The 113,588-nt window shown below is 52.1% G+C and overlaps 2 protein-coding genes across 2 annotated transcripts; one reads left to right on the forward strand and one right to left on the reverse strand.

The window, feature by feature from the left end:
* Positions 1-13,490: 13,490 nt before the first annotated feature.
* LOC131562139 (hydrocephalus-inducing protein-like) lies at positions 13,491-44,120 on the forward strand. The gene is made up of 15 exons (XM_058811708.1): positions 13,491-13,520; positions 15,312-15,446; positions 16,686-16,885; positions 19,526-19,650; positions 20,913-21,117; positions 22,302-22,491; positions 26,120-26,343; positions 28,234-28,301; positions 30,461-30,693; positions 32,684-32,784; positions 34,031-34,166; positions 34,716-34,778; positions 37,705-37,860; positions 42,093-42,374; positions 44,079-44,120. The coding sequence occupies exons 1-15, from the start codon at positions 13,491-13,493 to the stop codon at positions 44,118-44,120; spliced, it is 2,190 nt and encodes a 729-aa protein (XP_058667691.1).
* A 10,829-nt stretch (positions 44,121-54,949) lies between these two features.
* On the reverse strand, positions 54,950-110,326 carry LOC131562140 (serine/threonine-protein kinase pim-2-like). The gene is made up of 7 exons (XM_058811709.1): positions 109,987-110,326; positions 70,186-70,313; positions 56,569-57,132; positions 56,405-56,455; positions 55,834-56,200; positions 55,299-55,475; positions 54,950-55,056 (listed from the first exon to the last, which is right to left on the reverse strand). The coding sequence occupies exons 1-7, from the start codon at positions 110,324-110,326 to the stop codon at positions 54,950-54,952; spliced, it is 1,734 nt and encodes a 577-aa protein (XP_058667692.1).
* Positions 110,327-113,588: the final 3,262 nt, after the last annotated feature.

Consider the following 113,588-nt stretch of genomic DNA (forward strand, 5'->3'; position numbering starts at 1 on the left):
CTGGTTCTTCTGGTGGGGAGAAACCCTCCTCTTTAAGGGAAGCAGCCTGATAGTTAAAAGCAACTGTTTGCTCAAACTTCAGGCTCCCTGGCACAGCCTGCATTGCCTTTCCTTCCTGTTCACTGATTTACAGGCAGTGCCACGACGGCCCGGGTTCAGATGTTTGGTGCCATCCGGGGAATTTGGCATTGCCATTTCCATATGTTTTAATCAAAGTTTCAGTCCTTGCAACCACTCTTCAAATGCCAGCTTTCCTTTCTTTTACAGAAAGCTCAAGGTTCCCAGAAGACTTCTGACATCCTCTCTTGCGCTCAGAGAGATGACATTTTCAAACAGATGTTTCCAAAGTTACCAGCATTTGAAAGAATAATGACCTCAAATGCCCCCTGGATTCCAGCTGAGCCCAACTCCATTCTGTGTCAGACACTGAGATTCCCACCTCTAAGGCAGGAGCTGTTTGTGCCCCCGTCCCTCCTGTCCTTCTCCCCAGCAGCCTGTGCCTGTTTTCCCCGGCAGAATCCCTGTCCCTGTGCACCCTGCCAGGAGCAGCTGCACACAGGCTCACATCTCCCCTTGCCCTCACCAGGGGGTTTCTCTCATCCCCGAACACGCCGATGAGAACGTTGGTGCGATGAGTGCCCAGGGCCTGCACTGCCACCACAACTGGGATCTCTGCTGTGCTCTGGGGCTGCACAATCCCACAGGGCTTGGGGCTGGAGTAGAGCACAGCAGAGTCCTCCTTGCGCTTCTGGAAGGGACACAATGAAACGCAGATTCAGAGGGACCTCTCAAGAAACTGTAGGCTCTTTAACATCCACCACAACAGCAACTTACACACACCTTTAAAGCTCCCCAGGACAAAGGTCAAAGGCACAAACAAGATGCAAGAATTGTAGGGTTAGCACTCCCAGGGGATCCTGCAAGGAGGCTGCCAGCACAGGCACTGGTGTCTGTGGGTGCAGCAGCTTTTCACAACCCTCTAAGATCTCCCACAGGAAAACACCCTGAGGACTAGAGCATCAACTGTTTTTTCAGGAGCTTAAACTGCCTCCTAAAGTTTACAGTTTGGTAGGATCCTGCTCTCAGCAGATCTTTAAGACTGAATAGAAAGCAGCAAGGTCTTATCCAAACCCTTTGTTCCCCTAATAATCTCCTCAGGAATATTTGACAGGAGGAGGTGGATGTGATGCCAAACCTGGGGAATAAGCCCGTAGCAGCCAGGAAGGTGGCTGGGATTCCTAATGAGGATCTTTCTCTCGTAGGGCACCTTCAGGTGGCACTCATCACACAGCAGCACTGGGGAGGACACTTGGAGCTCAGGAACGAGACATCTGGGCAAAGAGATGACCCCAGGACAATCAGAGATACTGAGAGAATGGAGAATGCCTACCCCCAAAGACTGTGAAATGGAGCAGAACCCATTGGTCACTGTCAAATGCACATTGAAGAGCCCTACAGGGATAAATTGCCTTCTACCTCTTCCCACTCCCACATGTCTTGTCAAGGAGGGGCAAACCCTGAGAGGCAGCACCCAGAGGCTGCCAAGTGCCCCAGGCAGAGCACTTTGCCCCACAGCTGCCTCAGCCCCTCCTTTACCCAAGAAGGCTTGCAAGGACTCCTGCAACAGTGCCAGTGACCCACGAGCTCTGGGGAAGCCTTCCCAACAAGGATCAGTGCTCCCTAAGGCTCAAGGAACACACAGCTCCAGGGTCTCAGTAAAACTGACTCCCTTCTCTGCCATTGTGCTGTTGCCCTGCCTGAGAACTCAGCTCTTTGCCCCAGCCCTGGAGGGCACGAGACAGCAGCTGCCCCACAGAGGGGCTGATCAGCCCCTGCCAGGCCCTGCAGCTCCCTGGCTCCTTCACTGCACAGCTCCAGGCACTGCCTGGCCCCAGCTCCACCTGCTGTACACAGTGGCAGCCCAGGCACTGCCTGGATGGCTCTGCCTGGCACAGGGAACAGCACCAGGGAGCTGCATCCCTCTGGGCATCACACTGACACCCACAGCAGCACAGCAGCATGGAATTCTGCTGCAGCAACAACGACTTTTGCTCTCAACTCTGACAACATTAAAGCTCAAAACGGGAAGCAGAGGGAAGGACAAAAACTGGAGCTGACCTGCCACATCAAGGGCTGCTTTCCCCTTGTCACACCTTGCCCTCCCCACTCTTGCTGGGAGCCACTTCTCCCCTGCCATGTGCCCTCATGGACAGAGGCAGAGCCTGACTCTCAGCAGCTGCTTGGTGTGGCCCAAACCAGTGCACCGTGCTCACAGCCAGCACAACTCCACCTCTTGCAGCCTGAAGGAGAGGAGGCCCTCAGGAAATTTGTTCCACCTCAAGCACCAAAAACAAGGCCAATCAATGATATCATTCCTGGTGCCTTTAGAAGAGGGCCCAGGACCGTGCTGGGCTGTGAGCAAACGTGCTTTTCACCACGGGCTGCTGCCCAAGCACTGCTGTTCTCGTGTCCAGCTGGCACAACATGAGGGCATTCAGCAGCACTTCTCCTTGGCAGCTGCAGCCAGCACAGCCTGGGCAAGGCAGTGCCTGGGGGAGGCCAGGCAAGGGCTGGTACCTGGCTGTGATGATCAGGGATGCCACTCCCTTGCCAATACCCTCCAGGTCCACCAGCAATCTCCGGTAGAACTCCATCACCGTGTTGGAGCACAGGGTCACCTGGTGGAAGAGAAGAACAGTCAATGCTTCCTTACAAAAGCTCATTACCCACGGGTGATAACCTCCAGTTCCTGAGGGAGGATTTGCCCTTCATTCTTCTGCTGCTCCATGTGTAGAGCACAGTCTCAGAGTAACAAAAGCCTTCTGGCAATACCACATTTGTTAAACACACCTTGCTATAAGGGCACAGGTCAGTGTTGGGAAATTTAGGAGACTAGAGAATGGAAAAGTACAAGACTGTGGCTAATTCCAAGTCCTGCACCTGTGAGATAGCGTGTCCTTGGGCCTAGCTGTAGTAGGATAACAAATAGTGAGAGAGACATGAGAAAAGAGAGATGTAACCCCTAAGGAATGAGGAAGAGTTAATGGTATAGTTTAACCAATAGATTGCTTGGCTTACAGAATATTCATAAGCTTATTATTTGCTGTATAAGTGTTTGAAGCTTTCTTCAATAAACTGGACCTGTGATGAACCACCTGGTGTCCTGGTCCCCTTCCTATGTCAGGTCAGCTACGTTAAAACATTAGACTACAGCTCCATGCAACACTGCATTCAAATTAAGGGGCCAATTTCTCATCTGACTACAAAGACATCCATGCCGAGGAAATCTGACTCGACCACAACGAGTTCAGCTTTACAGCAGGAGGCTGAGGGCAAAGTGTGGCCCAGCAGGTGCTGGGCAGTTCATGGCTGCCCTTGGACCCTGACCCCAGGCTGGCTCTGAGAACTCCGGCCCCACGCCAGGAGTGGGGAACTGCCCCGGGCTGGGCATTGACCAGAGGCAGAACCCTCAGAACTGCCCCAGGGTGAGCACTGACCAGAGGCAGAACCCTCAGAACTGCCCCAGGCTGGGCATTGACCACAGGCAGAACCCTCAGAACTGCCCCAGGCTGGGCATTGACCACAGGCAGAACCCTCAGAACTGCCCCAGGGTGGGCACTGACCACAGGCAGAACCCTCAGAACTGCCCCAGGCTGGGCATTGACCACAGGCAGAACCCTCAGAGCCTCTTGCTCTACGCCGCAAGAGACAAGCCACCAACGGGACCAGGCAGAGGAGAAAGGAGGAGGATCTCTGTCTTGAAGTTCCACAAGGAAGGGTTTATTCCAAGCAAAAGGGTCAAAGCCAAAAGAGCCCTGGACACTCCCGTGCAAGGGCTTTTGTACAGATACAAATCAGAGGGTGAATACAAACAGCAAGCCAAAAGGGAATCCTCAGGGGAGCACTGAGGGGATTACATCAAGTGTCTGGGGCCACTTTGGGTAGGAGGGTGGGGAGGATGGCTCACATGGGCCAATGGGGCCTCCAGGAATAGGGGAATTCCAAAGGGGCATTGCAGACAGGGATTGGCTCCAGGTTAAATTGGCAAAGAAGGTTGGGGAACAAAAGGGGCTGGGTTTGACAGGCAGGGAAAGAGCTGGAACAAGGGGCAGGGAATGGCATGAGGGACAGCTTTGAGGGAGGCTAAAACCCAGGGGTAAACCAACTCAGGGAGAACACGGGGTACCACAGAACAAACCACTTAACAAGGAATCAATACAATAAATTTGAACCGCTACACATGGCTGCAGAGTTTTTTGTCTCCACTGGAGCTTCCTGCAGTGAACACAAATCATTCTGCTGCCCAGGAGGGGGGAAATGACACCACAAAGAAAAGCTCACTGCTTGATACAATGACATCTCTCTAACAGCCACCTTCTGCCCTCATCCTTGCTCTGCCCCATTGCAATCAAATCAATCGCTCTCAAAAACACAAGAATGGCTTCAGGCCTTGACCATAAGGTCTGTGAGCTCAGCATATGATTTTGGAAAGCAAACAGTGCTCTTTGAGGAACATCCCGAGTAAGCCAGCCAGCAGAGGCGTCCCAGCAGTGCAGATCTCTCAGTGCCAGCATGCTCCAAGCTGGCACCAGAGCTAAAGCCCTCCCACCCTGCAGTGCAGCTCCAGCCCTGGTGCTGCAGCGGCTGTGGCTGGGCTCTTGCCGTACCTCGATGTCCCGGTGTCCCTGGGGGAGGATGGTGCCTCCGCTGGGATTGATGGTGAACTCCCTGGGCTCCACACGGAAATGGATTCCCTTGCTCCAGGCCGGGTCGGTGTCCCTGCGGATCTGATCCACGCTGTCCACAGCCGGCTGCGTGCCATCGTCCGACATGCGGAGCTGGAACGTCAGGGGCACCGCGGAGCTGTTGGTGAGGCGGCAGCGCTGCGTGTAGGGAAAGCCTGGGCAAGGACACAAATATCCATTCAGGCACCCAGCAGGCCATGATCCTGGGGGCAAGATCCTGGCAGGATCAAAGTGGCATTGGAGTGGAGCTCTCTATGATCTGAACTACAGCTCACCCAGAAGCTGCGTGAGGAATTAATCGTCACTTAGCTCCCTTTGACACAGATTCCAGACTGCAGCCTTGAAAATGCCCACTCCTAGCCCTGCTGAACACTGCAAGCTTCTCTCTTTGTGATGGGGCCAAGCTCCCTCACCTGCCCCAAACCAGCACCAGTTCTCTCTCAGTGATGAGTGTGCACCCAGACCCAGCATTTACTCTGAGAATTCAAGCTGTCCAATTCCCTGCTCAGCCTGCCAACACTCCCACCTTTTTCAAGACATATAAAGAGTGAGTTGTCAGTGAGAAGAAGCTACAGCAAAAGAAAGTGAGGATGGAATCCGCAACTAGAACGTGAGGCAAAGAACCCTAATGCAGCTTCTCTCTGCAGGATCCTTAAGGCATCTCTTGCTTTGGGCCAAACAGACTGAGCACGTGACAGCTCAGAGCCCGCTCAGCTGGGGGCACAGCCGAGCCTTGCTTTGAGATTAGCAATCAGGAACCAGGTCCCACCTCAGCCCACAAACAGGGACATCACAGCCGTGCTGCTCACTGAGAGTGCTGCCTGCAAGGGTTTACCCCACTTTGGCTCTGAGATTTGCTTTCCATCCTGCAAAGCCAGAGATACAGCCACTCATGGTGGGGATGTCCTGCAGAGCGCGCAGAGCAGCCACAGCCTGCTCTGCACTGCACATCTGGCTGGGCTGGCCAGCTCTGTGGGGAGGAGACTTCTCCCCAGGCCTGCTCACCAAGAGTCAATGGGACACAGATGGGGAGGAAAAACAACTGCAGCTGCAGCCCAGAGCTTCTCTGTGCCCATCCAAGTGACCACTGCCAGCTCCAGCAGGGACTCCAGCAGGGAGGCAAGAGAGGCACAAAAAGGACAAACCCAGATGTCAAAACCTCCAAGGAGACTGAGGCCAGCACATGCAGACAACAGTCAAGAGTTACAAAGAAGCAAAAATACAACAGCTGCCTTCCGCCGAAGAGCCCTTAGGAATGAAAATGGATTCAGCAGGATCAATCTCCTGCTTCAGAACCATATTTCCATCTCTTTCCTTTCGTGTTTCATTCCTTCCAAAGTCAACTTGACAAGCGCCTCTGTGGTGATGCAGGCTGGGGAAGAAGAAGCTCAAGAAAGGCAATGAGTTTCCTTCAGAAGTTCATGAACTTCATTGTTCTGGCTTTAGGCTTGGCAGTGAACGTTGCCCTGGGTCTGGGAAGGGGGACAGGGGTTCTGGGGGGTTTTGGGGGGTTTTGGCCCTGGGCTGGGCTTTTCCCTGGGGGGTTCTTGGGAGTTGTGGCGTGATGCCGTGGGCGGCTGTGCAGTGGGAGCTGAGGCTGGGCAGGGAGCGGAGCTTCCCTTCCTCCCGCTCGGGGGTCGCAGCTCGGCCGCTGCTGCTGCGGGAGGTTTGTGCTTGGCCCGGGGCTGCCCTGGCTGCAGCTCAGCGCTGGCACCGACCCTGCCTGCCTGCCCCGCTGCTGCTGCTGCTGCTGCTGGGCACTGCCCGCATCCCCCTGCCCTCTGGGGCTTTGCAAAAGGAGCATTTCCTCCTTCCCTTCCCTTCCCGCACCGGCTGGGGGGGATCCCTGGCCTGCCAGAGCCCACAGCTCCTCCTGCTGTCACCAGAACTCCACCAAAGGGGAAAAACAGGACTGGGAAATGTCTGTTCTTGCCTTCTTGTCTGTGCTCTCCTGAGACAGTCTAGCAAAGAACTGTTATTCCTTTTCCCACACTTTTGCCTGGGAGCCCTGTCATTTCAAAGGGATAATCATTTGGAGGGAGGGGCTCATCTTTCCATTGCAGCAAGATTCCCACCTTCCTTGGCAGACATCTGTCTTTTAAAGCAGCACAGAGACACCAGAAAATTCTGCCTTTCTATTCCTTGCTTCCACTGGATCTCACAATGGCAAAATGCCCCCTGAGGCAGCAGCAGCAGCAGCAGCTCTGCAGTTCACAGCCTGAAGAGGCTGCTGGGGCAGAGCAGGAGTGAGGGATGCTTTTCTGTTGGAAGGCACACATCCCTGAGGCTGTGTCCCAGCCCAGGGAACACTCACCAAAGGAGATGTCCCCGAAGTCGAGCTCAGCGAGGTCGAAGTGTAAACTCGGTGCAGTGACGCTGCCCCTGCAGGCCGAGGACAGAGCAGGCAATGGCTCGGTTAAAGGCGTTGCAAAGCTCCGGCTGTCGTGGCTCGGGGGCACAAAACCCGGGCTCAGGGCACCCGGGGTTTCCAACCAACACAGCCCCGTGTGCTCAGCTGAGGGACAGGAGACAGGGGCAGGGATGTGGAGAGGTAGAAGGGAGTTCCAGGGGTTCCTTGAGCCCAGGAAAGGGGAGTCCAGGGTTTCCCAAAAAGGGGGGACCAGAGTGGGGACACCCGGGATGTTCTGGAAGGGGCAGTTCAGGCTGTCTCTGCTTTTGCAGAAAGGTGTGCCTGGGAAAGGCAGGAATGGGAGACCAAGGCGTTCCAGGTTGTCCCAGAGTCAGGCCTACGCCAAGTCTGGAGGCTGGGAGCCATGGGGTGCCCGGGAAAAGGGGAGCAGCGGGACCTGATGTCCAGAACAGGGGGATTCAGGGGGTCCCTGTGCAGGCTAAGGGGAGCAGGGGGGTCCCGGTGCTGGCAGTGGCGGTTCAGGGTCCCGGTGCCGGGGGTCCCACTCGCCCCTGGCCCCCCAGGAGCGCCCCCAGCCCCAGCGCTGGAGCCATCGCGCTGCTCCTCCTCACTGCCAGTGTGATCCCAGGATGATCCCAGTAGAACTCAGTCACCCAGGAGCTGCTCCCAGGATGATCCCAGTACAGCCCAGTCACTCCCAGTCCTGGCATCCCCCCAGGCCTCTCTGCGTTCCGACCTGTCCCGGCTCCATCCCCGCCCCTGCCGGGGGCTGCAAGGGCTGCGGGAGCGGAGGAGGACGAGGAGGAGGGAAGGGAGGAAGAGGCGGAGCGGGGGCGGAGAGGGGGAGCCAGGCGGCTCCGGCGCTGCCTGAACTTGCAGCAGCCGCTTGTCCCCTCCTGTCAGGGAGTTGTGCAGAGCCAGAAGGTCCCCTCTGAGCCTCCTTTTCTCCCGGCTGAGCCCCCTTCCCTGCTGCCTCAGCCCCTCCTGCTGTTCCAGCCAGGGTCGGATACTAGTGCTGCAAAGAGCAATGTACAGACCTGGCATAGGTGCCTTTGTCACCACATTTTAACCTTTCATTGGTTATAGAAAGACTCTTGGGAAGCCTCAAACTGCAGTCAGTCGCTGCAGTGCCAATGTCCTTGGCAAAGCCCTGCGGCCCGGCCCGGCCCCGCACTCGGCGCCGCGGTTGCCCGGTAACCGCGCCCGGGCCCTCAGCGCCTGTGACAGCGGCGCGGCCTCAGCTGCCTGAGAGCGCGGCCCTGGCTGGGTGTGCGCAGCCTGGGCTCCTGCAGGCGGCTGCACCGGGCCATTCGCCGGGTGAATTGTCGGCGTAGAGAATTGCTAAAGGTGCAGAGCATTGGCCTCTGCGAAAAGCCCAGCAGCGTGCAGAACACTGGTGTCTGCTAGGGAGTCCTGAATTTCACTTGAAGGTAAAGACCGACTAAAGTTGAACTTTTTGGTTTTGTTTCATCTGTGCTCTGAAAGAGAATGCCAAAGGGAAATAGAGGATGTGATCATGCCAGTCTTCTGGCGCAGCAGTTCAGTGACATGTTGTGGTGGTTTGACCAGGAAGAAGTGGGAACATTTTCTAAAGATAGTAGTATATACATTTTTTTCCTATAGTAACTGCTTAAACTGCTTAAAGGTGAATGAGTTCTGTTCAAGTTTCAGTAGGTTTTTATCATCTGGGTTTTAAAATTTTTAGGGAGTTGCCTCTGTATTGAGGTGCAAAGGAGACCATATGCCAAAGTCAATGGTCTGGATTTTATGGAACAGTAAATGTGAGGGAGAAAGAGAGAGAAAGAAAAGAAAAAGTGGGAGGGGGCTGGAGGTTGGCAAGGGGGGGAGGAGAAAGAGAGTGACAGAGAGAGGTTTAGTAGAAAATATCACCATTCCATGGCTCCCATTGGCCTACCATTAAATCCTCTTCTGGTCTTCTGTGTGGTGAGGTCTGGCAAAATGTAAGACTCCAATGGATTAATGCAGATTTGGGCAAGGGGATACCTTGCCCAGGTACCTCCCAGGAGTGGGGCAAGTTGGACTGTCTCTTGCTACTTTCAAATAATATAAAATTTTTAGCACCCATATATCCTTTGAGTCTGCCATGAGTTGGGTTCTGGATTTTCAGATTTGCTGTGTTACTTTGCATGCCCTGCAGTCGTCTGGTGCGAGGCCTCAGGAATGGGTCTGGAGGCACTGTGGAGGTCTTTGCTGGGAGGTTTGTGTGCAAACCTGGCCTCAGCAGAAGAGTCTGTGGCTATGACTTCCCCAGCCTGAACCCAGACAGAGCTGATTTTCAGGACAGCTGCTGGGTTTGGCTTTGTTGTGGATAGGTTTTACTCCTCAGCCTTGTTTACTTGTCCCCAGACCTGAGCTAATGGGACAATAGTGTCACCTTGATCTTGTCTCAAGTTCCCTTAGGCAGCTTAACTCACAGTGCCAAGTTCCAGTCAGGAGGCATTTTCAGGGAGGGGTGGGCTTGGGTGTTCGCAGCTTCTTTATAGAGTTTTGTCACAATGGGCAGAAAGTCCTTTATAATGATATTTAAGCCATTAGCCATAACATTCCAGTCTCTCATTAGTCTCTCAGCTGTGAGGAGCAGCTGAGAGAGCAAGGGTGCTTTAGCCTAAAGAAGAGGAGGCCCACTCTAGCAATTTTTGAGTAATATTTAAGCTACAGCTTTGTCTGTTCGAACTGCTTTTAATGTTCAGATTTTTAGCTCCAGGTTTCAGTATGATCTAACTTTGAATTGCACAAGGTAGCCATAGAGTTCAAATAAAGTCCAACTGGATGCCTAATTATACTAGCTACTTACACCAAACAAGCACTTAGCTACTTTCAAGTAATGTAAGATTTTTAGCACCAGAATATGCCTTGAATCTGCCATGAATTGGGTTGTGGATTTTCAGAGTTCCATTGTTGCTCCTTCCAGTTTTGTTGAGGCACTGTCGCTCACCTGCGACACCGTCCCTTGGAAATGGCGTCTGGATTGCCAAAGAAGACACTGACACCTCGTCTTTTGTCCAGGGAAGGGCTGAAGCCTAATACTGTGAGTACCCCCTGGGGCTGTGTTAAGGCTGGCACTGCCCTGGTGTCCCTGCTCTCCCTGCCCCTGTTGTCCAGCAGTGCTGTGAAGCTGCAGAGCCCCTGCCCAGCCCTTTGTGCTGTGCTGCTGTTGCTGGGGCTGTCCTGGTGCAATAGGGAACACTGTGGGTTGCTTCAGCTGTGTCTTGCCTGGCTGTGCCAGCAGAGCCAAGTGAAACCAATGTACAGCTGAAGGCCTGAGCATGTGTTCTGTCCCTTTCCCTGTGCCACAGGAATTCCTTCTGTCAGGCTGGGCACCACTCACCGGTGCTGCTCTGACCATGCTGCCCTTGGGCACCTGGGCGTGTTGGTGGGGGGAAGCTCAAACTCTGCCCAAAGCCCTGAGAGCCACGGCTGGTCCCAGCTGGAAGAGCTTCCAAAGCAGCTGCTCTCTCCCAGCTCCTGTGTGGGCACAGATGCAGGCCTGCAGGCAGTGCTGGAGCCAGGGCCGCAAAGGTCCCTTGCTGTCTGCAGCTCACTTGGCTGAAGATGCCCCACTGCTGAGGCTCTGTCAAGGAGATGCCTCTGTTTTCTTCTGTGGAGGGCTCTGTCAGCCCAGGCAGAGAAAACAATCAACAGGGAGAACTAAAACCTAGAGACATTGTTGTGCACCTCACTCTTGGTACAGCGTTCCTTTCTTGCATCTCTTGGACTCATCCAGCAGCGATATCTCCTTGCTGTGAGTTCTGAGCGTTGTGCAGGGATGGAGTTCAGGCAGTTCTGAGAGCTCCTCCCCATTCTCTGGAAAGGTCACTGCCTCAATCCAATGAAACGTAAGAGGAAACAAATGCCCAAAGAGCAGAAATCCCCAACCATGTCCCATCCAGTCATGGAGAAGCCAATGGGACAGAGCCATATGGCTGGAGTATGTGTGTTCCACTCTGTATTATTAATTCACTGATGCTAAGTATTTCAGCAGGAAACTCCCAGGGCTTCCAGGAATGTCCTAGTGGCTGTGATCACAAGTTATTCACCAGTGCCACTTGTTCGAGAAAAGCCTTTCTGAACAGGCACAACTCTGAGGCTCTAGCTGGTTTACTTTTGCCTTTCAGCTGCTTCCCTCTAAGTTCCAGAGGGAGAAGTTTCTCAGCAGGAAGAAGGAGGCCAGCACTGGGGGGAGTATTCTGCCCAGAATTGGCCCATTTCTAGACAGGAGTGAGACTCGCCCAAAGGTAGCCTTTTTCTGCTCTTTTCCTTTCTGTTTCACATGAAGTTTGAAGAGGGTGTGTGCTTGTGACAGGCTTGCCTCCAGCAAAATGCCTCAGTGTCCAGGTCCTGCTGTCATTGCAAGGTGCTGGGAGTGGTGGACTGGGAGTCCTGATCTGCACTAAGCCAACACAAATACCCTCTGCTGAAGCTGCTGGGGTGTGCTGGAGTGCAGCTGCCATTGCTAAAACAATGGGAGGAAGGCTGGGGACACAGAGGCCCAAAATTGCCCTTTGCCATTCTCCTGCTGAAGGAGCCACCTCTTGCTTTGGTGTGGTCACCATCAAATGCTCGGGGTCACAGAATTCCGGGCAGAGTGGCAGCGTTGGCCTTTGAAGGCCAAGGATCTGCAGGAATTCCTTCAGATGGAACACAACAAATTGCATTACTGCTTTGGGCTGGAACAATGTGTTGGAGCCTGACGGGGTGTTAGATTTTGCAGGCTGCCAGATGTACAGGGGACTGGCCCTGGGCAGAGGGGAATGGATGTGCTTTGTCTGGATCAGTGCCTACTCAGAGGTGTGTTTAAAGCTGCTTTTCTGGCAGGACTAGCTCGGTATAAAGCACAGTCCAAACGGGTAGGTGACTGAGGTGGGCTGTTGAGCAGGAAATTGGCAGCAAGAGACACGGAACACAATCCAGGTTAAGGATTGTCCTGGAGAGGGGCCTTGGGAACACCTCAGGAAAGGGCACAGCTAAGGGACAGTGTGCTGCAGCCACTCCCTTGAGCGGAATGTGTCTGCTGTGAAGTCACAGAGGAGACCTGCTTGTGTCTCTGCGGTGACAGCAGTGTGGCTGGAGAAGGCAGACAAAGCAGGGCAGAGTTTTCTCCAAGCAATGTCTCTGCTCCAGAAGCATTTGCTGTTGTTGTGTCATTCCAGACGTGCCTCTACAATGGCATGAAATAAGGTTGCAGTAATGACAGGAAAGCACCCATTTAAAGGCCATTGAAAAAGGAGATACCAACTCTACTTTTACCCAAGTTGCTGAGAAAATAACTGAAACTTATCCTCATTCAGCATCCACCTTACTTGTCTTTTTATTTTCAGCTCATTTGTCTTTTTATTTTTGCCTTTTCCTCTCTTTGGAACACACTAACTTTTAAATACAATGAAAAGGAACAAAATGATCAAAGCAAAAGAAAAGTGTTTCTTAGTAAGGATTCAGCTGAGCTGGGGATGTCTCCCTCCCTGAGAGCCAAGGGCACACACACACCCTCTGAGAAAATGGCAATCTTTGTATCCCCTTTGTACCCGGCTGGGGCGGTCCCTGTGCCCTTTGCCATTGGATGGGTACTCAGGAGCTTCCATTCTCTACTGAGCACCAACTTTTCTGTCCGCTCCCTGCTCGTCCTCCTTCCTTTTGGTCAGGTCTTCAACCCTGCCCCTCTCACTGTGACACTCAACAAACCAACCTGAACAAATGCAAACCACAAATAACACACAGAACCAACAAATTCCATTCTTTTGCTTAATAACCTTTTGGCTTCAGCCAAATGTCACCTCATCTCTCACACCTGCTCTGGTCCTGTGCTCTTCTTACTGAAGTCTAAGTTCTAGAGCAAAAAAGATATTTGCAGTTGTGTGGGCCTCGGTTTCCCTGTCTCAGAGTAAAAGACATCCCAAATCCTTTCCCATGGAGTCTCCTGTAAATTCATGGGTTTTACTTACTCCATGAGTGCTCAGTCAGTGCCCCAGAGCTCTGTGACCGCATGGGCACAGGGCTGTGTTTTAGGAACGTGCTGCCTGGCATTCTGGAGAAAGAAACCTGGAGAAATCCATGCCGAAAGAGCAGCTTGGCTTGAGCCTGCTCTGTGTGGCCCAGCAGCTGTGGATGAGCTCAGAGCAGAGGTGGGTGAGCCACTGTTTGCCCAGTGTGGGCTGGGCAGACGTGCTCCCTCGGAGTCTGTACTTCACTGGGGATCAGTGGAAGATTCTCCTGCATGAACCTTCCTCACAGCAGCTGAAGCTCTCCCTGCTCTCTCTCCTCTCCAGCTGCCGTCAGCTGCCCCGAAACAGAGCTGGTTTGGGGTTTCCCCACCAGAGCTGGTATTTCAGAACTTCGTCGCTCGGCAGGTGTCGGAAATGGTGCTGTCTCTCATGAATAAGGACAAGGTAAGTGCTGGCACGCAGAGCTTTAACGCTGTGCTGGAAGAGGAGAGTGCTGTCATTCCCTCAGTGTACAGCAAAGCAAGTTATCTGCTGCAGCACATGCAGAAGAAAATGTCTCAGCACCTTCTTCTGCAAGATGGTGGAAATCTTCCTGTGCTGGGAATTGTCCCCAGATTTTGGCCAGGCGTTGATGGTGTCTATCCCAAAGGAGTTTCCTTCTCTTGAAAGCTCTGGATTGACAGGAATGTTGAGGGCTGTACAGTTCTTACCTGCTCTCATGCTTTGCCTTGGGTCTATAGCACATCCTGTGTGTCCTTGGTTAATCTTGGCTCCTGGTAGGAATCTCTGCCTCTCTCAGCCAGTTTGGCTCCCTTTGTGCAGCTCACAGGCAAAGCTCCGGGGCTGAGCCTTCTGCACTTTATGCTGGAATCACTTCTCATTAATGGCATTGGCCCTGCAGGAACCGTGTTCTGCAAGAGCCCTGCAATCAGAGTGATGGAGCAGAAGCAGTGAGAGGCCTTCAGGTTCCACTTGAGGCTCCTGCTCAGCTTCATCCAGCTCTGCTCAACTTTTCCAGAAGCAACACGGTGCTCTGCTTTCCCTTTGCAGAAGCACAGCACATCCAAAGCCATGTGCTCCTGGAGGTTTCCACCTTCACCTGAAGAAATTGGCATTGTTTTGCAGTTTCCCAAGAGAGCTGAGAGGGAAAAAGTTGAAAAATGTCAATTGTGTTCCACTGTATTGAGGAAAACTTGAGACCATTTGAATTTCAGTCAGGGAAACATTTTCTCAAGTGAGGCTTGTGCCAAGAGTGGGCTGGTGGGAGGAGACAGGAGGGAGTCCAAATCATCTGGTTTAGACTTTTGGAGAGCATTTTGGTGCTCAGGGGTTGATGATATCATTGTGCTAGAAAATGCATGTGTGCTGTGTCTGTGTACCCCAGAGGGCCGAACCTGGCCTGCTGGCTGCAGGCAGGAATGCCCAGCAGCCCAGCTTGCCTGCACAGGCAGCAGGAAGCCCTGGAGAGCCAAGATTGGCTTTTCATACTGGAACCACACTGTCAGACAGTGCTGGCCCTGTTTCTCCAGGCAGAAAATGCCTCTGAAGCCCCATGGTCAATAGACACCGCCTGTCTGTGTTTCTGTCACTTTTGGCAAGCTGGTTGCTCTCATGGTTTTATGATTCTTGCTTGCTGCTTTGCTGCCCATTTAAATTCTCTTTGCCATCTCCTTGTTTTAGGGATTGTCTTGCTGTGTTCATTCCTTCTTTTGCTTTTCAGGTTTGCTTTTATTCCCAGTAAGACCACAGTGTTTGGTCTCCTGTCTTGCTGCTCTGCCTGCCTGACTGTATCCCCAGAAGTTCCCTACCCAAACCTGATCTGCTGGAAGGGAATTTCTTCCTTCCCCCACAGAAATGGGCTGGTTTGCTTTTAGGTAGCACATTCCCCCTCTGGAACATGACCACTTCATGGCTGTGTGCAGGCAGAAGCCAGCAGGTTTTTTGGCCTTGTTGAACATGCAGGTGACTTGGTTCAGGTGCTGTGTCTCCATCCTGCTGGTGCTGACCTGCTCGGCCCTTCCTTCCCAGCAGGCGCTGCCCTACTGGCCCTGGCCAAAATGCTGGAGCCAGAGAGAAGGGATTCAAGTTCAGCCTTGTGAATGATGTGCCTGTGCCTGCTCAGCTGGAAGTGCTTTGGAAAAGGGGCAGGGGAGGGATGTTAGCAGGGCATGGACAGGTCTCCCCTCGTCCTGTTTCCACAAGTGGCAAAATCATAATTTCATGTCTTTGCTGCAGTTTCTTCACGTGGTGAAGGTCTCCATGGAGAGCTCACCTTACTTCCAGCTGGTGAGCTCCAGCGATGCGTACCGTGCCGTGCCGCCGGGCGCCTCTGCCCCTGTGCGCATCCGCTTCACCCCCAGCAAGAACAAGGTGAGGCTGGAGGAGCCAAAGCACACAATGATCTCCACAGCCATTGTTTTCCCTGCACTCTGGCTCCAGCCCATTGCATGCTGTGAGCTGGGCTCCAGGCGTGGGCAGGCAGCCTGCAGCCAGTCACACCTTGGCACTGCTGGCAGGCACTGCAGCCAGGCCTGACAGGCTCTGCTTGCCCTCCCTGCACACTGCTGAGCATTGCCAAGGGAAGATGCACGGGAAACAGGATGAAAATGACAGAGGGCTCTTGATAGATGTTGGGCCATCTCTAGGTCCAGTGGAAGGGGTTTCATTCTGATGGAAAACACCAGAGGAACAAAGAGGTCAGAGAGCTTTCCTCCTTCCTGGACTGCCAACAGCTTCCCTGCCTGCCCCTGGGCTGGAGCACAGCCGGTGCTTTTTCACCCCCTCTGTTGTGCAGCCTGTCAGCTGTGCTGTCCCAGAGCACAAGTGAGCATGGCACAGCTGCAGGGCCAGGGCAGAGGATGTGCTGTGCCCGTGAGCCCGGCCTGGCACAGGCACACTGGGCCCTGGGTGCCCTTGGTCAGCAGGAGGTTGCTGAGCTGCAGGGCACTTGGACACCTGCCTGAAGGAGCTGGTGTAGGGCAGGTACAAGCTGCAGGCAGAGCTGTGAGCCCAGAGCCCGTGGCAGTGACACTGCTGGGGCTCTGTCTTCATGCCTGTCCCTGTGCTTGCTCTGTCAGCTGGCACCCATTCCGTGCCAAAGGTGCTTTTGCGGGGAGCTTTGAACAGCAGTGCTGAGGCCCTGGCAAGTCTGATCTCAGTGCTGGGTGCAGGCCAGAGGTGCAGGATGTCTTTGGGTGCAGCTGTTTTCTCCTCTTCCTTTTGCTGCTCAGAGTCAGTTGAACACTTTGTCCTATTCTCAGACAGTGGGAATATAGAACTGTAAAGAGCAATGTCCTGTGTTCCCCAGCTCCATGTTGCTTAGAAAGGGGCTTAGGAATTCTTTAACATCATTAAAGTTTAGAGTAGAAATGATGGTGGCCTAGGGCTGTTATCTGTATGACCCAAGTGACACAAGAGCTGAATGCCACTGAGACGGATTTTGCAAAGTGCGCAGGTGCCTTTAAAACGTGACATAGCAGTAGAACTTAGTGTTCATGTGAGGGTGCAATAGGTAAATGGATGCCCTTGAAGGGGTATAGGAAATGGTTTTTCTTCTGCCATGGGGATGGCACTAAATGTCCTGTGCTGAGCCAGTTTCTTTTCCTGCAGGATTATTGCCACGAGCTGGTGTGCCTCACTGCAAGGGAAAAGATCGTTGTGCCAATTCGGGCCATTGGTGCCCGAGCTGTGCTGGACTTCCCTGCCCAGCTGGACTTCTCCAAGTGTCCAGTCAAGGTCAGCACCCAGCAGACTCTGCTGGTGCGCAATGTCGGTGCCCGGGCAGCTCGGTACCAGCTGAGCACGCAGAGGTGAGGCAGCTCATCTGTCCCTGTGCAAAAACCTTTGGGTGAGAGCGGAGTTGGGAAAGAGCTACAGAAGGAACCAAGCACCGGATCTGCTGCCCTGCAGCCTGGCTGGAAGTGAGCAGGATGGAAGGCATCTGCTCTTGCTTCCAGTGGCCTTGGAGCTTTCTGTGTCCCAGATTTCCTGGAGGCTGCTGGAACATGTTGGGAGCTGGCTTGCACCCTGCTGAGCACAAGCAGCTTCAGAAATGCTTCCTCAGCACTGTCAGCCAAAGAGAGCCATTCTCTGGGAGGCCACAGGCACGTGGCTTTGCAGTGATCCTGGAGGGGACCTCTGGAAATCATCTGAGCAAAGACACTGCTCAAAGCAAGAGCAGTGTCTGGGGGTTGCAAGGTGCCATTGGGAGACATGGACCTGTCTTTAGATGCCTTACAAGAAAACAAACATGTCAATGGACCTAGTTATAAAAGCAGAAGAAAACAACCTTTTAAAACCCCCTCCATACCTTATCTTTTCTGCCTGTCAGGTGCAGTAGTGATTCATTGAGAGGATGGATCTAACAGGATGAGAAGTGTCTTAAGGAGCAGCTGACAATTAACAGAGAAAAGCCCAAAATTTAGCTTTCCAGGCCCACCTCTTGACAGCGATTTTAATTTGGTTCTTACAGTGTCAGGGATGTCTCCTTCACAGCTCTTCTAGCTGTGGGCTCAGGGAACAGTTTAGTGGTGTTGGCCGAAATTCAGAGGAGTTAAGTTTAGCTGTGGAGCTTGTGTCTTTGGGTCTTGGGGAGCCAGGTGTGTGTGAGAGATGACTGCTAGAGCAGGGACAGAGGAGTCTGGTGGGTAGAGCCCAGGGATGGAGGCGATGCGGGGGCTGATTTGCACTCAGTTTTTCAGTCCTGACAGCTGAGTCCTGAACTTGGCTGGATCCTCTTCTCCTGATAATTTGAAAAGAAGAAGACACCTTCTTTCTCAGGCAAGCCCTGAAGTCATCCCTGGAATGTTATTCCCATCCTGCCACCTGAAGGCAGGAGCATGTAAGATGGGGCAGGAGTGGGAATGGAATGGAATGGAAGGCAGTGCTGAAGCCTGGCCAGGGATTCCCCTAACTGGCAGCTTCTCTATTGCGGTGAAATTTCTGGCCAAAGACTAAGAACAGAATGCTGTGCCTTGCCCCCAGCAGGCCCTGATCCCCCCAGCCCCAGCAGAGCTGCAGCAGTGCTGGCATCAGCCCCGGGGCAGATGCAGGAGCACGAGCACTGATCTGGCTCTGGGGCTGCTGGGGCCTTGTCTTTCCTCCCCTCCCTCCAAAGTCTCACGTCCAGCACATGAACATTGCTGGCCCAAGGCTTCTCCATCATCCAGCAGTGATGTTCTCACCAGTGGCAATGGGAACAGGTCAGCCCATAATTACAGCAAGAGGTCCTGAATGAGCAGAACCTGAAGCGAGTTCTTCAGCTGTTACTACTGACATGAACAAAGTTCAGCTTGCCAAATGTTCTCTTTGTTTTTGTGTGTGATGCATTCATCAGCAAAGTCCCCAGAACACATTTGAAGTGACAGATTGACCAGCAACAAAGCACCAAGGCCAGGAACTTTGGTTTCCTCACTGGGGCTGTAGAAGGGCACAAAGCCCAGCAGCTGCTGGGCAGAAGCACATTTCCCCTGAGCTGTCCCTGAGCATCAAAGCACAGAGTCTTGTGTTTGTCAGGCAAGAGCTGTTTACCTGGTGACTAAATCCTGATTGCTCCTGTTAAATCCAAAGTGCACCAACGCATCTGCATCATTATTTCCAACACATTGCACAGAGTTTCTCTGCTGGGCCAAGCAAACAGTTACCAGCCTGCATGACAGCCCAGAGTCCCAGACTGCATTGCTGGCAAACACACAGAAACCTCCGGTTCTGCTTCCTTGATGTGCTCCTGCTCATGGTGCTTCATTTAGCTGGGATTGGACCCTTCAGACTGTAAATGGCATCGTCCTTTTGGGTTTCCATGTCACTGTATTGCTCTAGTCTGCATTTGCACTCTTTCAGAGTTTTGATTACTCCTCTTCTTAGAGCAGCTTTCATTGAAATGCCTTTAAAAATTGCCCTTTTTAGGCTAAATCACGATGATTTCAAGGTAAAATAAACCAAAGAAGCACACTGCAAATTCAACAGGAACTATTCCTTGGTCTTCAGGGAAAAGTTCCTTCTCCCTGTCTGATTCCTAGGCTGTAATCTCCCAGGACAGGGAGTGCCCTACCATTTGCATCTCTTGAGATGGGATTTGTAGGCAGCAGGAAAAGAGAAATTCCTGAGGCAGTCAGTGTCAAGTTGTGCATGCAAATAGCTCTGAACCCTCTCTGTGCTTTTCACAAACCATTCTCTGATGGGATTGCTGGCAGTGGGAGCCTTGAGGCTCATTGCAGAGAGCTGGATGCAGAGAATGGGGAGCTGAGGCCCTGTTACCCCCAGGGTCTTGTGAGGGCTGGATCTTGTCAGCAGTGGCTCAGTGGCTGTTTGTGATCCTGTCTGTTCTGTCTCTTGTGCTGCCTGTGCTTGGTTTGCTCCCTGCTTGGCCAAGGGAGCTGCAGGGAGCTGCAGTGCAGCAGGAATCTCATGGCCAGGCGTCCCCAGGCCTGACCCCTCTCTCTGTGTTGCAGTCCTTTCTCCGTGGTGCCGGCCTCAGGAGCTCTGGGCGCTGGTGACACCGTGCAGGTGACAGTGGCATTTCACCCGCTGGCCAGCGGTGCCCATTGCGGCTCCCTGGCCGTGTGCTGCAGCTCAGGTGAGTGCTGGGCCCTGCAGGGCACAGGACAGTTCTGCACATGGCTCCCTGCTGTCCATCCCCTGCATTGCCTCCAGAGGTGCCTCCCCTGTTCAGCCTTACCCCAAAGCAAACTGAGAACTCCTTGGTGTTTAGGGGCTTGAGAAAGGCAAAGATTTTTGACTGCTGTTTTGCTGGGACTTGCTGAGTGGAGGAAGGAGGAACTCTGATTCTCCACTACCATGTGGCTATGCCTGGGTGAAGTTTTATTTGATTCCTGGGCAGTGCTGTAGGTGAGGTCTCCATCAGACTGTCTCCAATGCAATGGATTTCTTGCACACCTCTGTCCCATATGCTGCTTCTCCATTGGCTTGTCACAGGCCCTTTTTCTGTGTGGCCCTTACACATAGATGTAGTTTCTGTCTAACAACATTTTCAGGCCTTTAAGTTCCTTTTTTGTGACAAATCAAAACAATTTTTTCCCTGTCCCCATTTCCCAGGCTGTTGAAGCTGTTGCAAACCTCTCACATCTATCTCCCATTTGATTTCTAGACTGAGGGATCCTATTCAGTCTTAATGTAGAAACTGCTCTGTACTCACTGATCTTTCCTTTGTCCCTTTCTTCTTTGATTTGCAATGCTCCAGCTTGGTTTTTCAGATCAGAACAGTATAAAATATTTAAAGACTGATGTGGCTGTGGGTTTGGACAAGGAGATGATTTTCATGGTGCTCATTCTGTAGTGGTTTGTCACATTGCAGAGCCAGGCTGGTTGTGTTTCCTCACCTGTGTCCCTCCTGCTGTGGGCTGTCACTTCACTTGTTCCTCTGGGCCTCCTTTTGCTGCCCAGCTGCCCCCAGGCATATTTGCTGGTCAGCAAGAAGGGATCCAAGGGATCAGGAGTCTCCTGGGATGCCCAGGGAGAGCCTGGGCAAGGCAGGACTGAGCAGGGCTCCTCAGCCCTGTCACCTGAAGGACTTGGATGCAGAAATCCTGGTGATCTGAGTGGGTCACCGGAGCACATGGACCAATCTCCCTGTCCATCCTGTCCCCTTGGGGCCAAATCTCTACAAACACCCTCAGAAATAAGGTGTTTTAGGAGGTGCCCAGGACATCCTCACGCTGTACACACAGAGCTGAAGGATGTGATCAATGGGGTGGTCCACAGAAGTGCTCCTTCAGCGCAAAACTGGGACACTTTCTTCTGTGCCCTGTGCTTTGCTCTGTCCCTTGTGCTTCCATCAGCCAGTGAGCTGAGCAAAGACTCCCCTTTGCTTTGTTCCAGGTGAAGAAAGAATCCACACAAAGCTCCAGGGAGAAGCTGTAGATGTCAACGTTGGGCTGAGCACAAATTCCGTGGAGCTTGACAAGACTTTCACCAGCATGTCAAGCCACAGAACCCTGTTCATTGAACACAGGAGTAACATCACAGCCCACTTCCAGTGGAAGGCTTTTGCTACTGAGGAAGAAGAGAATGAAGCGAAGAGGAGGTTGGTTTGAAAGATGCATTTCAGTGAGATACAGGCCCAAGACTGAAACTAACGTGTGGCCTCAGGGGATGTTGGTGCTTTTGAATGGTTTAGGCCAAGTGAACCATGCCCGGCACTGGGGTGTGTGTCCCTGGGCTTCAGGAGCTCAGCACTCAGCATTCCAGGTCATTTATACTCCAACCAGGGATGGCATTTTGGGAAGGAAAGGTTGATTGGGATGACTGGATTTCCTCAGGTTCTAATTGGGCTCTTGTCTCTCTTCTCTTCTTTCTACATGACCTGGCAACATCCTTAAGCATTTCCTGAGTTGCCAGTCCCTCTTTCCAAAGGTGATACACCCTCTTTTTTCCCTTTAGTTCCTTCAAAATCTCCTTGCCCATGCGGGCTGGTAGTGTGTCCCTGTGCTGCTGTCAGAGAGGTTTTGTGCTCTCAGAGCAGAGAGGATTTTTTGTGAGAGAAGATAGTGCAGGATCCTTTCCCTCTTAGGACATTCTAGTGCCATGCACTGGGATGGGATCCAAAAAGCTCTGGCTCATGGAAAGGTCTCTCCAGGAGTTTGCTGTCTCCCTCCTGCACAACAAAGTTCCTTCCCCTCTCAGAGCCTCTGTTTTCATGCATATTGCATATAAAAACTTGAATGTCCCTGAAGGGATTCAGTGCCTGAATTCATCAATTTCCTGTGGAAGTGCTCTGGGATGCTCTTGTGAAAGGCAGAGTAGGGAACGGGGCAGGTCCAAACTGGAAGAAACAAAGAGTGATGCTGGTAACACGTAGCTGCAAGCCAGCTTTGTCTCCCCTTGCCAGGGAAATGCTGCAGTGGGTGCTCTGTGATCTTTCTGTGCCCCCCCGAGCAGCTCAGTGGGAAGAAAAGCCACTTGAAATGGCTGGTTGATTCTCCCTCAGCTGTGGCAGAGGCTTTGAGGCAGGAGGCTCTCTGGAGGGATGCTGGCTTTGCAAACCTCTGCTGAGCTTGCAAGGGTGGAGTGAAACTCCCTGCTGGGCCAGGGAACAGCAAGTTGTCCTCTGATCCCTGTGGGACCCTCGTGGCTTGGGCTCAGCCTTTGCTGGGGAGCTGCTGCTGCTGCTCCTCCTCAAGTGCTTTGCTCTCCTGTGCTCACACTTCTCTCTGCAAATCTGTGGCTCATGAAACCATCTGCTGGCCTTGTCTCTCCCTGGGGCTGCAGGCAGTGCTTGCTGCAGCCGCCCAAAGAGGTGTCCCAGGAAAACTTCCCAGAGGAGAAAGAAACGGAGAAGGTGAAGAGCTTTTGTGGAGATCACAGTGCCCTCCTGAGCAGCATGGTCCAGGAGAAGATGGTAAAGGTGCAAGAAGACCCCATGCTGTTCTCTGATGACATTTTTTTCCTTGAGCCAATGGTAAGTGATAGCTGAGAACATTCTCTTCCTCCTCCTCCTCCTCCTCCCACCCACCCTACTCCCTACACCCACCCCTTCCCCGGCTGCGGTCACTGGGCAGATCCTCAGCTGGCTCCATGTGCTGGCAGGGAGGACATGGAGTTTCTGGTGAGGCTGCAGGGCTCGCTGCTGAAAGCATTTGTGCCCTGCAGGCTCCAGGCAGGGCTGGGAGCCTGACAAAGCCCAGCTCTGCTGCCAGGCTCGAGCTCAGGGCACTGCCTGCGTGTCCTTGCAGTGTCCCAGGGAGCAGTTCTTGTAGGCAGGGGCTCCCCTGACACGTGGGGCTCAGCAGAGGCTGTTGGAGCACTGCCAGCTCACACACTGACCTGAAGCTTGCAATTGTTCCCTAGCAAAAGGAGGCCAAATTCAGCCCAAGGTTAATGACAGAAATGCCAATCCCCTCCTGTAACCATGCCTTGCACTATTTCTGAGTGTCCCTTCCAGCGTCATCTGTGAGCCTGGACACCAGGGTGGAAGGTTAAAATGGGCCTTTGGAGTTGTCCTGCACACAGGGACAGAAAACCTTTTCCTTTTCTGGTGGTGCAAGCAAACTGCCACATGCTCCCATCAACCAGAGCCTTGATTCTGAGTACTGGCATTGTGAGAGATGATGAATGCCTGGTGTGTGCACAGTGGAACACCCTTCTCATCTTGGAGTAAACCCTAGAATAATCCCAGCCTCTGCTTTCTTTCAGTAGAGGTTAAACTAATATTTTTATTTCCAAGGAAGGGGATCATGTTCTCTTCTTGGTTACAGCTATGGCCCATCTAAGGCCAAGAGCCAGCAGGGCACAGTGGCAGTTGCATCCCACTGTAGCTGACAGCAGCATGATGTGCCCAAGAGCTTGTGTCAGAGCAGCAGGAATATTGTGGAGAGTGGGAGCTGATCAGCTGAGCATTGAGAGCTGTGTTGGGCTGGGTTTGGAGTGTTTCCTTGGCTCCTTGTGTTGTTCACTCATCACTGATGCTCTAAACAAAGGCTTACAGGAGGGTGGTGAAAACAAGAATGTGAAGTTTGCAGACCAATCTTTTGCTGTCTCTTTCTGGTGTAGGAGGGAGAAATCAGGCCGAATTGTTCAGCTGAAATCAAGGTGACCTTTAAACCCCTGGAAGCACTGGAGTATGGAAGTGTGGCTTACTGCAGCATCTCAGGTGCAGCTCCTTTGCCCTGCCTCTCTCCCCCTCAGTGAAGCCCTGGTGCCAGCCTGAGCCCACTGGGCTCCCATGGAAGTGCTGGGAAGGGTCCCTGGTCAGCAGGGCAGTGCTGGCACATCCCCCCTGGCCCTGCAGCTCCCAGGGAGTCTCCCGTGCCAGGCCAGGGCTCAGAATGCTGTGTGTGCCTGAGTGATCCCAGAACAGCCCAGGCAGTGCAGGGAGAGGTTTTCATGCCGTGGCTTTGCCAGCATTCCCTCAAAGGCCAGAGAGCTCCAGAGCAGAACAGCTTCAGTGAACAAGCACTCAGCCCCTGCAGGCCCCTGGCCTCCAGGATGGCTCCATTTGCCATCATCAGGGAGCAGGAGCTGAGTTAGAAACGGGCTCCCTGAGCCTGGACCACCTCCCAGTGCCCAGACAGCAGCAGAGCAGAGGGGGCTGAGCCCACTGAGCCCGGGCTGTTGGTAGAGGGAGCAGCCTTGGCCAGCAGCTGCTTCTCTCCCTGTGTGGCAGTTGTCACCTTGCAGCTCTCAGTCTGTGGCAATAGAACACAGTGCTGAGTGTCACAAGGGGAGCACCTGGGCAACAAAGTCCTGTGCTCCTGGGCCAGGGAGTTTGGCAATTGCCAAACCCTGTTGGAGCTTTGTGCCTGCACTGAATGGATTTCAAAGCTCCTCTAGGTGCAGGGGAAGGAAACCACAGAATCACAGTATGGTAAGGATGGAATGGACCTTAGAGATCATCTAGTCCCAAGGCCCCTACCATGGGCAGGAACACCTCCCCATAGAGCAGGGAGCTCCAAGCCCCATCCAGCCTGGCTTGGAACACTTGCAGGGCTGGAACCTCCACAACATCCCTGGGGAACCTGCTCCAGTGCCTCACCACCCTCACAGGGAAAATTTCTTCCCGAATATCTCACCTAAATCTCCTTTCTCTCCATTTCTACCCATACCTCCATGGCCTGTCACTACAGGAACCAGAGATGTTTTAAACTCAGCAAACTGGTGGCTCAAATTGGAAAGCAGCCCAGGGAATGGGTTAGAAATTGCAAGTCAGCCTCAGGGGATATGTCCTGAGGGAAGAGAAGGGTCCATATCTTCTCCTGCAGCATCAGGAGCTGGTTGCATCCAGCTCAGAGTTGGGGACTAGCACTGAGGCAGCCTGGAAAATCCAGTGGAGCAGAGGGAATGATTGTACTGCAATGGACATCTCTCCCCAGGCTGTGAGAGCAGGCTGCCCCTGCAGCTCAGAGGGGAAGGCCAAGGACCCTTGGTTGAACTCAGCTCTCCTACTCTGAACCTTGGGAACGTTTTCGTCAACACCCCCCATGTCTATGAGGTGAGCAGCAGGGCTTGGGATGGATCCTGATGGCTCCTGAGGCAGCAGCAAGCCTGGTGCAGCTGTGGACTTGCTGCCAACCTGGGCAGCTGTGAGCAGGGAATATTTGATGGACTGCTCAAATCTGGGGGGACACAAAGGTGTGTCAGTTGTTCCTGAAGCCCCAGTCCCTGCCTTTGGGCAGCCTTCCTTAGGGATCAGCTGGGAGGCTTCCTACAAAACAACTCCTTGGCCCATGAAACCAAGCCTGGGTCAAAAAGCTGCATGTTCAGAGGCTTTTGTGGCAGTGCCAGACACAAGGCACCTTTGGACTGGGCTCTGCAGAAGCAGCTGCACCAAAGTGGCTGCCTTTGAGCTTCAGCCCACTGCCAACAGCTGCCAGCCAAGTGTCTTCTGCTTATTGCTGCAATCACAGGAAATCCTTGGGAGTTCTCTCCCTTGCTGACCAGTCCCTCACAGCACTTCAACCTTGGTGCATCTCTGGCTCTAGAAAGAGAAAAGTGTTCCTGGGAATAAAGCAAAGGGTTTTTCTACCTATTTGTCTCCCCCCCAGTAGAGTCAAGCTTGCAAAAACTTCATGAGGCACTGCATCATGGCAGACACTTTCAAAATCTTGGCTGTGGATGGGAAAGACACGCTGAGATTTGTTACAAACGATGGTGCTCTCTGTACGTTTTGACGCTGATGCCTCATTCTCAATGTATTGTTTTCATGGTCTGGGAAAAGGTGAATGAGCAGATGGTGCTGTTGGAGCTGTGCTCACTGGGGCAGCAGCAGCTCTGGGGTGATTCCCTAGGCAGCTGCAATCAGCCCACGTTGCTCTCGGCGCCAGCTCTCAATGCGCTTGGTGCTGCTGGGCAGAGGGGCACTGCTCTGTGCCCATGGGATAAGCCCAGGGTGACTGCAGTTCTGTGGAGTTGCCACTGCTCTGCATGAAAACCCAAAGGCAGAAGTTGTCCTGTTGAATCTTTGGACTTCTGCCATTCAGCAGCACAAAGCATCTTCTGCCTTTTCTGGGTGTTCATTGCATCATTAGACAATAACTCACAAGAAGGGGAGATTCCACACGTATTTCCATTTTGCTCTCTTGCTGCTGCAGGTGAAACTGATGAACCAAGGAGCTATTGATGCTCCCTTCACCTGTCTCCCTTCAGCCACCAACCTGGGCTTGTGTTTCAAGTTTGCCCCCGAGGAGGGCATCATTGCAGCAGGTGGGAGCCAGGCTGTGCAGATCTCCTTCAGTGCCACCGTGCTGGGGAGCTTTGAGGAGGAGTTCCAGTTCAGTGTGGCTGGATCTCCTACGCCTGCCATCCTGACCATCAAGTAAGGACCCTGGGAGCTGGGTGGGCACATCTGTAGCTGTCTCTGGGACATCCCCCACCTGCCTCCTTTTGGGGTGGAGCAGAGGAGAAAGGTGTTTCCTGAGGTCTGAATCTCTGCTCTGCCGCTGGCATTGCTTTGGTGTCAGGCTGCCTCCTGCCCTGTGTGGTGGCTGGGAGCTGGAATGACTCGTCCCTGCAGGGATCTCCCTGTGCCTTGGGCCATGGCAGGCAGTGGGATGGATCAGCTTTGGGCAGCAGCTGCTCTGGGATGTCCCACCTGAACACCCAGCAAGGCCCCCAGGGCTTTGCAGATGGGCCAGCCTGGCTGATTCTGCAGCAGCAGCAGCAGTGTTTGTAAAACCTTGTGTGAATAATCCATGCCAGATGGGCAGCAGCAGCCTCAGCTCACCTCTCATGGCCATGCTGTGGGGCACAAGCTGTGCCCCCAGCTCCTGTGCCCAGAGGGCTCTGGTGCCTCCTTTGCACAGCCAGCAAAGCGCTGATGTGGGAGTCAGGAACTGTGGGCTGGTGCCATGGCAAGAGACAATCCTGGCCCAGCCACAGGGAGAAGGGCGGATCATAGGGGAGGCAGAGCTCAGTGCTCAGCACCACAGCAGCGTGAGGCCTTGTCCCTGCCAGCCTGAGCCATGTGCTGCAGGATAATGGAGTGGAAGCAGGAGAGCTGATGCTGGCTGCTCTGCAGCTTTGGAGCTGGGCTGCTGCTCTTGGGCAGCACTGGCTCAAGGCAGTGAAGAAATGAAAGCAATCTGCACCTGATGGTACCAATGAGATAAGGGAGATGGGTAAAGAAGAACAAGGAAGTTATTCCTTAGCAAGAGAAAAGTGGTGAGCAGGTCTGCCCATAGTGCAGAAACAAATCTGCTGGCTTTGTTTTTGGAGGAAAAGTGCTGCTTTTTTCATTTGGAAATCAAGAGGGAACCTTTCACCATCAAATAATTGATTCTCCTCTGTCCCTCCCCCAAAATGGCCATGGGGTGTTTGTGCATAAGCAGCTTTCTCCTTGAGCAGGGGCAGGTGTCTCTTGTTGAGATGTGCAGAGCAGAGCCAGGGGCAGTCCTGTGAGTACAATAGAGGACACAGCTGACTGGTTCTTGATTTTGAACCAAAAGGCAGAGTGGGCACTGATTGGCATCAACCATGAAATCAACTGGTGAATGTTGTGCAGCTTCAAGTGCTGATTTCAGTGGATGTTGGTGGCTTTTGGAGTGTGCCTGCTGAGTTCAAGGGAAGGTGAGGTTCTGTGCTAGATTCAGGACAGCCAAGTTTGGTTGTTGAAGCTCTTGCTCTTGGCTGTGCCAGCTGGTGCACTGCTGACAAGCTGGTCCTTTCCTCTAGGATTCATCTGTGCCCTGGGTAGAACTGTTGCTGCTCTTTTCAGAGGATGTTTGGGAATGCCCTGGATTTATATCTCAGAAAGTGTCTGTAATGATTGTGTGGGTCAAACTCTCTTGAGAAAGCTCCTCCATGGGAACAGCAGTTGCAGCTCAGAAGGAGCAAAGCAGGGAAGCTGTGGCTGGAAGGGCTGCTTACAGAAGTTAGTGGGGACACCTTGATGTCCATGCCATTGCAGATGGGGAAACTGAGGCACGGAGCCATGTCTGGGTGTGTGTTCAGGGTCCTTCATGGGACCCCCAGCAACCCGGGGGCTTCTCCTGCCTGCCCTGTGCCCAGAGCCCATCAGGGGCTGTTGGCTGCTGCCCCTTGGCTGGAGCTGCCTCCTGTGCCCAGGGCCCTGTGCTGAGCACACGGGGCTGTGTTGGTTGGAAACCCCGGGTGCCCTGAGCCCGGGTTTTGTGCCCCCGAGCCACGACAGCCGGAGCTTTGCAATGCCTTTAACCGAGCCATTGCCTGCTCTGTCCTCGGCCTGCAGGGGCAGCGTCACTGCACCGAGTTTACACTTCGACCTCGCTGAGCTCGACTTCGGGGACATCTCCTTTGGTGAGTGTTCCCTGGGCTGGGACACAGCCTCAGGGATGTGTGCCTTCCAACAGAAAAGCATCCCTCACTCCTGCTCTGCCCCAGCAGCCTCTTCAGGCTGTGAACTGCAGAGCTGCTGCTGCTGCTGCTGCCTCAGGGGGCATTTTGCCATTGTGAGATCCAGTGGAAGCAAGGAATAGAAAGGCAGAATTTTCTGGTGTCTCTGTGCTGCTTTAAAAGACAGATGTCTGCCAAGGAAGGTGGGAATCTTGCTGCAATGGAAAGATGAGCCCCTCCCTCCAAATGATTATCCCTTTGAAATGACAGGGCTCCCAGGCAAAAGTGTGGGAAAAGGAATAACAGTTCTTTGCTAGACTGTCTCAGGAGAGCACAGACAAGAAGGCAAGAACAGACATTTCCCAGTCCTGTTTTTCCCCTTTGGTGGAGTTCTGGTGACAGCAGGAGGAGCTGTGGGCTCTGGCAGGCCAGGGATCCCCCCCAGCCGGTGCGGGAAGGGAAGGGAAGGAGGAAATGCTCCTTTTGCAAAGCCCCAGAGGGCAGGGGGATGCGGGCAGTGCCCAGCAGCAGCAGCAGCAGCAGCGGGGCAGGCAGGCAGGGTCGGTGCCAGCGCTGAGCTGCAGCCAGGGCAGCCCCGGGCCAAGCACAAACCTCCCGCAGCAGCAGCGGCCGAGCTGCGACCCCCGAGCGGGAGGAAGGGAAGCTCCGCTCCCTGCCCAGCCTCAGCTCCCACTGCACAGCCGCCCACGGCATCACGCCACAACTCCCAAGAACCCCCCAGGGAAAAGCCCAGCCCAGGGCCAAAACCCCCCAAAACCCCCCAGAACCCCTGTCCCCCTTCCCAGACCCAGGGCAACGTTCACTGCCAAGCCTAAAGCCAGAACAATGAAGTTCATGAACTTCTGAAGGAAACTCATTGCCTTTCTTGAGCTTCTTCTTCCCCAGCCTGCATCACCACAGAGGCGCTTGTCAAGTTGACTTTGGAAGGAATGAAACACGAAAGGAAAGAGATGGAAATATGGTTCTGAAGCAGGAGATTGATCCTGCTGAATCAATTTTCATTCCTAAGGGCTCTTCGGCTGAAGGCAGCTGTTGTATTTTTGCTTCTTTGTAACTCTTGACTGTTGTCTGCATGTGCTGGCCTCAGTCTCCTTGGAGGTTTTGACATCTGGGTTTGTCCTTTTTGTGCCTCTCTTGCCTCCCTGCTGGAGTCCCTGCTGGAGCTGGCAGTGGTCACTTGGATGGGCACAGAGAAGCTCTGGGCTGCAGCTGCAGTTGTTTTTCCTCCCCATCTGTGTCCCATTGACTCTTGGTGAGCAGGCCTGGGGAGAAGTCTCCTGCCCACAGAGCTGGCCAGCCCAGCCAGATGTGCAGTGCAGAGCAGGCTGTGGCTGCTCTGCGCGCTCTGCAGGACATCCCCACCATGAGTGGCTGTATCTCTGGCTTTGCAGGATGGAAAGCAAATCTCAGAGCCAAAGTGGGGTAAACCCTTGCAGGCAGCACTCTCAGTGAGCAGCACGGCTGTGATGTCCCTGTTTGTGGGCTGAGGTGGGACCTGGTTCCTGATTGCTAATCTCAACGCAAGGCTCGGCTGTGCCCCCAGCTGAGTGGGCTCTGAGCTGTCACGTGCTCAGTCTGTTTGGCCCAAAGCAAGAGATGCCTTAAGGATCCTGCAGAGAGAAGCTGCATTAGGGTTCTTTGCCTCACGTTCTAGTTGCGGATTCCATCCTCACTTTCTTTTGCTGTAGCTTCTTCTCACTGACAACTCACTCTTTATATGTCTTGAAAAAGGTGGGAGTGTTGGCAGGCTGAGCAGGGAATTGGACAGCTTGAATTCTCAGAGTAAATGCTGGGTCTGGGTGCACACTCATCACTGAGAGAGAACTGGTGCTGGTTTGGGGCAGGTGAGGGAGCTTGGCCCCATCACAAAGAGAGAAGCTTGCAGTGTTCAGCAGGGCTAGGAGTGGACATTTTCAAGGCTGCAGTCTGGAATCTGTGTCAAAGGGAGCTAAGTGACGATTAATTCCTCACGCAGCTTCTGGGTGAGCTGTAGTTCAGATCATAGAGAGCTCCACTCCAATGCCACTTTGATCCTGCCAGGATCTTGCCCCCAGGATCATGGCCTGCTGGGTGCCTGAATGGATATTTGTGTCCTTGCCCAGGCTTTCCCTACACGCAGCGCTGCCGCCTCACCAACAGCTCCGCGGTGCCCCTGACGTTCCAGCTCCGCATGTCGGACGATGGCACGCAGCCGGCTGTGGACAGCGTGGATCAGATCCGCAGGGACACCGACCCGGCCTGGAGCAAGGGAATCCATTTCCGTGTGGAGCCCAGGGAGTTCACCATCAATCCCAGCGGAGGCACCATCCTCCCCCAGGGACACCGGGACATCGAGGTACGGCAAGAGCCCAGCCACAGCCGCTGCAGCACCAGGGCTGGAGCTGCACTGCAGGGTGGGAGGGCTTTAGCTCTGGTGCCAGCTTGGAGCATGCTGGCACGGAGAGATCTGCACTGCTGGGACGCCTCTGCTGGCTGGCTTACTCGGGATGTTCCTCAAAGAGCACTGTTTGCTTTCCAAAATCATATGCCTGAGTTCACAGACCTTATGGTCAAGGCCTGAAGCCATTCTTGTGTTTTTGAGAGCGATTGATTTGATTGCAATGGGGCAGAGCAAGGATGAGGGCAGAAGGTGGCTGTTAGAGAGATGTCATTGTATCAAGCAGTGAGCTTTTCTTTGTGGTGTCATTTCCCCCCTCCTGGGCAGCAGAATGATTTGTGTTCACTGCAGGAAGCTCCAGTGGAGACAAAAAACTCTGCAGCCATGTGTAGCGGTTCAAATTTATTGTATTGATTCCTTGTTAAGTGGTTTGTTCTGTGGTACCCCGTGTTCTCCCTGAGTTGGTTTACCCCTGGGTTTTAGCCTCCCTCAAAGCTGTCCCTCATGCCATTCCCTGCCCCTTGTTCCAGCTCTTTCCCTGCCTGTCAAACCCAGCCCCTTTTGTTCCCCAACCTTCTTTGCCAATTTAACCTGGAGCCAATCCCTGTCTGCAATGCCCCTTTGGAATTCCCCTATTCCTGGAGGCCCCATTGGCCCATGTGAGCCATCCTCCCCACCCTCCTACCCAAAGTGGCCCCAGACACTTGATGTAATCCCCTCAGTGCTCCCCTGAGGATTCCCTTTTGGCTTGCTGTTTGTATTCACCCTCTGATTTGTATCTGTACAAAAGCCCTTGCACGGGAGTGTCCAGGGCTCTTTTGGCTTTGACCCTTTTGCTTGGAATAAACCCTTCCTTGTGGAACTTCAAGACAGAGATCCTCCTCCTTTCTCCTCTGCCTGGTCCCGTTGGTGGCTTGTCTCTTGCGGCGTAGAGCAAGAGGCTCTGAGGGTTCTGCCTGTGGTCAATGCCCAGCCTGGGGCAGTTCTGAGGGTTCTGCCTGTGGTCAATGCCCTCCCTGGGGCAGTTCTGAGGGTTCTGCCTGTGGTCAATGCCCAGCCTGGGGCAGTTCTGAGGGTTCTGCCTGTGGTAAATGCCTACCCTGGGGCAGTTCTGAGGGTTCTGCCTCTGGTCAGTGCTCACCCTGGGGCAGTTCTGAGGGTTCTGCCTCTGGTCAATGCCCAGCCCGGGGCAGTTCCCCACTCCTGGCGTGGGGCCGGAGTTCTCAGAGCCAGCCTGGGGTCAGGGTCCAAGGGCAGCCATGAACTGCCCAGCACCTGCTGGGCCACACTTTGCCCTCAGCCTCCTGCTGTAAAGCTGAACTCGTTGTGGTCGAGTCAGATTTCCTCGGCATGGATGTCTTTGTAGTCAGATGAGAAATTGGCCCCTTAATTTGAATGCAGTGTTGCATGGAGCTGTAGTCTAATGTTTTAACGTAGCTGACCTGACATAGGAAGGGGACCAGGACACCAGGTGGTTCATCACAGGTCCAGTTTATTGAAGAAAGCTTCAAACACTTATACAGCAAATAATAAGCTTATGAATATTCTGTAAGCCAAGCAATCTATTGGTTAAACTATACCATTAACTCTTCCTCATTCCTTACGGGTTACATCTCTCTTTTCTCATGTCTCTCTCACTATTTGTTATCCTACTACAGCTAGGCCGAAGGACACGCTATCTCACAGGTGCAGGACTTGGAATTAGCCACAGTCTTGTACTTTTACATTCTCTAGTCTCCTAAATTTCCCAACACTGACCTGTGCCCTTATAGCAAGGTGTGTTTAACAAATGTGGTATTGCCAGAAGGCTTTTGTTACTCTGAGACTGTGCTCTACACATGGAGCAGCAGAAGAATGAAGGGCAAATCCTCCCTCAGGAACTGGAGGTTATCACCCGTGGGTAATGAGCTTTTGTAAGGAAGCATTGACTGTTCTTCTCTTCCACCAGGTGACCCTGTGCTCCAACACGGTGATGGAGTTCTACCGGAGATTGCTGGTGGACCTGGAGGGTATTGGCAAGGGAGTGGCATCCCTGATCATCACAGCCAGGTACCAGCCCTTGCCTGGCCTCCCCCAGGCACTGCCTTGCCCAGGCTGTGCTGGCTGCAGCTGCCAAGGAGAAGTGCTGCTGAATGTCCTCATGTTGTGCCAGCTGGACACGAGAACAGCAGTGCTTGGGCAGAAGCCCGTGGTGAAAAGCACGTTTGCTCACAGCCCAGCATGGTCCTGGGCCCTCTTCTAAAGGCACCAGGAATGATATCATTGATTGGCCTTGTTTTTGGTGCTTGAGGTGGAACAAATTTCCTGAGGGCCTCCTCTCCTTCAGGCTGCAAGAGGTGGAGTTGTGCTGGCTGTGAGCACGGTGCACTGGTTTGGGCCACACCAAGCAGCTGCTGAGAGTCAGGCTCTGCCTCTGTCCATGAGGGCACATGGCAGGGGAGAAGTGGCTCCCAGCAAGAGTGGGGAGGGCAAGGTGTGACAAGGGGAAAGCAGCCCTTGATGTGGCAGGTCAGCTCCAGTTTTTGTCCTTCCCTCTGCTTCCCGTTTTGAGCTTTAATGTTGTCAGAGTTGAGAGCAAAAGTCGTTGTTGCTGCAGCAGAATTCCATGCTGCTGTGCTGCTGTGGGTGTCAGTGTGATGCCCAGAGGGATGCAGCTCCCTGGTGCTGTTCCCTGTGCCAGGCAGAGCCATCCAGGCAGTGCCTGGGCTGCCACTGTGTACAGCAGGTGGAGCTGGGGCCAGGCAGTGCCTGGAGCTGTGCAGTGAAGGAGCCAGGGAGCTGCAGGGCCTGGCAGGGGCTGATCAGCCCCTCTGTGGGGCAGCTGCTGTCTCGTGCCCTCCAGGGCTGGGGCAAAGAGCTGAGTTCTCAGGCAGGGCAACAGCACAATGGCAGAGAAGGGAGTCAGTTTTACTGAGACCCTGGAGCTGTGTGTTCCTTGAGCCTTAGGGAGCACTGATCCTTGTTGGGAAGGCTCCCCCAGAGCTCGTGGGTCACTGGCACTGTTGCAGGAGTCCTTGCAAGCCTTCTTGGGTAAAGGAGGGGCTGAGGCAGCTGTGGGGCAAAGTGCTCTGCCTGGGGCACTTGGCAGCCTCTGGGTGCTGCCTCTCAGGGTTTGCCCCTCCTTGACAAGACATGTGGGAGTGGGAAGAGGTAGAAGGCAATTTATCCCTGTAGGGCTCTTCAATGTGCATTTGACAGTGACCAATGGGTTCTGCTCCATTTCACAGTCTTTGGGGGTAGGCATTCTCCATTCTCTCAGTATCTCTGATTGTCCTGGGGTCATCTCTTTGCCCAGATGTCTCGTTCCTGAGCTCCAAGTGTCCTCCCCAGTGCTGCTGTGTGATGAGTGCCACCTGAAGGTGCCCTACGAGAGAAAGATCCTCATTAGGAATCCCAGCCACCTTCCTGGCTGCTACGGGCTTATTCCCCAGGTTTGGCATCACATCCACCTTCTCCTGTCAAATATTCCTGAGGAGATTATTAGGGGAACAAAGGGTTTGGATAAGACCTTGCTGCTTTCTATTCAGTCTTAAAGATCTGCTGAGAGCAGGATCCTACCAAACTGTAAACTTTAGGAGGCAGTTTAAGCTCCTGAAAAAACAGTTGATGCTCTAGTCCTCAGGGTGTTTTCCTGTGGGAGATCTTAGAGGGTTGTGAAAAGCTGCTGCACCCACAGACACCAGTGCCTGTGCTGGCAGCCTTCTTGCAGGATCCCCTGGGAGTGCTAACCCTACAATTCTTGCATCTTGTTTGTGCCTTTGACCTTTGTCCTGGGGAGCTTTAAAGGTGTGTGTAAGTTTCTGTTGTGGTGGATGTTAAGGAGCCTACAGTTTCTTGAGAGGTCCCTCTGAATCTGCGTTTCATTGTGTCCCTTCCAGAAGCGCAAGGAGGACTCTGCTGTGCTCTACTCCAGCCCCAAGCCCTGTGGGATTGTGCAGCCCCAGAGCACAGCAGAGATCCCAGTTGTGGTGGCAGTGCAGGCCCTGGGCACTCATCGCACCAACGTTCTCATCGGCGTGTTCGGGGATGAGAGAAACCCCCTGGTGAGGGCAAGGGGAGATGTGAGCCTGTGTGCAGCTGCTCCTGGCAGGGTGCACAGGGACAGGGATTCTGCCGGGGAAAACAGGCACAGGCTGCTGGGGAGAAGGACAGGAGGGACGGGGGCACAAACAGCTCCTGCCTTAGAGGGGGGAATCTCAGTGTCTGACACAGAATGGAGTTGGGCTCAGCTGGAATCCAGGGGGCATTTGAGGTCATTATTCTTTCAAATGCTGGTAACTTTGGAAACATCTGTTTGAAAATGTCATCTCTCTGAGCGCAAGAGAGGATGTCAGAAGACTTGTGGGAACCTTGAGCTTTCTGTAAAAGAAAGGAAAGCTGGCATTTGAAGAGTGGTTGCAAGGACTGAAACTTCGATTAAAACATATGGAAATGGCAATGCCAAATTCCCCGGATGGCACCAAACATCTGAACCCGGGCCGTCGTGGCACTGCCTGTAAATCAGTGAACAGGAAGGAAAGGCAATGCAGGCTGTGCCAGGGAGCCTGAAGTTTGAGCAAACAGGTGCTTTTAACTATCAGGCTGCTTCCCTTAAAGAGGAGGGTTTCTCCCCACCAGAAGAACCAGTTGTTTAACCGTCAGGCTGGTCTTACCTAGAGATTTCTTGCAAAGATAAAACCTTTCGGACAGTAACTTTTAGTTTGAAAGGTTCTCTTAGCTTAATCCTTTTCAATTTGGAGGTGAACATGTAATTTTCTTTTTCCCCAAAAGCCCAGCATTTCAGCTGGAGAGTGGTAGCTGTCCCTAAAGAAATAACTTGAGCAGGGTTGAGCTGTTGAAGGTTTTTTAGGTTTCTCTGTTGTGGTTTGTTTTGGGTTTTTTAAAATCTTTCTTGCTTGCTTCCTGGAACAGAGAGCACAATTACGGAGCTCAGGACGGCTGGCAGAAATCTCCCCAAGCCCAAGGCTGGCAGAGCTTGGCAGGATCCCAGCACCACAGCCTGTGTATGTATGGATGGAAGGAAGGATGGATGGGGAATGCGACCTGAGTCACCTGGGAGTGTTGTAAAATGTCAACCAACCCCCCAGCGGTGTCAGGGGAACATTCCTGATAAATCCCTGGTGGAGCTGCAGAGTTTCTGGCCTTGGGCACTGGGTGGGCTGTGCTGGCTGGGCACTGGCTGGGTCTGCCCCTCGGTGTCTCAAATCTCACCTTTTTGCTGCCTTCTCTGTCTTTTCCTCTCCCACTGTGCTTTTTGCATCCCCACCAGGTGTAAATGCCTGTCCTCTGTAATTGCTCAATGCGAGCAGTTGCAGCTGCTGCAGCACCTCAGTGCCATCCCTGGGCTGCCTTTAGAACAGACCTGCCCCAGCCTGGATTGGGAAGGGCTGGATCAAACCATTTCTCAGTCCAACGAGCCAGCACCCAGCCAGGGGCTGCATCCTGGCCAGGAGCTGCTCGTGCAGGTGTCCCTCCCTCCCTCTCTCCCACTGCAGGTCCCTGTTCATAGTTATTTATTTTCCAGAGATGAGCTCCACCCACCTAAATTCAAACCCCAGCCACCGAAGGAGAGGAGAACCAGTCTGGATTGTGCGGCAACTCGATGGAGGCACTTCAGGACTGGACAGGAGGAGGCAGCCAGAGCCCTGAAAGAAGTGCAGGATTTTACCCACTCTTCAGGAGCAGAGGTAGATTTTCTTGTACACCGACTGCTTGCTTTGCCTCCCCAGCCTGCCAGCACCAAGTCCTGCTCATGCTGAGCTCCCTTTTTGCTGCCCTGCTGTGCTGTGCCCTGACAGTGGGCTGGGCAGCAGGGCCAGTGGCTGGACATGGGCTGAGGGGGAGGGAGAAATAGGAGAGTTTTCCTTGGAGAAGCTGGCTCAGATCCTACAGGCCTGTGCTGAGTGTGGGATTTTTTTGCCTTGTTTCCTTCCCAGTGTAAGATGAGGCTTTTCTCTGCATCATCATGGTAACACCTCCAGCTTCCCTCACAGAGCAAGCTGGGATTATGCTGATCTCCATGGACCCTCTTCCCAAGGCAGCCAGACTCCCTGTTTGCAGGGCTCTGCTTTCACCCAGAGCTGCTATTGCACTGCTGGCCCTGGAGCTGTCTGACAAAGGCAGACTTTGCAGAGGGGCTGTCTCTTCCTCCCAGCACAGAAAATGGCTTGTTTTTTGGGTGCCAGCACCAAGTCCTGAGCACCCTCACCTGCCTCGAGGCTTGGAGGGATTCAGGTGCTCCCTGGACGTGGCGCACACTGCCCTGGGAGCAGAGAAGGCAAGAGGGAATCTGACTCCCTTGCCCATTGTCAGTGTGGCAAGCAGGGCTGGAGCTGCCAGTGCCACTGGGGGCCCTCAGCATTGGCCACAGAGGGGCCTCCCATCCCTGCAGGCCATCGCAAAGTGCTGCTGGAGCAGCTGCTTGTTGGAGAGGCCGTGCAGGACACGTTGCAGGGCTGCCCAAGGATGCTGTGCAGCACCTGTGGAGGGCACTGCTCCCCCTGGAACTCCTCAAGTGCTCCACAGGAAATTGTTGCAGGAGCTTTTGCTGTAGCACCTTGAGAAAGAAGCATTTAAATCAGAGAGAGAGGGGAAGAGCCTCAGGAGTCAGATGAGCTGGACTGGACTCCTTCCCTCAGCTCCAAGAGCTCTCACTCTGAGTCTCCTCCTTTTCTAAAAGCAGGAGGTTTTGAAACTTTGTAATGGCAAATTGTGCATCAGAGAGAATTTCTACTGCCAGGAGACATCCTAGTTCACTTTCATGTAATGTACTAATTAATGCATTGTGCTGTGAGTATGGGAGAAGATTTTCCCCATGGTCCCTGCACTGGTCAATGGCATGGATGCAGGATGAGGTGAGGGTGATTCTGGCAGTGTTTGGGGAATAGGCCCCTCTGGCTACAGCTCCAAGATGCTCTTCTGCATCCATTTCCATGCTCAACACCTCAATCTCTCTTGTCTTCCATCCAGGCTTTCAATATCCTGCCACTGCCAGGTGTGCTGCAGCCAGGAGAGAGCCAGCAGGTCACCTCCACCTTCTCTGGCCACCTCAACACCACCTGCAATGTCCCGGAGCTGTGCCACATGGAGGGAGGCTCCACCTCTGAGGTGCTGGTCGCCTCACGTGTCAGCTCCTCCCTGAGCCCCCAGGAGATCAACTGTGGCTCTCAGGCCTCTCTCAGGGACAGGTGAGTCAGCCTTCCGTGGGTTCCTGCTCTGCCACGGGTTATTGTCCCTGCAGGGCTTCCCTGCTCCAAGGCCTCTGAGCTCAGAGGAGCTGCAGAGCAAAGGCCAGCAGCAACATAGGGATGGCCACTCTGAGCTCCCTGGCTGCCAAGAGAGGAAGGACCTTCTTCTGTTGAGACAGAACATCATCTTCTCTATTTGAGTGCTGAGCCCTCCTGGCTTAGCTGCTCTCTGCGGGGAGCTGGGCTCTGGGCCTGCCTTGGCACCGCATTTAGAGGTGTCTTGAAGTCCATGGTGTTGAGTGGCATCTTCTTCATCATCTGCCTTCTTCACCAGAACAGTGTGATTGTGGTATGGGCAGGCGTGGGGCACAGAGCAAACCTTGCTTTGGGTCCTGCTCCTGCCACAGATGAAGTCCTTGCACTGCTGATCTGCCAGGGTTCTCCTTATGGTGGCATAGCAGCCAGAAAAACTCCTGTGCTTTAGGCTCCCCTGCAGCTGCAGCCGTAGGCAAGCACAGGAGAAGCTCAGCTCCAGCAAGGCAGCCCAGCTCAGGACACACAGGCCAAGTGTGGAGCTGGGAGTGGAGGTGCTTAAAGCAAGCCTGTGCATCAGGACTTCTTCAGGCCAGGCTGAAGTTGGTTTCATGGGGAGGAGACGGACGAGGCTGCTTCCAGTGGTTTCCATGGCAGCCAGCACTGGTTTGCTTGGTCCCAGCTGGGTTCCAGCAGGAAATCTGCCCGACAAGAGCCTGTCTTGCAGGAGAGGAGTTCCTGCAGCCTTTGCTTTCTGACTGATAGGATTGTTCTCATGAAGGAGCAGGCTAGGAGTCGTTAAAACCGAAGATCACGGGCAGAGACTCTCTAACTAATTAAAGTTAGACAGTGGGATGTTTATTAACACCGGCGGGCGGCACCAGAGCCGTCCCTAAAAGGCGTGACCGCGCTGTCCAAGGTTCTTTGCCCTCTCTTTATTTCCCAAGATCTTACACACAATACATCTGCACAACCCCAGCACCTCCCATCCCTGCTCTGTATTCAAATGAGGTCATTGGTCCTTCACTCCTGTGCAATTCTTCCCTTGAATTGGGTTGGTGTCTCGAATTGGGTCAGTGGTCTTAGGGGATGAAGTCAGGAATGTCTTCATCAGGTCTCTGTGACCCTCTGGCACCATCCAAGGTCCCCTGCTTAGTGATTGATTGACATCAAGCCCAGGTGCTAACCATTGTTCTACTGGTTTCGAGATGTTCTTATAACAGTTCACTTCCTCCACTTCCCTCTCCTAATGGTAAACAATAGAACAATCTGCTCCAGCTTAAGCATCTCATAATCATTAACCTATGGTCTGCCTATCTAACCTACATCCTGATCAATGGGAATTGCTTCTAACCCTCAGCTGAAATCTGAACTCTTTAAAATCATGCTTCAGCTATGCCCAGGGAGAAGGGGGCTGAATGAGCTGAGTAAGAACTGTAGGAGAGCTAAGCAGATGTCAGCAATCTGTGCTCTGCTTTAAACTGGGAAGCCAAGAGACAAAGGGCGTTTCCAGGCACCAGTGCAGAGAGCTGCTGGATCAGCCTTTGGCAGGGGCTGGAGGGGTCTGGCTGTGCCTTCAGAGGGAGCTTGCACAGTCAAGACCTTATGATGGCAAAGCTCAGGTTTGGCCGGTCCTGGAGGTCCCCTTCCACCCATGCCCTCACTTGGGATGTTCCCAACCTCTGTGGGTTGAGGAGAATTCACGGAAATGGCCTCAGGGTCAAGGAATGAAGTGCAGGGCCAGCCAGGACGAGGGAGCCCAAGATTCTGGTGGGACTCTCAGCCATATTTTCTGTTTTGTCTGCAGAAGGGAGCTGAAGGAGCCAGCTCAAAAGGTCGAGGAGGAGGCAAAAGCCTTAGAGGAGGAAGAGAGGAGGAAGGAGGAAGAGAGGCAGAAGAAGGGAAAGAAGAGTGTCTCTGTTGGCAAGCAACCTCCAATACCAGCAAAGGGGAAAACCAAGACCCGAGAGAATAAGGAAACCAAAATTCCAAAAAAAGAAACCAAAATCCCAGAGAGGAAGGAAAGCAAAGCATCAGAAGGGAAGAAAATCAAAGCATCAGAGAAGAAGGACACCAAAGCATCAGAGAGGAAGGAAACCAAGATCCTAGAGAAGAAGGAAGACAAAGACCCAAAGAAGGCGGAACCCAAAGCTCCAAAGAAGGGAGAACCCAAAGCCGTCAAGAAGGGGGGAACTGAAATCCCATAGGACTAAGCTAAGATGGAGAAGAACTCTTTATTCTTTATTCATACAACTCATTTTACACAGTTTAACAGACCTTGTGTGCACCTTTAGTTCATTCAAAGGTTTCTTATCAGTTAGTCGATTATTGGTTAATAAAATAGATTTTACTTGTGCATCAAATCTCTCGTATTGTTTACCTCTTCACTGATTCTCATCGGACAAATTACTTGTTATTGCAGGTGCATTTGTTTTTCACCCTCAGAATAGAATGGTCACAAAGTCTCATTCTCAAAATAGCTTCACATGGGAACTTGTAACTGCTTAGTTGCACACAGAAGAGATGATAGGCCAGCTATTGATGTGGCTGAACAAGGCTTCATTTCAAAAGGCTTTTCTGTCGCAGACATTTTTTCACAGAAATCCTTTCTTTCAGTTTTCTGTGTCTTCTGGAAGGCTGAGGCCTCAGAGGAGAACATAAACAATTATTATCAGCTTCTGGGGAATGCAACAGGGGCACCTATTTTGATTGGTGATTGGTTCATGTTCCCATGTTTATAATTAAGGGCCAATCACAAAGTGTAAGCCAGGGGACTGAGTCCTTGGCCACAGCTTTGTTGGGATTCTTTTCTATCTCTTCCTAGCTAGCCTAGCTGCTCTGCAAACCTCTCTCCTTATTCTTTCTAGTATAACTATAATGTATTATATCTTATATTAATAAATTCAGCTTTCTGATTCAAGAAACAAGATTCACCGTCTCTCTATCACCAGCAGCGCCCACTCAGGCGCGGTAATATCTGGTGACCCGACGTGTCGGAGCAAAAATTAATTTAATAAGACCAGAGGAGCAAAATTGCTGCACTGGGTAAAATCCTGTATGTGTGGCATTTGATGGTTGCTTTGAAGTGACCAAAGAAAGTGGATTCAAGCCAGGAGCTGAAGAACTGAAGATCCTGATTTGGACAGAGTTCACAGCCAAGGCTGACCACAACAGAACCTTCTTCTGGAAAACCATCAGGAAAGATGATGGAAAAGGGCAGCAGATCTGTGGAGCTGGCCAGAGCAAGCTGGACTCTTTTAGAAGGTACTGTGGGCTTTTCTATCCCTGATGAACCAGCCCTTCATAGCTTGTGGCTGTTCGTTTGGCAGACACATGCCTTGCCAGAAGAGATTCAGTTCTCCGCTTCAGAGGAAAAGCTTATTGCCCTCTGGAAATATTGGTGCAGAGAAGATGGTTGCTTTTTGTCAGAAACAGATATCTATGGGTTCTTTCGATGGGCAAAGCTTTTTGGGTTTTTTACTGATGTCCTGTACGCTTTAGATGTTTTCGTCTGGGAGTGCATGGACTCAATTATCCAGTGCGTCTACAGTCAGGGACGCGTGTTGCCTTCTATCTACCCAGCATTTATAAAGCTTTTCCCAGTCCTGAAGCGCAGAGCAGCTTGTTTTCAATGGATCTCTAACTGTTATGGAAAAGCTCCGTTTCCACCGCCCTTGGCAGAAGACCCCATGGGTGATGACTTTGGGCTTTTCGCCCCCCCCTGCTTCGCGGCGCGGGGGGCTGAAACTTCGCGGCGCGAAGAAGTTTTTTTTACTCTTGCTCCGGAGCATGCTCAGATGGAGTGTTGTCCTCCCCCCCCTTCTCTCTTTCCGGGGGGATGGGAGTGGCCGCTCAAGCCAGCGCCGGCCTCTCAGACTCCGCCTCCTTCACACATCGGAGCGGCACCGGTCTCCGAGGCTTCCTCCACGCCCCTGCTAGAGCCGTCACTCCAGGAGGTCCCGCCCGCGGTTTCACCGGCCTCCCCGCCCCCGCCAGAGCCTGTGTCGGAGAAGGCAGAAGAGAACAGCACTTTCGGCGATTGACCTGTTGCTAAGCAACAGCGATGCCCCGCCGCTTCTCCCGGCTCCGCTGCTGCCTGTTTGCGCTCCGAAGGAGACTGCGACTGCGCCTCTGCAGCAGACCCCGGAGTCAGCGGCGGGGCACGGCGCCGGCCCCGTGTCGTGCCTGCCGCTGCTTTCAGGGCTGGGGGACGCGGCGGAGGTGGGTTCTCGCGCATCCCCGCCGCTTCAAGCCGAGACAGTCCCAGAGTCAGCGGCAGAAAACGGCGCTGAACCTGCGGGACTCTCGGAGCAGCCCGCGGCTGATCCCACGATCAGCGTGATTCCCTCCTCGGCCGGCTCCTCCGTGGCCAGAGTCACTGCCGCGTTCCAGGCCAGCCCCAGCGTCATCCACAGCCCCGTGGGCCCCCACCCTGGCCCAGCGCCCCCCATGGCCGGCCCGCCAGCCCCAGGCCCGCCCCAGGAAGCGGCCCCGGAGTCTGGTCTCTCCTTCAGTGGAGCGGGGGCTGCCCGCCAGCTGACTCTTGCGGCAGTCCAGCTGCCGGCTTTCAAGCTCGGCGGTTTGGGGGGTGGTGTTTCGGTTGCTGTCCCATAGAGGCTGCCATCTCTGCCGCCCATCTTGTGCCCTAGCGGCGAGGGGGAGGGGGCTCCCGAAAGTTCTGCCTCTGGTCCCCAGCCCGGTGGGGGTGGTGACATGTTGCTGTGGGAAACAAACATTCCCAGACCCGAGATGAAGATTCTCGGGGCAGCTTCTATTTCCCTGCTGCTGGCATGCCTCAGTGGTTTAGGGGAAAGGAAGCGTCTCACTACCCGTGCTGCCATTGTACTGGCAGCAGGGTTCAGGCCTGTGGATATGCAGAGCCTTCCTCATGGGTTTGGCCTGGGCCGTTGGGCTCAAAAAATTCCTGGGCTGGTCCCACTGCGTGGCCTCCTTATGTTTTTGGGGACTCTGGTTTCTCCTACCGGTCCTGGTCCCCCTTTGTGAGCCAGTTTTGGGGTTCCTGGTTCAGCATGGGCCAGGGCCCCCAGGGCCTTTCCTTGTCTGGCACTGCTCTGCTCGGGTGCTGCTCTTTTGTTTTTCAATAAAAAAAAAAAAATTAAAATTAAATAAAAAAGATTGAAAACAGCGGGCAGCAGCTCTGAAGCATTGAAGGGCCAGAAAGGACATTCCACAAACTGTTTAAAAATTGTGTTATGACTGTCAGTGGTTTTTTGATAACTATTGATGGGATTCCTTTTGCAGCAAGTTGTTTTCAGGACCAAAAAGGACTCTCAGATATTCCAAGGGAAACAACTTTGGCTCTTGGACTGTTCCTGAAACTCAGCTGCATGGACTCAAATTCTCTTTGCATTGTATTTTGCATTTTTCTTATATTGTAGCATTGTTCTAGTGATTTGTTAGTTATTGTATATTCTACAGGTAAAGAAATTTCCTGTTCATTCCACATCAGCATTTTTTTTATTTTATACAATTTAGAAAGGTGAGATGTCGCAGACATTTTTTCACAGAAATCCTTTATTTCAGATTTCTGTGTCTTCTTGAAGGCTGAAGCCTCAGAGGAGAACATAAACAATTATTATCAGCTGCTGGTGAATGCAACAGGGGCACCTATTTTGATTGGTGATTGGTTCATGTTCCCATGTTTATAATTAAGGGCCAATCACAAAGTGTAAGCCAGAGGACTGAGTCCTTGGCCACAGCTTTGTTGGGATTCTTTTCTATCTCTTCCTAGCTAGCCTAGCTGCTCTGCAAACCTCTCTCTATATTCTTATTAGTATAGTCATAATGTATTATATATAATATCTTAATAAATCAAGCCTTCTGATTTAAGAAACAAGATTCACCGTCTCTCTATCACCAGCAGCGCCCACTCAGGCGCGGTAATACTTTTCTTCTATCATTATTCTACCTATGACATCCCCCGGTGTGTCCTTGGACCCACATTGTCACAACTGACCCACGGTTCCATGAGGTTCCCCTGTGTCACCATGGTCACTGTCAGAGGCTGGATGAGATCAATGTCCTGAGACACTGTGGGATGAGCTGTCAATCAGTCACACAGTGGGTACAGTGCTAACCCAACCTGATTGCCTGTGTGATCAGAAATCCCACCTGGGGGAGGCTCACAAGGGCCTGGGGGCTTAAAATATAGAGCACAAGGTGAGCCCCTGGTATGGACTCTGCCCTCTCCTGGGGTTTGTGTCTCACCCACACTGGAACCCTAGGAGCTGTTAGTCATATATGTGTCTTTCTATAGAGCTTCTGTCTTTCTGTCTCTCTCTCTTTCTTCTTGTTCTAATGCTCTTTATATGGAACATTTTTGGATACCCTAACAGCTTACGTGTTTTAATGTTTCCAGGATAAATGGGCTAAGTTAATGAAGTTACTGCTATGATTAATGTTTTATGTGTAATTTGATGTTGCGTTAAATCCTATTCCAAAGTTCTTGATTTTTTGCACTTTGCCAGTAGAATTTTGTGTCATTTTGACCTCTTACAAATATCTGGCTGGTGTTTTTCCTGTGCACCAAATTTGAGTAAAGGTGGCAGATGAATTGGTGAGTTGGCACGCAAGCCCTGAATGGAGCTCCGGGTGCGTGGAGGATCGGGGCAGTGTGAGTCGCGCACAATCCCTGCAGTGGGAGGACACGGGTCCCTAGCGGGGTTTAGGGTGCCCCGAGTACAGCGGCAGCACTGAGTAGAGCCAAGAGGGCCCCAGTGCCCAGGGTGGAACGGCGGTGCTGGGGGTTCAGGGTGCCACCCTTCAGGTAGAAACCGTAAACCCACTGAAGGCCCCTGAGGGGATTGGGGTCACAGGGCAGGGCAGGGCTGGGCTTACAGGGCAGGGCAAGGCTGGACCTGCCCCTTCCTCCCCCACACACAAAATGTTTAGAGCCAACAATCTCCTCCAGTCTGTCAAAACAGGCAGTGTTGGAGGTGAAATCCCAATTGTGGCCATGGGCACCTGGCTGAGAAGGACAGTTCTTTTCCATGGGAAGGAAAGCACAGAGCCTCAAGGTTTGGAAGGCAAGTGAGAGCCTCAGCAGGCCACGGCCAGCTAGATTGTCAGTAATTGCAGAGTTTGGATTTAGGGAATTTTGGAGGTGGAAACCCAATCTCAGCCATGGGCACCTGGAGAAGCAGACAGTTCTTTCCTTAGGAAGGAGAGCATGGAGCCTTTCCCAATGTTTTGGGGACGGATGAGAGGTGACCCTTGTGAAACCACTGCCAGACAGACTTGTCCTGGCAATATTCCTATTGGAAGAATCCCTGGATATAAGGACCTTTGGAGGTGAAATCCCAATTCTGGCCATGGGTGCCTAGAGCAGGAGGACAGTTCTTTTCCATTGGGAAGGAAAGCACAGAGCCTCAGTGTTTCAGCAGCAGATGAGAAGTGACACTCAACATGCAAAGGTCAGTTGGACCAGTCAGGCAGTCTATGGGAGGCCAAAGCAGCCAGACTTGTTTTGTGTTCCCTTGGTTTTGTGGGGCTCCATATTGTCACAATGGTTCCTTGGATCCATGGGGCCCCGCAGTGTCAGAATGGTGACTTGATTCCATGGGTTCCAGCAGTGTCACAATGGCCCCTTGATTACAAGAAGACCTGCAGTGTCACAAAGGCCTCTTGGTTTCACGAGGCCCCACAATATCACAATGGTCCTCCCAGGATCACAATGGTCTCACTGATTCCATGAGGCCTCACAGCGTCACAATGGTCTCTGCGTTTCCATGAGTCCCCTGAGTGTCACAATGGTCTCTGTGTTTCCATGGTGCCCCTCAGTGTCACCATGGCCCCTTGGTTCCATAACACGCCAAAGTGTCCGAATGGTCTCCATGGTTCCATGCAGACCCACGCTGTCACAATGGCCCCTTGTTTTGATGAGGCCTCTCAGTGTCACAATGATCCCTACATTCCATGGAGCCACACAGCGTCAGTACAGTCCCCATGGATCCATGAGGCCCAGCAACGTCACAGTGCTCTCCATGATTCCATGAGGCCCCACAGTGTCACAATGGTCCCTTGTTGTCACAGGGTCCCACAGTGTCACAATGGTCTCTTGGTCTCACAGGGCCCCACAGTGTCACAATGCTCCCTTGGTTCCATGGGCCTGTGCTGCTGCATTCCCCCCTCCCCTTCTCAGGCCGCCCTGCCAGCTGAGAAATGCTCCTTGGGCCTCAGCCTTGGCCAACAGCCCCAGGCTCAGCTCCTCTGCAGCTCATCACAAACACTGTCTGCTCCAGGCACTGCTACTGCCCAACCAGCTCCTGGTTCCTATAGGAGCAGTCCTGGGACCTGTTTGTGTTCCCTGAGCGGCACAACATCCCTGTTCTCACACTGCCAAAGAAAGCTGCTGATGCCAAGTGCGGCCAGGATGAACCATTGCTGGGACTGAAGGCCCTCTCTTGGGGCCCTGCAAACAGCGCTCCAAAAGGAGCCCTTGGAGCTCTCCTGGGCCAGCCACTCCCTCTGAGTGGGGCCTCTCCCAGCCGGGAACTCTCCCGTTTGCTGCACTCGGGGATCCTGAACAACGACGGAGCCTGGGCCGATCCCCCCACTCCTCCAGGCTCAACCCTTCACCCGCTGGGGAGATGCCAAAGGACCCACAGTGAGCATTTCCTGCCCTCAGGGGAATTGCTCACAGGTGCCTTGCACTGACTCTTTGTGTCTGTGTGCACACAGGAGTGCCTGTGCTGGAGAAATGTGGCAGAAATGCTGCACTCTGAGGGGCTTGAGTGCCTTGGATAGCTGAGTCAGTCAGGCCTGTAGGGAAGGTTAAATCACAAGGCCTAAGTGAAGTTAAATGCTGCTGAGAGGTTTTCTTTTGCTAAGCAGTTACCTTTAGTATAAGTTTTATGTTAAGTTCAATATTGTTAAGTGTTATTCCTCTGTTAAATTGCGAAGTCATAGGTTTAAGTTAGGTTACATGCTGTTATACTCTGCTCTTTTGCTAAACTGTGAGGTTGAAAGTATCAGTTAAGGTTAATGTATAAGTAAAGTCCTGTTAAGTTTGAGCTCTGTTAAGCTTTCAGGCCATGTTCCTTTTATCCTTGCCCTTGCTGTCCTTGTGTCACTCACACATGCACACACAGGGACAGTTCCAGGTTAATTTCTGGTTTTATTGCCTGGATTCTGTTTGGTTTTGTAGTTGCTTTGTTTCCTTGGTGTGCCTGAAGTGTCCAGTCAGGAGCAGAGTGACTCTTGCCAAGGAACTTTGTGCTGCTGTCCCTTAATATTAAATCTGGTTTTGGCTGATCCCTTGCCGGGGGTTTTTCAGCGCTCTCAAGGCCTCGTTTGTAACAGGGTGAAGGAGCCCTGGCCCAGGCTCTGGCCCTGGGGGACACGGGGACGCTGCCGGGGGGTCCCTGTCCCCCTGTCCCACCCCCAGGGCCCTGTCCCCCCGTCCCCGTGTCAGGCTCTGGGGTCGATCTTGTGGAACATCCTCTGGGGGAGGCTGCGGGGCTGGGGGACCCGGGGGGACAGGGGACCCCGCTGTGCACGAGCAGGGTTGGACTGCTCTGGGGGGAACTGTGAGGGGGGCCGGGGCAGAGTGACCTCCCCAGTGCCCTCACACAGCCCCTGTGATGTCACATTGCCCCTGTGATGTCATGCTGCCCCCATGATGTCACACAGCCCCTGTGATGTCACACAGCCCCTGTGATGTCACACAGCCCCTGTGATGTCACACTGACCCTGTGATGTTACAGAGCCAACTCTGTGTCATCCTGTGATTTCATACAGCAGTGCTGTGACATCGCAGAAGACTGATGTCACAAAGTCACCCTGTGATGTCACAATCTGGTCTGTGATGTCACAGCCTCCTCTATGATGTTACACAGCCACCAGGTGAGGTCACAACCTACTCTCTGATGCCTCAGAGCCACCCTCTATGAGAGCAGACACTGCTCTATAGCCTCACACCCTGCTCTGTGATGTCACAGCAAGCTCTGTGATGTCAAAGCCAGCTTTGTGATGTCACACAACCCTCAAGAACCCTTAAGAACTCAGTTCTATTGAAACACTGAAGTTTCTTGTACTTTGAAGAGATCCCTGTCAGGGACACCACAGGGAAAGTGTCCCCAGGCCCCAGGCAGAGCAGAGAACTGGAGGCAGTGATGACAGGTGGGGACAAAGAGAAGCCAAGTCTTGGTGCCCTGGGGCACAGCAGGGTCTGTGCCACCAAGGGCTGTGAGGAGACACCTTGTCCTGAGGCACGGGGGCCTCCTGGCACAGCCCCAGCCAGGCTGGGCACTGTCAGCCCCTTGTCCTGCCCTCAGCATCCTCCCCTAGCCCACATCCCATGGCCTCAAGGATCTGCTGGAAGGAGTCCCTGCGGAGCCTTGCTCAGGAATGGTCCTGGGGGCTCCTTCATGCTTCCAGGGACTGCAGGTTTTTCAAAGGACTTTGGGTTTTGCTTTTGCCTTGGAGTCTCTGAGAGCTTTGTGCAATCATGGCTTCTAATTATGTGTTGCAATTAGTCCTTAGAGAGGCTTTGTCAGTAACACCACTCAGTGGGGCTCATAAATGCTTCAAGGTACTTCAGTTCTTTTAAGGTATTTGGTGTTTCCCTTGGGATAGACTCTGGGAGATATTTGTCCAATCATGGCCCCAATTATCTGCGTTAATTAGTCCCTGGAGAGCTTTGTACTGACACGAAATGGGGCTCATTAATGCTTTGAGACACTCAAGGTGTTGAAGGTACTTTAGATTTTCTTTTCCACACTGTCTGAGAGGTTTTTGTGCCATCCTGGCCACAAATTCTCTCCTCCAAGGAGTCCATGAGGAGCCTGTGTTGGAGAGGGACCTCAGAGGGAGCCATGAATGCCTGGAGACACTTGGGGTGTTTCCTCTGCCTTTGACTCCTGGCAAGGTTTGTGCAATCTCCTCCCAAGCCCTGAGGTTCAAGGGCTCACTCCAAATGCACAGTGAGGCTCATGAGGATCAAGCAAGTCCTGACAAACCCTGGCTCTGCCTTGATTTCCCTCTGCTCCAGTGTAGTTCATTAGGAGGTTTTCCTTTGACAGTTATGGAGAAATAGTTCAAAGAGCTTCCAGGAAATATGTAGTCCTATTTTAAAGGGTGTCTTTTTATTGCTGTTCTTATTACACAAGAGGTGATTGCAGCATTCAGTGACTGATATTGATCCAGGGACTCTCCTAAGGAGCCCTGGCCTGCTCAGAGAAGTGGTGCCTTGAGCTCTGAGCCAGTGTGGACAACCTTGCTTCATATTCCCCAAGCCCATGGTCTCTCTCCTCACTCACCTGGAACCTGCTTTGCTTGGAGAAGTGGCTGCACACAGCCAAAGAGGGATTTTCCTTCATTTGTTTTTGAAGCAATCTAAAACTCCTGAGTTTCCCCATTGCAAACAGACATCCTCCTCAACTGTGTGCCAAGCCCAAGCTGCCACCAGAAGCACTCCAGACCTGCCCTGGGCCAGCTGTGAGGGTGCATCATCATCCCAACATGCAGTGGTGCCATTGCAAGGGACTGTTGCCATGGACACTGCAAGGACCCCACTGCTGGGTTTGGGTGCCATGGCAACCCCCATCAGTTCAGGTTTCCTTGGAAACCAGCCCAAGGAGCCATTTCTGCAGCCAGGTTCCATGGCCACTTGCCTGCAGAGCTGTTGCTGCCCTTGGCTGCCATGGCAACCCTGGGACAAAGCGGTGCCAGGGCTGTTCCAGGTACAATTGCAGTGACACTCGTTGGTGCCACCAGGTGCCATGGCAACGGCCACGGGGACCCGTTCCTTGGTTTGGTGCAATGGCAACCAATGCCCGGACCCGTTGTGATGGTTGGTGGCCATGGAAAGCTGCCCTGGGCCCTTGCTCAGGGCTGGTGTCAGTGCCCAGAGCCAGAGGGGATCCCTTGCTGGGGGCTGTGCCATGGCCACCTGCCCTGTGCCGCGCTGGCCGCTCTGGCACCAGGAACCAGCAGCCACCGGCACTGCCAGGGCCAAAGGCCAGGTCAGCCAGACAGAAAGGGGCAGGGCTGGGCACTGTTTCCATGGCAACCGGCACTGGGGGGACACCTGGGTCACCTGGCCTGGCAGTTGCCATGGAAACCCCCGGCAGGGACTGAGGGCACAGCCCCTGGCACTGAGACACTGCTGGGCCGGGTGCTGAGCACAGCGCTGAGCACGCAGAGATGGTTTTGTTCTTGCTGAGCTGCAGCACAGCCAAGGCCTGTCCTGCCCCTCGTCCAGCCACGCTGGGGAGGGGCTGGGGCTGCGGGGGAGCTGGGCAGGGGACACAGCCAGGACAGGGGACCCAAACTGAGCCCGGGCATACCCCAGACCAGAGCACATCATGCTCAGGGTATGAAGGGGGGAACAGGGAGGAAGGGGGGAATTTTGGAGGGAGGGCTTTTGCCTTCCCAGGTAACACTTAGGCAAAAGGGGGCCCTGTTTCACCAGTGGGCAGGGTCACTACCAAAGACACAGACACCAAGTTAAGGAATTGTGTCATTTATATCATGCACAGCTGCAGAGATTTACAAAAGGATAAGCTCAGCAAAGCACATCATCATTAGCAAAGAATTACAAAAGAAGCTCAGCAATCCATCATAACCCATCATTATATTTTGATGACCAATCCCTTAGTGAAACACCAGAGGTATTTGTGGCAGACAAAGATTCTGGCTGACTATCAAGGTACACCTTACAGACATCAGTAGTACTTTAGTGACACCGTTCTTCATTATTTTTTCTCAATCTCATTCGAGTTAGGAACAAGAATTCTGTTGTCCATGGAGCTGGCACCTTTTTAATTCCAGAATAATGCCCCCAGGCCCTTTGCTGTTCAGCTTTACCATGCTGTCTGTGGCTAACAAGGCTTGGGGGGCCCTTTCCCCTCTGGCTGGAAGGGGCTGGGTCCCAGTCCCTGAGGGGCACCCAGGCTCCTGGATGGAATTGCTGTGCAAGTCCCTCAGTGTCACAGCAGCCTTCACACGGAGCCCCGTGGATCAGAGCATTTTCCACAGGGGCCCTTAGAGCAAACAGGGTCTGGCAGGATGTGTTAAACAATATAAAAAATATATACATATTTTTTACACATATGTGTATACACATATATACCCACATATATATGTGAATATATTAATATATATATATATGTCTTTATATACTATAAATATGTATATAGATATTTATTATATCAATATTTCACTTGTACAAATGCATATTAGCTCAAGATTAAAACCTTCTGTTGCTCCATGTGGGAGCATTCCAATAATCATTGTTCCTTCTGAAAGTGCTGTTTCCTATGTACTCTCAACAAATTCATCTTTGTCTGCCCAAACCCACAAGGTGTTTTCCTTTTCCATTTGCAATTTTTGGATGCACTTGAAGCCATCCAGGGGTGCAGCTTCTTTTACCCGACTGCCCCACTGCTCACAAGGGGCTCCGACCTCAGCCCACTCCAGAGCCAGGGAACTCCAGGGAAGGGCTTCCCAGCTGGCAATTTCTGATGGGACTGATTCCTCACATTTACATTGAACAAATGACATTTTGTTGGCATCTGGCCAGACTGTGCCAGTTTTGTTTTACCAGTGGGCAGGGTCAGCACCAGAGATACAGACTCCAGCTGAAGGAATCAGTGTCATTTCCTGCAGCTCAGAGCAGCAAAGAATCACAAAAGGAGCAGCTCAGCAATGCACCCAACCATCCCCACCAAAGATTGCCTGCAGTGATTAACAAAGATCCAGCAGCATTTACCCTCAGCCTTTACCATCCCCCAGACCCACACAGCAGCTGGGGAAGCTGTCACAGCCAAGGGCTGCAGAGCCACTCCTGGGCACTGGGAATTCCTGCAGGTGCCTCCAGCCCCAGGTGAGGCTCCAACCCCGCTGGGAGAGGGCCCAGCTCTGACAGTGCTGAATGAACAAACTGACAGCACTGCTAGTGTGGCAACATCTGCTTTCATCCTCCTCTTGGGTCCCTCCCAAAGCCTGGCCAGGGCTCAAGGAGGAACCAAGGGAGCTGACTTTGACCATACAGCCCCAAACAAGGCCAGATGTCAGATTTCATGGCCTTGTCTGGCTTCTAAATACACAAAGGTCAATACATGTTTCACTAAGGAGTGGCTACATCTATCACAGTGTTAATGACCATGCATATTTCATCAGGGAGCAGATACAAAGATAACCTTTGCTTGGAAGGTTCATCCAGAGGCCACCTTTGGCTCAGGGCCTGCTGTCCAGGCCTCACTCAGGGCTGGTGTCCAGGCCTTGGCACTTCAGGGACGTGGTTTAGTGCTGGGCTTGGCACTGCTGGGTGACCGGCTGTACTGGGTGAGCTCAGAGGGCTTTTCCAACAGAAAGGATTCTGTGATTCCATGATTATATCCGCTGCATTCAGCTGGGGCTATTTTAGCAGCATTCCTTTGCTCCAAAAGTTCCCTTTTGCCCAGCTCCTGTGGCCTGAGGCTTCAGCTCCTTCAGCTCCTGGTGCTGAGCTGCTCATGCTGAACAAGACGGCTCGGAGAGAAGAACACAGTCCATGCAATTCCTTCTGGGACACGGAGAGGGGAGGCTGTGCAAACAGGAGCTTGTTTGCTGTGGCCTCCTCCTCTGCCCTTCACACTTTTCAGCGCTTTGAACCAGCCAAGAGCTTTCTCCAAGAGTGCAATGGAGCAGCTGTTCCTGCTCCCAGGCCTGGCTCTCTCCAGTCTCTGCCCTTGCCTGGTTCTGTCCCTCTTGCTGTGCCCTCTGTTCCCCCAGGGCTCGCTGGCTGCTGCCCAGGACTGTGGCACTGGCACAGATCCAGTGCTCCAGAGCCTCCTTTCTGTGCCCTTGCAGCTGCCTGGGCACAGCAGCCTTTTCCATCTGGAAGCTCCCCATGGACAGGGAGTGCCCAGCTCCGTTCCTTGCACAGCCTCCAGGAGCCCAGGGCTGCCATCTCCAGTCCCTGCTGGCCCTGGGGGCTCCCAGGTGCCTCAGGCTGCTGTGACACCGCTGCACACGGGAGGGAAGAGGGGCAGGGGCTGTGCTCAAAGTCAGCTCCATCTGCTGCTGCTGCTGCTGCTGCTGTGGGGTCATTTGTGCAGCCCTGTCTGCCCAGAGTCAGGGATCAGATGCTGCCAGTCTCTTCCAGCCCTGGCTGCTCAGAGTTTGGGCCTTGGAGCCCCAGGTGGCCAAAGGCAGCTGCTGCTGGTCCCTCTGTGTGCCCGTGCTCAGCAGTGCTGCTCCATCAGTCTGTGCCCAGCAACGGGGAAAAGCCTCAGCCCTGCAGGGCCAGGAGCTGCTGGGCTCTGCCTGAGCAGCTCAGCCAGCAGGAAGGGAGCTGCTCCACATGGGAACCAAGAGCAAAGGACATTCCTTTTATAGGACATGTTTTCTATTGAAAGGAAAAAAAAAGGAAAAAGTAATCAAAAACTATATAAAATGTGAAAGTGTGAAAAAACCCCAAGTGTGCAGTGAAAAGTCATCTCTAACTTTGAATTAAGAGGCAACTTATCTTTTGAAAAGAAAAGTTATTTACTTTGTAAATGTGCTGATGGCATGGATCCATCTTACTGACCTCAGCAGTCTTTTTAAAAAGTTTTTGGGGATTGTTTCCAATATTGTTATTTTAAATTGTGGTCGAGGCAAGAGGAAGTTGCTTTGTGCCCTTCCAGCTCCAAGCAGGACTGGGAATGGAAACTCTTTCAAAGCCCAAATCCTTTACAAGACGACCTTCCTTCTCAGCCTGGGAATGAGCGGAACATTCCCATTGAAACTTTCAGGGATTTCTTAGAGTCACAAAGTCCCTCTGACAGCTTTTTGCTCTGGTGTGGAAGTGCAGAAGGGCAATTCTCCATCCACCAGCTCCAGACTGCACTGCCTCTGGAGCACGGCCCACTCGCCAGCTTTGGCCCACTCGTGGCACTGCCAGAGGAGGAAGAAAGTGCAATTGCACAATTCCAGCCAATAAAGAAGGAAGAATGGGACAGACAAAACACCCTGTGCAGATCCAGGCGTTCAGCTGCTACTATGGAGAGTTTGGGTCCTTGCCAGTTGGATGTGTGTCCCCAGCTGCAATCTCTGGGCCTGCAGCAGAGTCTCACTCACCTGCCAAAGCAGAAAGCTCAGGCGCTGTGCTCACAACGGGCTCGTCTGATGCAGAGCTGTCAGAGCAATGTGAGGGCAGAGCCAGCCCAGCTGGGCCCAGGGCTGAGCCCAGCTGAGCCCTGGCAGAGCCCAGAGCAGCCTCAGCAGCCGCAGAGCCCGGCTGCAAGGAGAGAAAGCAGAAACCGCCCGTCAGCTGAGGGCTCCTGTGCCCTTGTGCCAAGGCCTGCGGTGCCCAGGCCATGCTGGCAGTGCCCAGAGCTGCCCATCCCTGCTGCCTTTGGCAGCAGAGCAGGAGGGCAGCACATGTGCCCAGCCTGCAGCCAGCCAGGGCACATCCAGCCCTCAGCAGCTGCCCAGAGCCAAAAAGCAGCTGGGCAGCTGACTGAAGAATTCATTGTATCTGCCCCAGCAAAGGGGGAACCTTTGGTGCCCAGCTGTGCCATGCCCAGATCCGGGAGCAACCCCCTGCCTATAGACTCACCTGCAAATTGGACCTGGAGCCTGGCTTTGAAGAAGGTGCCAGAATCCAAGTCCATCATCTTCAGCTGGCCAGGCCAAGGAAGAGATTGTCATCTTTGAGGTTGTCCTTGGTGTCTCCAGCACCAGCCCCATTTGGAACAGCTTCTCCAGGGGCTCCTTCTCCTTCCCTGGGGTCAGACCAGGCTGTCAGGGCTCTGCCCAGGGCCCCAGCCATCCATGAACCATACAAACAAAACCAGGGGGATGGTGGCCACCAGTGCTTGTCACACCGGGTCTCCAGCTCAGCTCCAGCCCAAGAGCTGCATGTTCCCTTCTGCTGACCCCTGCTCAGAGCTACAGGCAGGACAAAACCAGCCTGGTTTGCTTTGCCACTGATTGCCAAGAGATGTGTGGAGCTGGTACCTGCCAGGCCCCTGGATCCAACTGTGCACGTGGATCTCTTCAGTCTTCTAGGGCAGAGGAACACCCTTCACCCAAGGATGACAGAAAAGATCTTCTAAGGATGGCCTGTCCGAGGGTTGCATGGACAAACACCTCTTAATGACATCTTGGCACGCTGGGGAGAGAAACCAGAAATCACCAGTCAGTTGGAGAAGTTGCCCTCCTGTTCCCATGCCCAGGTCATGCTGGGTGTGCCCAGAGCTGGGCCTAAACTTCCCCGTGGATGCTCTGTTTGGAGGACAGCAGGAGAGCAGGACATGTGCAACCTCCTCAGCAGCTGCCAGAGTGGTTTGCCCATGAGCCCGCTGCTGTCTCCCAGCACTGGTATTCCCCCCGTGCCCAGAGATGAGGATCCACCTTGAGAGAGCCATCGTGGGAACAAGATTCGCCCCCGGATGATCTCCTGGCCCCTCCTGAATGGGTGCTTCCCCATGACCAGGTGGCACAGCAGGAGGCCCAGGGACCAGATCGTGGCTGCCTCGCCATGGTAGCGTTGGTGCTGGATCCACTCTGGTGGGCTGTAGGACAGGGTTCCTGTGGAACACAGACACAGCTCAGCAGGGGGCTGCTGCTGCTCCCAGAGCCCGGCCCCAGCATCCCTGGGCCTGTGGGGCCGCCCCAGAGGCACACGGGGTGAGCGCTGCCCTCTCACCAGCACTTGGGACTTGTGCACAAACTTGGGGATGGAAAAGAAGCCACTGGTCTTGGAAGAGGGCAGAAGAAACACAAGGAAGGCCCAACCATGACACACAAAGGAAAAACCCACCCAGTAGTGGAGAAAACCCACTCTCCCTCCCACCCAGAACAACTCGGCCTTAGCATCAATCCCATCCCAGTGCTGCACCCAGGCTGGGCCACGAGATGCCCAGGAGCACACCCTGCGAGGGCTCACCTGCAAACTGCGTGTAGGCTGTGTCTTGGAGGAAGGCGCCACAGCCAAAGTCGATCAGTTTCAGCTGCCCGCTGGCCAGGTCGAGCAGGACATTCTCGGGCTTGATGTCCCGGTGCAGGACCCCGCAGCTGGTGCAGTGCCGCACGGCCTCCAGCACCTGGCGGAACAGCTCCCGCGCCTCCTCCTCCGGCAGGAACCCCCGCTCCGCCAGGAAACCCGAGAGCTCCTGGCACCGCTCCGGACGCTCCAGCACCAGCAGGAAGCTGTCGGGGAGCTCAAGCCACTCCAGGAGCTGAATGACACCGCCACAGCGACCGGACACCTTGGCCAGCAGCACGATCTCCAGGGGTGCGCTGGTGCCGTCGGGCTGCGGGAGGAGCACGACGCCGTCAGTGGGGCCGAGGCCGTGCCGGGGCTCTGGGAGCCCTCAGCCAGCCCGGGATGCTCTGCATGCCCCGCTCAACCCACGCCCGCTCTCCCCGCAGGGCTCACGGCGGCTCCCACCGCGCCGGGCCCCGGCTCCTCCTCGCCCGGCACGGCCCGGCTGCTGCCGCTGGCTCCGCTCACTCACCAGCTCGCCCCAGTGCCGGATGCGATCCCTCGGCACGCGTTTGATGGCCACCTGCGAGCGAGGGAGAGCAGCGGGCTGAGCTCGCCGCCCGTCATGCCCAGACGCATCCTCCTCCTCCTCCTCCCTCCCCTCTGCCTGCGTCCGCCGCCGGCCCCGCCGCTCACCGGGGCGCCGTCCGAGAGCCGCGTGGCCGCAAAGACGCTGCCGAAGCCGCCGCGCCCCAGCAGCGATCCCAGCCGGTACCGCTCCTGCAGGGCCTCCTGCGCCGTCCCTGCGGGCGGGACGCGGCTTTCAGAGCTCGGCCCGGGTCCAGCAACGGCCCCCGAGCGCCCCTCACCCGCCCCGGGCCCGGCATCCCCACCCGCCCCAGGCCCTGGTGGCTTGGGGCCGGCGGCCGCGCTGCCGAACGGCGGAGCTCGGGCCGGGGAAGCCGCAGCGGAGGCGGAGGGAGCGGCCGCGCCGCGTGTGTGCTCCGCGGGCCCCGGGAGAAGCCGGGGCCGGGACCGGGGTCGGGACCGGACCCTGCGTTGGGTCCGGGTCCGGGCTCGGGCCAGGCGGAGCCGAAGGGCGGCGATGCCGCCCCCGCACCAGGCACTGATGCCCGCCCAGCAGCGCCACCGCCAGTACGGCCAGAGCCGGGCGGAGGCGAGACCGCGGCGGGACGGCCGGGGCCGGGCACGGGGCAGCCCCGCCCGGGGCCGGGGGCGGGCCGGGGGCATGGCCCTGCCCTGCAGGGGAGAGGGAGGCGGGGAGAGGAGAGGGACGCTGGGAAACGGACACTGAGAGAAGGGTGCCCGACAGCGGGAAAGGGAGAGAAAGAGAAATAAAGAGACAAAGAGAAAGTAAAGGAGAAAGACTGTTCAGAAGTATCTGTTTTGGTGCTCTCGCCGCTGCTGCTGCCGCTGCTGCTGCCGCCGCTGCCGCCGCTGCCGCCGCTGCAACTGAAGCACCGGGGCCGTTCGTCCCCGTGTCCGTTCCCCGCTCGCCCCACGAGCCCCACGTTCGAGCCCCGCGCGCCCCGGGGACAGCCCCTCCGTCTGCCCAAACACGGGAACTTTGCAGCCTTGAGCCCAAATGCAGAGCCCTGACTCCTGCACGCTGGCACAGTGATCCCCTCGCTCGCTGCTGGGCATTGTCCTTGCTGAGGATCAAACACTGTCGGGACACTTCCCTTGGGGTAGGATTCCTACCTGAGCCCAGCACTGCACTTACATATCTAGTGTTGCTTTCCAGTAAAAACAGGGGAAGGAAAACTCTGTGTGGCTCATGGTATTTTAGAGTGTCTAAAAATCACTAAGTCACCAATCTTAGAGGTGAGGTGCATCTGGAATTACTGGGATGGAGAAGCAGTGCAACATGGAAAAGGGGAGCATAGAAATAAATAGAGGAAAACACCTTGGATTGTTTCTTTCATTTTCATTTCACTTCTGGAAAGCTGTTTCTGTTTTCCAGGAATCTTCTCCTGTCTGCTCTTCCCAAGAATCTCTCATGGAGAACAAGGTCAAGCTTCTGTCACAAGATTTGCCACCAGGAAATGATGCCACTGGTGAAATTTTCATTGTGACTGTTTGTGCTGGTTTGGGGCAAATTTTGGGAGGAAAGCTCCAAAATGGGTCTGTCTAGAAAGCAAGTTCGAGCAGCCCCTACTCCTAATAGTTCAGGAAAAGACTTCCCTTGAGAAAAGTGAAAAAACCCAAGTTTATTTCACAAGTGAAGTATTCACAAGCATGAAAAATGAATAATATTAAATCAAACTTCTCACAGTAGTGAAGAGATGGCAAATTCAGGAAGTCCTTTTTGTGGGTTGTAGTTGGCTGCCTTGGTCTCTTCTAAGTCCCTCTGGTGCTGGAATGCAGCGTCCCAGAGCTCGGGGGGCCACAGGTGTGAGCTGCTGCTGCCGGTGTTTGTCTGGGTTTTCAGTCCAGAGCAGGTGTAAACAGTTCCAAGAAAAAGGAAAGTCACAGTTCCTCCACAGAAAGAGGAACTTCTCTTCCTAAGCTAGCTAAAACCAAATTGCTAGCTAGACCTGGGCTGTGAAGGTATCAGGAAATTTCCAAATCTGGGCACTGGCGGTCCCAGCAAACACCAGAGCTGGATGGTGCTGGAGCCAGAACCTGCAGAGTTACAAATTTTGGCCTTCTGTGCCAGCTAATCCATGGACTTGGGCTGTGCCAGCACCAGGAAGTTTTCAGATCTGGGCGCTGGCGCTGCCAGCCAACACCAGATGTGGGTGGCGTCATTGCCAGCGACAGAAATCTGCCAGATTTGGGCTCTGCTGGCCCTGAGAAATTTCCAAATCTGCGTTCTGGTTACATGACACACAAGATGTGGGGGCGGTGCCAGAGCCAGTAAGAGGAAGCTGCCACAGGTTTTGGATTTCTGTGCCAGCAAATTGCTGCACTTGGGCTGTGCCAGAATTGGGAAATTTCCAGATCTGGGCACTGGCAGTGCCAGCAAACAGCCCATTTCAGGCTCCAGGCTCCAGGAAGGACTGGATCTGGATGCCTTCCTCTTTTCTTTCCTTCCTTCTTTCCTGGGATCCTGCGGCCAGCAAACTCCAGATTGGGCAGTGCTGGCAAGGGGAAATTGACAGGTTTTAGCTTTCTTTGCCAGCGAATTCTGGACATGGGTAGTGCCAGCACCGGGAAATTGCCAGATGTGGGCACTGGCAGTGCCAGCACACACCAGATCTGGGTGGGGAATGTGCCAGCACCAGGAAATTGTGAAATGTGAACTTTCAGTGCCAGCATATTGCTGGAATTATGCTGTGCAGGAACCTGAAAAATTCTGGATCTGGGCACTTGTGGTGTCAGCAAACACAAGATTGAGTTGCTGTAGGTACCAGGTATTTGCTTGGTTTTGGCTTTCTTTGCCAGAAATCACTAGACTAGGGCTGTGCTGGCACCGGGCAATTCCCGCATCTGGGCACTGGTGGTGCCAGCAACCACCAGATCTTGGCATTGCCAATGACGGTAGCAGGGAATTGCCAGATTGTGGCTTTCTTTACCAGAAAATTGCTGGACTTGGCTCTGCCAGAACAGGGAAATATCCAGATCTGAGCACTGGCAGTGGCAGCAAACACCAGGTCTGGGTGCCTGTATTGGCATCAGGAGATTGCCGGATTTTGGCTTTCTGTGCCAGCAAATTGCTGGACTTGGGCTGTGCCAGGACAGGGAAATTTCCAGATCTGGGCACTTGCACAGCAAACACCAGACCTGGGTGGTGCTGGTGGCAGCACTGGGAAGCTGCTGGGTTCTGGCTTTCTTTGCCAGAAAATTGCTGCATTTAGGTTTTGCTGGCACTGAGAAATTCCCAGATGCTAATTTTCTGTGCCAGCAAACTGCTGGAATTGTGCTGTGCAGGCATCTGAAACATTCCCGATCTGGGTACTGGGGGTGTCAGCAAACCCAAGATCGGGTTGCTGTAGGTACCAGGTCTTTGCTTGGTTTTGACTTTCTTTGCCAGCAAATTGCTGGACTTGGGCTCTGTCAGAATAGAGAAATATCAAAATCTGGGAACTGGCAGTGCCAGCAAACACCACATTTCAGGAAGGATTGGATCTGGATCCGTTCCCTCCCTGCCTCCCTCCCTCAACAAGGCGCCAGAAGGGCTGGAGAGCAGCCAGGCAGAAAGGGACCTGGGGGCACTGATGGACAGCAGGCTGCACAGGAGCCAGCAGTGTGCCCAGGTGGCCAAGAAGGCCAATGGCTCCTGGCCTGGATCAGGAATGGTGTGGCCAGCAGGAGCAGGGCTGGGATTCTTCCCCTGTGCTCAGCACTGCTTGGGCAGCACCTCGAGTGCTGTTTGCATTTCTGGACCCCCCAATTTTGGAAGGACATGGAGGGGCTGGAGCGTGTCCAGAGAAGGGCAACAAGGCGGGGGGGTGGGGGGGGGATCTGGAGCACAAGAGCTGTGAGGAGCGGCTGAGGGAGCTGCTGGGGTTGTTTATCCTGGAGGAGAGGAGGCCCAGAGGAGACAAGGCAGTGTCAGGGCACAGGTTGGACTTGATGATCTCCATGGCCTGTTCCACCCTTGCTGATTCTGAGATTCTCTGAAACCACCCTTGGAGCAGTTGCAGGAGGAGCCCTGGGCCTCCTGTTCAGAAGCTCCAGCAGCCCAGGTCCCTCAGCTTCTCCTGCCAGCCCCAAAGCCCATCCTGTCAGTCCTGCAGAGCCTCTGCAGCTCCTCCTCACTGCCCAGAACAGGGAGCCCCAGAGCCAGACACAGCAGCCCAGATGTGCCCCCCTGGCCTGGGGTGCCTCTGGCAAGGGAGCAGCACCAGGCACTGCAGGAGCCTGCAGACAATTGATCTGAAGGCCAAAGCTCCTTAGCTCCTTCTGAAAGAGCAGGAACAGTTCCTCATTCCAGAGTGGTGGAATGCTGGGCACCGCAGCTCCGGGTGAGGACTGGACACAAGTTTGCTCCCACTGAGTGCTGGGATGGGTTCTGCAGGAGCTCTGGGCTCCTGGGCTTGCCAGGCACAATGAGGAGAGAAGGAGCCAAGTCCACTGATGTGGGAAATGGGTTTGTAGAAAGTTTTTAGAGCCTAATAGAAGGCCCACAAAATATGAATCTGTATATAAATCTTGAGACAAGGAATGCTAACTTAAAATTTTCCATGGAATAGGACAGATATTGTTGATAGAGTAATGGAGCTAGAAAAATATTTCTAAAGATGGCCTTGCAAATAAGACTTTGGAAAAACAGAGCTATGAAAGATGCATTGTAGTGGGACCCACAAGGGGTATTTTTAAATAATTGGCTTTAACGCATCTACAACATGGCATGGCAAAAGGCTGAAAGACCAAGAAACACTTATAATGTAAAATATTTAGGAAGTAGTTGGCTTCTGATTGTGATGGCGTGAATTATAACATCTGTATTGTCTCACCCTTCTCATGACACTGAAAATGGAATAAAAGTTTTTAAAACACCTCTCAGTTGCCCCATCTCTAGGTCAAGAAAAGAGTATTATCCAACACACTGACACACCTTTGCCTTAAGCATAGCCCAGCCTGGACCAAACACACTGAAAGGTTTCCCCTGTGGCCCATGTCTCGAAACATCAGGTCTGCTGTTTGACAACTCAGGTTGGTTTGGTGTCAAGGAGTTCCCTTAGAAATACTGGGTTTGTCTTCCTCTGTGCCTTCCCCTCAGCAGCCTTGGGGATGCTCCTGTGTGAAGCCATCTGTCTCACACAGTTTCAGACAACTTCAAACAGGATATTGTGCAAGAAGTCGTCTCCTCTAAAGTGTTCCTGCAATCCCTTTCCAGCAGTGGGAAATTATTACTGATAGATGAAAGTGGAAAACCCCCAACAGTTTATTATCAAACAGAATCCCCCATGACACGCGTTCCAAGAAGGCGCCGGGGTCTCTCTCGGAAGAACAGGAGCTGTCACGGAGCAGTTCCAGCAGCTGATGGAAGCTCGGGGACTCATCCGGTGTCGGCTTTCTCCCACGGCAGAGCTCCATGGAGCGGGCAGGGCAGTGAAGCAGCTGGGCTGGAGCCCCTCGCTGCCTTGTCTCCCCGGCGTGGCTCAGCCCACAGACTCTCGGGCTGGGAGCGGGGCCGCTCCGCTCCTGCCGGCACCGTGTCCCTGGGCTTGGACAAACAGTTTCCTGCCAGGAGAGCCCTGCACACTGCTCCACAGATCTTTCATAAAGGCCCAAACCAACTCCAAACACTCTGTCTGCAGCAGCTTTGCACAAAGGGCTGCAGCAATCCGGGACAGCTGCAAGTGAGTGTCGGAAGGCTCTTGTCTTGTTCCTGACAGCAGAATTCTTGATGATCTGATGCAGTTTTATTCAGATGTAACATGAGAGCGGAGGTTTTTTGTTAAAATATTTCATGATGAGTAACAAGCCTTGGGTGCATGAGGTACAGGACTGACATGCCAAAGCATGAGCATATCCTCCAAAGTGGCCAGTTTAATTGCCCATTTTATTACTCTTGTATTTACTCCACACTAATAAGGAAAACCAAGCTCTGCTTGGAGGCAAAACAGGCATGGGATACACTACAGTCCCTCGCAGGCTCAGCAGGGCTGGCAGTGACACAGCAGGCCGTCTGCTTCATTGTGAACCACTACAGAGCTACATCCCAATGTGGTTTAGGTAGCGTGGTATAATTAAGAGCTCCCTTTCTGCATGAGACACAAAAAGGAGATCCCAAATGATCTTCTGCAAACAAGGTGCAAACAACACAGCTGCACTGCTGTCCCGGGTAAATATACATACAGGTGAACTTTGCCAAAGCAGTGCATCATTTCCCAGTGAAATACATGACCTTTTCTTAGCTATGGAATTGTGATTGAAGACACCTGTGAGCCAGATCAGTGGGAGATTGCAAAGGAGCAAAGCTTTGGGATTTGGGCACACTTCTCTTGGTTTCTTTGCTCAGGCCTTTGGTGAGCACAGAACACACCTAGGTAGAAAACCTTTGACTAGACAGGATCTTTTGGATCCATTGTCCCCCAAACGTGTCAATGTGTGGCCCCGTTGTAATGCCAAGTAACAAAGAGCAGCACAGATGACACAAAGAAAACATGGCCAAAGAGGAATAGGAGAGGCCCAATGAGGAAAGGATGTGGTGAGACACTGGCACATTGAGTGAGCTGCACTCCCATAATCTCTAGGCTAGCAGGTCCTGGTCTCACTTTCTCCTTTTGGTTTTTTCAATTGTGTTTATTTATTTACTATTTTTCATCATCAAAATAAAATAGCTAGAATTAAAAAAAAAAACCTCATAAAAACTTAAAGACAGAATCAAAAGACATTAATTCAAAAAGAACCCTAACCCCAACCCCAACAACAACCCCAACCCTAACCCTAACTGGGGTCGTGTTTTCCTAATTTTCCCCATTTTTCCCCCAATGTTTCCCCACCGTGTCTCGGATTCCCCCCCGATATTCCTTCCGGGGATCCCCGGCCGTGTCCAGTTCTTTACCCCGATCCCGCCCGGCCGTGCCCGGTTCTTTACCCCGATCCCACCCGGCCATGCCCGGTTCTTTTCCCCGATCCCACCCGGCCGTGCCCGGTTCTTTTCCCCGATCCCGCCCGGCCGTGTCCAGTTCTTTACCCCAGTCGTGCCCGGCCGTGCCCCGTTCTTTTCCCCGATCCCGCCCGGCTGTGCCCGGTTCTTTTCCCCGATCCCGCCCGGCTGTGCCCGGTTCTTTACCCCGATCCCGCCCGGCCGTGCCCGGTTCTTTACCCCGATCCCGCCCGGCCGTGCCCGGTTCTTTACCCCGATCCCGCCCGGCCGTGCCCGGTTCTTTTCCCCGATCCCGCCCGGCCGTTCACGGCCCTCACCCGTCCCCGTGCCCGCGCCGGCCCTGGGGCTCTCCCTTGCTGGCCCCGGGCGGGTGCGGGAGAGAGAAAATCCAGTAAAATGGAACAAAACCCAATCCAACCGTGCGGGGTCTCGGTGGGGTTTGGGGTGCACAGCTGGGATTTGGGGCGTGCGGGTGGCACCTTGGGCTCCCTCCCGGGTGGGGTTTGGGGTCAGCTGGGGCCGGTTCGGGGCTCCCGTCGACAGAGGAGCCGGGCCCGGTCGGAGGAGTCCGCAGGGGATTTGGGGGCAGCTGAGCTGGTTTTGGGGGAAACGGGGGCATTTTGGGGGCTCCGAGATGAATGCTGGGATCACCTGGGGGCATTTTGGGGCTCCCGAGTGGGTTTTCGGGGCACTTGGAGGCATTTGGACAGTCCCGGAGGGATGCTGAGCTGAACTTGTGGCCGTTGCAGCTCAGCAAGGAAAGAAAAGGTAAAACAGAAAGCCTGAAAGCCAGGCAGAAAGAAATTCCTAATTTTTAACCCCAAAAATGCCGGTTGGAGCCCTAAACACTTCCAGATTTTCTCCCTGCAAGGACCCAAAATTCCCATTTCCCCCCCTTTCTCAGGCCCTACAAATGCAGGATTTTACCCCAAAAATCCGGAGATCCATCGCTGAAAGATTCGGGTTTTGAAGCCCAGAAATGCCGGGCTTGAACCCCAAACAATCCGATTTTGAACCCCAAATCTTCCCCAATTTGTTTCGCCTTCCAGGGCCCAAAGGTCCCGGTCTGGAACCCCCAGAGTCGCGATTTTCAAGCCAAACATTCCCAGGTTTTCACCCCCAAAATCCCCACCCAAATGCATGCCCAGAACGGGGGGGATTGAAGCCCAAAAGCCCCGACTTTTCGGGCCGGAGTTCCGGGAATTTCCCGCCGAAATGCCCCGGATGTTTCCCGCCAAAATGCTCAGGGCTTGCGGGCGCGGCAATGGTGGCGGCGGGATCGGCCCGGCTCAGGTTGGGGGTGTCCGCGGGGGGGTTGGGGGGAATCGGGGGGATTCTGGGGCTGCTGGGGGGATCGGGGCGCTGCCAGGCCGGTTTTGGGGTGAATCGGGGCCGTTTCTGGACTCGCGTCGAGCGCGGCCGAACCGAGCGCGGCATAGGCGGCGGCGGGAAGGGGGCGGGGGGGCAGCGGCGGCGGGAGCGGCCGGGCCGGGGCGGAGGTGTCCGGGGGGGATTTTGGGGGGATTTGCGGGGACTCTGGGACAATTGGGGGGATTTTGGGGCTCCGAGGCCGGTTCTGGGGGGGATTTGGGTGGGTTCTGGGCTCTCATAAGCGGCGCCGAGCCAAGCGCGGCAGAGGCGGCGGGGGAGGGGGGGCGCAGCAGCGGGAGCAGCCGGGCCAGGGTGGAGGCGTCCGGGGGGGGATTTAGGGGGAATTGGGGGGGATTTGGGGATGGTAGCCGAGGCTGGAGGGGTCCTGAGGCGATTTTGGGGGTAGTTGAGGCTTTTTGGGGGGAACTGGGGGGGGGGTTTGGGGCTCCCGGGTGAGGTTTTGGGGGGGTCCGTGAGGGGTCGTGGGCGTCCTGGATGGGATTTGGGGAGATGGGAGGGATTTTGGGGTGAATGTGGGGGATTTGGGGGCCGGCAGGTGAATCTTGGGGGGGAATTGGGCCATTGTGGGGGTCCCGAGTTGCTTTTCCCAATCTTTAGCCCCAAGTTCCCGATATTTCGGCCGTCGGTGCCTGCGCCCGTTCCCCGCCGGCCCCACAAGCCCCACGTCCGAGCCCCACGCGCCCCCGGGACGGCCCCTGCGCCTGCCCCAACATGGAAAAGGGGAGCGCAGAAATAAATAGAGGAAAACATCTTGGATTGTTTCTTTCATTTTCATTTCACTTCTGGAAAGCTGTTTCTGTTTTCCAGGAATCTTCTCCTGTCTGCTCTTCCCAAGAATCTCTCATGGAGAACAAGGTCAAGCTTCTGTCGCAAGATTTGCCACCAGGAAATGATGCCACTGGTGAAGTTTTCATGGTGACTGTTTGTGCTTGCTTAGGGCTAATTTTGGGAGGAAACCTCCAAAAGGGGTCCGCCTAGAAAGCGAATTCAAGCAGCCCCTCCCCCTACTAGTTCAGGAAAAGACTTCCCTTGAGAAAAGTGAAAAAAAACCCCAGTTTATTTCACAAGTGAAGTATTCACAAGCATGAAAAATGAATAATATTAAATAAAGCCTCGGACAGTGCTGAAGAGATGGCAAATTCAGGAAGTCCTTTTTGTGGGTTGTAGTTGGCTGCCTTGGTCTCTTCTAAGTCCCTCTGGTGCTGGAATGCAGCGTCCCCGAGCTCGGGGGGCCACAGGTGTGAGCTGCTGCTGCCGGTGTTTGTCTGGGTTTTCAGTCCAGAGCAGGTGTAAACAGTTCCAAAAAAAAGGAAAGTCACAGTTCCTCCACAGAAAGAGGAACTTCTCTTCCTAAGCTAGCTAAAACCAAATTGCTAGACCTGGGCTGTGAAGGCTCCGGGAAATTTCCAAATCTGGGCACTGGCGGTCCCAGCAAACACCAGAGCTGGATGGTGCTGGTGCCAGAACCTGCAAATTTCCAAACTTTGGCTTTCTGTGCCAGCAAATCGCTGCACTTGGGCTGTGCCAGCACCAGGAAGTTTTCAGATCTGGGCGCTGGCGCTGCCAGCCAACACCAGATGTGGGTGGCGTCATTGCCAGCGACAGAAATCTGCCAGATTTGGGCTCTGCTGGCACCGGGAAATTTCCAAATCTGGGTTCTGGTTACATGAAACACAAGATGTGGGGGCGGTGCCAGAGCCGGTAGCAGGAAGCTGCCACAGGGTTTGGATTTCTGTGCCAGCAAATTGCTGCACTTGGGCTGTGCCAGAATAGGGAAATTTCCAGATCTGGGCACTGGCAGTGCCAGCAAACAGCCCATTTCAGGCTCCAGGAAGGACTGGATCTGGATGCCTTCCTCTTTTCTTTCCTTCTTTCCTTCCTTCTTTCCTGGGGTCCTGCGGCCAGCAAACTCCCGATTGGGCAGTGCTGGCAAGGGGAAATTGCCAGGTTTTAGCTTTCTTTGCCAGCAAATTGCTGGACATGGGTGGTGCTAGAAGAGAGAAATTTCCAGATGTGGGCACTGACAGCGCCAGCGCACACCAGATCTGGGTGAGGGATGAGCTGGCACTGAGAAATTTCCTGATGGTAATTTTCTGTGCCAGCAAATTGCTGGAATTGTGCTGTGCAGGCATCTGAAAAATTCCGGATCTGGGTACTGGTGGTGTCAGCAAACCCGAGATCGGGTTGCTGTAGGTACCAGATCTTTGCTTGGTTTTGACTTTCTTTGCCAGCAAGTTGCTGCACTTGAGCTGTGCCAGAATATGGAAATAACAAGATGTGGAAACTGGCAGTGCCAGCAAACACCACATTTCAGGAAGGATTGGATCTGGACCCGTTCCCTCCCTGCCTCCCTCCCTCCACAAGGTGCCAGAGGGGCTGGACAGCAGCCAGGCAGAAAGGGACGTGGGGACACTGATGGACAGCAGGCTGGACATGAGCCAGCAGTGTGCCCAGGTGGCCAAGGAGGCCAATGGCTCCTGGCCTGGATCAGGAATGGTGTGGCCAGCAGGAGCAGGGCTGGGATTCTTCCCCTGTGCTCAGCACTGCTTGGGCAGCACCTCGAGTGCTGTTTGCAGTTCTGGGCCCCCCAATTTTGGAAGGACATGGAGGGGCTGGAGCGTGTCCAGAGAAGGGCAACAAGGCTGGGGAGGGGTCTGGAGCACAAGTCCTGTGAGGAGCAGCTGAGGGAGCTGGGGTTGTTTATCCTGGAGGAGAGGAGGCTCAGGGGAGACAAGGCAGTGTCAGGGCACAGGGTGGACTTGATGATCTCCATGGCCTGTTCCACCCTTGCTGATTCTGAGATTCTCTGAAACCACCCTTGGAGCAGTTGCACGATGAGCCCTGGGCCTCCTGTTCAGCAGCTCCAGCAGCCCAGGTCCCTCAGCTTCTCCTGCCAGCCCCAAAGCCCATCCTGTCAGTCCTGCAGAGCCTCTGCAGCTCCTCCTCACTGCCCAGAACAGGGAGCCCCAGAGCCAGACACAGCAGCCCAGATGTGCCCCCCTGGCCTGGGGTGCCTCTGGCAAGGGAGCAGCACCAGGCACTGCAGGAGCCTGCAGACAATTGATCTGAAGGCCAAAGCTCCTTAGCTCCTTCTGAAAGAGCAGGAACAGTTCCTCATTCCAGAGTGGTGGAATGCTGGGCACCGCAGCTCCGGGTGAGGACTGGACACAAGTTTGCTCCCACTGAGTGCTGGGATGGGTTCTGCAGGAGCTCTGGGCTCCTGGGCTTGCCAGGCACAATGAGGAGAGAAGGAGCCAAGTGCACTGATGTGGGAAATGGATTTGTAGAAAGTTTTTAGAGCCTAATAGAAGGCCCACACAGTATGAATTTCTATATAAATCTTGGGACAAGAAATGGTAACTTTAAAATGCCATGGAATAGGACAGATATTGTTGAGAGAGAAATGGAGCTAGAAAAATGTTTCAAAAGATGGCCTTGCAAATAAGACTTTGGAAAAACAGAGCTATGAAAGATGCATTGTAGTAGGACCCACAAGGGGTAGTTTTAAATAATTGGTTTTAAGGCATTCACAACATGGCAAGGCAAAAGGCTGATAGACCAAGAATATTGTAATTAGGAAATAGTTGGCTTCTGATTGTGATGGCGTGAATTATGTGTATTGTCTTACCCTTCTCGTGAGACTGAAAATGGAATAAAAGTTTTTAAAGCACCTCTCAGTGTCCCAAATGATCTTCATGCAAGCATGCAGTAAAGAACTGCTCCTGCTATCCCAACGAAGCGTTTGCTTTGGCACTTACACTCTTCCCATTCATCTTTTGATGCAGACACGTCAGGTTTTCTCTCACACCCCTGCAAGGCTGGCAGTCTCTGTTTCCCATTTCCTGTTCTTCCCTAGAGATGGTGCAGTGGCTGCCTTGAAACAAAAAGCCCTGAGATCTGGACAGCTTGAAGGAGCATGAAATGCTAATTAAGTGCTCATATTGGTAACACCCAGGTCTGCACTGCCCAGTGCTCTGGAGCAGCAGCAGCAGGACCATGCATCATTCCTGTTGGTGGATGTTCATGTTTCTGGTGTGCAAGAGCAATGACTTTGAGGAGGGACAAAAATGCCCCTCTTCAGACAGTGGGTGTGCAAGGAGATGTGAAGTTTCACAGCCTTTTCTAGGATATTTCAGAAAGATCTAAGAGAATATTGTGGCATGGAGCAGGTCCCTAAATTTATCTCCAGAGAAATCCCCAAAGGGCACATTGACTCTGCTGCTGATGGCAACCCCATAAGCTCATGGACCAGTTTTCCCTGCAACGTTCCACCCTGCCTGGGCTTTACTAGGCCGGGACTAGACCCAGAGCTAAGCAAACACAGGCAGCCAGGTGACATTGTGTAACATCAGAAGCTGGCAACCATGAGGACTTTCCTGTCAAAAGGTTACAGTTTGCACTGGGCCCAGTAGTGTTTTTCCTTAGGGCAAAGCAAATTGAAATGTGAAGTTTAAAAGCTTCATATTACTATGAAAGGAAACTTCAGAATAATTTCTGGAAGGGCAGCATTGTCAATGACCATGCAGCCCACCAACAGCTGGAGCTGAATCCAGAATTGCTTCTTCCAGCTGGGCAGGAATTCATTCCGCTGGCAAGCACTGGTCCATGGGAACAAATGATCCCCTAGCTCTGGGCTGAATGGCAGCCAGGCTGCAGTGCAGATTTGAGGAGCCCTTGTCACTTGTTATTGGCCTCCCAGGGCACTCATCCTTCTGCAAACAAGGTGCAAACAACACAGCTGCACTGCTGTCCCGGGTAAATATACATACGGGTGACTTTGCCAAAGCAGTGCATCATTTCCCAGTGAAATACATGACCTCTTCTTACCTATGGAATTGTGATTGAAGACACCTGTGAGCCAGATCAGTGGGAGATTGCAAAGGAGAAAAGCTTTGGGATTTGGGCACACTTCCCTTGGTTTCTTTGCTCAGGCCTTTGGTGAGCACAGAACACACCTAGGTAGAAAACCTTTGACTAGACAGGATCTTTTGGATCCATTGTCCCCCACACAGGTCAACAGGTGACTCTGCTGTAATGGCAAGAAACAAAGAGCAGCACAAATAACACAAAGAAAACATGGCCAAAGAGGAAGAGGAGAGGCCCAATGAGGAAAGGATGTGGTGAGACACTGGCACATCGAGTGAGCTGCACTCCCATAATCTCTAGGCTAGCAGGCCCTGGTCTCACATTCTCCTTCTGTTTTTTTCAATTTTGTTTATTTATTTACTTTTTTTCATCATCAAAATAAAATATATAGAATTAAAAATACGTCATCAAAACTTAAAGACAGAATCAAACCACATTAATTCAAAACTACATCTAAAGATCAGAACATATGTACAGCTGTAACTATGAAGCCTAATGCATCAATCCTAATCTGCAAACACTCTTCATACAGGCGGCATCTTCTTCCTGACTTTGGAGGACAGGGAGCTCTTCTGGACGGGAGGCGAGGACTTTGTGGGTGAGGGAACGTCAGAAGTGTCCAGAGAAAACTTCTCGGTAAGACTGTAACCAGCCAGATCTGCAAAATGGAGACACAAAGTTTAACAGAGAGGCAAAGTTTAACAGAGGCCACAATGCAAACCTGAAGCATCTGAAGCTCCATATTTCATGGGACACATTTCCTGGAAATGTCCAAACAGCTGCACAGGGAAACATGCGCCTGCTGGCAGACACTGAGGCAGGCCAGGGCAAACCCTGAGCCACTTGCCCAGAGCTGGCACAGGCCCAGCCTGGCCTCTGGGCTGCCCTGGGACAGCAGGGAGCCCAGAGCCCTGTGCTCCCCAGGAATGGCTCAGCTGCACATGCACCCTCCTGCTCCTCTGCCTGCCCCACAGCTCAGCAGCCCCACAGCTCCAGGGGCACTGGCAGCAGCACAGCTCATTGCAGGGGCACATGCAGGGCACAGCTGTTCCCTGGCAATGTGCACAGCCTCTCTGGGCTGCCACAAGACCCTTCCTGCCAGCAGAGATTGGCCCAGCTCCCTCCTCACCTCTGCGTGAGGCTGAGCCATGATTGCCTTCACCTTATCCTCCATCTGGAGTTGCTTCAGGCCCCCCATGCCATGACTAGGAAGGGCAATGGAGAGAGCAGGGGCAGATGCACACCCTTCCTTAGGATTTTGTCATTTTTGGCACAGCTAAAAAGGCAAATCCAGAGGTGTCCAACTCAGCGCTTCCTCAGCTTTCTGGAGAACATCTCGCCTTCACCAGCCCAGCATTCTGGAGAGGTTTTCCCGCACATGTGGAGGCTTGCTGGCAGCACATTCCTTCAGCTGGGTGCCCATCACCTTGCAGAGGGCAGAGGCCAGCTTGGTGGCCACGGTGCGGACGCTGGCGCTCCGCACAGGCAGCGCCTTGTTCTCCAGGCAGGGCCAGAGCACGGGCAGGGCGTCGCGCTGGGCGACTTCAGGGCTCCTGGCATGAACCCCCTGCACAAGCACTGCCGGGACAGAGACACAGCTCCTTACCCACCAGCCTCCCTGCAACAAGGATCTGCCTCTGCTTCTGCTTCTTGCCAGCCTCTCTGGCCAAGAGCAGCAAAACAGCACCCAGAGCCCCTTGGTCCAGAAAGGGGCAAAGCAGCTGAGCATCCTGGAAACAGAACCACCCACCCCTCAGCACTAATTGCTCCAACCAGAGCCTTGTCCCTGTGGCAGACTTCCTACCTTTACTAAATTATTTCACAATCTCTGCATGAGCAATGAATGAAATGTCCAATTGCCTTTTATTTCCATTAAGAAGTTGTCTAAACCCACACTGAATATTTGGAAATACACCATAAAGAGGAAATTGAGAGATTTCTAATAAAAGGAATTATTCCATTTTTGTAACTTTGATGTCAAGTGTCAAATGTCTAATCTGGCTCTTCCCTGTGCTCAGTGGCACACAGCAAAGGGCAGGGTTAGAACACACCTCAAAACTCCAGCCCACCAGAGATGGCTGCTGCCTGACAGCTGGATGAGAAGCATCAGTGGCCAGCTGGGGTCTTTGGCAGAATGCTTTTGGGGCTTCCAGCAAAGACCTGGTTCAAACCTCAGGGTGTCTTAGATAATTACCCAGACCCCATTGCCTTGGCATTTGGGCATTTTCACATTTTAATGCCACTTCCCCTCCCAATGTTAATGGCATTTTTCTTATAATGTCCACTCAAATAGGGGCACAGAGAAAGAAAAATGCTACACAGGGGACTGAAATGTAACCAAAACATGAGTGTTTTCTCATATTGTCTCTGAAATCTCTCTGCCCATTTTCTGAACTGAACTATATCAAACACAGACAAATATTTACTACCAACAGGCTTCTTGCATGGCAGATTTGGCTGAGAGAACAAAAAACTGAAATGCTCTGGAGACCATTCTTGTTTTCTGATCAGACAAAATGTTATCTAGCAGCCATTTAATATATTGTGGTGGAAGAGACTTCATTTTCTCTATGCTGTTAATCCGTCAGCAGTCATCAAAATTGAAACAGCTCCTGCAAGTACGCAAAACCAATTCTGCTAAGCAGGAAAGGGTTATGGTGCCCATTTTAAACTGGGAATTCATTTGAGTTTAAATGTAATTAAAGACATCGGTGACTACTGAACATGAGGAACAGCTGTCTGTTCCTACTAAATCTCAGAGGGAACATCTGCTTTTTCTAAAGTAGTCCTAATTTATTGTTAATTCCTTTATTTGAAAAAGAGATCAAAAGAACTGCTAAACTAAATTCCCTATTGCTGGAGATCTACTTTATTCAAATGCACTTTAAAAGGCCTTTGACATTCCCAATCACTGAACATGCCTTTTTGAGATTCCTAATGAAGACACAAAGTGTATGAAACCTTGCATTCAAAGATGTTGGCATAATTAGCAGTGCTTTTAGCCCCAGTTAAAGCAAGGCTATCAATCGTCTTCTCTGCTATATATTGAGATTATCCTTTTTCCATTCCTTGGCTCTTGCTGACACAGCAAGCTCCTCTGAGGAATCAATTATCAGCTGCATTTGTAGCATTTTGGGCAGCGCTGACCCAGGCAGACACTGTTTGCACACCCTGAAAGGCTCAGTCCAAGGCCCCTCTGACAGCACAGGCAGGAGCCTCAGCACTCTGCTTCTGTCCCTGTGCCCCAGAGGCTGCCTTGCACTAAACCCGTGCCTCTGGTACCTCTGTTGAGTTCTGGCCTAAGCTGTGACCCCCAGGCCCTGCACGGTTCAGCCTCAAAACTTTCCAAGAGAAAAACAAGAATTCTGTGAGGACAAAACAAACTGATGCCCTGAAACAGCATTGGCCACCATTTCCCCTCAAAGATCACAGATGTCCCTGAGCTCCCCAGAGAGGAGCCAGCTGGGGCATTTTTAGCCCTCCCTTTGCTGGAGGTGGTTCTGAGCTGCCCCAGTGAGAGCTCAGCCCCAGGCCGAGCGCCGCCCCCATCTCAGGTGCTGCCCAGCTCTGCAGCAGCCAGGGAAAACCTGCCAAACCCACCTGCCTTGGCCATGGGGCAGCAGGGACACGCTCAGCACCTCCTGGTTTGGAGGAGCTGCTCTGCTGTCTGCTCACAGGCATTCCCTGTAAATGCTCCCTGGGAAGAGCTCTGGGCTCAGAAGGGGAGGCCAAGCCTGTGATACGCTCGGTGACATCCAGCAGGGCTTGGCCACTCAGGTGATTCCATTGGTAGCTGAACTCTTTCAGCAGGGACACTTCATCTACAAGGGAAACACACGTTCCTGCTCACTTTGCTCAGGTCATAGGAGAAAGAACAGTGGGGAGGGAAAGGGCAGTGCCAACCCCATTTTATAAAATAAAGTACATTTCTGCTGTGTTTTGAATCCTTTTCTTCTTTCCTTCAAGCCTACTTGGCAGGGTTTTAAATTCCAAAAGAAAAGCTCTCCTCTTACATTTGTAAATCCAAAGTTGTTTGCTGTAGCAGGAGCTGTGTTAAAACATTTCACATCAGGGACCTCAGGAGTTCAGTCACATGGAAGCAGTGAAAAGGGTTTGCATCCCAGAGCACAAAGGAAGAGCCCCATACTTGGGTCACAGAAAGGCACTGAGTCAAGACAGTTCCTGAGTTCAGAGAGCAGCTGGGGAGGAGAAAGTGGAAGCTCCCCTTGAAAACCTGCCTCTTCAACACTCCTTTTTTCAGGCATATTCCCCCAGTGCAGCATTCTCAGAGCTGACATAAATCTGTGCGGCAAAGGAGTTTAGAGCAGCCCTTGCCTATGTAGTTAATTGCTGTGGCCATCTTGCCCCATGCAAAACAACACGTGGAACAAGGCATCCTTGACAGCTGGGTTTATACCTGTTTGATATAAAGAAATGAACTTGGGGAATCACAAGTTCCCCTTTGAACATAGAAGACAAAGAAGAAAAGTGGAAAATAGGCAGCTAATGCCTCTAATGTAGAGCCTCCCAGGTGGCTGCCCTGCAGAAGCTCTGATGGGTCAGTGTCCCTTCATGCCAACAGCAAAGCTGTTCATTTGGGAAGTCAGACGGGGCCCAAGCAAACTCCAAACTCCCTTTGCCTCTGAACTGTAGCAGAGCTGCAGCCCAGGACTTGCTCTTCAGACAAGCAGCACAGAGCCAAGGGCTCCTGGGACTGTTGGGAATTGCTGATCCCATTCCAGCCTGTTGGGGATGGTGCATAAGGACTGCACCTGCACAGCCTCTGGTGGGTGTCAGCTGCAGTGTTCCCCAGACAAGAGCAGCTGCCAAGGCACTCAGCGCTCTCTTGTGCAGGAGAGACAGAGACGAAGCTGAGGAGAGTCCCTGCCAGGGCTCAGCCTTACCCAAATGAGCAATGGATTCTCCCAGTGCTTTCACAGCTGCCCCACGAACCCTGGGATCCTTTGAGTTCAGGTTCTTTGTTATTCCCTCCACCAAACCAATGATCACCGGGTTCAGGGCATCTTTCAGGGCCCCTGTGATTTCAGCCAGCACGTCCAGCGCCCTCTGCTTCACTTTCTTGTGGCTGTCAGATATTCTCAGGACAAAATATTCAAAAATCTGTGAAGAGAACAAGCAACGTGAAGGCTGGATTCAAATGTCCTTGTTTGAAGAGTGGATGTAGCAGTCAGCAATGTCAAAGATGAAAGTGATCCTTTCTGTCAGGTCAGCACTCCCTTTCACAATTTCACTGTTTTCCCGTGGGCCGCTCACTGGAATGGTGGTGCAACCTCATGCTGGTTGAAAGATTTTCTTCTGTTTCTAAGAGGTTTGGCTGGGGACTGAATAGTTCCTATGGTATTTTTCTCCATCTATAAATCATTAAATCCATTCCATTTATTAATGCTAAAGAGTGCCTTTGCTTTGAATGGAAGCAGATGTTTACAATTCCTGGTTTTCTATACAGTTGCCTGAAGTACTGAGGGCAGTTATGATTTTGCCAAAACTATGGCTGGAGGAGATCTAAGTTTTCTTTTGTTTGTCTCAGAGGCAGTGCCAGGAGAAGAGCAGGGCTCTGATCATCTCTTCCAGGATCCAGACTATTACAGCGACCTGATGAAGGTCTTCAGGGGTGAGAGAAGTGGACGAGAATCTTGTTTGATGATCAGAAGGCTGGATTTATTGATATATAATATATAATACATTATACCTATACTAAAAAGAATAAAGAGAGACGTTGCAGAGGCTGCTAAGCTAAGAATAGCATAGAAAAGAATGAATAACAAAGTTCTGTGTCCAGCAGAAAGGAAGGACAAACTCTCCTGTAAGTGGTCAGCAAATCCAAACACAGAAGCCAAATCACCGCTGCACCTGTTACATTCCACACCAGCCAATAACAATTGTTTACATTCTTCTTCTGGGGCCTCAGCTTCCCAGAAGATGAACAAATCCCAAAGAAAGGATTTCTATGAAAAAATGTCTGCGACACCAGACCATTTCTCTAGGTAACAGGTGGACTTCTGAAATGTAATGTGCTGTACAGCTCTCATTACAGTAGGTTCAGTCCCTTGATAGCCACATTATCAGGCAGCTTTTCCTGGAAAAAGGGAAAAAGCAGCTACTGGGAGGAGAAGGCAGAGATGAGTCCTTAGCTGTTTTCCTCCTTTTCCAAAGAGAAAAAAAGACCCCAAGAAGGGTGAGCACTGTCTTTACCAAGAGGAATAGGAACAAGGATGGAAATGAGTAGCCAGAGCTGTGCCTGTGTAAGACAAGATGGAGTATATAGAAGTATTCTTTGAAAAAAAACAGCTGGGTTTAAATCAACCCAGCCTGATTCTTCTCTTCCCTATGCAAACCCATTTTTGGTCTAGAGAACAATTGCCATGCTTTCATGGATTCCCTTCACTTCACCCAGCTGGGAGTAGGAGAGAGCAGCAGTTACACCAGCAGAAAATTCTGCCATCATCTGATGAACAGCATCAATAGGCACCTGCCAGACAAATACAGCTGGACTGAAATAACTTGTCCTGAAGCCTGGACCTGAATTACATTTGTCTGGGTGAGAGGGACCAGCGTGTCCCAAAAAGCCAGGACAGAGTGCCAAGACACACTGAATTAACTTTGCTGCTACAGGTTTAGGAAAGGAGCTAAAGGAAAGGAGCAGCGAAGATACCCCACATACTTGGGCAATGTTAGTGGAGATGAGCTGGGGGCTGTTTTTGCACAGGTCTAGGAGAAGTTCCACTCCTTCCATCCGTGCCTGAAACCTCTTGGCTTCCAGGAGATGGTGAAGCTTCTGGAGCAGCTCCGTTTCTTCCACAGCTGGAGGTGACGTGACCTGGGCTTTTGCACGGGGTAGGAGGTGTCCATCAGAGGGAGATTTCACCCTGGGAAATAAAACCAAATGAGGACCTGGTGGTGATAATTATCGTAGCATGGCATCCCCATAGTGGAAATAATTAGCATTGACTCCATCATTCCAGAAGGCTGATCCATCACTTTATTACACTATACTATACTATACTATACTATACTATACTATACTATACTATACCATACTATACTATACTATGCTATGCTATGCTATGCTATACTATACTGAAACTCATCGCCCTCACAGACAGTCTGATACTGAAGCCCCAAAGCAGATAGCCTCCAAGAAATAATGAGTTAAAACATAGAATGTGAGGCATTTGAAGAAGGCATAGTATTAGGAAACACATAGAGCAATTAATCAGCTAAAGCATGAAACACAATGACAGGAAGGAGATAGGGATAGGGGGAACTGATGGGCTAAGCATGTTCAGAGCCAACAATGTCAAACTGACCCTAAGAACTTTGCCAAGCCATAGAGACCAAGCCAAGTACACCGGGAATTGACCAAATTAGGGAAGAGGTTCAAAAGTTTAAAGAGGAAGAGTCATCGGAAAGACCCCGTCTATGATGAAGGCAACAGGAACGACCACCCGAAAATTCCCCAAAAGAGATGTCTCCACCTACGCTCCGCCTACACCACGCCCCATATGAATATGCATGATTATGTATCTGATCTGATGTAATCCTATACCCAAAATTGTATATAAGGCTTGCTTTTGCTATGTGAACTCAGAAATCCACTTCGTGATTTCTCCGACGCGTCGTAATAAAATACCTCCTGCTTATCTGACTTAGGCTGAGTCTCTTAAGCAGTTATTCTCGCCTTTTGGGGCAAAATTCGGCATCAATACAGACAGACCAGATTGGGCAACTGAATCCAAAACACCATCACCAGAGGTCAACTAAGAAATTACCCTTTGGTAAAGAAATCTCCATAACACATTCCACGTGTTCACAACAACAGGTGCAGCAAGTGAAGATAAGAATTGTTTCTCATTCATTTCTCTGATCTTCTCACAGCCTTCCCCAGAAAAATGCCTGGCAAAGTTATGCCTGCTGCTCTCTGTGGAGAGATCTGCAGCCACAGACAATACCTGCAGTTAATTGTGAGCAGAACATCTTGAGCAGCTTTCCTAATTATGTCATTTCAAGCTGGAAACTCATGATGGTCTGAAGAGCAATATGGACTTCATGACAATCATTACAGGAGACAATCTGCAAGTGACATTCTCACCAGTGCTCACTCAGGAAAGCCAAGGATGAGATGCATCTGATCTATCTTCAGATGGCTGCCAGAGCACACAGGTCACTTTGCTTTGTGGAGAAAGAGAGACACTACTGCCAAGTTTAAATGCCTCCTCATATGGGACGTGTGTGTCTTAGAATAAGGGAACTCATCACTCTGGAGAATTGTCTCTGCAACCAGGTATGACAATCTGGAAAAGTAGCTCAGATGCATTCTGAACAGATAAACAGGGCCATATTTGAACGATTCAGAAAATCAGTAACAGAGATAAAAACAGAAGCCAGACATCCCAGAACTACACTCACATTTCATTTGCTTCCCTAGAGACCAGATGCACAGCTTCACAACCCCACCAGGAACAATTCTCCTGATCAACCTGTCTCTTCCATGACCACAGGAAGATGCCAGCTGTGCTACTGAGGCATGTGGTCACTTTCCTGCCACTGCTGAGCAGGACAGAGCTAAATAAATCCCCTCTGCTATCAGAGCAGAACAGGTACAAGCAGCTCTGCAGCTGCCATGAAGAGACAGCAAGGAGCAAATTCCTGTCTTAAATGCTGATTGCAGCACAGGGGGAAATAAACCAAACATGCTGTCCATCAAGCAGATTACATGGAGGACAGGAATATCAAGGCAAAAAGTCCACATTCAGATACCTGTTGACTGAAGTTGTTCAGGAATTGCTTTGCTCCTTACTACTCAAACTTGGCACTGTTTGAGGGTAAGAAAACCCTGATTCAGCCAGACCAAAGCACATGGATGAGAACTGCATCTTTGTGGAATGGCATCTTGCTTCCAAACTGAGATTTCTCATCAAAACACCCATCTGAAAAAGATTCCACTCAGATGAAAGAAAAGCCCCTTTTGAATTTACTTGTCCCAAGTCATGCAGCAGAAACTTGGCTCTCTCCCAGCCTCCACAACACTGCCCTTGCCACTGCACTGGATCGTCTGAGCTGCCACCAATGGGTGTCTGTTTGTCTCTCCATTTTTGTGGAAAACCCTCTAGAGAAGTTGTGTTCAGCACAATGCACAAGTAGACATTTTTTATCCTAGAGCATTTGTAGGGAAAGGAAACAATCTGTGGCATTGGTCATCTCTGCCAGACAGTTTTTCCTGAGGAAGAGGCATGTAAAGCTTGTCATGTGCTTTGTCACATCTGACAAAAGTGCTCAGTACCGTTTGCCAGCAGACAATGTGGCCTGGGGCTCCTCTGAGCCATCGTTCCTCTCCTTCACCGGCTCCTTGACAGATGGGCCTTCAGCCTTCTGGTTTTCCATCCCCGACAAAGACACAGAGAAACCCCATCAATCTTTAGAATATAAAACAGGAAATTCCCTGTTTAAAACACAAGTTAGAACCAGGATCACTGCTACCAAGGCTTAGGGAAACATTTCCTAACTTACAGATGAAACAGACCAGAGATTCAGCGATGCCAACTCTTTGTTTTCAACAGCCCAAGGCAGGTCATGGGTGCTACCAGACTGATAGCAGTCTAAAATCCCAAATTCCTTAGTCTTGAGCAGAAATGGGAATAATGCAAACTGGCAGGCAATGAGTGTTCGTGAAGGAAGCAGCAGAACAAACTGGACTCTTTGGGGGTTGGCCCAGTGTGTTGGAAGTTGCTTTGGTTCAACACTCACTCTCCCTGTGCCTGCACAAAGGCAGGCTCCCTTCTATAATGTCGATAGAAAAAATAAAATCCCTCCCCCCCAAACAAACAAAGGATTTTCCCCTGGATGCTGCTGAATTCACCAAGCTTCTTCCAGCCCCACATGGCTGGACAGCAGGGCAGTATTCCCAAAAGACAGACAGTCATTGTAGTAACTAGGATTGACCTGGACATCTTTTGTAAATTTGGGAATTTTCTTGGCACTACTACTTCCAGTGTCCTTTGCAAAGACTCTGTTATCTTCAGAAGCACAATTCTCACTTAATTGCTTTACAGGGGGCAGAGTAGGGAGAGCATGGTGGGGGTTACTCTTAAATGTAAACCCATTTTCTCCTCTTTCCCTTTCCTCTTTGTGACCAATATTTAAAATATTCAAAACCCCACTTTTCCCTAAAAATATCAGTTCCTTTGTGGTCTGCAGATGAACAGGCTGAGGATTAACAGCTCATTCCCAGGAGCAAAATGATTCAGCAGAAGAGGAATGAGCTAAAGACAGATTGGGTATGTTTGATCTCATATTAGCAGAGGCAATACTTGCACAAAGGAGACATTTCTCCTGCCCAGCACTTACTTTCTTCTTAATTCTTGTCAGAATATCTTCCAGGTCACGGGGGGAAAGAGATTGTTCCAAAAGTGTTGTAAATTGTTGATGATTGAGCAACATCTTCACCATCTCCTGTCCATAATGCCTAAGGAAGGAAGGAAGGAAGGAAGGAAGGAAGGAAGGAAGGAAGGAAGGAAGGAAGTGAAAGAAAAGTGAACAAACACAGGAAGAGTGTTAAAAGAAAAGGCTGATACCTTAAACTCATCAGGTGCAATCCCTGCATAAGAAGGCATTGCCTACTTAGCAAAGAGGGAGATTTACCTCACTTGACACTGCACAGTGCTGTCAGCTGAACACAAGAGGCAAGAGGAGAATGTGGGGCAACAGAAAAATACCATTTCACTCTGAAACTGGGGGTGTGCTTCTGTGGCATCAAAGCATCCCAGAGACCAAGCAAAACACATCTGCTTTGTTGTCAGAGCCTGTTAGCAGTGTCTTGCTGCCATTGCAAAATAATTTGCCTTTCTTTAACTGGCAGGGAAGCCAGGAATAAACACCTCATGCATCCTCTTGATTATTCTATACTATGTGTATGCACAGGGACAGCTAGTTGCTCTGGTGTTCTTGGCAGCTATTCATGGGAATTTCATCACCAAAGGAAGGGGATTTTGGTGGTTTGGGTTGATTTTGCCAGTAGGAAACCACAGTTTTCTTCAAGAAGAAATGTGGACCTCACTAAGCCACAGATAACAGCATTCTAGAAATCTGCAGAACAGGTTTAGAAAGACTGAATATGTTGGCTAAAGACCCCTGAAATATTTCTAGCAAAGTCTGAAGTTAATGGGAAATGGATGTTTGGGATCCTTCAGTGATGGACATTAGCAAACACTTTGGCTTTGTGTTGTGCACCTAAGGCCAAACAAAAGTGTTGGACTGGCTGATCTGAGCTCCTTTGATCTCAGTAAAGAATCCTTCAAGCCACAGGAAAAAGGTGGCAATGCTCCTTTTTGCTGGCCAACCTCAGGTCTCCCAGCACAGCCATTTGCCCAGGCAGCCCAGAGCAGTGGTCACAGTGCCAAGGCTGACAGAGCTCAAGAAGAGTTTGGACAATGCTCTCAAGCACATGGAGTGACTCTTGGGGTCACTGCACATGGCCAGGAGATGGGCTCGATGACCCTGATGGGCCCTTCCAACTCAGCATATTCCATGGTTCTGTGACCCTTATTCACACCGTGAGGTAACTTCATATTCCCTTTAGTTTCCACTCTTGTGTGGTTTCACCTTCACAGCCAGACACAAAGCGGTTTTCCTGTTTTGGGAGGTGAAATGAAGATCATTACTTGTGTCCTTGTGGCAGTCCTGAGCAAGCTTCCCTGCCACGTGTGGCAGCCTCTCAGCCCTGGGGGTGCCTGCGAGCTGGGTGACTCCAATTCTCTCCACCAGAGACAGGAGGAGTTGGGCCGCACACTCGCGCACCGGGGCGGGGCGGCTGCTGGGGAGGAGAGAGCAAACCCTGGGCACAGGGACAAGGAGCAGCGGCAGCGCCGGCCTTGGCCAGAGCTGCTCCCTGCCCTTGCTGGGGGAAGGAGCCCGGGCTCTCCCTGCGCCTTCAGACACCTGCACAAGGCTCTGTCCTCAGCTAAACACAAAGGTAGCATTGCACACTAGGCCTGCCTGCACGGAAGAGGGAGGAATTCAGTCTCCCTGCACTGTCTGATACTCAGTTTCTTTCACAGTATTTACTCGGAGAAAGATTAAAGAAATAGATGACACATGAATAATTTAGAGATTAAGGACAATTGATGCTGACCCATCAGAGGACACCCAGCACACAGAGCTACAGCAGGACTGAGGCTCTTTCCACGCCTTTATCCCCAAATCTGCAGACCTTTGGAAAACAACAAATGCAGGGAAAACACGTGGTGGGCTGTGAAGTTGCAGAATATCCAGCAATGCAGCCTGTTTCTGCTGTGGGGCTTGGCAATGGATCCATCTGAATGTTTTACCCTATTGCAAAGCTGAGGAAAGGGGGGCAGGCAGTTTAGCCAGGCTGTCCTGCTCTAGAGAGTGTCTCTTGGGAACTATCAGGCCCAGCACCAACATTTAAGGCAGCATTTGCTCCAACTGTCCCATGGCTGTCAGCCTGTGAAGGTGCCTTTAAAGTGATTCATCATCTCAAGGCTAACATGAAACATCAGTTTGCATAGAAAGCAGAGCTCTAAGCCAGGACAGTCATACAAGACTCCTTTGGCAGGAGCTGCACCTGCTGTGCAGGCTGTGCCACACCCAGCAGATTGTCCCCCATGTGCTCCACGCCCCTGCAAGGACCCTCCTCATTTCCCAAGTTAGTGGCATCATGAGGAGACATGGTTTTCCCAGGGCCTCTGTGGTTAGCACTGTGAAATACCAAACACTGCTCACAGCTGCAATTGCAATTGCCCCTCTGCCCACAAAAGCACAAGGCTCTATCCTTGGCCTTTGCAGGCACTTTCACTTCCCCATCAGTCACCACATCTAGGAAAATCTGACAGACTGGGAGAACTCCAGGGAGCAGCAGGAAGCTGAGTCAGAGGAGACAAGAGGGGAGAAGTGAGGTTGGTTGGAGAATCAAGTCACTGAGTTCCCAGAAGATGCAGGATACAGGACCCTTCCCTCCCACCATTCCCATTCTCTGTCTCATCCCTTCTCCCTCCCACACACACAAAGGTGAAGAATATCACTAAAAGAAGAAGAACCTACTTGACTCCCATGTCCATGAGAGCAGTCATTGCTCGTGCAGGAGTCACATTCTCCACCAGGATCCCCAGGGTCTGACTGGCTGCTTTCTGAACAAATTCTGGGGAGCTGGACACCATCTGGAGAAGGACCCGAGCAACCTCATCCACCTCAGAGTCCATGTCCTTCTTCAAGGTCTCAAAGAGCTCTCCCAGAGTGACAATGGCAGAGCAGGACACCTTGGAACGGAGGTTGGTCACCTGGGGAAGTCAAGAGGGGAAACATAAGAATCACCTTGAAAAGAAAACCAGTTGCCTTCAACAGAAGTCCCAGGAAATGACAACACATCCCACTGGGTCTAGAGGAACATACAAGTACAGGAAGAGCAGGAGAGCACAAGCACAGAAAGGCACTTACTCTGGCACCACTTTCTGGCCTCAGACCTGCTTACTGCAGGCCTAAAATAAAAATTTCATTAAGTGTTCTATTTAAGCCTTCTTAAATGTCCAGAGCTTTGATTTTAGGCCCTTTTAATAGAAAATTAAAGCAAGAGCTGCTATCAAATCATGAAGGCAAAAATCATAAAGGTAAAAGAGTCAGGTGCTCCTGTACAGAAAAGCAACACCAGCAGTTGAAGCACTCAGCCAGGAAACAGAAAACAAAGGCTCAGGTCTACAGAATAATTTGCAGTGTTGAATCACAGCTTGGGCAGAGATTGGGACTCTGGCAAATAACATCATCAGCGTCTCAGTTTCTGCATTTGCACATTGCATTATAAAGGCATCACACTCAAAGATGAATGTCAGATACCCGACCTGCCAGTAAATACAGCTGCATGTTCCCACAGATCCTACAGATAGATGACAGACATTAGAAATCTCAGGTCTAAAACCAGAAATGAAGGCAGACCCTGAACACACATGGAGATGAACAAGCACATACCTACTCTACACACTGTGTATGAAGTATGGGGGACAGTTCAGAACAATGTTCTCACCTCGCTGGTAACTGCCAAGCAAACCTCACCAAGTCCACAAAGCAGGACCTTGAATGGGACCCAGCCAGGTGTTGGATGGTGAAGAGTCCCTCCTCCTTCAGCTCCCTGAAAGGCTGAAGATTTATTTTTCTCTCCACCAAGGCAGCACCCTCTGAAATGACCAGGCTGGCAGCTCAGTTGAACAATGGGAGGTGCTTTTCAAGGAGTGCTTAATGAAATCATGGAACACGTTGCCCCAGGATGCTGTGGCTGTCAAAAGCATTCACAAACCCAAGAGGCAAAGAGAGGGGTTTCAGAGTGGCCATTTAAGAGGACAGCCTTTCTGAAACCACTGGCACATGAGGCCCCTCTGTCACTGCTTCCTAGGAGCTGTGAGACCGGGCCATGCTGCTGTTTGTTGTCACCTCCCTGTACCTGTCCCTGAAACACAGTGCCACCGGGCTGTTATTGGGGCATTTTCCTTCTTTGCCAGCCCCAGCAGGCATTCAGCAGAGACAGTCTGCACTGCCTCTCTGGAGCTGAGTTTCCACTCTAAGATCTCAGCCTCTCTGTCACCCCCTCCACTCCCCCTCACACATTCCCCAAAAAAGCAGCAGGATGTCTGCTGGGACCACCTCAGCCTGCAGGAAGGCCAAGTGGGTCCTGGCCTCTCCTGACCCACAGCACAGCTTTCTTTCATCCCAGCATGGAAATATAAAAACTGTATTATCACATCACACAGAGGGCCAGGGGCTTTTTATTTTGGCCGCAAGTGTCCACAGAGCATTGGGGAAGAGGAGAAAAAGAGTGTTTTGCAGCAAGCAACCCGGCTACTCAGGCAGGATGGTAGGAAAAGTGTCTGGAAGCTGCTTTTTAGGACTCTGGTTGCTCTCCTGCAGCCTCTGACAGAGCTGATGGGCAGATCCAAGAGCTGTGGAATGTTCCTGGGAAATTTGTCCTTGGATATGTCTACGAATGCTCTCCCAGCCATGAACTGCCATTTGTGTCCTGTCCATATGTTACTGCCTTGACTGCAGAGTGTCTGAGGTGCCTCCTGAGGCTGCTATGGACCTCCTTCACCAAGGAATGCATTGTGATACAACATCCCTTTCTGCTTATGTTTGGGCACTGACAGAGCCTGGACCACTCTGGCTGGAGCTTGGGCTCTGACCAAGCAAGATTGCTGATGAGAGCAGCTCGTGGTCCTCAGCTCTTCCCTCCTGCTGGGACAGACAGACATGGCCATGGGGACAGAATGGAGCTGCCCCATCTGCCAGGGCACTAAGAAGGATGTGAATTTTTCTCTGCCCTGTCACCACCAGTTCTGCTTGGGCTGCATCCTGCAGTGGGCAAAGAGAAATCCAGCGTGCCCACTCTGCAGAAGAATGATAGAAGCTGTCAGGTTTTCTGAGTAGAATGAACAGGACTTCATACAATGTGCCATCAGCTCCCCCGAACAATTGCTAGAGTCCAGCAGGGAGAGAGCCTGGCCACCTTGCTGAAAGCAGCCCCCAGACCCTGTGATGGCTGCTCCATCTTCCCCACAGGGAACACTGTCCCCAGCTGAGCAGGGGCTGCAGGACCAGAGCCTGTGCATGGCCTCCTGCCCAAGGTGTGGGCCGAATTTTTCAAATAACAATGTCATCTGCTGGACCAAAGGTGGCCCTGGCTGCAGCAGAAGCTGGAGGGAATATGCCAGCACCAGAGATGGCTGGTTAAGGAGTTCATAGAGCAGCATCCTGCATGCCCTCTGTGCCTTTGGTCAAGTTGCCAAAATCTTGGTGCCAGTGCTGCAGCTTCTCCTCTGGAGCAGTCTGAATTGCTGCTAGCACAGTCCAGGGTAAAGAGGCAAAAAGGACCTTTGCATAATCTCCACAGATGTTTTATTCAGCTGTGCAGGGAGATGTTCAGGTGCCAGCACCCACACACAGAGGGTCTCACTTTGTCTCCACAGGGGCCTGGGGGCTGACCCTGATCTCGGGGCAGTACAAAGATAAGGGGGGCAATCAGGGAATAGGGAAGGTGTGGCTCAGGAACACAGGAACAGACATAGGAACAGGGGAAAGAGCCAATGGGGTCTAACAGCTTTTTGAGGGAAGCTTCTGGTGTCTCCCTAGACCAGGCAATGCCCCCCCAGGGTCTCCACAATTCCCCATATATTATATTATTAGGAAAGCTTCTCTGAAGGATCAACTGAATCAACACAAACTGACAAAAACAATCAAAAGCACTCATAAGACAATTGTTCAAAATGCAAACAATTCTGAGTTCCTAATGTGCCCACAGATTTCTTGGGTGTCTTAGATCTGGCAGGAGGGATGCAGGGTTTTCTTAGCACAGTTTATCAGGAAGCTGAGTCACACATACTGAACCTCTGGTCCATGGCCTCCTCAGTGCCATGGTGCAGCAAGGAGGCCCAGAGGCTGCTGTGCTCTGGGCCTGTCAGGGATGAACACAGCGGCTCTGTGGCCAGTGCCAGCTCCAGCTCCAGCAGCTCACAAGAGGAGACTCCTTCCAGAAGCTCTGCTGGCTCCAGTGTGGCAGACCAGCAGAGCCCACTGGAAGCCCCCCTCCATTGCAGCCACCCCCAGCTGCGCCCATCATCGCTGCAGAGCAGGAGCTGCCCCAGAGGAGCCGCAGCAGGAGCTCGTGGCAGTGGCAGGTCCCTGTGCCCAGGGCAGAGCCACAGAACCTCTGCTCCTGCCTGGGACAGGGGCTGCTCACCCTGGTGTCCCACCGAGACCAGGGATCCTGGGCCCCAAACTCTGCCCAGCCCTGCAAAAGGCCACCCCGCCAGCAGTGCCAGCAAGGCTCCTGCAGCCATTCAGCCAAATCAGAGGAAACAAATGTCTCTGTAGCTGACACAGTCTCTGCACACAGCTTCCTCCCCCTTCTCCTGGTGCCTTTCCCTGACTCCAGCAAGAGCTGCAGGAAATGCTGTGTGAGCCATGATGATGGAAGAGCTACTGATAAAAACACTGGGGTGATGCTTTCAGAGGAGTCATGAATGGAAGATTGACCAACCTTCCAGCCAATGGTATGCCAAAAGTTTCCATTCTTTAACTAATTGGCTGCAATAAATTAGTAAAAAGAAAGATACGGAAACAAATTAAATCTCCCACAGCTGCTGGCTTTCCTCAGGCTCCATGGTCTATGTATTGCTAGACTCACTTCATTTAGGCAGAATATTAACTGCCCTGACTTGTTGGAGACTGACCACAAGATCTCATCTGTGGTGGGCAGTCACTAAAATTAGCTCAGCAGAGGCATCTTCAGCTGTCCAAGTGCAGCAGAAATACAGATTCTCTGCTTCATGGCTGTGTGGCAGCAGCTGCTGGTGTGGATTTGTCAGCATTGCTTCGTGGATTACCCCTGGGAAGGAATTGTGTGCACAGGCACAGTGTGATGGCTTCAATCTCCTCTAATTACTCCAATCGGATGATGGCCAGAACTTTCAGGCAAAAAGCATCATGACAGAAAAATTTACAATATTCTCCAAACTACTCCTGTGGTTTTGATTTTCTTACTGATTGGGTTCAGTGTCTGGCCTAAAGAAATCAGTCCAGAAAGAACAGGCAAAGCTCAGCTTGCAAGTTAGAGTGCAAGTCTTTAATCTGCCGTTTTTGCAGCATCTACAAACTGCTTTTCAACATATTTGCAAAAAAATCTCTTAGTTTTTGCTATACCTATACAGAACCTGACTCTCTCCTCGTTTTATTTTGATTTGAGATCCAAGCATGATTTTTTTCCTGGACAGGGAAGTAAGAACCAGCTGCAGATACAGACTACAAGTGTGAATCTGTACTGCAGGAACTGAGCTGTAGCTTGGAATTAAAGGCAAGAAGGGATGCCATGGTAAATGTGAACATTTAGTGCTGGCATAGGAGCCTTCTGCAATGCTCCACCAACCCATGGTTCACATTGCTACAAACTCTCTTTCTGATGTTACAAAGAGTGTTGAAGACCTGGCTGTAAGTAAAAAAAATAGGCAGAATGATAATTTTCGTTAATATGGCAGACAATGACTATCTAATAATTCAGAGCTCATAGAACTGAGTGTTCAGATTTCCACTTAGTATGTGCTGGCAGTTTTAATTTGAAATCAACAGGTTTATCCAAATCAAGTTATCCATAGGAATTAATTTGCTCTATGATCTATCTAAAAATGCCTCATTGTCTGATAAGTTTAGTAGAAATTTGCAAAGTCAACAGTCAACAGATTTTCATTTCTTGTTTAGTGGCTGTTCTGCAGGGAACCTTTAACTGACTAATCAGTTTGGATGCAATTAAAATGCCAGAACATTTTATCTAGCCATTTTGGTATTAGAACAAAACCATATGACTGCACAGCCTTTTAAAAAAATATTTTCAAATAAATTTTCAAATCAACAGTCTGAGTAGGACTCAGAATAAAAACTCTACCAAACTTCAACTCCATTGGAAGATTCCCTTGTCATCCTGTGAATCAACTCTACATTTAGAAGATTAAAAGTCCCCATTATGGTGGTTTTGGTATGGTTAGGAATTGGGGAAGGGTCTTCTTCCTTCTCAGCTCCATGCTGCAGTGCCTTTGGGATGTGGCCTGCTGGCCGTTGTTTGTGCAGCCCTGGTGTTTCTGCATGAGGCAGAAAGTGCAATTGCATTTCCAGCCCAGAGCCCATGAGGAGAGGGGTGTGCAGGGCTGTGCCAGACCCAGGCCAGCAGCTGTGCCCCAGAGGGTTTTGGTTCCTGCCCAGGGCAGCTGGTGCATCTCTGCCGTGAGTGCCTCCCCTTCCAGGTGCCCATGGACAGCAGGTGCAGGGTTCTGCAAGGGGCACGGAACAGGGTGGGGGTGTCGGCTGGCAACAGAGTGCAGCGGAGAGCAAACAGCCCAGGATGGTCCTGCAGTGTGTGACAGAGAACTCCTGACACAGCTGGTGGCTGAGCCAGTGAGGGAAGGCACTGCTGGGCCTGCTGTTTGTGAGGAGAGAAGGGCTGCTGGGTGACAGGAGGGCTGGAGGCGGCCTTGGGCTCAGGGATCACAAAATGCTTGTGTTTGATTCCCAGAGAAGGAACGAGAGATATTGGGGAAGTGTTGACGTGCAACAAATTGTGAATTTGTTAAGCTTTAACAGGCAGTGCTTAGTCGTACCTTCCCTCACAGCAGTGGTTAATGTGTGCAAGTGGATGTCAGCCTTGAGAATAAAGACAGTGGGCCCACTGAGGAGGTAGCTGCAATGCATTCAAGGAGAAGAAGGCTCTTAACCATGGAAGGAGAATTTGAGGAACAGGATATTCACCACATGACTACCAGAGACCCTCAAGAGACCCCTACTCTAAATGTCAGTAATTTTGGGGAAGTGATTTAAACATGTCAAATACTTTGTTAGATGTTTAGCCTGTGAGTTTGAGCAAAGTAATGAATAAAAGTGATGAAAGTAATGTCTTACTTCCATGGATACTAACACATGGGTGTGCATGTTTCAGGGAAGTGATTCCCACGCACCCAGCACTGAAATAAAGTAATGCCTCTTTTCTCACACTGAGCTGGCAGGGTGGATTGGGCCCTGCTTGGTAGCTTTCATTTTGGTCATTTCTATTGAAGCATAAAGAATGGTTGAAATGAAATCTTTTCCAGCTGTTTCCCTCTGGTTTACCAGTTTGAGGGTTAAAATTGTGTGCTGCAGGTGTGCTGGGTGTGTGCAGAGCAGTGCAGCCCCAGACACCCCTTGGCTTGCCCACAGGTTGTCATGCCTTGCTGCCAGGTGTGCCCAGCTGTGGCAGGAGAAGGAGCCCGCAGCGCAGTGGGCACCGTGCCCTGCCCAGCCGGGGCTCTCTGGCACAGAGCAGCAGCAGCGCCAGCGCCGTTCAACCCGCTCCTGCCTTGGCTTCCCCTGGCACACAGAAGCCTCTGGAAATCAGCACCGCCAGCGGCGTTCCCAGCTGGGAGCAGCTGCTGCTGGCGGGCAGATGCTGCCAGTTCGACTGCTGCCAAAGGGGAAGAGAGGCAGAGATGTACCCGCACCGGAGCCCTGGGCATGTCCAATAAAGGTGCAAATATGTGGGGAGATTTGTTAGGAAGCATTTCAGCTGTGATGCCAACAGTGGCTTCTCTCCTGGTTCTGTGTGTTCTGGACAAGTAATGCAATGGTTGGCTCTGACAATTAAGAAGCAGATGTTATGTGGATGTTCAAATGAGTAGTGATTATATTGTAATATATCCTCCCATAGTCCTCTTTCCTGTCCCCCTTGTAACAGCCTGGGTAGTCAGGGCATTTGGGGAGAGCTGGCTTGTGACCAGCAGGCAGGGTGTAACAACACCTGACCTCCAGTCGGGATGCAGGAAAGTAATCTCCACCAATGGACAGCAGAGAAAGAGTTGACTGACAAAACTTTTGGAGGTGATAAGGGTATAAAAGGCAGAGCATCCTTTTTGTAAATGGCTGCTAGTCACAGAGACTCCCATTGCCATAATTTTTCTTATTCAGTCCTTTGTTAAGGTTTACTAAACCTTTAAAATTTTAAAAGTGAGAGCCATTTCTCACATATGCAATGCTGTGGCCCATTGTCTTGGTCTGGTTTCCTTTGCTTGGGTCCCATCTGAGTGCTCAGTTGGGGTACAGGCTGTAGGTGTTTGAGGCACTCCTGGAGTTCCTCTTGGATCCTCTGAACAACAGGGTTTGGCCTATGAGGGGAATTTTTGCTGCTTTGTGACAGATGAGAATTTCCCAGGCTCTTTTGTGTTTTCTGTAGGGAAGTTTGGTTATTGCTTTGCATAAACTCACAGACCAACACAGAGCTGTCCCTTTGTGATGTCAGGGCATGGTTGCCCCGTTGTCATAGTGGCATCAGAAGGTTGCCTTGGTGCACGGAAGGCCTGAGTGTCAGAGCAGCCCAAGGCCTGCTGAGAGCAGGAGTCCCCTCCTGGTCCGAGTGTTTGTCAGTGGGAAGCTGCTCACTGACAAGAGGCTTGTTCTTTTAGTGTTGGGGCAAACTTGCACAACACTAATAGCATGATTCACCACCTTGCCAAAGCAGCTTTTGCTGCTTATGGCGTTTCCTTTTCTATTTATTATATAACACACTTTGCACGTAAGTAGAGGTTTCCCTTCTGCTTTGTTAGGGTGTAAAGTAACCTGGCTTTTGTATGTCTTCCTGCTCTTTCTTGGGGGCTGAGTTTCTGATTTTGAAACAGAAAGAGCATTGGGATGCCCCTGCCTTGGTAAAGCTCCCGTCATGATGTTCAGCTAAAAGGGGGTGTCTGTAGCCACAGGGGCAGCATTTGCAGGGGAACCTGCAGGGCTTCTGTTCCCACCACGGGAGAGTCTGTGGCAGCAGAGTCTGTAATTTCCTCAGTTTGCTGGGACAAGCAAGACACCTTTGAAAATGCAGACTGGCAGAGCTTCTTGGAATGCCTTTTAAAATCTCTGCAGTTGTTCCCAGAATTCAGGGAAAGCTTCTTTCTTTTTAAATTTTGTCATGAAAGGATTTAACTGTCTAACTGATCCTTTACCAAGTGCTTAACTAGTGATTCTCTTTGCAAGGAAATGCAAACTCTAAAGCAGTGAGTGTCTGCCACAGCTCAGGGGGATTTTGGGGAAGCATTTCTGGGCAAGCATTTCCAGCAAATTAAAGAGAATTAGTGCATGCAACTGATTAAAAAAAAACAAAAAAACAAAAAAACAAAAACCAACACAAAAACAACAAAAAAAAGACCTGAAGGAGTGGATTTAAAAAGCTGTTTTATGTGTTTTCTAGAACAGGAGCATTGAGTGTTAAAGAACAATTTGGATTTTCTTGGTCATGTTTGTATTCATTTACTGGCTAAACAGGTTGAAGTGTTGAACAGGTTGAAGGCAAAAGCAAGAATACTGTCCTGATCCCTTGCTGGCTGTGTGAATGAAATGTACCTCCTGGAGGGATGTTACAAAATGGGAAATCTTCTCTGTTTGGGTTGACTTTTCTGTTGGATTCAGCAGCCCAGGCAGTTTTCTCACACCATCTGGTTCATTTTCCCTGCCCACTACAGGTCACCTGAAGTGTGTATTCAGCAGTGCTGAAGATCCTGAGGTGAGTGAGAAAGGAACATTTCATGTTCCTGGTGTTTAAGAATTGTAGAGGAAGATGTGAGCTTGGCCAGTAGCAGTAGACTGAAGAGGGCCAGCTAGGAAGGCCGAAAGAAAAACCATATTCATGCCTGAAACAAAAGTAACAAAGGCAGCGATAGATATTTTTAAATTTCCTTCTCAGAGTTTGAAGAACTAAAAACCTAGTTTTGAAAAGAGAACGATGCTTGCAGACAGCAGATAGGGAAAATTTAATTAAGAGCAATTTCCTGTACAGTTGAATTAGATAATTTTAATTTAAACAGAGTGACTTAGAATCCTATTCCTATCAAACTTTATGATATCCACTTGGAACATGAGGTGGTAGCACAGGAAGGCCATCTTGCAATGGTGCCTCTGTATCTGAAGTGCAATGGGCACCTTTGTGGCTGGGGAGCTGCGTGGCCCAAAGGACGCAGGGCTGGCGGCCGTGAGCAGCTGGAGATGAGGCAGCGTGGGGCCAGGGGGCCAAGAAGGCCAAGGGCACGGTGGCTGTGCCAGCAGCAGTGGGGCAGCAGGAGCAGGGCAGGGAGCGTGGCCCTGTGCTGGGCAGCGCTGCGGCCACAGCTGGAGTGCTGTGTGCAGCTGTGGGCCCTGGGAAGCAGAAAGTCATGGAGGGGCTGCAGCGTGGGCACAGAGGGACAGGGGAGCTGGGCAGGGGGTGCAGCACAAGGCCAGGGAGGAGGGGCTGAGGGAGCTTTAGCCTGGACAATGGGGGCTCATGAGGGACCTTCAGGCAGACTTCCATAGATCCCTGCCTTGGATCCATAGAGCCAATGCTCAGCACGAGGGCTGTTTCCCTGCCAAACATCCCTTCACTGCATCCAAGTGCTTTAGACACTGGTGTGGGTAACACTTTCACATTTTGTTTGTTGATTTGTTTGTTTGCTAGAAGGAGAAGCCTTGTGCAATTTCTCCTTCTCCAGGGAGCTTTTTCTCAATCTTTCCTGGCAGCCATGGCAGAAACTTTCAGGTTAATGGATCCCGTGTCTTTTGGCTGCCCAGGGAATCAGTGTGTGTTGTGTTTGGGAACTGAGTAGGAAATCAATGCCCTTGCATTCCAGCTGGTGCTCAGAGATTAGAGGAGCTGGGAGGGGCTGGGCTGCATTTCTGATTCCAGCCACTTCAGCACCATCAGTGTGGCCGAGTCCAAGCGAAGAACTTGCCCGAGCACAGATGCACAAAGAGAGCCGTTCCCAGTGCAATGCTCTGGGTCTGATTGCATTCCATAAGGACCTACATGCTCCAGATTCCCCAAGAGTGTGGGTTACTGAAGCAACAGGAGAGCAAGTTCAGGATGGCTGCTGGTTGGGGCACTGCTGCCGAGTGCTGATGTGTGTAGTGACAGAAAGGACAGTAAAGGGAGATTTCAGTAATAAGATCTGTCTATCTATCTATCTATCTATCTATCTATCTATCTATCTATCTATCTATCTATATATCTATCTAGCTAGCTAGCTAGCTAGCTAACTAACTAACTAACTAACTAACTAACTAACTAATTATGTAGCATTTACATAATTGAATCTTCCTGGCTCTGGTCCAAGGCAATTGGAGGTGCAAAGGTGACCTAAACCATCCCTTTCTGGAGAGGATTACAGACATGTTCCCTTGACCGATTCTGAGTAGGCAGAGATGTTTCCCCCTCCAGAGATGGTGATTTTTCCCCTCAGTGCTGTTTTCCTCCTCCAGCCTCTTGTGCCCTGAAGTCTCCAGTTAATTTTTTAAACTTCTGCCTCTCCTAGAGAGGTGGAACAATTCCATGTTTAGGTGGTCTTTGGTGACTCTGGTCATTTATGCCATGCCATACATGACACATGGTTTCCTTCACTGGCATCCCCAGGGCTGTGTAAGTGCATTCGTTAATGGGGCCTTATGAGAAACTCTGTTACTGCTGGTCAGAATTCTCCGTTGACAAAAGAGGGAGAAGAAACACCTTGGTCCTCCTCCATATACTGAGGTGGCCATAGAGGTTCTCTGACTTCCATCAGAGATCTTTGCATGCATCCTTATCTCCTGAATGACCCGGTTTTCTAACAAGAGTGTGGATGTCAGGAAGGAGGAATGCTGGTGCAGGCCTGAAGAGAAGGTGAACTCCAGAAGTGTCTCTCACAAGGAGTGAGCTCACCCAGGAAGCCCCTGCAGAGCCAGGATGGAGCTGTGGGACAGGGCAGGGAGTCAGTCACTACTGAAAGACAAACAGGACATGGCAGAAGCAGAGGGAGGCCCTCACCAGACCCTTGAGAAATGCCACCCCTTCCCTGTCAGCTGCCTGAGAGGCTGCTGGAGCTTCAGTCCCAGATGGCCCCTGATTGTAGGGCCAGGGTCACTTTGGAATCTGTGCCTCCCCTCGGGCAGAGAACGACCCAGGAGAGCAGCAGCACAGTGCTTTGGGAACGTGTGAGCCCAGCAGTCTGTGAGTCTTGGCCCACAAAGGGCGTATGGGAAGTTGAAACCCATCTTCTCTTGCTTTCTGTGCAGGTGCTTCTAGAGAAAGAGCAGGAGCACACGGCCTCATCTGAGCTGCCATGCCAGACTCAGGGAGAGCTGTTCCTTGCCCGAGAGCAGGAAGAGCAGCTCAGGCAGCAGGTGGAAGAGCCACAGGAGAATGGCCAGGTAAGCCTGACTGGCCAGGGCACAGAGGGAAGGGCAGGGAGAGGGGCATAAACCAGACTCTTGGCACTGAGGAGGCCAGGAGTCCCACAGGCAATGGAGGCACAGAGCCTTGCAATCTGCAGAGATCAGCCCTGGGACAGGAGGTTTGCAGGGGAGGCGGATGTGGGGAGGGAAGCAGAAAGAAGGGGCTGAATAAATGTGATTTGGAGGCTGCAAGAGGAAAAAAGCTGAGCCTGATGGCAGCTCTCAGTCCCTTGCTCTGCTTTTGTGTGTACAGAACATCAAGGCAGAGCCACAAGCAGAGCTGCCCGAAGCTCAGGGTGACATCATTGCAGTGAAGAGAAAGAACAAGGAAGACATGGGAAGAATTCAAGAGGAGAATCTCCATCAGCAGAGGGGCGATCAACAAAACCAGGTGAGTGAAAGAGTGGCAGCCACTCCACTCATGAAATATCCTCTCTTTTGTTTGTTAGAGAACATGAAGGAACAGCTGGATGCAGAGCTTCAGACAGCTCACAGTATGATCAAGGCAAGGCATAAGCGGCTGGAGGAAGAAATGAAAATCATCAGAGAGAAACTTAATCGCTTCCGTCAGTCTCTGCAAAACCAAGTGAGTGAAAGAGGGATGCAGCCACTGCAGTCACCAATCTGGTGGTTTCTGCCCTTCTTGCCTTTCCAGTGCAGAGCAGCAGGGAGTGGGGCCATGCCTCTGAGTGCCATGCTGCTGTGGTGTGTGTATCACAGTCACTCTGAAGGACATTTCCTGGTGTGCTGAATCTCAACTTCTGCCCTGGACAGTGAAACTTGTCCTTTGGCCTTTTGGCCAGCAGTCATCCAAATTGATTCCTGCTGGCCAGTTCCTGCTCTCCTTTTTTCTTGAGGTGTTTTTACAGTGGAACTTGGTGACCCAGATGGAGGATTGAAACAAGCTGTTGTATCCCCTGTCAATCTGTTCTTTGCCTTTCCTCACAGTCGATGACTCCTGGCCGACAGGGACAAGCTGTAGTGTCTGACTGCTTTGTTCTGTTTGACTTGAGGTGCAAGTGTTGACATCTCACCGGGCAGCCTGCGAAGACTTGCAGGGAATGTGTGGCAATGAAGGACCCCAAGTTAGGAGTGAGGCACAGGAACAGTGCCCACCAGAAATGCTCCAGGTCCAGCACATCATGGGCTCTGAACCTGCTGCTGCAGCAGCATCACCTCGAGGAAGCCCTTCTGTGAAACCTGGGAACTCAGGCTCGGGCACATCCCGGGAACAGGAGATTGAGGAGGAGTACCTGGAGCTGCTGGGTATGTCTGGGGTGTTTCTTATCTGAGGGACAGTGTGTTGTGTGCAGGTGTCAGCAGAGCTGTACCAAATGCTCCTCCTGAGCTCGGTGTCACAGGGCCATTTAGGACTCCCCAGAGGCAGTGCTGTGCTCCGAGGCAGCGAGAGAGCTCTGGGTGTTCCTGCTGCCTCTGAGGGCACCTGGGACTGGCTTGGGTTTGCCTGAGCTTCCCTCTCTGCTAAAGGCTGAAGCAGGGATTGTTCTTGGATCAGCAGAAGGCTGTGACCTTGCAAATGATCTAGGCAAGTCCTGTGTGCTAGTGGCCAAACTGAACAGAATTTTTAGCTTCCTAAATTCTCCTTAGACTCCTGACTTCCAACCAGTCATCACAGCAAACAAACTTCACAGAAATAGACTGACTTTGGAGTTTTGTCTTTTTGGTTGGGGATTTTTTTTTTGGGGGGGTGGGGTAGGATTGCTTTTCTGTTGTTCATTTTTGGTGGGGGTTTTTTGTTGTGTTTTTCTCCATCCTGAAGGAGCCCTTCTACCCCACGTTTTACTGATGTCATTTTTATGACTGTTCCTGTTACCACTACTACATCTGCAGTTTATTTTCATGAGAATGCTATATTTTTGTCAAGAAGAGAATGCTATCTTTTTGTCAATAAGAACTACTTTGAAAGAACATCAGGTTACAAGACAAATAGAGAGCACAAGGTGTTTTCCATGTGCCCCCAAAGAAAAAACAGAGACTTTGATAACAAACTTTATTTAATCTTCTAGTTTTATGCTTATCAAGATGTGTCCAGGAGACACATCCAAGTGGCGTGGTCAGATAAAACTGTACTGCAGGCATTTCTCAGGAGAGAGCCTCCAGCCCAGCCATGGTATATCCCTCAGATCCATGGCACTTTTCCATACCTGATTCCCACTCTTTCCCATGACTCTTAGAATCCTACCCATTGGCCCAGGCCCTGCTCAGATCAGTCTCTAGGAAAACACATCAAGCCCTTTGTGATTCTGCAGCACAACCCAATGAATCTGCTTCTTGCCCGTAACAGCTGCCAGTGCTGTGCTCTCAGATAAGAGACCTGGTGGGGCTGAGACCAGAGCCCAGTGCATTCTGTGTCTGCCATCACCTGTTGGGACAAAAAGGGCACTGATCTGTGCCTGGGTGTGGCTGATCTCAAAGCCCATCCTGTTGTGTCCTGAATGGGGGCAACAGCTTGTCCGGGGCTCAGGCTCACTCTGGCTTCTTCCCATCAGTGCCTGTCAGTGCTCATGCTTGGGCTTTGCCAGCCTTGTTGTGGTCGCTGCCCTGTCCCTGAGGGCTGGAGGGACTGCAGAGGCTGGAGCCTTCCTTAGCTGGGAGAGGGGCAGCTTTGAGCTCAGCCTGCTCACAAACAGGTCAGGGTCCTGATGCTGAAAGCCCCATCAGGATCGGTTACAGCTGGAGCGGCTCTGGTTTACAAATGGGAAGGCATTCCTTTGGCAAACTGCTGGAAGGTGGGGTAGATGTCCTCCTCTCCTGGGATTGTATGTCCCTGTGCTTTGTTTCCTGTCAAGAGAACTCTTCAAAGGACTGTACAAATCAGTCTCTGTGCTGGCCACCTGTGCTGCAGGGCTGTCTGCCTGGTTGTGGTTGTTGTTACCCAGCCGACCACAAAGGGCTCAGTGTTCCAGGCGCTGGGGCTGCCTTTTGTATCTCCTGGAAGCTGGGATCTCTGCTTTAAAGTCAGCATCTTGCATTTTGTTTCCCTCAGGGAGAATGGTGAACACCACTGAAAATCCCCTGATGAAATACACGTATCTGAATTATATTGGCAGCGGGTGAGTCCAACAGCAGTTACTCCTGTACAACCATGGGCCAGGTGTTTTTGGGGTGGAATGTCTATCCAGCGTGAAGTCAGGCCAGCTGCAAAGATGATCACACACTGGGGATAGATTGTCCCATCTCTCAATGCTGCTCAGAATTTGTGAGTGGGCTCAGAAGGCATTGTCAGAGATGCCTTGCTACCGAGGTCTTGCCTGCATCAAGGAACAGGACCTGGAAGGTCTCCTTGTCTCTCAAGTGTGGGACAGCTCTGTGTTAATTTCTTTAGTATTTTGTGTATGTCTCAAAATCATACTGGCACACTAATGAAAAGAGAAGAAACTTGCTAGCCTGAAAGAGCAACCTATGCCCTATCAAAGCTGTGAGATAACAGTTCCCAGGAACAATTCTTTCCCCTGGTTTGAAGAGGGAAACACTCTGTGGTCAGGATAGGAACCACACTGTTTAGACAGTGAAACCCAAGAGGAAAGACTAACCTCCCTTTAGAAATTGAACCCCAGTGCTTCAGGAACAGGCCCAGTGCCCATGCACTTGAGAGGAAAATGCATCATCTGCCTTCTGGCAGAGCCCTCCTGCATCCTGCAGGTTTTGACACTTCCAGCAGAGATCTCCTGTGTGGGCTGGCTTTCACTGCAAGATCTAAACAGCTTCTCCTTTCTCTGCTTCTGTTTTGTTTCTAGGACTTTTGGAGATGTTTACAGAGCACTCGACAGTGCCACAGGAGGAGAGGTAAATGTCAACAGCCCCTGCAGGCTCTGCTGCACTCGAGGGCTTTCCCCTCTGGTGTGAGCTGTGGCTGGAGCTTTGGACAGAGCTGTGCTGAAAAGGCACAAGAAGCACAGACTGGTGCCAGCCCACAGAACACATTTGGGACTTTGTCCTCCTCAGCTGCCAGAAGGAAGGCACGGAGGGCAGCGGTTCCTTTCAGAGAAGGACGCGCTCACTCGCTCTCCATTGCTAAAACAAAGGTGGTGCCTGCGAGCACCTCACTGCTCTTTGGGGCTGCAGCTTCAGAGTCCTGAATTCTCATTTCTGGCTGCCAGCAAATCCATCTGAAAGTTACTGGTAGTTCCTTAGCCACCTGCAGTGCTGCACTTGGGAACTGCACGTAGGGAGAGATCTGCAAGGCGTCCCTGAAAGCCCTAAGCCCTGCCCATATCACAAGATGTACCCACAGAGTATTAAGGCATGGATTCCTTCTTCTGAGTCCCAAACAAAGCAGCAGAGAGTGCGGTCAGAGGTTTGTGGGTGATAACTGAGACACCGCTGTTACCAAGTGGTCAAGGAAAAATGTCAGTGGCCCCACGTGCCCTGTAACTGGCTCCCAAGGGAGCAGAGAAATGGGCTGTTGGAATGTCAGTTCCTGATTACTGCAGTGCCTAATCACAAGGCAGTTTGGCACAGCTCAGCTGTGTCATTGCAAAATCACTCGCTCCACGTGCCTTGTGGTCTCGTGCCACCAACCTCTCAAGTTACTGATTTTCAATGTCATTTTAGGTGGCAATAAAAAAAATAAATCTTCAAGGAGTGAGGAGGAAGGAGCTAACCTTTAATGAAATACTGATCATGAAGAGGTATAGGAGTCCCAATGTTGTGAATTATTTAGACAGGTGAGAGGTCATGGTCTTATCCCATGGATGTGTGTTTACATAAAGCAAACATGAGAGGTTCAAAACCCACTTTGGTCAGTGGCAGCAAGTAAAGCTATTAATTTTTATTTATTCATATTTCTCTACTCATCTCCAATGGATGAGAAGAGAGTGCATCTTGTCTGCATGAGTCTTCCCTGGCACACCTAGTTTGATAATTACTCCAAAATTATTCAAAACCTGGATCAGCTGTATCTTCCTAACTCAATAGCCTCAAAGTTCATTGCCTCCACATTTATTTGGGATTGATTTTTTAAAGTTTCTTAAGTGCAGATGAACCATCCTAAAGTGGATTTCCCTTGGATTGCTGCCCCTCTTTGCCATTGCTATGCATGCCAGGAAGACTAGGTGCTTATTTCCAGAAACACCATGCCTTACATGTTTTTTATCTGGGCTGTTTCTAACTGCACTTTTCATTTGCTGCCCATCTAAGACATCTCCTTTTTCACAGATGTGTCTTTCTCTTTGAGACTGCTCAGATTGCAAATAATGCACAGCCAAGAGGGAATGTCTATTCCTTTGATTCTGTCCTTGTCACAAAGGCATCTGGAAATAAGAAACCTGGAAGCAAAAAATCAATGTAGCCATGCATGTTCATCTCTGCCTGCTTGTTTCCTTCTTTCAGCTACCTTCTGGGCGAGGAACTCTTGCTGGTTATAGAGTACATGGATGGAGGTGTCCTGAGCGACATCGTCAGCCAGACCTGCCTGTCTGAAGATGAGATGGCAGCCATCAGTCGGGAGGTCAGCAATCCCAGCTGTGTTTCCAAGGGCTTGGGCAGGATTGTCTGGGAAACAGGGGCTCAGAACAGGAGAGGTTTCCTGTGCCGAGCTTTGTTTCTGTGTTACTGGTATGCTATGGGCAAGTAAAAGCATCTCAAGTGAAAGGCCTGCCAGTGCCCCTGCACTCCCTGTACTCAGTGCCAGTACTCTTATCTCCTGCTGTTTTATTCTCGCTCTGTCTCTTGTATTTGTATTTGCTGTTCTCCACCTTGCCTCTCTAAATGTTTGCCTGGAGTCTGTCTTCACTGCATTCCTTGCCTGTAAAAGCAAAGGTGCTGGTGGCAGGATTTGAAACAAACAGCAAAGAAAGAAAAGAGAGACTCGTTTCTCTCAGTGCTCACCTAAAAAGGATAGGAGTGCAGCCAGAATGCTCTTTGCATCTGAGCACATGCACTGCAGCAGGAGTCATCCTGGCTGGTTGGCAGGGGACAGCCTACAACAGCAGGTGCTGTTGCTCTTTCAAAAGCTGACGTGCCTTTCCTAAGAAAGGTCCTGCTCTGCAAGTGTTGGAGCAGCAAGCTCTTCCTCTCAGCGGCCATTACTGTTCTGCCATTACTCCCCATTCCCCTGGAGAGGGAATCTTTTAGATTCTTTGTTTCCTTTCTTGTGTGATGAAATCACATCACTCATTTTTGCCCTTCTGTTTCTGTTTTCTCGCTCAGTGCCTGCAAGGACTGGATTTTCTTCATGCAAACGATGTGATCCATCGAGACGTGAAGAGTGACAACATCCTTCTCAGAACCGACGGTTCTGTCAAACTGGGTCAGTATATTCTTGGTCAGGTGCAGCGTTCCAGGGATGTGGGTGTGGGGCTGCTTGGCGTGACTGCCAGCTCCCCAAAAATGGTGCTGGTGGCAGTGCAGGGACCCCTGCTGCGAGCTGAGGGCACAGTTGCAACGTGCACAGAGGTAGAAGGAGCCACAAGCAGTCAAGAGTGGCCTTGCTCTGTGTGGGTCCCTTCCAGAGGGAAGGAGTTACAAGTCTAAAGTTTCCAAAGAACAAAAGCCACTGCTAGAGGCAGTGTAAAACATGGGGGGATTTTTAAGTCTCCAATGCCAGGAGATTCAACAGAGCAATTTCAAACTTCTGCTGGGGAATTCTTTTGCTTGCTTTCCTAACTGCACAGAATTCAGATAAAACCAGTATTTTGTTTTCTCCTCAGCTGATTTTGGCCTCGCTACTCAGCTCACCCCTGAGCAGAGCAGACGGTGCTCGGTAACCGGGACTCCTTGGTGGATGGCGCCTGAAGTGGTGACAGGTCAACCATATGGCCCCAAAGTGGACATATGGTCTTTTGGAATTGTGGGAATTGAAATGATAGAACAAGAACCTCCTTACTTGGGCGAAAGTTCTGGCACGGTAAGGAGCAAATACTCACTGATCCCACTGTCTTTCTCACCTGTCTCATGTCCTGTGTGCCACTGGACAAAATCCCATTGCCTTCTGCTGGAACTACTTCCACCAAGGTCCCCTCCTACAAATGTCCCTGCAACACATCAGCATCTGCTGTACTTTTGGTTGCATCAGTGGGGGAACTCAAGCCTTACCACATGCAAACAAACTCCAAACAAACTCCATTCTCACTCAACACTTTCCTTTGGGTTAGTGGTTCCAGTTCTTTTGTCTGTGTAGATGGCCTTAATAACAGGAAAAAAGCATCTTAAAAGTGTTGTTATCTTTCCAGAAATGAAGGAAGGATACCCAAACCCAACAAAGTTTCTAAAACCGTGGTCTTTAGAGAGGAACCTAACCCTGTGTGCAGTTTCTTCTCACTGGGAAACATGGGCATGAGGGTGTAATGCACAGAGTCTCTTCTGCTTCTTGTGCAGTGCTGCTGAAACACTCAGTGACCGTGTTTCTCTCCTAGCCCAAGCAACATTCTGCACGTCACCAAGCCAGAGCCTGGTGATGTGGAGAGCCTGCCAAAACCTCCTGTTTGTTTCCTGGCACTTTCTGGGATGGGCCTACCATTAATGCATTGACTTGAGCAGCCAAATGACTAGAGGGTGTCCATAGGGATGGAACCTCTCCTTCTTCTGACCTAGACAATTTTTCTTTTGCTGCAAAAATGGGAAGCTGAAATTTTCAGACTGCTGAGAGACAGAGCTGCAAGTGGCTCCTGTGTGCCCAAGCAGGCATTTTCATCCCAATACATTTGTGCAGGCATCTTAATGTGTCTGTGTTGAAGAGGAGATTGTAAATGTTTGTTTCCCTACCTGGCTATTAACTGATGGATTTCCTTTCTTTTCTTCCAATTCCCATTGTTTTCAAGAACAGCACAAAAAGCTTGATGAGTTTTGTTCTAGGGCACGTGCGCTTAAAGGACCAACAAGCACTGCAGAGATGCCTTTCTTGTACTAACCCTTGAAATTAGTATAGCAAAGTCCCTCTTCCAAAAACCATCTCAAGCTGGCATGAATCCTCAGAGAAGCAAATGTCCTTTTGCTGATGTAGTTCCCACTAACTAGGTCAGGCAATGAAATCAGCTGCCAAGGCAAGATCTGCAGGATGGTGGAAAAGCTGTGGCTGCATCGGGGTTTGGGTTTTTGGTTGGTAAAGGAAAGTCATCTCTGGGTCTGTGCCAGGGCAGAAACTGCCACTGAAGAACAGAGGTTAAACAAAGGGATGTGGGAGAGCCTTAGAGATGTGAAAGCAGGAGGTGGAGCCTGGTGTCTCCTTTCTCTCCAGGCTACATACCTGATAGCCACAGTAGGGACTCCACAGCTGCGGCAGCCCAAGCTCCTCTCGGCTTTGCTGCGTGACTTCCTGAGCTGCTGCCTGCAGACAGACGAGGAGCAGCGCTGGTCTGCCAAGGAGCTCCTGCAGGTAAAATGTGAAGGGGCTGCTGGTGAAACAGGCTCTGAGGGATGGGCTCCTCCTCCACTCAAGCCCAAGGCAGCAGATGAGCCCCCTTCCTCCTCACCTCCACTCTTGCTGCTCTTCAAATGAAAATGGTGAGGAATCCTAGACTGGGCTGGGCTGGCAGGGCCCTGTAAATGTCCTCTGGTGCAAATGTCCTGCAATGAGCAGGGACATCTTTAAAGAGATCAGGTTGCTCAGAGCCCTTTGCCACCGGAGCCGGAATGGTTGCAGGGATGGGGCTCCTACAAGCTCTTGGGGCAAGCTGTGCCAGGGTGGCACCATGCTCCGAGTAAACAAGTTCTTCCTTAGACCTACTCTGATTAGATGCCCTTAGTGTTTAAAAATATTTGTCCATATCCTATTGTAACTGGCCCTGTTAAAAAAGATGTTCCCCACTTTCTTCAAAGCCACTCTGAAGTCTTGGAAAGTGGCAATAAAGTCTCCCTGGGGCCTGTCCTTCACAAAACTGAATAACTCCAGCTCCCTCTGCATTTCCTGTGAGGAGAGGTGCTCTGTCCTCTGACTGTGTCTGTTGCCCTCTTTTGTGATTTGGTGGAGTGTTCAGTTTTATCTAATGGCAAAAGAATTGAAGTAGAGCAATGCAGGGTACAGAGACATGAAATGGTGGTGGAGGAACCCAAGGAAGCCAGTCCCAGCCTAGGGGTCAGAGATTTGGCTGTGGGCAGGAGGGGCTGTGGGGGGCTCACTGTGAGCCTCTGAGGGGCCCTGGTTGGTGCCCCCCAGCCCACCCTCAGAGGTTTCTGCCACGCAAACAGGGACAGCTGGGAGGGACTTGTCCCAGCCCCATCTGCTGCCTGGCACGCTCAAGCAGACGGGAACTGTGCCAGGGTTACTGCCAGGTTGTGTGGCAGAGAGGGAACTGCAGGGCCCAGTGCCACTGGGCTGGCCCTGCTGGGAAGGAAGGTGCCATCCAGCACACGAGGGGCAGGGCATGGAAAGGCAGACACTGCTTTCTGTCCCTGTGGGAATCAGCACAGTGCCTGTCTTTCAAAGGCAGGGACCTATGTGAGTCATTGGAGTTTCCTGAAAGGAGGAAAACCCAGGGACAGAAAGCACCATTTCTAGAGCACTGGCAGGGCAAAAATCCCAGCATGATGAAGACATCACAATAAACAGATGAGTGGGATTCTGGGCCAGGTTTGCCTGTGATGGCAAGGTCTTGCACATTGGGGATGACTGGGGAGCAGGTGGTCCCATTGCTCCTCTTTCTGGGTCTTTCCAGGAACTTGATGTATCCTGATTGAGTCCCTGACGCAATGAGCTTGGAAAGTAATGGTTCACTGTTCTTTGTTGTATTTTTTTTTTCCGGTTGACAGCATCCATTTGTAACTTCAGCCAAGCCACCATTCATCCTGGCACAAGTCATCAACTCAGTGAAGAAGATGAATAACCCTAACCCTAAACTCTAAACCTAAAACCTAACCCTAACCTTAAATGCTAACCCAAACCCTAACCCTATCCCTATCTCTATCCCTTACCCTTTCCCTAACCCCAACCCTAAGCCTAAGCCAAAGCCTAAACCTAAACCCAAACCTGAACCTAAGTCTAAGCCTAAACCTAACCCTAAACCTAAGCCTAAGCCTAAGCCTAAGCCTAACCCTAACCCTAACCCTAGGAGACGAGAACATAGCAATCATGTCAAGATGTTATCTCTGTTACCAATTTAGAGTAGGATTGTAGAGTAGGGTTGCTAAAGAGATTTGTCGCATAGAATTATAGATTAGAGTTGTAATTAATAAAGTTTCTGAAACATCAGCTCACTTGGAAGATTCTCCTCCTTCTGACCCCTTCAGAAAATTCAACATTTCCTTCTGAATTACCAATTGTTTTTTATTGGTACTAAGTCACACATATGGCTTTTTTTGTATGGTTTCATAAGCGAGGAGGGCTCTTCTTCATTCATCCTCTCCAGAGCACACTGCCTTTGGAATATGACCCACTGGCTGGTTATGGCACAGCTGTGGTATTTCTAGTTGAGGCAGACAGGGCAATGGCATTTGAAGGCAACACCAAAGGAAGAATGAGGCAGCCCAAACATCTTGTGCAGATGCAGGCCTTCAGCTGTGACTGGAGAGCAATGGGGTTCCTGCCACTTGGATTTGTATCCCTAAATGCAATAATCTCTTTGGCTGGAGGAGAGCCTTGCTCAAGTGAGACAGCAGAAAGATCAGAGAGGGTGCTCGGGAAGGTCTCCTGTGGCGCAGAGCTGTCAGCGCCTGTGAGGTGAGAGCGGGCCCGGCCTTGCCCGGGCTGGAGCCCCAGCAGAGCCCCGGCAGAGGCCGGAGCAGCCTGAGCCCCGGCAGAGGCAGGCTGGAAGGAGGCCCTTGGAGCTGCAAGGGGCAGCAGCCGGGCCCTGGGTGCCTCTTGCTGGGAGCGGGCGAATCCTCCGCTCTCAGAGCCCAGGTGGCAGCTGGCTGCTGCCGAGGGGAAGCGCAGCCGTGCTGGGCACAGCCCGGCCTGGAGGCCATGGCCGTCTGGAGTGTGCCCAGGAGCAGAGAAAGGCCAAGGGCAGCCGCGGGCCGCTGGGCTGGCTGAGGATTCCTCCTCTTCTGCCGGCTGCCCTGCAACTCCTGGCAAAGGCCAGCAGTGTGTGCAGCACTCTGGGCACCGGGGCAGGGAGCCGGGCTGCTCGGCAGGCTGGAGCACAGGGCAGCTCCTTCAGGCCCGGCACTTGTGCCAGGGAAGCGAGGCCAGCGTGAGGCAGGGACAGCTTGGCAGGGCCCATCTGCAGGAGCCAGCGCCTCACGCAGCTCTGGGAGGAAGCGCCTGCAACCCTGCAGTTCTGCACTGAGCCAGAGCAAAGGTGTGAGATGCAGCGTGTTTGGCAGAAATTCAGGCCCACCAGGCAGCCTGCTTTGTGCTCTGTGGTGCACAGCAAGCGCTGTGCAATGCAGCTCTGAGCTGCTGGGAGAGAGGCAGTCGGGGATGTGCCTGAGGTGAGTGAAGGGGTTAGCTGAAAATGGAATTAGGATAATTGAAAAGTGAGCATGAGTCGAGGGGCCAGCTGGGAATAGAATTGGGATAGTAGAAGACTGCATGTTTTAGTTAAGATTTTCAAATGAGGTAAGAAGCTAAGTTAGTAATACAGCTAGCAGAAATCACGCCCCTTAGTTAAAGAGTACCAAATATATTAGGAGCATAAAGTTAGGAGTGACAGGAATAGAGGAAGCAATTGTGAAGAAGCAGAGACAATAGAAATAAGAATAATTGAACAGTTAGGAGAGGCTTGGACCATGAGCAGCAGGTCCAAAGGTCTTGCCAGCTGGCCATGGGAGAAGAGTTCACTATGAGGAAGACGGCTTTATTCCTCCCATACAACCACTCCCTCATATCAAAATCCCACCCACCCAGTTAAGGGAATACAATTGAGCAGCTGTAATAGATATTCAGTTGATAAAAATGCAAAGCCGGCAGGTAATAATTATGTATTATGGGCCCTTAGAAACCTAATGTGAAACCTTTTCTGTAGAAATAGAGCAGGAGTCTGCAACTCCTTGCACGTGTCTTTGGAAACTAGTTCACATGTGTCCAGGGCTGCAATAAATACCCTTCTTTTCTACTATAATTAGTTGAAGAGTCATCTGTTCGTGATTACAGGGTTATGCTGGAGTAGTGAACTGCTTTGCAAGGGAGCAGAAGAGTTTCAGCAGGCAATTTTTGGAAGAGATGGAAGGCTCTTGTGACTGAAGGGAAAGCCATTTGGAATGGAGTAATGATCCCAAAGTACATACAATTGTATCTTTGTGTCTGAATTTAAATCAGAATGATTATCGATAGCTTCATGCAATTTGTCTACAAATTTATCAAAGTCTTCATTCTTTCTTTGACGAATCTGTGCAAAAGACATGGTGTGTAACTTATCTGGAAGTGCAAGGATAGCATTATATGCTGCTTGGCTCATCTGTAAGACTTGATCAATGCTCCTAGCCTGGGCAGCAGCCCAGGGCCCTTTGCCAAGTAACTGTTGTGCTGTTAAACCATACAGAGGATCACCCTGCACTCTAGGTCTTGCTGCTTCTTGAGCACACTTTTCCTCCCAGCTTTTATGAAACATCACCTGCTGATAGGGTGGCATTCTAAGTCTTATTAGGGTATGCACATCAGCTGGAATAAATGTGTTAGATGGAAAAAATATACTGCAGAAGTGACTGTGCAAGTTTGCATTTTCAACCAAATTGTGAAATTGCAGCTCTCAACTTTTCTAAAATCTTCCAGTTGAAAGGTTCTCAAACTCTACTTGCAGCATTAGTTACTACAGAAAAAGCTTCTACATCATTGGAGAGAAAAGTCCCTTCTACACTACCTTCTGCAATAACTTTTTTCTACTTTTGTTTCTCTTTTGTGGAGATAAAGCTCGGCCTCCAATTCCTCAGAAAGCATTAGGGGGACTGTGCTATTTTGGGAAATTGACACTGTTTGCCCCTAGCATTCATCAGATGCTTGACATCAGGCACAAATTCCAACGTCCAAAACGTAGTGTGCATCTATTAGGCTCAGACTGCAAGGATAATGTAGAATTGTGGAATTGCCCTTCGGTTAAATTGGCATCACTTTTTACACCAACATTAGCTTCATCAAAGGCCCTTACATAATTCAAATGATTGGCTTGTTAGACAGGAAAACAAATTAACATTACATCTGCAATACTGAAGGAACTCACCACTGATGTAGGCAGCATACACCACACTGTGTTACAGGATAGGGCTGCTATAGATTTTTTGTTGCTAGCACAAGGAGATGAGCGTGAAGATTTTGAAGGGATGTGTTGCATGAATCTTTTTGACCACTCTGAATCTATTGACAAGAAACTGTCATTGCTTAAGGAGAATATGAAAAAGCTGACAGTTGTTTAGAATTCTTTTGATGAGTGGCTAAAATCCTGGGGAATAACAGGCTGGCTCAAGGACTTAGTATGCTTTGCCATTATGTATTACTGCCTGTATTATGTATTCTTGGCTATGTAATTAATAAATAATTCTAGGTATTATTGTCTTTGTATTCTTTTTTCAATTCTGCTTATAGTGCCTTGCTTACTATGCTGTCTGCAAAAAGTAATTGACCATGCTATTAAATCAGTCTGGCTTGTGCAAAAACAAAAGCAGGGAACTGTTGAAGATATTTTACAGGTTGAGAAGTTTTGGTAAGACAATGGCCATATTCAGCCAATGCACTGAAGCCAGACTGCTTGTAATAATGGACAATGAACACATTCACAAAGAATGAATTATGGACATATTCAGAAATGGGCTCGGTATATCCTTGAAAAAGGTACAAGAAGAGTCATCAGGACTCAGCAAGTTTGTCAGCAAGCTTGGGAAAGTGAGCCATGGGTGGGCCAGACAACCACAGTAAAACACATGAAAAATTAAGTGATCCAATCAGCATTCTATTTTAGACACGTGAACAGCTTGGATTAAGCAATCATGTATTAGCTAGAGACGCAAGGACAATAGAGATTTATTATAAATAGAGTCATTTAAAGAATAATAAATTTAACTTCACTGGATCATATTGGCCATGGTGTGATGTCCATAAACTTCCGCACTCCGCACTTAAGAGTGTGTTGGTGTTGCCCAGGAAATGTACACATCTGGGGAAGTGCCCTTGGAAGAGAGGGGCTTGATTCCTAAGGAAACTGCTTCTCCAGGAGCCCCCAGTGAGACAGATGCAAGTGTCTCCATTTGACTCCCTGTGTTTCCTTCAGTCCTTGAGGCCCCTTGGACTTGGCAGAGGGGCAGGCCAAGGATGTGAAGACAAGCTTTGGCATCTTCCTGGGCCTGTAGAGACCAAGCCAGGCACCTGCGGCAGGGTTTGTTGCCCACCTTTGAGCACAGGTCTGAGACAGATCCTGTTTGTCCAGCCGAGTGCCCCAAAGCTCTCTTGGGGAGCTGTGAATTCAAAGGCCTTGATGCACACATTCATGCCACCTCCCCTCTCTGGTGTGTTTTAACTCTTGGCAAGATGCGTTTGCCTCGTGCTTGCTGGAGGCTGCTCTGCTCCAGAGCCAGCACCGAGCTTGTCTGTCCTGGGCTGGTACCGTGGAGAGTCCTTCCCCGAGCACTGGGCTGGGCTTGGAGTGTCCTGGGCTGTCTTAGACACTTGGGGCAATGGATTTCTTCCAATCAGAGGCACTATGGGTGGGGTGGGGGTAGCCCCAGAGCACTTGGCAGCGTGTGCAAGGGCCCTTGCTGACACGGCACAGCACGGTTACCATGGAATGGAATGGAACAGGACCCTTTGTGACACGTGGTGACATGGGTGCTGGTGGTGACGAGGCAATGCCACTGTGCTTTGGGCATGCAACAGGACAGGAGGTGACAGAGCGGTGCTGTGAGGTGTCCCCGCACAGCCGGCTTGTTGGTTGCTGACCCGGAGCTTTTCCAAGGCATTCCTCCTGTGGCTGGCCTCACGGCCAGACCTCGGGATTCGGTGTCTCGGAGCTTTTCCGAGGCATCTTCCATCCCTGCGGCCAGTGCCCTCGTGGCCAGGCCCGGGGACTTGGTGACCACTGTCGTTCACGAGGAGTCTCCTGTCCTTGTGGCAGGAGCCCTTCGAGAACAGAGTGCAGGACTTGCTATCCTGTAGCCTTCCTGAGGCTTCCCTGTTGCAGGTGCCTGCAAGGCACGACTGCAGCGCTCGCTCACTTGGGCCGTTGCCAAGGCATCTGTCTCGAAGGTGCCCTCGAGTTCAGACAGCGAGATGGCAGGCAGACTGCCCAGCCTGTTCAAGGGGCTTCGAGGGAAGAAAAAAATGGCCCTGCAGCTGCCCCAGCGCAGCATCCTGCAGAGCCACAGCAGTTGCAGCCACTGCAGGACGGTGAGTGGTGGAGCTGGGCCGCAGGGCAGGTGCCTGCAGCCGGTCTGGCCCCATCCCATCCCATCCCATCCCATCCCATCCCATCCCATCCCATCCCGTCCCGTCCCGTCCCGTCCCGTCCCGTCCCGTCCCATCCCATCCCATCCCATCCCATCCCATCCCATCCCATCCCATCCCTGCGGACGTCCCTATGGACAGGATGGCACAGGGGCCGGGGCTGACCCCCAATGGCTGTGCTCCATCCCCCTGGGCTCCCGGGGGCCTGTCCCTGCCTGGGGAGCGCAGGGCTGGGCTGTGCTCTCCGGCCTCTCCCGCAGCCCCTCAGCTCTGGCTGCGCTCGCTCTTTGCCAGATGCAGCCAAGGACCACACTCATGAGCAGGAGCCCACTCGTGGCCATTTCCACCGAGCAGCGCAGGTAACTGCAGCCGTCCCCCCTGGGCAGGGCCTGCTGGCACTGCTTGGCCGAGCCCTGCGCTTGGAGCAGGCCATGGAACGTCCCTCTCTTCCAGCCCTTACTTCTGCTGCATACACTGTGGAGGCTCCTGCGCCTTGGCCGCACAAAGACCGGCGGCACTGGCACCAAGGGCACAGCCCAGCCCGACTCCAGGCCCGGCCACCTGCGGGCAGAGCCTGCTGCCAGTTCAGCGTCCTCGGAGCTCGCAGCAGCCTCTGAGCAGGACACAGCCCAGGGCAGGGCGGAGGCTGACATGGCCCTGACTGAGGGCACGGCCACTACCCACACCCAGGCTCAGGGCAGGCTATACACTCAGGCCATGCCCACCCTGACCAGGACTCCTGCACCCACTCTGGAGGTTTTCCAGAAGGGTGCTGCTTCTCCACAGCAGGTAAGCAGCCTGGGGCCAGGGCTGAAGGCCTCCCAGGATCACGTAGCCCCTCAATCTACGTTCGCTGGACCCCCTTAGCCTTTGAGGCCATCACAGTGGGGTGGGAAGGCAAGCACTTCTTGGGGGAAGCTGGGCAAGTTACTCCCTTGGACAGCACTCCAAGTCTTCCCCAATGCTGCCTCCTCCAGGTGCTAGCCATGGTCAGGGATATTCTCCACAGACTGGCATCCTGTGTCACCGTGGACGCCGGGCTGCAAATGGAGATTCTGAGCCTGATGGAGGAACACCCTGCTCAAGTGGTGATGAGCCTCTTGCGCTGTGCCCCAAAGTGTGACAGGTACGGAGCACAACTGCCTTGAGGGCTTGATGCTCACTGGCCTGTAGGGTCCCTCACCCTGTACAGCCTGTCCAGCGGGCTCTGCCAGACAGGCGGAGAGCTGCGGGAGCCTCGGGTCCCTCTGTTTCCTGAGCCTCTGACATGCTCCCTCCCTGCCCCTCAGGGCACCGGGGCTCTGTCCCCCGGCCCCATGCAGCTGCATGGGGCACGGTGCTGACGCACAGCTCTGCTCCCACAGAGCCGCCGCGCTGATGTGGAGAGCCATGGGCACATCTGGAGTGGCCGCCCAGGAGGTGCTTCCAGCACTGCTCTCTGCCATGGAGGAGCAGCCACCCTACGGCAGCTTCTCCTGCGGGGACAAGGCTGTCTTTGCCCTGGCTGTGAGTTTCTGGAGCTGGCCTTTGCTCGTCCTCCCGGTCGCTTCTCCAGCAGCTCTCCCTGCTCTCCCCCGCCTGCAGCTCCCTGCCTGGGCTGAAAGCTGGCGTAGAGGCAGGCTCAGAGAGAGCAGGCCGCGTGCTCCCCCTGCGTCTCCCCTTGGGCCCTGCCTCATGGACACCCTGGCACTGAGCGCTGCCTCAGGCTGCTTTGTCTCTTGCAGGCAACTCTGGTGCTGTGGAGGATTGCCCCCATGTGCGAGTGGCACTGTGCCATTCTGTTTCATTGTCCCCAACTGTTTGTGGCTCTGTTCTTGCAAATTGTCACCACCACAGAACAGATGCCAGGGGACGTTGAAACCTGGAGATTCTGGAGAGCGTGCCAGGAGGAGCACGGCCTTCCCTGCCACCCCCACAGGTGCCAGTCACCCTGTCCTTCCCACACCCTCATGGCCAGGACCAGCACTCCCAGAGTGACCTGGCCTTGGCTTGGCACACAGGTTTGCAGCGCAGACCATGAAGGCTCTGCTCTCCCACCTGGGCTTTGACAATAAGCTGGTGGCTCTGGAGCACAAGCGTGTCTGGGAGAAGCTGCTCTGTGCCGACACCCAGCACTATGCAGCGGCTCTGCTGGCCAGGTGAGATCCCTTACTCCTGCCACCACCGCCAGCATTTGTGCCCCGTGTCCAGATTGCCCCACACAGTCCCCAGGGCTGTAAGTGAGAAGGCCTTGTCAGCGAGGGAGGGCCGAGCAGACTGGAAAAGGCTGGGAGAGGAGGATGCCCAGCAGCAGCCACCTCCCAAGGGGTCCATGTGCCCTTGCAGAGTGCTGGGGAAAGATCAGACCTATGTGAGTCATTGCTGGGAGAGGTTTGCCCACCCTGGGAGGGCTCAGGGCCTTGGTGCCTTTTTCCCCTGGCAGGGAGATGCGCCATGGCTTGAGCCCCTTGTGTCCCTTCATGGCCTCGCACCTGCTCAGCCTGCTCATGGGGAAGCAGCCCTGCTGGCATCTGCCTGCCCTGGCCTTCTTTGTGGAGGTGAGCCTGATGGCCAGCGCTGCCTGGCTGAGCTGCCTCCCAGCTCTCGGGCCTCTTGTAGCTGCAGCCGCCTGGGACGCTGCCCACGTCTGTGCTGCTGCCTTGGCCCGGCCCTGTGCAGCTCCAGGCTCCTGCCAGCCGGGTCCCTGTCACTGCCCTCCTGTGCCTTTCAGCTCCTGGAGTGCCTGGACCTGAGCAAACACGGTCCCAGTGCCCTGCTGGTGGTATCCAGGCTCCTGCCGAGCCAGTGCAGGCACAGGCTGCGCCTGGCACTCAGAGGCCTTGTGGTGCTCAGCAAGGAGCCCTCGCTGGTGAGAACGGGGCAGTGGCTGAAGCCACGCTGGCAGTGTGGGGCTGGGCAACGCAGACCTCTGGGCTTGGCTGGGCTTTGGCAGCAGAGGCAGCTGCTCCCAGCTCTCCTGCCTCCTGCTTCAGCTGCCCCAGTGCCCCAAGCAGCTGTTGGTGCTGCAGCCATTCACGGCTTCACAGCACAGCCTGGTCTTGCACACAGGGAGGAGGAATACGCGGCCTGTATCAACACCTGGTGCAGCAGCTGGCAGATCCAGATGCAGAGGTGGTCCGGATGAGCCTCTGTGTGCTCACACATATGTTCCGGGACAAAGACCTCCTGCTACCCAGCGTCACCGCCCTGAAGCTGGCTGAGTCCCTCCTGCCACACTTTGAGAATGTAAGGCTCTGTGCCCCCAGCCAAAGGCACTGGACATTGCCTGGAAACTTTGTGCTCTGTGCAGTTCTGAGCCTTTGCCCCAATGGGCCCAAAGCAGTTGTTGCTTAGGACTTTTCCTTTCCTTCCAGGACAACAGCCATGTGCAGCTGCTCTCCATTCAGCTCTTTTGCAAGGTGATGGAGCTGGTAGTGGAAGAGGGGGAAGAGCTTCTCACAACAATCGTGAACCAGAGCCTGCTCCCTCTGTTCTTGCGCTGGCACGATGAGAACCTGCAGGTGGCCGAGGTGAGGTTTTATGGACGCTGCCTCATCCCTGGCAGGGGGCTCAGCTGCCTCCTGCCCTGGCGTCTGGCGGGCTCCAGCCTCCCCTGGCTGTGGTGCAGGGACACAGGTCCCGTGCCCTGGGCTCTGGTGTCACCTGCAGCTCTCTGCCGCTCTCCAGGCCTCTTTCCAAGCCCTGCTTTGTGCGGCACGCTTCCTGAGGAGGAGGGACCTCGAGGAGTTGTTGACGAAGGTGCGGCAGATTAAGTTCGCTGAGAGCCTGGTAAGGACAGCCCGGGAGCCCGAGCCCTGCTCCCAGTGCTCGGTGCGGGGGCCTGGCGGCTGTGGCCCTGCCCAGCGCCGCAGCCAGGCCCGCCAGCCTGCGCCCTCCACGCTGCTCCCTGCCCTGGGCCGTGCGGGCCGACTCGGG

Source organism: Ammospiza caudacuta, chromosome 10 (genome assembly GCF_027887145.1).
Source record: "Ammospiza caudacuta isolate bAmmCau1 chromosome 10, bAmmCau1.pri, whole genome shotgun sequence".
Classification (NCBI taxonomy): domain Eukaryota; kingdom Metazoa; phylum Chordata; class Aves; order Passeriformes; family Passerellidae; genus Ammospiza; species Ammospiza caudacuta.

Coding starts and splice junctions, on each gene's coding strand:
- LOC131562139 (XM_058811708.1), top strand. CDS start 13,491: ATGGTGCTGTCTCTCATGAATAAGGACAAG. Junction 26,344..28,233: donor CCTGCCATCCTGACCATCAA/GTAAGGACCCTG, acceptor CTCGGCCTGCAG/GGGCAGCGTCACTGCACCGA. Junction 42,375..44,078: donor CCAGCGTCATCCACAGCCCC/GTGGGCCCCCAC, acceptor CTGTGTGATCAG/AAATCCCACCTGGGGGAGGC.
- LOC131562140 (XM_058811709.1), bottom strand. CDS start 110,326: ATGTCAGCCTCCGCCCTGCCCTGGGCTGTGTCCTGCTCAGAGGCTGCT. Junction 57,133..70,185: donor TCAGGAAGAAGATGCCGCCT/GTATGAAGAGTG, acceptor TCTCCCCTGCAG/GGCAGGGCCATGCCCCCGGC. Junction 56,456..56,568: donor GGCTCTCGGACGGCGCCCCG/GTGAGCGGCGGG, acceptor CCTCGCTCGCAG/GTGGCCATCAAACGCGTGCC.